The sequence below is a fragment of the Gobius niger genome, assembly GCF_951799975.1.
Source record: "Gobius niger genome assembly, chromosome: 4".
NCBI lineage: Eukaryota > Metazoa > Chordata > Actinopteri > Gobiiformes > Gobiidae > Gobius > Gobius niger.
The window spans coordinates 22,479,012-22,623,190 of record NC_136855.1 but is presented as its reverse complement, the minus strand read 5'-3'; the positions used below and the strand labels follow the sequence as shown (position 1 = coordinate 22,623,190).

The following is a 144,179-nucleotide window of genomic DNA, read 5'->3' as shown; positions in this document are numbered from 1 at the left end:
GTATGTCCAGCGGTGATATCTAACGATATTTTTATTCGATTTAAAATCTTCACACCAGTCACACCACATTTGTTTCCCTACTCCAAATCTTTTTTGTTTTTGTTTTATTTCCTCCCCTACATATATAAGACTACATCATAAGAAAGACACATTTTCCACCTATTATCGTGTTTCAAAATGCTTATTTTACACAGACATTGTTGTGTGTAGTAGTTGTAAGACGCTGTCCCAAGCCTCCCTCCCATTGATTCTCACTCTTCTTTATTTATGTGTGTTTACGGTGCCACTTGACTCAGGAACTGCCTATTGCTTTTATTGTCCAATGCAATGAAGGGAGCTTTTATCACCATTTGCCTGAGGGTCAAAGGTGAGTATCGTGACAAATGATCTGACGGCACAATAATGAACACGCTGCTTGAACATTGAAATTCAGCAACCTTCAAAATTAACCCAAATTGTATGGCACACGCAAATACACGTGATCGAATGGTAGGGTTTGATGTCTGCTGTGGTCGTACACTGAAGTACAAATATGTGGGGAAATGGCAATTATTACCGTCATGATCATCTCGCCTCTCTTTAGTATTTCTCTCAGCTAACATCATGTGACCTTGGCTCTGAATCATGTGACACCCATTGCTGTTGACCAATATATGAATTATCCTGACTGCGGAGTATGGGAGCGGATTTATTCCTTTGGCGTTAGCATGTTGATTAAGTGCAGTATGGAGGTCGAGTGTTGGCAATTACTCACCATGTGTTGGGAGCAGCGGGCCATGTACAGTGAAGGCAGCCTGGCACATTAGGAACATACAAATGAAGCCTGTAGTCTTTGTGGTGCAGGGCCCTTTTTTATTTTAAGCTCTGCCAGCCCATTTAGTGCCGTGTCCTTGGGGCTGGGGCTATTTTGCATCCAGTAGGTGCGGGCGTGCTAATGAAGGCGGTATTTAATTTGGTTAAATGCTGCAGGGATCTTCCATTTGATATCTGTATGGATGGGATAGCATTACAATCGTGAACGGCATGCCTTTTATTCTGTATTTATAGAGGGCATTATGAGTGGAAGGACAGGGCGTCTAGCAGGGAGCTAATGTGAGCATAAGGAGGATATACCTGCCCCCAGGTGTTTTTCTTAGCAGGTATAAAACCCATATATTTCTACACATGACATTCTCTAATGTTTGTTAAGGGAATATCTGGAAGAGCCGGCTGGAGCCTGAACCCTGTGGCCAACCTGCGCACAGCCAGACATTGAGGGTATTAATGAAATGACATGCTGTAAGTAAGTTGAGCTGTAGGAAATCCACTTTTGATCATATATTTGAAATCCTTTCCCTATTCATCCTTTGGTTTCTGGGCAGTTAGATTTCATGCAAAATGACCTTTAAAAAGATATTATTTTACAAGGAAATCCCAGTCATTATGACAAATTTTGAGAGTACGCGAACAAAACCTTCTCTCTGTCTGCCTCTCACAGCCTGTCACATAAAAAAGGCTCCTTCATTAAAACTGACAGAGGAGCCAGAGGCAGGGGAAGTCTTCCAGCTACGCAGACCTGTCACTGCTCTCTCCACCAAATATAATTTAATGCTGTACAATAATTGAAATAATTCTTTCATTCACTGACGAGGTTGCCAAATGTTTAACCAGAATGGCGCCGACTGGAGAAGATAATGTCTTCCCTCATGGAGCTTTCCCCCCTTTTAAAATTCATTTTCTATTCTAATGTATTAAATGCATAAATTCAGCCACTAATGGTTTGCGTGAGCTGGAACCCGCCTGTCCAATGATGCCGTTTAGCCTGGCTTTTACACTTAAAACAAGACCAGCCATAATAAACCGTATAAATCTGTGGACATGTCAATTTCAGCATGGTCCTAAATGCTCTAAATGCATGGCCAGTTAATCCCTCCTTTACATTTACTGAAGGTAATGGAAAGATTGTGCGTCAAACCTCTGAAACCATAGGAAGCAGTCAAATAGTCATGCATTTGTACAAACTGGCTGAAGTCTAATTAACTATCACATGCCTCGCTCAAAATTCCTTCTCTCAACTTTCTTTAGTAAATAACTTCAGAAAGTGAAGCTCAGTCAACTTAAGAACCAAAAGTCACCCTCTGCCATGTGGGCCATGTGCTGAAAAAATAAGTAATTTATTTGCAATTATAAGTTCGCCTGACACTCAAGTGAATTATCATTTTATTTTGCTTCATTATTCAAAGAGCTGCCACCTTTAAGACTGTTTTCCACATGCCAAACCTGAGTTGTGTTATGCAAACTGGATACGCCAGACATCACATTGTCCTCTACGGGAGTGAATACAGTCTGCGCGTACTCGAGCCTTCCCTTCGAGGAGCAGCTCTAAATAAGCTCCAACTGTTTGCATTCATTTGCAAATAAAGTTCACACATTTTTAACCATGTGTTCTGAAATGTTCAATGTTGTGTATTGGACAGAAATTCGCATTATATTACAACACACTGCATTCTATACGGTTTTTATCAGAATAGTGAGGGCTTATCATTTTAGAGTATATTCACAAAACAGTTAATTTACTGTATACAGAATTACTCCTCTTGCTTTCTTCCTCTCAGGTTCTAATGTACACATCATTTTTACAAATTTACCAAAGTATGCAAAGCCATTGTTACAATCTTGCATATCAAATATATATTACATGTTTTTAATTATCGTTAATTGCATTCTTCAACAAAATTCCCAAATGAAGATAGTACTGCTTCTCTGTGAAATCTGAATTGTCTTTGCTAAACTTGTGGCATGAAACAAGAAAATTCATGAGATTCAGTGTAAGTTTGCGCTCAGCAAAAACATTGCTACATGTTGGTGTCTTTAAGCTCCTCCTCGTATAAAATAAATGTGATGATTCAGTGTTTGGCAAGCCCAACTCTTCCTCACTTTCCTCAGGCGCTGTCCGGAGGGAGCGGTCAGCGTGGCTGTATGGAGAGCTCCATTGTGTTGATTACAATGATGATAGAAACGTTATGAATATGGTGTGGGCTAAGTGTGGAACGGAGACAAGAGAGGGAGGGACATGGGGAACGCTGAGCTAGGAAGTAACTGTGAAGAATATAAAACAACATTTCATGACGGGGAGAAGTTGGTAAAGAATGATGGGTTCATCAAAACTATATATTTCAAGATAGATAGATAGATAGATAGATAGATTCTCAATCATCTACAGTGGTGTGCAAGTACTACCTGGCAAGCTATCCACTAAAATTAAAACTGAAGTATTAGGTAGAAACTATTATAAATGAACCTCCTTCATTCAAGAATAGCACTGTGACTGATTGACATTAGCTTTTTCTATTTAAATATTTTATCTATGATTGGATCACCTAAAGCTGGGGTGTCAAGCTCATTTGGAGTCTGTTTTTATTATTTAACATAATATACTTTTAAACATACACTGCATACCCCCATTTCTTAAGCTTCATAAGGCAACTATTTGTTGTACTTTGTAAGAAATAATTTACCACAAACTGTAGTAAACTTATGTTAATGAATGATCCATATATTACTAACTAATGACACAGTGACCCGTATCAGACTGGGTATTTCATCAGCTGATCATTGGTGGGCCAGTTATAATGCAAGTTAGTAATCACTCTGAGGGCCAAAATCATCTTGCTGGCCGGATTTGGACCCCGGGCTTGAGTTTGACATGTATGACCTAAAGTAATGAAATACGAAGTCTTTATATTTCCGTTTATGAAATGCTGTTAAAGAATAACTGATTCAACATATTTGTAATGCACAAGTTATAATGATCAGATCACTTCATGCGAGTTGACTAGCCTAAAGTAAAATGTAAAATAGCTCAAGTCATATATGGATATTTAGTCTAGAAAAATCCTTGGATCCTTGTTTGGTGTATTTCCATTATTAATGGAAATATTTGATATGTAGCATCTTGTTTGCGAGAAAAGATCAGACTGTATGGATCTCACAATGGAGAAAAGAGAACCATTCACTTTTTTACTTTTTAATGTTTCTTGGTGTTGGTTAATATTGGATATCGGCAGAAAATTAGTCACATCCGTACGACGTGTCAAACGCAACTCAGTCATGGCCTAACTTTTCAGTCATTCTCACCAGTTTGTCCACATGAAGGTCGTCTTTCACATTGATCCCTCGTCCTCAGCAGGAAAGGACAGCGGGAGTGTAAGCGAGTGGACGCTAACTCAACCAATACTCAACAGTGGGGTTATAATGCGAAATCCATCGGTTCTCAATCGAGACCATTGATCCCTTGCTCCTCCTTTATGTTTGATTCCCCCCTCAGCTTGTATTATCTCCAGCTGTGCCTCAGTCTGTGCTACATTATCTGTCCATGATGCTCTTTAAAGATGTCGAAGCTAAATAACTGGTTTGTTAATACGCAAAAACATGGAGTCGACACGGACGATCGGCTGTAGTCACCTTGGCAGCACTTGGCACTACAGGCTTTGACTTTCCCTCAAAGCTTTTAACAGGAAGGCGTCGTGCGGTTTTGAAAAGAGACCTGTTTAGAGTGTCTTTGGGAAAGTGAGCGGGCATCTCCTGTGGCCTCAGATGTGGTCGAACTTGTACTTAATGCACTGACAGGTAATCTATCTCAAGTCATTTTGGCTTTATGGTGATTTACACAGGAAATCAGAAACCAAGTGGTGTTGGCCCCAGTGTCTCCTGTTTTCCCAGCCCGTTCTGCCGTGCTGGGGCTTGTGGAGCACTGTTTCCTTACCAGGGGTACGGGGATCCTCCAGGCCCACGAGTGCAGGATGGGTTTGATAGAAGTTTAGATAAAGTTTGAGCACAACTGATAAATAGTTTTAGTTGTTTACTATCTGAATAATTGGCAACACAGGTAAGGGGTACTTAAGGTATTCACAAACACGATATTGTCAAGATTAAACATAGCAGGCAAAACAAACACACACTTGAACCAAGCCACAACAGAGCAACAAGAATGTGACAAAAACGCAAGGAAATAATGACAAAAACATGATGAAAATGCAAATAAAAAAAACAACCACCACAAAACCAAAAAGATGGAAAAAGAAAAAAGGTCTTAGCTTTCAAATGAGGCGACAGGCTGTACGCTCCAGTCGAGAAGCTTTTAGATTTGGGTAAAGCTGAACTGGAGGAAATGCGCTCGGTTAAGGCGGGGGTTAAGAGATTAATTCCCATTTTTCTATATATTGTAAAGCCATGGCTTGCTATAGCATTCAACATTTTTTTTTTTTTTTTTTTTTCAAATTTCAGATTTTGGTCCAGTAACTTTCAACACTTAAAAATACCAGGCAATATTTTGGATTTTCCAGTATCAGAAAAAAAACAACACATCTTTATTTTTACATATTTTTTTCAGTAATAAAAAAAAAAAAAAAAAAGAATAAATAACTAAATAAATTAAGCAAGATATCCAAAATCCCCTCTGACAAAAAAATAGTAATCTTTATCTAGTAGGTGAACAAAACATCCCATACATTTTAACCTGGCTTCATTAAAATTTTTGTCAATGAATATTAAGTAATTTGGGGCATTTTCAAAAAAAAGAAAGAAAAGAAAAGAAAAAAGAAACAAAAAAAAAGTATTTGAAATGGTTTATTTATTGTTCTGTGCAGTATTTTCCATTTTTTGTTTAGCATAAACATCTCCACGCTTTGTGTCATCAGGTTAAATCACTTCACTAATAGTTATGGGATGTTTTATGTTCTCCCTCGCTGCAGCTTCCTTTTATATGACTGAGATGTGAGTGAAGATTAAACATCTTTCTGTTTCTAATATCCACAGATTACACTCAGGTCTCTGGTGATGTCTGCCTCTCCTGGGACCACTGCGCTCCTGCTTCCTAGGAAACGCGACAGTGGCAGCGGCACTTGCCTGAAACCGAAGACTCTTATTTCATTTCTCAGGCCGTCTTTTCCGCGCTTACCGACCCTCCCTTCCTCTTCCTTTTCTCTCTCTCAACACTACACGGCTGCAGCTTTATCCATTTCATGTTTAGTTAAACTCCCCAGGCGAGCTGTCACAAGACAATGAGATGCCACAAATCTTTGATATCTTAAACAGAGGGCATAGTGCCAGCGCTCTTGCCAGATAGGAAGGGGGGGAAAAAAAACAAAAACCATGAGAGGAACATCATCCTGAATCAAACAAAATGAATAAATAATCGGGCTCAGACACGCTTCATACTTGCGGTGCATGTCCACGGAGGATTGGTTTACCAGCCCCAGTGATTAGTCTGCTGGCACAACTGTTTGGTTTCTGTGGCTCCACCATTTACAGTATGAAATAACAGGGAGCAGATCTAGTTCTGCTCCCTGGCTTTGTAGAGCTAAGGGTCTGACGAAAAGACAAATTCACAGTGCAGTCTCTCAGATTTCACCCACCACTAAATAGTCATAGCGTTTGGTTAGGTTGAATGAGGGCAATGGAACTTTTTCTGTGAGCTCCAATTTGTTTATTTTTTGTAAGAGAGAAGACCCCCCCCCTTCTTACACTCACACAGACACACACCCACACCCGCACACACAGGATGTTCTTTCCCTTATTGTGAATTTGTTCCTCTTGGAAAATTGTAAACCAGGCAGTTTTCCTTCATTTAAGGCTTTTCCAGAACGTCCTTGTGACAAACCATGGGCTCTTGTAGCTCATTAAGGGTTTTGTTGTCCATTTGACAATTCACATGTGTCCAACCGCATCTCTGTGAAAAGGACCTTGTGTTTAGTGTCTGCTTTGATTATCATGCAGTTATTTTTCCATAGCCTTCCTTCAAATATGACATCATAAAAATGGAGTAGTTTCTCACTGATAGTCCCTGCAGGCCTCAAGTTGCATTAATAACAACTGGGGCCGAGATAATATTTTTCAATGCCAAATCGATTTTCATAAGGTTACATTCCTAATGTTTATATTTGAGCGAACTCTCTCCTGTTTATACAATGGGAGGGGTATTAAAAGGGAGATTAAATTTTAGCCGGCTGAATATAATACAAACACAAAATGATGCTTCTATTTCCAGGGCAAGCCGGCGTATTGTCATTTATTTATGAGGTTTTACTTTCCCTGCCTTTCCCCCCTTTTCTTTGCCAATGGTAAATATGGAAATGGGCCTTGTCATTTTGTGTGTACACAGGCGTACATGCATATCTATACACGTGGCTTTGTGTCTGGGCTTTATAGTGAAGCGCAATGCAAACCGGCGCCTGTGCTGCCGGGGGACGCTGGCGGTGTTGGCAGGTCACGTGGCTTCCACAGAGAAAACATCTTCCTCCCCTGGCTTTATCAATACACACAGCTCTTCATGCTATAGCTGTATATCGACAGTCCGTCATCTCGCTTTCACACGCCGTCTATCCCTTTGTGTGTCTGACTCATCCACCGCGAATTGAGACGCTGTTATACTTTGGAGTCCTCACCACTGGCTGTTCCCCACAAGGACCGCACTTTGAAGTTAAAGAGTTAAAGAGCAAAGAGAAAGCATTACATTCTCGATTGCTTAATTTTTGCAAGTGCTCATAATTGGTTCAGATACATCTCCCGTTCCCCTTTTCAGTGGCTGCAGCACTGATTTTCTGTATGTTCAGTCAAAGCGAAGGAACACCACAAATCAAAAGTGGAGATTGGTCTAATACTAAAAATGGTAATAAAATCTCTCGGGCAATGATACTTGAAAGTTTTAGTGAAATCTTTTTGTATTGATTTTTTTAAAACGCTTTGGTGAGGCTGTATCTCTGATTTATATGAATTGATGGCTCCTTTCATTCCAGTCTCATGTTAATGCTCTCATTTGAAAACGTGGGGGAGGACTATAATAGATACAATAGCCGTCTGAGTGAAAGTTGAGAAGTTCTGTAAAGGTTTTCTGTAATGAACCAATGAAGCCTCACTATATCATTGCAGCTATCAGCAAAGAAGAGCCAGATTTCAAATGTTCTGTATAAACTTTTCAACTTTCGCAGAAGTGGAGAAAAGGGCTCCCGGGACACATTTGTGCATTAAGAGGAAATCAAGTGCCAAGAAAGTGAGACATTTCCATTTCTCCCTGTAATATTACCCATTTCTGTAATACTGTAATCTGTAATACTAATCACTAAAACCCTCCACGTTTTTATAGGTCGCTGCATTGTATGTGCACAGTCTTGTTAATGTCTAAAATAAATGTAAACTAGTTTTGGTAATGAGTTCTGGTAGTAAGCCGGTTTGAGTTCTGTATATAAAATGAGCTGGTTGCATTTGGGTTGGGTTGGCTTTTGCTTTAAATGTCCTATCTATATGTTGGATTTAGAAAGGCTCTAAATAGTAATTATGTTATATTATATTCTTCTTCTGTTTGATGTACTCAGGATATTTTTTAAGACCTTTAATTGGACTTGTGTTGTGATATTGAGATCTGCAAAAAGAGCGACACAACTGGAAAACAATAGTTATAATAACATTTCTCCCTACAATCGACAGACCCCGTCTTCTCTGGGGTTGGCCTGGTGTTAAAATGACCTTTATTTGGAGGTAATTGTGCAGACCCGGTGCAAATGGCTGATAGTGATCAGTGATCATTGTGCGCCCGTGTTGTGCTGGTTCAGCAAGGTTCCATCCTGTTCCTCGCCTTGGTCCTCTCTTTCCTCTCAAGGTGTCCTCTGCCGCGCCGTCCTCTTTGAAGGCTCCTTCCCCATAATGGACGACTCTCCCAAACACTGTCATGATAAAGATCCTCTCATTTCATACTTCTGCCACTAGATTAGCCGTGCTCCTCCACCCCATTCACTTGCACACTTAAGTCCCTACAAGAACCCAGCTGTGCAGAAATGTGCCTAATTTAATTGCTACTCCCGTGTGTGTGTGTGTGTGTGTGTGTGTGTGTGTGTGTGTGTGTGTGCGTGTGTGCGTGTGTGCGTGCGTGTGTGTGTGTGTGGAAAGGGCTGGCGATGTGCATGTGTTCGACTTGAGACTGTTTCCGTTTTTTTTTTTTCTTCATCGCTACAAAAGAAGCGTGTTTTTTTCTTGAACATCAGGAAGCGTGCGCTGTATTGATGCGGGCGGGCCGGAGGTCGTCTCTAATGCGTGTTGGATTGTGAGTGGAGTTGTCAGATGTGTCAGAGATTCCCCTGTTCCTGCCTAAACCGGCGCAGGAGGGGGTCAGTTATGGTAATAGGACACAGTGTGAGAGCACGCCGCTGCTTCCAGGCTAATAGAGAGGTTATAGAGGAGACTCAGGGTCTGAACGCATGGGGCCTTCACAATGAGGAATGGAGTCAAAGTTATACGGCTCTTTAACGTGCAGATATACAGATAAAGACTTTAAATTAGAGACGCACCGATTCAAGTTTTTTTTGCTACCGATTCCGATACTGGGTTTTGAGTATGTGCCCATACCCGATATTTACCAATACCACTTTCTTTGAGTGAAAAATTCCATTGACTCTTTTCCATTTTAAGATCAATAAAGTCATATCTTATTGTCATGATATCAATTTATCAATTATATCTATTGATAAACTCTTGGATAAACATTTAATAAGGCTCACTGGACTTTTCTACACTAAATATTCTTAGGTATGTGACAGGCTTTAGGTCACATTAAAATAAGCAACTTACATGAAGTGGTCTGATCATTACAAATATGTTATTAAATATGTTACTGATCACATATGTTCATATGTGATCAGTTATTTCTTAAACAAAAATACAAACACTTGGCTTCAGCAGTGGTTATTTTAATAGGCTACTTTAGGTACTTTTATCTTTCTGTCCCAGCCTTGATTCGTTTTCGTTAGCTTTAACATACTGATGCTAACTGCGGCATTTTGTGTGGCAATCAAAATGCCCATATTCACTTAGATTTAGTGGTGGTTAAAGTTATGTTTTTAAAGCGTCGAGAGCCAAAACTGGTATCTGTTCAGTATCGGATATTTGTTGCCGATACCCGCTATCGAATTTTTTGAAGTATCGGCTCCGATATCCGATACCAGCATCGGATCGGTGAATCCTTAATTTAAATACCGATTGAAGGAAAAATAAGACACAAGCTCTGCTTTTGAAATATGATCAGTTTTTGCACGCACAAAACATGCACATTATTTTTAAGTAAGTAAGATAAGATAAAATAAGATGGCCTTTATTGATCTCACAATGGAGAGATTTACTTGTTGCATTCAGCTCTTAGAAACACTCAGGGTGTGCAAATAGGCAGGAAATGTGAGGAAAAAACTATTAAATTGTAAATAGTGGTATCTTATATACAATGACTACCAAGGACTTTGTGGGGACAAAAAGTAATAAGTAAATAGACAATAACAAAAAAGTTGTAGTCAGTGTTAGCAGTGCAGGTTTACGTCATAGTGCAAGTGGTTGATAAAGTGATGCAGATAAGTGAGATAAGTAAGTGCTTTATTTGTCATTGTACAAGCGTACAACGGAATAGTGTTCAGGTGTTAATCCTAAGCCCCTGCGACTGAGCCGCTCCGCCACAGTGGGTCAACCAGACCTGCATGATTTTGGAAGTAGGGGAAACTGTAGCACCAGGAGGAAACCTGGCTGGCTGTCTTCAGTGCTCCTCTGATCCTCTGATCCACTGATCACCGCCTCCTGGGTTTGTCCCTGTTTCAGAGCGTGGTGTCCTGCACTGGTCAGCTCCACCTCCTCCTTCCTCTTCCTCCTGCGCAGCTCCCTCCGCCCCCTCCACTCCACAACAGTCTTTCACCATCTTCTGGGAAGAGCTTTTATATGAGAGAATTGTGACACAGTTGTTATTATTGGTGCTCCACTTCGGTATATTTGTCAGTTTTCCAAACATGTATCATCAAGTGTGCCATCATCAGTTTCATGGTTCACCTTTATTTCTGTGATTGTAAAAAATAGTACAGTATTTGTATCCAGCCTCCAGAGCCCAGTGTTAAAATTAGGAAGGTGGCAGACCTTTGCCAGCGCGATGACAGTTCGGAAGCATCAGCGCCCAATCTTATGAAAGATATTCCCCCTTGATGATGTGACAGGCTCCTTATATAGACCCTTTAAAATAGATTATGATCAACAAGTCGCTCAGACAAAGCTGGGCCCCCTGCCACAGATCAGAGCGGTCACCTCTGAGCACATTGTTTAAAGTGAGGAAGTGGTGACTTGATGCTTTTGAGATGTTGTGTCATACATGTCTTCCCTCTTCCCCCAGCTTCCTGCGTCTGTGTGACAGATAAAGAGGGACTTCCCTGAACACGCTGTTTCATCTCCTTTAAAGACCGTGTGATCAAAGCTTTCACTGCACTGATGGGAACCACACTGTCCATGGCCTTGTCAGAGCTGAGGTAAAAGCACAAACCCAGACGATGCTACACAATTATGAGCCATTGTGAAAGAAGAATCGGCTCGCATTCACAACAGATCAAACATTTATTTTACTTTTAAAATGATATTCATTGAAATAAGAGCATCTGAAAAAAAGTGGAACATGGCATTATTAATGTTTGGTGCATTGTGGAACTTTTTATGAGAAAACATAAACTTGATATGGGTGGTCAAGCATGGCGCCTTACTTGTCATCACAACGCTCCACGGTCAATTGTTTTGTAGGTTTTCTGGTCAGAGGGTCCGTCAGCAGTGAAAGCTGACCAGAAACAAAAAAAAACACAATTAATCTTGGAGCATCAGAGAGGCCACTTTGATGGAAAGTAAAGGCGCCATGTTGACCACTATATCACTTAAAGGTCAAATAGTTCCAATAATGCCTTTAACTTTATAAATGCTTGCTCTGTAATCAAAAGAGTTTAGACAATCGGGTCTGACCTCCCTTTTAGTTTCATTCATTCATCCAACAGTTCATTCATATAGTTGCTTCTTATTTATTGATTTGTTTGAAAGGTACATTGTACATTTATAAATATTTTCCTAAAGGAGTAGCCAAACACACTGTTTCCCATCTGCAGTTGTTGAAATAGTCTCCCAAAAAATACAAGAGCAAGGACATACACAACTTAATCCATTTAAAACGCAATGAAACATATAAAGGTCTGACCAGTACAGGCTGATAGACAGTGGTCCAGTTCGGACACAAGGATCAACAGTTATTATTAAATAACATAAAGTTGGACGAGCTTCACAGCTGTGCGATTACGAAATTAAAAATGATCTTTTAAGGCCGTGTCCAGCGCTAAAGCACCAGTGCGCTGCGCAAATCTCAAATGAATGCATTTACGTATATTCAAGTTTACTGTATGTGATATTATGAGTACTTTCCTCATGGTCAGACGCTGCCATACCTTGAGTTACCTTGTTGACCGCAACCGCAGAGCAATCCATACTGTCTCGCAGGTGTAGGGTTGCGTTTTGGATACATAGAAAAGATTGGGATTTATTTATTTATTTTCCCTTTTCGCATGGTCACCAATAATTGTGAAACTTCAGCTAGTTTTTCTTCTGGCTGGACACTATGAGCTGTCAGGCATCGTATTTCCCTCCAGGTTCAAATGTGCTGCGTGCTTTGATAATAAATGGAGCGGGCTCAGGTGACCAGGCAATGGCAGATGCGTATAGGTAGGCGCTTGACCGTATAGGGAGTTAAAAAATATAAAGTTCCCGGATTGAATTGTCTGCAACGTTTTGGGTTTTAATGCATTGAGTATTGACCCGTAACTTCTGCAAACTGGCACTAAATAATCTTTTTAATCAGAAGAAATAAAAGTTGGTCTCTTATGTATCGCTGACCGGAACAGTGGCGTTAATGTTTGATCAGCTTATGGGCAAAACATCAGAGATTAAACAAACAAAAATACTCGTTCTTAGATTCTCTTTTACAGAGAAAGTGTTCATAACCCAGATATTATAATTCATTCTTTTATTGTTAGTAACCCAGATCATTAAGCCAGAAATATCAACTTATTGAAGGAGGCAAAACCAGGACATTGTTGTGCACTCCAATTTCCCCAAGTATGGAATTCCTGACTAAATGTTGCGGCGTACCAAACAAAGGAAACAAGAGAAAAACCCTGCTCTGCCTTTTGTTTGTTTGTTGTATTTCTGTCGGTGCACAGATTAAACATGGTAAATGAACGTGGTAATTAACGTGGACTCTACTGGTGTAGGCACTGTGTTATCTACTTGTTTGTCTCAGATGAAAGGAGCATATTTTCTCTCAAACAAAAAAGTGGGATTGCGCTCGGTGCATCATGCCCACATGTTTACAATGGTCTCCCCTGGGGGCTCCCCTCACTGTTTGTTAATGTATTTTCAAGGGGATCCTCCAAAATAGCCCACGAGTTTGAGGAAAAGGAAGAGTATGGGCATTCAGAGTGGATATACTTAATGCTGACAGCTTTGCTTCAGTCACTGGTTAACAGCAGGTGATTTATTCATGTTGACTTCACCTTCTGCTTTTGATCTGCTACACTCAGAATGAAAAAAAATGAAAAAATACCTGGGACTGATTGCGTCCTTTAGAAAGACAGTGCAACCAGCCTGTGTGATCGTAATGATTGTTTTCATGAATGTTTCTGTCAATTAGCCCAAGGCAGCTGTGGCTGAGGTATTCACAATCCAACCTGACACAGGATTGACTGTCCTTTCTTAATGTGTGCAGGTAAATCTAAGTATTCAAAAGAATCCACAGTCACACAGAAGACTCCACTCAGAGAGATTGTTGTGACAGCAGTACTTCATTTGTAAATCAGCACTTTTAGACTGTAGTTATGGATTGAGGGAACAGGGCAAAACAGTGGAACAAACCCATTAAACACTATTACATCGTCTCAAGCCTTGGCCGGATCCTCCAAAGTATTTCCTAGATCCTTGTTTACCCTGAAAAATTGAGAGATGGAGCAACGCGTTTCCCGAAACGAGGCATCAAATTGAGCATTGTGAGATGGATTCAAGAATCAAACGTATACAGCTGCTGATCACTTGCTACGTCCCTCATATATTTCCCTCTCTTTGCAAACAGGCAGCAGTGCTCTCCCTGGGGTTTCCCTGTAGACATTAATAGACTTAACATAAAGCCACGTGGCATGTGTTATAGTTGATAGCAGATGTAAGTGATTGGCTACAATGTTAAACATGACTCCTCCCGTGGTACACTTCAGACTACATTCCATTAGGCCCAGTTAGTGACCTTTATAATGAAAGCATATTCTAATTACAATGATATTATTAGAAGAGTGGGAGGCTCTGCTGAAAGCAGCGCTGCCTTTGAATGAAATCTCCAGCTTTGAAAAGAGGATAAATGTCACACAGACTATTTCACTTTTCTATCTCCTACATGTTAAACTGGTATCAAAGCTAAGCGCTGTTAATATTCACACTCTTTGTGCGACTTAACATTCTTCCTTCCCTAACCTGTGATGTTTAAAAGCAAGAGTATGGGGGAAAGCATGAATATTTATTGTCAAGCCACCTCTGCAATGTATACCAGTAGAACAATTGATTTCAGATTTCATTTGCACACCATTTTCTTCAGTACCCTTCATCTTTGTTCTAATTCCCACACAACAAACATTTGCATAGAACTCGTGTCTTGGTGAAGTATGTTCACAGGCAGTTAGCGTCACGCTGCAGTGAGGAATGATGAGGAACTTCATTACCAGGTCTTTGCTACTTAACATTGTATTTGTGTCGTTACATTTTAGATCCTTCTGTATTGTTTGATGTTGTTGTGAATGACTTTGGATTCTTCATGTCATGTTAACCTTTGTTAGAAAAGAGCACTCACTACAGGGGACGTGGGATAAGGGCCATATCACAAATGCCGGCAATCAAGTGTAAACCCTCCACTATTTGTTATCGTTGTGCATTTTCTCAGCAAAAACAGGAAACAATTGCGTTCTTAAGTATGCCAATACAGCAATTATTTACATGGTTACATTGGAAAGCAAGCATGAGAGAGGGGGTTCAAAAGATCAGTTTTAAAAAGGTATAAAGTTGATAGAAGCCTGAGGGCATTTTTTTGTCCCCAAATCAATAAATAATGTACAGTAAACCAAAATGTACTGTCCACTACTGATTACTCTATGTTGTTGCTCTTTTAAAGAAAAGCTTTCCCATTGTCTACAATATATATATTTTAAGCTATTAGGCATTCACGCATCCATGTGGCACTAGAGCCGTGACCAAGAGGGCTCCCCCTGGTCAAAAAATTTCACCCACCTTTCCTCCAGTGTTTTTCACATATTGACCATTACTGTTGTTTGGCAGTCCCATCTCCATCATTTGTCCTCCCCTGTAGTAGCCCACCACCACCACCGCCTTTTGAACAAAGGCCTTCTGTACCTCCCTCAAGAACAGATTAATTGTCTGCTGCAAGTAACGATAATAATACTTAGATGTTCACACATCCGGTTCTTCTTTGTTAAGCATCGCCCCATACCTCTCCACACCATCTCCGCTCCTAAACACACAGCAGTTCACACACGGCAGGCTCTAAATTGAAGTGAGCAGCATGGAGTAGGCCAATTACATGCCTGCCCCAATTAAAATAAAACAACAGGACTCTCTCAAGCTGTCCTGCAGGGGAGAGAAAATGAGGAGCGCTGAATGAAGGGGAAGGCGCAATAACAAATCCCACTCCAGTCAGATCGTCATGATGTTCATTTTAATTAAAAAATTGGATTCGCTGCAATTAACTCCAAACTAGTCCCTGGTGGCTCCATAAAGACAAAACTGATTGGCTAACCATTTCAAAGCGATTTAATGAGAGCGACGCAACATCTATGTACAGTACAATGTCTGCTGTTTCTTATGGTTGTTTCGCTTGTCGGAAAATACCGTCTCGATTGTGTTGTTTGATAGCAGCTTTAGATAATGTGCAGCCTCTTGCGTTGATTCATTCATCCATTCATTTATACTTTACAGCCGTCGGTCTCAGTTGACCTTGTTGTACGTTATACTGTGTGTCGTCTGCGGCACTTAGTATGATGTGCAGAAGTGTTAATGTGTCTCCGTATAATGCTTGTGTTGAAGCATGTGGGAAGCCTTGAGAACGTATGGATTAGGGCTGTGATAGAGGCTGAGAGGCTTAAGCCGGATGATTGATGCTCTGTCATGGGCCACTCCACGCTCGTCTTGATCTTACGCTGCGTCTGTTTTACATGCACACGCACCACACACATGCAAAGAGGCTGTGCTGGGCGCTCCCGCTTTCTGTCATTTTAGACTTTGACGCTCGCTTGTTCATTTGTGATTATTGCTCGCTCGTTTTTGGCTTTTAGTCCTCGAGGAATTGTCTGTCATAGCCGAGGTTTTCAAAGTCATCATCTGGACTGGGTTATTTGAGTTGGCGACATTTTTACGTCTCTTCTCTGAGTCTTTTTCTCACTCATTCCAGGAACAAGAAGAATCCTCAGGAAAGAGAGAAGATTCTTTTACTCCAACAACCCAGTTCAATTGTCTTAACTTTTAAAGCCCCAGTAATTATATTCATTAATTGTCTTGTCCTTGTTGTCTTCTCACGTCACATCCTCAGAGCACTTTCAAAATGATCTCAGAGGCAGGAATGAGCTTGGCACCACCACCGGCTCCTAAATAAACCAGGACACCCTGGACATCTGGACATTTTAAACTCTTTCCAATGTACGTGTTTTGTAGACAAGCTTTTGGCCCCGTGCAGTGAGTGACCTCACTTTAGGAACCACTGCTCTCGGCTAATGGGATGCGTACTAACGTCTTCTTGTAACCTCTTAACCCCCAACGTTACAGAGTGAATTTTCTCCTGTTTGGCTTTACCCAAATCTAAAAGCTTCTCTCATTGGAAAGCTAAGGCCTATTCACCTTATTCCGGAAGTTTGCGTGGGCGCCGCCATAAATTGTGCACGCCCCTTTTTTCCTATCTGTTAACACTACACTAAAACAAAGCCGTTTTTCGTCCGCGCTGAGAAACGGTGCAGTGTTGACATGTTGGTGCAAATGAACATTGGCCATTTTACACAAATCAATCGACTAAACATCAGATTTGTACATCTACATTTTCCCTCGTTCTCCGTGTAAATGAACGGGCGTCGCGCTCCACCGGAAGTGTCTGGACAACGGAAGTCCCGAGACAACGCAAAAAGTTGCAAAAGTGGGCGGGGCGGAATAAGGTGAATAGAACGGTTGTCGTTTTTATCATGTATTCGTCTCTTTTTTGTCGTGTTTTCCTAGTTTTTGTTGCTTTTTCATCTGGGTTTTTTTTGCCACATTTTTGTCACTTTTTAATTGAGTTTTCGTCATGTGTAGTCCATCTTTTTGTTGCTCTTTAGTCACTTTTTTGTTGTATTATTGTTGCTTTTCTGGTATGTTTCATCGCTCTTTTGTCACATTTTTGTTCTTTTTCATCCTCGTTTTCGCTGATATATTGACACCTTTTTCAAGAAGGTTTTTAGATTTTGGTAAAGCCAATGTGCTCAGTTCAGGGGAGGTTAAAAATAATTTTGAACCGGATTTCATGAATAATGAATAATGAATAAGAATAAGAATAAGAATTTTTCCCCCACTTTGCGTATGTCTAAAAAGCTCTAAGCAGTTGTAAATGTATGAACTTCAGGAATTAAAATAAAAACAAAAAAACGACCTCACTGCGGCCTAAATACTTGCTCTGAGGGTTGTAGAGATAAACGCCAAAACCTTGTACCTCATGCATTTTGTCATGGATGTTCCATTCTTGTCGAGAGCAGGCAAAGACAAATATTCACTTATTAAAGCGTAACTGGAATTGACTGTGTCATGCATCAGGCTAATAGCTGAAAGCCATGGTTCAATACAGCGGAGTTGGGACAGGATGTGCTAATGGAACAAGTGACGTGGTTGCAGCCCAAATGTCATTCATCAGACCGCACACTGTTCGTTAGCGGCTACAAAGCGCTGCCATCTCACACACGCCGCCTCATCTATTAACCCTGGGCGATGGCACCCACCGGATTATGGAAATAACAGATTCAGAAAAATAGGACACCGGTAGGCCATCCAAGTGGAAAAGATTGCTGTCAGGAGAAGGGTAGGAAATCTGTCTAACTGTGAGCGAAGTGGCCGTTTATATCCTCTGAAGATGTTCGCATGGCTGTTGCGCCTTCAGAGCTACGAGTTGCATCAGGAAAAAAAAAACCTGTGCCAAGTCCATCCAAGTCAACCACAACTTTACTAAGATCTAATGGGATAATGTCTGCTCATTTTATTATAGGAAGTGAAGCAACACAGAGACTAAGGTTAGGGACAGAATGGGCAGTGGAAAATAACCTTCAATCGTTTTTAAATGGGAAGCGCCACGGCAACGCCAAAACACTGTGTGCCTTAGGTTTGAGACCATACTGGCAAAGTTACTATTCACAGCTTATATGATATTATGCATAAGCTGATTTTAAAATAAAACTATTACATTATTATGACTTAAAATGTGACATGACAAAAATGTAGCATCCATTCCCTCAATATTTCTACACAGGAAGGATATTATGCCAAAAAACGAATCAAACTTCATAATGCACACCCATACTACATCATAATGACACAATACCAGTGGTGCATGTACACAACGTGCACAAAAGCGGTGAGCAGGCAGGTTGATCCAGGACGTGTGCGCACACTGCTCTGGCTCACTGGACACACAAAGACTTTGAGCTCTCTAGATCCCACATTGGAGCAGAGGGATGAGGTGATGTCACATGCACCCCATAGAGTTACAAAGATCCAGTACAGTCAGCAGTTTGCAGAGTCCCGGGACAGGCCTGCTCCTCAGCCACAATGGACCAGAGTGTCCAGAGGGCCACGGGATCTGGGCTCTAAATCTCTGTCCCACAGCTGCTGGACACTCATCAAGAGGGAGGGGGCGTATGTGGGAAATTCTGCTTTGTTTTTACTTTTCATATGAAAGGAAAGGTGTGATTGCAAGTATGACACAAATCACATTTTGGGGCACATTTTGTGCGATTGATGAAGAGGCTTATTGGTCACTTATACCACAAGTTAACGCACACAAAAAACCTAAACAAAAGGAATTACAGTAAGTTGTATTAAACTAAACATTTCTCAAATAGTGTTTACCCGTCAGCCAATGCCAATTTGCTGCCAATGTATTTTTTATAAGACAACGTGATCATTAGGACTCTGATGGTACAGACACCAGGGGACACTGTCTCCCTGACTGCTGCAGGGACTGTCCTTAGCTCACTGTTGTGTAAGAACAGTGAAACATCTCTCTACATAGAATTACAAGATTAGTATTCTTGCTCTGAATGCTTAGTTTTTGTTTTTTCTTTCCTAAAGTTATATTCAGAAAATAAAAAATATCCAGATGTGAGGAGGTGACTTTAAAAGTGCTTATTGCCATAATGCTCATGTGTTGACACATTGGCAGCAGTATTTGATGAAGAGACTGACTCTGTGGCCGCATTAACATCGCTCTCAGCGTCTATATGTAATATTAAAACTTTGGCTGTTTACTACAATATAAAGAGGAACAAGGCAAAGCAAATGACTAACTGCAGAGAGGCAGAATACTGTGGCATTCTCAACTCTCACTGAAGCTAATTGTGGTTTCCTATTTTTGATCTATGAAACACTTCACCAGTCGCGTAATTGTTAAGCATTCCTGTTTTTAAAGCCTTTGTAGTTTCTGAGCGCCTCATCAAAGAACAATCTGTCATCTTTTTCATTGTTTCGAATGTGTTGTTCATTTTTTCCGCTCGACTTACTGAAACCACTTATGAAAGTGTGCTAACCTACTTCACTCAGGTGTGCGCAGCTGCATTGAGTATTGTATAAAGCCATTATTGAGTCTGCATAGACGCTGCAGTCATTTTCAATCAGAATTCCCAGCTTTAATAATAAATTGTTGTTGTGTAATTACCTGGGACTCCAGCTGGATGTTACGCTCATTCAAAGCAGCAACAACGCATTCTCTCTCTGTGCCCTGCTAGCCCTGGGACTAATTATCATCTTATGGAAATGTGGCTATTTCTGCTACTTCCATATCCCTAATTATTTCTGTTATTCCAATATCAGGCCGGCTTTGATGTCCCAAATCCTGTATTTAAATAGTCTAAGAAACCTTCCCTGTGCCCTCTGAGGATTGTGCATGTAAAATACATGGAATGAGAGTGGATATTACCGGGCCCTCCAGGGGCTGGACACACCATTGCAACACATCCCTGTGTTGCCTTTTTCATTCTCCCTTCAGAGGGGGTCTGCTGGGGAAAGGACCCAACATAATAGAGACACAGGTCATAAGAATACCAGCCACACAGAAATGAATCTTTGTCTGATTTCATGCTTGTTACTCAGAAGGGATACTTGGCATTTAAATTCCTCATTCATTTGAAATACTCTAAATGTTAAAATGACAAAGTGACCAATGTTCCAGGAAGAACTTTATACAACATGCAAATAGGCATTGCAATCCCTGAAGGTGTAATGCTGCGTATTGTGATCTAATGAAAGCAGTGCACTGCATTGATTATGTTCACCACCTGCAATGGGTTGGACACTCTATGTTAAAGACACATGGTGTTGATGTAGTAAAAATGAAACAACATGAAACAAAAGACTTTCTAAGTTTTGGAATGACTAAACAATCACAGCACAAGATTATGTTAACTGAAAGCAAAGTGAAAAAAAAAAAAAAAAACTTTGATAAAGTCTCCATGAATTAGTAAGGTTAAATGGCAGTGTGGCATATGGTCCAGCAGACAGTTTGTGGAGAATGTGGGACGTACAGCTGCCTTGTTGTGAGTGATGCGGGGGCTTCAGAGTGTCCCCTCCTGCAGTGTCTGCAGAGCGTGTGTGTCGTCAGGACCTGCTCCTCTCTGGCACATGACTCCATTCTAAAAGATGACTCTGTGTAAAACCATCATCATGTATTTTCATATAGATGAGCTATGGCTACCTGCGCTCCAAGCCATGCTTTTATTAATGGGGAGCTGTCAGTGGTGGGATGCTCTGCATATTCGCATATTAAACAGGACGAAGGGGGGTGGGGTGCCCACTTTATTACCGTTTGATATAAATCAACTTAAAGCATCTCTCCACCTCCAGCTCCACCTCTTTTCTTTGGCTCTGAAGACAGCCTGCTCTGGCAGCGTCTCTGTTTCCTTTTTCTTCAGATGAGATATTTGACTTGTTCTCTTTAACTAGTATGCACGGCAACCACTGCATTTGTTTATATTAAAGACATTTTAGTATCACATTCTTTCCTCCACACTGGTTTGAACTGCAGTGGAGCTGTCCTCACAACTGAGTTATGAACACTGTGGCGAGGCCGATTAAGCAGATGAAATTTAATCATAAAATTTCTTGAGACTGCTACAGTTTATGACTGTGTGCTTATTAAAATGCAACATGTTCCACTACATTTGGATTAATTTCCCCATCACGGCGCTCTGTGGCCCCTTTTCGTTTTGTTCTTTTTCTTTCCTTATAATCAAATGAAAGGCTAACATGAAAACAGCAACATATAATATGTCAAGGGAGCACATTAAAATTCTCAGAATGGTTTGAAAAAGAAGGATTCAGTATAGAAATATTGATTTTCTGCATCTCTGGGTGATTTGTGGAACAGAGACTTCAATACATTTGCAATTTGACTCCATTTATTTCTAATATGAACACATGATTTAAGAGAACCTTTTGATACATTGGAAGATTGATTAGAAGCCCCTTTTTATTTTTATATAGCTGTCAACATATGCCTGTACATTTTTGCAGGAGTAAAGAGATGGCTACTGAACCCGCTAAATGCTCAGTGCTCTGTTGGGGTATGATTGAATAATTCCTACTAACATGTCAGTGCCACTGTACCTGTTCCAAACATATTCATAGATGAAGGAGATTGGTCTTGCGTGGCTGCAGAGTTAAATGAAGCGCTATGTTGGCCAAACTGTGGCGTGCTGCTTAGTGATGCCCATGTCTCTAAACGCTTGTGCTTCTGGCATCCCTCCAGAAACATGATGACAATTTTGACGGAGAAGCTGAGACTAGATATAAGCAGCTCCGGTTATGTCAATCCTGCTGTTTCTGATAATTTATTGAAGCTTTTTACAAATCAAATGGCCTTTTGCTACTGAATTGTTTCCGCCCAAATTATGCAGAAGCCTTGTGCTCTCTAAACTTTACTGTCCTTTAGAATTTAGCACAGTTGAGATTTAGGACTCATAGGTCACAGGGGCTTGTTGAAGGCCGAGCCCTACATGCTCGATAAGAACAGCAGCTCGTGCCAAATTTCTAAAACAACAAAGCTCTATAAATCATATGCTGTGTCCTCCACATCCACCGCTCTCCCACTAATTTCTCTTCGGAAAACCGTTCTCCGTTACTTCAAAAACAACAACAAATATTTTCAACCATAACTTTCCCAAAAGCAGTTATTAATTACCCAGCTTGCTGTTGGGTCAGCAGCGAGGACCTTCTCAATGTCGTAGGTCCAACCACCTTTCCTCCTCTAACACTGTCTTGTGAGGCGATAGGAGATATTAATCTTCTGGTTGCAGATATACAGTTGCACTGGTGAGCCAAACAGCCTCATAAAATTACAATCCATGATGACTGAGATTTGTAGCTTTGTGCATCCATGATTTGAACTGCTCCAGCTCTCATCCATCCATGTGTCATTCTGTATTTCAATTTCTCCTTGCTTTATGGCTCTGGTTGAATGTATGTTGGTCCTAAAGATGTGTTAGGGGCTCAGGGCTCTTGTCTTCCATGCAGTGGGCCACAGAGTCAGGCTTATGCATGTTTAATGTTGTTGAACATGAACACTCAGTCAGCCTGCCATAAACATGGCAGCTGGGACGCATAAAAGGTCATAAAGCTGTCAATGAAATTAGAGTGGCATGTCCACCAGTGCCAGTTTACCCACACAACACCTGCTTAGAGAACACGCATAACAGCCACCTATTTCCCACAATGCATCACACCACGGCCCTCACTTTAAAACTCACGGTTTAGTTGTGCCCAGGTTTTTAAAGCCATGTCTTAAACAGGAAATCTTGTCTGATCAGTGAATTGGAAAATTGTCTAAACAAAACACACTGCACAAATGGCAAATGAAAAAATAATAATAATTGTGAGTATTGCAGTATTAAGACTATAATTTCCTAAAATAAACATTGATTTAAAACATTCACCGCTCAAATAGTGAGGCCACAGTGCATAGAAATAACATCCACTGCAAGACTATTATGAAGTGTGACAAAGTCAATTAACTGTACAAATGTGGTCTTTTTATCTTCACACGTGGGAGGCTTCGGACTAAGTGCCCATACATACATCAGTGTGATCCTCACTTTTTTGGGTTAACTGTGTGTGTTAGCTGCTGCCATGGGGTAAAAATAACACTCCTCGTCGTCTTAGCCATTATTCATTCAACTCCATTAATCATTGGAGCATTATCTGGCATGTGAAAATTCACTTGCTGATAAGGAATGCATGACCCCAATATGAGATTTCCGGCTATTGTCGAGCTAGACTAATTGATTGTGGTCGGGTTCAGAGACTCGCACTCGCTCAGTATCTGACTGTGTGTGTCGTCTCCTCTTCTCTCACTCAAGGCTTATGGTCATACGCTGTAAGTTTAGCCACAAAGCCTTTTGTGAATATGTTCAAACAGCCCCAAACCAATTAAACATTCACCTTTTAAAGACTTACATCAAAGGGTTTTAATTCATCTATACAGCAAATATTGTAAGTTGAGATATATTTTTCCTGTTATATTCAACTTTTGTCTGCCCATCTTTGCTCAGGTGAATTAGTCTCAATTACCCTAAAGAAACAGTCAAACTTTTTGCATTTCGATAAACAATTGTAGGGATTACAGAGGTTACAACATTTATTTTACTCTTGTGTCTGTTTATTTGACAGACACTAGAGTTTTCATCTTCAGCCCCTTGACTGGTGTTCAAATGATCTCTCTAAAAGCTGATTCGCGCCAACCCGACGCACTGTCGCTGTTTGGGGAGACAGGGCGACTATTTGTCTGCTCAGGTCTCCTCTTGTCTGCCTCCGTCTCACCTGCTAAGATCAGCATCTACACTGAAGCGACCTGAACCCCAGACCAAGCCTGATAGCTCCACGTTGCGCATGCTCATAATGTTTGTAGCGTTTGTTTAGTAGTAGATTGTAAAGAAAATGCTTTGTATATTGTACACTTTGTTTATTTTTACAGCTAGTTAATGAAACAGTGTGCAGTAGGTATGACAAAATTAGCACGAGAGAGCCAAATTTAGAGAGTTGAATAACAACGCCTTCTAATATCCAGCTGATTTGCTGACCAGCCGGTAACACTAGGCCAATCACAGCACTCCTAGTGCGGCTATGACAGACACCAATTTGACAAACGCAATCCACAGACCACCATCTACGACCTATGGTGCTGTCCACACCAAACACACACGTCCCAACATCACCCGACTGCCGATTATCGTGCTGGTGTTAAAGGGCCTTAAGGGAAGACCAATAAGAGGCTTTCATATTCTCTGCTCTAGTGGCTATTCCACCTTGTGAATGCTTGATCTCGTCAGAAGCTAAACAGACTGGAGTCTGGTTAATACATGGATATCAGACAAATATACGTAAAACTTCAGTGCTGGTGGGTTGGGTTTGATTTTCATCGGATCAGGCCGGGTCAGAAGAGAAGCTGAGACGCACATCACTATTGTGGGTGGTCTTTGTGAGTGAAATCAAGGTTGTAGTGACCTAGACGTGTTCACTGACCACTATGTGGTCTTTCTGTTCTGTGGCTACTGAACAACTGTTTTTTTGTGGTTTGTGGTCAACACTCAGCCTTTGACCTGACAGAGCAAGCATGTTATGTGAGTTCTAGGGAAGAGTGGGAAGCTCAGACAGCCAGAGTTAAGTTGGTACTTGTTATTTTATAATTCATTCACAGGACTGCATTTTAGCAACCTTTTAAAAGATACTCTCCGAATATTTATGCACCACTAACTATGTGTTCACGTAAATGGCTGTTACAAAGTCAAAGAGAATGTTTTTGAACACTGTTTACTTTACGAGTAGATGAGTTTTTATGAGTTTTGTGAAATGATGGCTGAGTAGTTGTTTGACCAAGTGCAGCAAAGCTTGTCTCCGTCAGCAGGGGCCTCCGATACAATGTCCAATGCGTGTAATGGCAATGGATTACTTTATTGTATTCTGTTTATGATTTGCATCGATCACATTCTCTCCGCACTGTGTGCTGTGTAGCTTCATGCTGAAATGGGCTGCCACAAAATCCTACTCAGAGTACATAGACATGAGACATTTGCTGCATATCATGCTGTTCTTTACGTCAGTATTTCTCTGTATTTCAATTGAAAACAGCACAGTACATGTAACTATATAAAACGTTTTCTGAAGTATTTTATAAAAAACAGTTTGAATCCAAAGTTTCACTGTGAGTCAAATATTATTTCTTCACTAAACACAATCTCATTCAAGTTATTTCACTCACTGAGCCTATGAGGTAAGTAAGGACTGACTGGAAAATCCAACTAAATTATCTAAACATTATCTAAACAAAATTATGAAACACTTTTTCATCTTCCTGTTGTCCACAGCGAGAGGATGTCTGCACACTGGCCACTTACAGCTGTTGGCTTGGTTTCATTATGTTTTCATGAGGCGTGCAGTATAAAGAGCAGTACCATTCCCCTCTGTGCTCCCCATTGGCCTGCTGTCCTGTCCACTGCACTGAGCTGCACTACCCTCCCTATCGGCTGTAGATCATCCCAGCGCTCCTCTCTCCGGGTTTCCTGTTTGTTTTTCCAGATGCTCTCCCTCGACTCTCCCTCTGAGACTATAAGGAAATGATCCTTAGAGCACTGTAATGCTGGACACACGACTTGGCTTCTCTCAAAGTGGGGGGAAGGAGGCCTGGCTTTGTTGAATCAATACAGTAGCTCTTCAATTTAAAGCAAAGAAGCTGAGTGGTCAGAAGATTGTGGCACATATGGTTGTTATATATTGAGGTTAAGTGGATGCATGCATTGTACATATTGACATTACAGAGTGCATACAGTATATTCACTTAATCCTGTACAGCGGACCTTGTCAGAGGCCGGAAGATGGCCAGCGAGAGGGAGAGAGGAAAGAGGAGATAATGAAAATAGCAGATGCTCCACTCTTCAGGATGAACTGAACTGCAGTGGTTTGTAAGGAACTCTGTTTTTGTCATTTATTTCACAGTAACTTCATCAGTTGTACTTTACAGTAATTATTCTGTATTTATACACAGCGACCTGAAAATACTGATATGCCATTTGGATTGGCTCAATTTTGTGGAGATGTACAGAGTACTTTTTATTAGCAATTTAATAATAATTTTGAAAATTGTTGATAATGCCTCTGACCAAATAGTAAACATGTTTATATTCCAAAAATAATGTTACACAACAAAATTAAAGTCTGAAATTGCTCGACATTTATTACTTTTAAATGCACCATCCACAACTTGATCAAAAATATAAAAACTGGAGTTAATATTTTATAATATATTAATATAATATCGTGTACATGTGGTTGGTCAGTGAGTGGAATTACATTGAGAGCAGACAATAAAATGGGAAAGTTCATTTCAATGGTTTTGATGAGGTTTTCAGAGATGATCATAATGTGGACCTTCCTGTAAATGGTGTGTGAATACAGTCTGAAATACGATGATAAAATCCACACATAACTCATTATTATTGTCATTTTTTTTATCAGCCTTATCTTGTATGCGCATGACTAAAATGCACTTCATGCTCACTGGCTTGCTGCGCACCTGGCCTGTCTAAAGGCCACTCATAAAGGCGAGTTTAAGAGGCTCCGAAGTATCCTGCTGTAACAGCATTAATTATTATTGGCATTTAAGAGGATGAGCGGGGCGAGTAAGTACACAAGGATGGGCCTTTTACTGTCCATTGCTCTGCCAGGTTTACAATCACACTGTCCAGCTACAAGTAGAAAACACCAGAAAAATAATGAGAAAAAGAGTTATAAGTGTTAAGCTAGTCACACTAACCATATGTGCAGCACATGAAAAACTTTGGTCTTAATAAAGGCATGGTTGTTAGGTTAGATTTAATTTAAAAAGGCAGCGACGTTGCTTCATATTCCCTTATCCCCCTGTGTTTCCCCAGAAATGATAAAGATTTAATCCAATTAGCCCGGCACTGTTTCACCAGACTGCAGCGGGGAATAGACTCTAATTGGGCTGAAGACAATTAGCTGAATTAATTCCAACAGAAGTCAGAGAATATCTTTAGACTGGAGCAATACTCTCGCTGCCAGCTTCTGCAGACGTTCCTTCGTATTATTATTTTATTCAAATGGGCCAATGCAAGCTGTAACAACAAGCAGTGTATCAATGGTTTGTGTAAAGCAACTAGTGAGAACATGTTTATTCATGTTGGCACGCTGCTCACTTCCATTGCAAATGATTATCTGTGCAATATGAGCATTCATAAAGCGTGGTGAGTGAGAAGCTCTTGTTCTGCACTGAACCACGCTTCCATCTGTTTTGAGGAACTAAAGGAAAAAATGGAAATGTGTTGATTCGCTAAATGTTGGAACTAGGTAAAAAACAACAAAAGAAAGCAAACTTCACTCACTTCACTCAATTCACTCAATCGATGTTTGTGAGCACATTTATTATTTAAGTACGGTACTATGTACCATACAAATGGAACTTTAAAATTATGCCATTAAATTTTGATGGTCGTCTGACATTTTGATGGATTAAAAATCAAGCAATAATTAAAATACAAACGCAGCACAGCTCTGTCTCCAAACAAGTCCAAGCAGAATGTTGTCCAGCCAAAACATGAGGCTCAAATCAAACGAGCTGCTGTGTGTTTCAGCTGCTGTGCAGGAAAGCGAAACTGAAACTTACCACTTGATCTAGCGCATGGCCTACGCTGTGCTGCTTTTCTATTTTTCTTTTTTTTTTAAGTTTAGAGAACTATTTTGTTTTCCATTTTGTTTTGTATTGTGAGCCCAGAGGGACATTTTGTTAAAAAGCAGCTTTGCCAACTTTATTCTGTTTTATTCTGCTAAATACTGTTTAATGATGAACATTTAGGCTATTTTATTTCAAAACCAGCGTATTATTTTTTATATTGTACTTACACTGATGCATCGAACCGTGGGTCCTGCACAGTGAACCAAATCAATGAGAGAGAAGGAGGCGTGGAGGTAAAACTGGGTGCGTGTAGTGCTTCAAAGACGCACAATGTGGTGTGATGTGTGCTGAGTATTGCCTGTTTGTCCACTGTGTTTCTATAAAACAGTAAGTTAAAATTGAGGAAATGCAAATGATAAGCTCCAATTTGCATTTGTTTTAGTGAAATATGAACCAAAAATTGGTGAGCGGATGATGACTCTGAATAAGTCGTCTTTCTGAGAGACTTTTACACACTTTAGTTACAAAATTACTTTTCCATGATTCTGTTCAGATTTTGTTTAGTTTAGCTCCATCTATCCTGCAATCTCACATTTTATCCTAACATAAATGATATACACTGCTCACAAAAACTTAGGGCACACTCAAAAAACACAATGTAACTCCAAGTCAGTCAAATTTCTGGGATATCAGACTGTCCAGTTAGGAAGCCACGCTTATTGTGAATCAATTTCACTTGGTGTTGTGGAAATTAAACAGACAACAGGTGGAAATGAGCGGCAATTAGCAAGATCACTCCAAAAGAGGAATGGTTTTGCAGGTGGTGACCACAGACCATTTCCCTGTCTTCACCTTTTGTACCGTATTTTTGGAACACTTTTGCATTTGTCCAGTGTTCTCACCACTAGAGGTATCATGAGGAGCATCTACAACCCACAGAAGTTGCTCAGGGAGTGATGCTCATCCAAAATGGCACGTCCATTCGTGCTGTGGCAAGAAGGTTTGCTGTGTCTCCCAGCGCAGTGTCCAGAGCATGGAGGAGATACCAGGAGACAGGCCAGTACACCAGGAGACCTGGGGGGGGCCGACCGAGGTCAACAACCCAGCAGCAGGACCGCTATCTGCTCATTTGTGCACGGAGAAACAGGAGAAGCACTGCCCGAGCCCTACAAAATGACCTCCAGAGGGCCACAAATGTGCATGTTGGTCCTCAAACGGTCAGAAACCGACTCCATGAGGGTGGTATGAGGGCCCGACGTCCACAAGTTGGGCCGGTGCTTACTGCCCAACACCGTGCAGCCCGATTGACATTTGCCCGAGAACACAGCGATTGGCAGATTGGCCAATGGTGCCCTGTGATCTTCACGGATGAGAGCAGGTTCACCCTGAGCACATGTGACAGACGTGACAGAGTCTGGAGACGCCCTGGAGAACGTTCTGCTGCTGCAACATCATCCAGCATGACCGGTTTGGTGGTGGGTCAGTGATGGTCTGGGGAGGCCTTTCATTGGAGGGCCGCACAGCCCTCCATGTGCGAGCTAGAGGTTCCCTGACTGGCATTGGGTACCGGGATGAGATCCTCAGACCTATTGTAAGACCATATGCTGGTGCTGTGGGCCCTGGGTTCCTTCTGATGCCTGATAATGCCAGGCCACATGTGGCACGAGTGTGTCAGCAGGTCCTGCATGATGAAGGTATTGATGTTATGGACTGGCCTGCCCGTTCCCCAGACTTAAATCCAATAGAGCACATCTGGGACATCATGTCTCGGTCCATCCATCAACGCCACGTCGCACCACAGACTGTCCAGGAGCTGACTGATGCTCTAATCCAGGTCTGGGAGGAGATCCCTCAGGAGGACATCCGTGGTCTCATCAGGAGCATGCCCAGGCGTTGTAGGGAGTGCATTCAGGCACGTGGAGGCCACACACACCACTGAGGATGATACAACTTGTTTTGAGGAATTTCTACAGAATTTGGATCAACCAGTGACCTGATTTGTCACTTTGATTTTGACTATAATTTTGGATCCAGACCTCCAGGGGCTGAGAATTTGATTTCCATTTATCATTCTTATGTCATTTTGTTCTCAACACATTGCCCTACACTATGAATAAAGATTTTCATGCGAGAAATCGAATTGATTGACATCTAGGATGTGTTTTTTGAGTGTGCCCGAAGTTTTTGTGAGCAGTGCATATACAGTGCCTCTCGAAAGTATTCATACACCTTGGACTTTTGCACATTTTGTCATGTTTACAACCCTAAACATAAAGATTTTATTTTGATTTTTTTACTGAACGTTCACACACAAGTAACAGACAACTGTGAAGTGAAAGCCTAATGATACATGATTCCGTTATTTTTCAAAAAATAGAAAAGTGAAAAGTGGGGTGTGCATAAGTATTCATACAGCATTTTCTGAGTGCATTAAATTGCCTTTGTAACATTCCTAATGACTCCAGAATGTTCACACCTTGGCCTAACGGTTAAACAGAGGCCACCTGTGTGTGATCTACTCTCAGTATAATTTCAGCTGTTCTTTTAGGCCCTCAGAGCTATGGTCGGAGTGTATTGGTCACTAAACAACATCATGAAGGCCAAGGAGCACCAGAGAGGTCAAGGACAAAGTTCTGGAGAAGTTTAAAGCAGCGTTAAGTTACACAAAGATTTCCCAAGATTTAAACATCTCCCGGAGCAACTGTTCAATCCATCATTCAGAAATGGAAAGAGTACAGCACCACTGCCAACTTACCAAGACGTGGTCGTCCACCTAAACTAACAGACCGAACAAGGAGAGCACTGGTGAGAAATGCAACCAAGTGCCCCAAGATAACTCTGGAGGAACTGTGAAGTCCTGCCGCTGAGCTGGGGGAATCTGGACATGGGACAACTATAAGTCGTACTCTACACAAATCTGGCCTTCATGGACGAGTGGCAAGAAGAAAGCCATTATTGAAAGGAGGCCATAAGAAATCCCGTTTGAAGTTTGCTAGAAGTCATATGGAGGACACAGCTCCATGTGGAAGAAGGAGCTTTAGTCAGATGAGACAAAAATTGAACTTATTGGCCCAAATGTAAAACGTTATGTATGGAGCAAACTTGACACTGCTCATCGTCCTGAGTGCACCGTCCCCAGTGTCAAATATACGGGGGGAGCATCATGCTGTGGGGCTGCTTTTCTGCTTTTCCTCAGCGGGGACTGGGGAGATTGTAAGAATAGTTGTGAAGATGGATGGAGCCAAATACAGGGACATTTTGGAGGAAAACCTGCTGGAGTCAGCAAGAGAACTGACAGGACAATTACCAGCAGGACAATTACCCGAAGCACAAAGCTAAATCTACAATGGAATGGTTCAATAAAAACATATTAATGTGTTAGAATGGGCCAGTCAAAGTCCTGACCTAAATCCTATTGAAAATCTGTGGAAAGATCTGAAAACTGCTGTTCACAAATGCTCTCCTTCTAATGTGACAGAGCTTGAGTTGTTTTGTAAAGAGGAATGGGCTAAAATGTCAGTCTCTACATGTGCAAATCTGGTAGAGTCATACCCCAAAACACTTGCTGCTGTTATTGCAGTAAAAGGGGGTTCCACAAAGTATTCATTCATGCTGTATGAATACTTATGCATGCCTCACTTTTCACTTTTCTATTTTAAAAAAAAATAACAGAATCATGTATCATTTTGCTTTCACTTTACGTTCAGTAAAAAAATAAAAAATAAAATCTTTATGTTTAGGGTTGTAAACATGACAAAATGTGCAAAAGTTCAAGGTGTATGAATACTTTCGAGAGGCACTGTATATATATATATATATATATATATATATATATATATATATATATATATATTATATTATTATATTATTCCACCACTGATCTTAACATATGTTTAATGTATTATAGGCCTGTAATAGTCCGAGGTACAGTCTAATGTAACCCTGAGTCATTCATTCAACAGGCAGATGGAGGTAGGGAGGAAACTAGAGGTCGCCCTCTTTGTCCTCAGTGGACGGGACCTGAGCCTGTGCCCTGACGGTAACAGGGAGTAGTGAGAGTGCAGAGTGTGAGGAGCCTGTGGAGATCTGGGCGCTTTTTCTCAGAACTCTGGTGTTGTAGATGGCACTGTGTGGCTGCTGCTTCTGATTCTATTGAGCATGTTGCAGTGAGAGAGAGTGAGTGAACCAAACCAAGCAGTGCTGTTGACTGTGAGAATGGACTCAATAAAACATTTATAGAAAGCGGCGAGAATGGATTGGTGGACTAGATTTAAAACAAATGTTCAGTTCCAAATCGTGTTTTAACACATTTTCACAAATATCACTATTTAATAATTTCTCAGGAAATATCAATGGTGACAAAACATTTAAAACATTTAAATGAATCAAGTGTAAAATGTTACCCCATCAACACTAATTACTTTATAATGTAGAAAGTTTTGCATCACATTGTGTATTTGTGTATTGTGTCCTTTCTTTTCTTTTCAATTTTTTTTTTTTTTTTTTAACAATGCTTCAGCTTCTGGAAGTTGTAATTTGTCACCACATTTACAGAGGAAAAAGGCTAACATGAAGCATTAGGACTATTTCAGCGTGATTTATTTATTTTTTTCATTTCAAAGAAACAGTACTTGCGAGCGTGCCCGCCTCTGAGCGCACCAGTGAAAGAATGTGTGAACGCCTCACAGATCAATACAGATGAATAAACAGTGGGTCCCATACCAGCCAGGTTTACCTTCCTCCAGTTTCTCTTCTAAACAAATGCATTTCAAACAGGCCCAGGGTGCGCCCCCGCTAACAATGACAAACGATGGCACGCACACTTTTCTCTCTCTATTAACATAAAGTAATATAAACCGAAGGACACTAGTCTATAGAGAGACTTAGGGGCTAATGTTCCATATCAGATGTGGACAATGTCAGGACTGAATACAGATTAGGCTCTGTCCTTCTGTCCCGCGGGGAATTAAGGGGTTGACACCATTCGGAGTGCCAAGTGTATTATTATAACATGCTGGTGCCAGGCCGGTCTTCCCCTGGACTATTAACCCCACTATCCTCAACAGCACCACCGCTCCATCCCTCAAAACTACGCTACCCCTAAGCTCCCTTCCACCTTCATCCCATTTCACACATCTCATCTGTGAAACTCCCCTGCACATTCACTCAGTTCACGTCACCTCGACTTGATGGAACAGCACAATGCCATCAGTGTATGAAGAGGTCAGAGCATGAGTCACTGCAGCCGTGCACCAGAATAAGCAGCGTTGCCGCGTCTCTTTGCGGGTGATAGATAGCTGTCCATTTTCAGTATTGGTAAGCCTCTCATGACGTTATCGGGACGGGTGGGAAGATGATCAGAAAAGTGCGTCCCTGTTATGACTCGGTTGGGTTTAAGAATGTCATTTGCAAAGTTATGGGTTAGTTTGTTGTGTGAACATTTTGAAGATGTAATGCTGCTGACATATTTATATTGTTGTTTCTTTATCCAAAACATACCTCGATTATTTTATTTATACATAGTGAGAAATTTAGCTTTAAGACACTGGTTAGGAACTGGTTTTCTACCTTCAATGCCAGAAGGGGATGAATTCAGGCTTTTTGACTGCTCAGATACTCTATTAGGACTTGCTTTTATCCAATCATTTCAGATATTTTCTCTACGTAGACAGCCCTTTCAATTAGGTAATGTGAAATATCTGTGTTAAAGGCACACTGCGTAACATTTTGGACTATGTTGTTGCCATCAGTACAAAACATGCTCCTAATGACTAGCTCGACACAGAAAATACTATCACTGCAGTGATTAATCAAAGAATGGATTTGGATGAGGACCTAAACTCTGCTGAAATCTCCATGGAGACGTACCCACTCCCGAGGGGCCACTCACAGCAAAAGCACATGTTTGTTTGTACATTTATGACAACTATTTATTTTTCAATTATGAAAATATCTTATATATATCATTTTATTTGGGTAAAAGTTTACACGGTGTGGCTTTAAAGTGTCCAAAAGTTATTTAAAGTCCGAATGATGTTTAATATAGGACTTCAAATCCTGTTTACATTGGCACATAACAGGAGAGGTTTGAGAACTTTTTTTTTTTGGATTGTATGGACAAAATGGAGTACATGAAGATGCAGTATATTCTGTCAAGCCAGACAGAGACTCTTAACTCTTTCCGGATGACATATTGTATTTGAGAAAGGTGGCCTTTTGCGGAGTGTGGAGCACCTGGAGCAGTAGCTAAGACTGTAATCCTTACAGAGCTAAGTGTTTTTCATTGTATCATTGATGTTTAAGTTGGCAGTGTCGAAACCAGAGCAAAGTGGCTCCTACACACAGGAGCTGGTGTGGCTTTTCTTACCACTGTGTGTTTTGCCACCATTTAACTGCCACCGCACAGGGGAACGTATTAGTGTGGCTGATTAGACGGTAGCGCCGGAAAATTTTGCGGCGTTGAGCCTGTGGGTGTCTGTGCCTAGTGAGCGATTATGTGTGAGCAGAGGCTTGTTTTCTCTTTAATTTGGGCATACCCACATTGGCACATTCACTGTTGGTTTTGAGCCCGGTAATGACAGAAAGGAGTCGAGCTGGAGGCTGGGTCTGAGGTGTTGTTAAAGTCGTATGGGTTTCTCTCTGTTAGGCCTCTGTCTGCGGCCTTCGCTTAGATGAGCTCAGCGGTCTGATTTGTAAAAGACTGCCTAGATTTTTTTTTTCTCAGCAAGAGCATGCTTAGTAGCCGCATTTGGCGCACGCCACAGAAAATCCGGATTTATAAAACCCTCCATGCGCACCTCTCCTCGCAATTTGTGCTTTATAGATGTCACCTGCTGTGGAAACCTGCGCATGCAAACACAATTCACGTCACGCCCTCCCCACGCCTCCATTTCACCGTAAAAGGACAATGTAAAGGGAGTTATGAAAGAGATTTGCCTAAACATGAGCCGATACTGAGAGGGTTTTACAAAGACATGCTAGTGGGAAATCTTGGAGAAATCTTTGGCAATAGATCAAATTCAGTAAATTGTTTCTATTTTTCGTTCTTGCCATTTCAACATTGAGATGTCAATGAAATGATGAAAATCTAACATCCTTCACCGTGTCCTGTCCACTCCCTGCTCAAATAAGGAAGTGTGAATATTATTCGTTTCATGGTAATTGCTGAAGGATTTAAAATGACAGAAATTGGATCAAACATTTCCTCATCTGCCACTTCTCCACCTCTCCACGTGTGTCTCTTTTCCCCCTTGACTTCAGTCTTTGTGTAGAGTGTAAGTCAGGGTCAGAGCAGCCGTGGAGATAAGCAAAGTTCCAGATTACGTCCAGATTCCGAGATTACACACAAAGTGAAATATACACATCATATTGTTTTGACACAACATATACGATCTTTCCGTATCAGAACAGCAATGGCGACTTTTTGGAGTACAAAGAGCACACACAAAGGGTCTGGAAACTTCTGGAAACTGGAGACTTCTGCAGAATCAACCGTCAAAGCACGAAACAGTTCTTTCCACTTAAGTGGTTTGATACCAAATCCCATATAGAAAATCAGTTTTGCTGTAGAACTCAATCATATGATAGAAGTAGACTTTAATTTTGAAAACCTATTGATATGTGTTGTGTTATAGCCCCTCCCTTGTTTTTTTAATTTACCGGTTCTCGTGGAGGCTCCAGGATGTCTGGACTTGTTTCTCAGTCGTTCTCTGAAAGATTAAGAAAGCTGATCATTTTTGAGGCATTTTGATGAGATTTTTGCAGTCATAGATGCTCACTACAACTAGGCCTATTATGTCTGTGAACTGGTGAGTAAAGTCTCTATATTTCAAAGTAAATGTTAATGTGTTTCAGTTTCAAAAAAATAAAATGCAAAACACATAATCTAAATAATAATAATTCAACTTGATAAAAACAGAATGACATTATGAGTGTTTTATTAACGAACATGAATCATTATTGGGACTGAACGAACAATATGGAATGCATGGCTTTGACGAATGATAGCCATGATCCCCCCCGGAGCCTGGACCCTGGTGGTGGTGAAAGAGACCTGGTTGGCCACTTGATGATGAGCAGAGATAGAAAGGGGTGGAGGAGGGTCGTAGCACGGCTGGCAAACGGCTGAGTGATTGACCAGGGAGCTTATAAAGGGGATCCTGAGCGACTGTTGTGAAGGTGCGGCTTGAGCGGGGTCCGTGATTGGATGATTGGAGTGCGCTGCGGGTGATGAGGTGATGAATGAATGCAGCTGGTCGGTCTTCCAGGTTGAATTTGTGCATAAGCTTCACTAAAAAAAATTGCAATGTGTTATTTATGTAATATATTCAGTGGAAGTCGGTGGGTTTTTCTAAAGTCGATGTGCATGCCAATTTTGGGGGATTTTGAATGAATTAAAAATATACGATTAAAAATATGCACTGTACTATTTGGCCCATTAACCTTTAAGTTTCCTCTACTGAAGAAATAAAAGATTTTGATTTTGATTGAATGGTTTGAGTCTAAACTAACTCAAACCATTTGAAGGGAATCGGTTTCCTCAAAGACTAGGATGAAAGTTGTGTTTGTGAATGAATGTGTGCAGCCGCCCTTCTGATGAGAGACATTTTGAACAATATATGGACGTTTGAAAGGAAATTTCTTCTGCATTTGAGAGACACACAAGTAAAAGGTTGCGAATGGTTCGACACCAAACTCATGGGAGAAATGCTTCATTGTGAAGAGGGTAGTACGAGTGGTTTGCTCACCAGGCTTTGAAAAAAAAATAAAAAAAATAACAAATATATGTCAAACTTTAGACTGAAGTATATCTTCTTTAAGTAATAATAGCTTTGCAAATATAATATCTGTACGTGTGTTATGTTCTGTTTAGTATGTGAGGCTATCTCCATGGCTGCTCTGACTTTGAATGGATTTCTTGTGTTACTCAGCTTTAATAAAGTGATCCAATAGTGCTGTGTCAAACCCAGTGCTTTATGGGGAGTGGTGGACATCTCTGAGTGCTGCGTCTGATGGTCAGCTATAAATGTTGGAGGGTGTTTCTAGCTCACAGTGATGTGTGTGTGAGTGCTTAGCGGGCAGTGGTGGGGCTTGGGGCAGTGCCATGCCCCCTACAGTAGTTTATCTTGGGCTTGTACATGCCCCCCTCGGTGGGGTCGATCCTCAGGGCGCCCTGCCCCAGCACAGCTCCATTAGCGGGTGTGCTAACCTTGCAACAATGTAGTGACACCCTCGTTTTTCATTCTGCCCTGTCTTCAGCCTTCTTTCTTCCCAGAGGTGAGAAGGGCTTACTGGTCCGGCTGTGAGTGGGTGTCTGCTGCCACGCCACTCAAATGACTCCGGAATTGGGAATGCATGAGAAAGTGAAAGAAGACTACATTAGTTTAATGTACGGTCAAAAAATCAACAACTTGTCCCTCAGTTGCCTGTCACTTCTTCCTTGTGTGTACTTAAACAACATGACTCAGTGGGTGGTGTCATTTGCATGTTTTTTATCTGTGTTTCTGAGTGTCATTGAATCAGGATGAAAGCACTGTTCAACCTTTCCTGTCCATAAAACCTGCCTGTTCCCCGTCTGCGTACCTCCATCAAAGACTGGGGCTCCCTTTATCTCTTTGTAAGCACTTCAAAAATCATTCTCTGTTGTTTATTTTTAGCATAAATCCTTCAAAATATAAAACTTAACACGATGCATAGTTAATAACATATTTAACATATTTGGCATATAGTCTACACTCAGCACTCAGGACGTATTAGGAGCGTCCACCGTTTGTCCAAATGAAATGCAGATGACGTCTCGTAAAATCGATTCTTGACAAGATCTGTAATCATCATCAATCACATCATCACACGGCAGTCATCTAATAGCAACACTATTTCACTGCTCTATTCCAACCACACTTCATGAATATATTTATCTAGGATGACCTGACTACACCAGTTGCTTTATCTTGAAGGTTAATTCAGGCTCCGGTCATGAAAGTGCTTTTCTAAACTGTGAGTGGCTTATCAGTTTCCCATGTTTTTGCTATTCCTTCCTAATGACCTCCTTCCTTTCAGGGACAGGATTCACTTTCTCACAGCTGAGAAAACGCAGATATCCTTCACCTACGATCACTCCACTGAACTTTTGCCTTTGTTGATATCTCCAGTGACTACTCCTGGACTGCTGTGATATAGGTGAAAGATGTCATTGTTAGTAGATTGTTAGAACTACTGTATTAGAGCTATTACAACCTATGATACAAAAGACACACAAACTTGAAATACATTTTTTTAAGGCAAAGTTACACATAGAGTGTACACATTTTTGTATGCTGAGCAAAAAGCGGATTTACTAAATACTAAAATAAAGATACTAAAAATAAAGGAACATAGAAGATGAGTTCTTTCACAAAATCCTATCATAGTCCAGTTCACTATGTAATTTCACTATACATATTTGAAAACTTTATTAAAAAAGCAAGCAGAAAAACAATGTTTGCATTTGTGTTGATATGTAAAAAATATGGTGTGGCAATAGTGATAAAAAAAACATTTATATGAGGAGCAAAAAACGTAGTTTAAATGTATAAAATTTGGCAGAAAATTCTATTTGGTCGTTCCAATCAAAAAAGTAAATGAAACCCTTGTCATATGTTTCATGGCGTTACCATAGCGATGAACAGAACTCATTCCCATTTACTCTAATGGCAAAATTGCATAATCCCACAATTTTACCATATGACAAAAATATATAGTTTTCATGCTCTCCATGAAAATCCCACAACAGCGGAAATCTAAGAGTTGGATAAAAAGAAATAAAGTTGTGTTTATTTAATCACGTATGAGTGGTCATCAAAAACACACACGGCACTTTTTTGTAGCAGTGTTCACTTTATCAATATTTTGTCAGAGAAATATTGTTCATGACTAAAATTGGATCACCACATATTTTTGTCGATCAATGCAAACTTAAAAAAAAAAGTAAAAAGAAGGAACTAAAAATATCTAATCTGTGTCTGCATTGAACTGATTTTATTATGCACTTGCTGGGCAAATGTATTCGAACGTGTGAGCAAGCCAAAGGCAAATTTCTGCCTGTGCATAACGTTTTTCTATTCTATTCTATTCTATTCTATTCTATTCTATTCTATTCTATTCTATTCTATTCTATTCTATTCTATTCTAAGCTTCCGATGACACTCTGAAAGAGCCCCATATTATTTAAATGTAATGCTAAAGGAACAAGTCTTTGTGCACGTGGAAGAAGCTCCATGTTTAAGTATGTTTGAATTAAATAATGTGTAGTTTATGAAATATATAATACATTTGTACGACATTTAGCCATTACACTTGTTCCCTCTTTCACTGTTTGTGACCGGGTATATGGCCTTGAAAACTTGGCCTTTTGTTTCCAAGGATGACCTAGTCTTGACCAGTGTGGCATCTCATGCGGTAATGCGTTTTTACAAGTAACATTTCCATAGTTCTTTGTGTAGTCCAGACTTCAATCGGGGCAGCTATAAGCTCTCATCCATTCAGTCTTTTCTAACTGGCTGTGGGGCTGCATTTTGTGTCCCAGTGAAGAAGATCCCTCTCTCCTAGTCTTGGCAGGTGTTTTGTAGCTACGCTTGTCGCTTCCCTCTACATAATCAATCTGTGCAATGCTTTGGGAGGCAGCTGGGCTAAAGAGAGCAAGCCCCGTCTGGCACTCTCACGCGCACATGATTAAATGGATGCAACGTATATATTCCTGCCTTTTTGGCCTCACTGTATTTTGTTTTGCATGTCTATTCATCCCAGACACTCGCCTTATCCATCATTGGCACTATGCTGATTGATATTTGTGCCCTTCCGAAGCCTGCCCCGGACACATACTTATTGTATCCTTTTACCGTAGCGAAGTGATGAACTCGCGTGGCCCTGGTACCACGGTGGCAGATACTCAATAGGTGAACGAGCAAGCGGGGTTATGAGAAAAGGCTGAATTATAGCAGGCGATACCCACCGCACTGCAGAGAAAAGAGGGATGAAGCGACACGACTAACATGACAAATCAAAGTGCTCTGAAACTGAAAAGTCTCTGAAGAATTACATGGTTGTTATAGTCCTTTACTTGGGCAGAATGGATGAATTAGGTTTTTTTCCTCGCCAATCAGGATCATGTGTGATAAAACATTCAATCAGTTGTAGCCCAGGGTGGTGCTATTTTAGTACTGGGTGCACTGTCCTCTCGCATTCCTCTTTCTAGGGAATTTAGTCTGATTTATGGCAAGGCTTAGGCTACATACAAGGGGCTTTCCCGCGGCTCGAATACAGTGCAGGGAGTACAGTACATGTGCATTGGCCTTTACAATTCATGTCAATACATCAATACGGTAATGATGATAATATATATAATTTTAACACACTTCATTGAGAAACCTTGATTTATCAGCACTGATCCTCGCATGTCGAAAATGTTGCGATATTTCATAGCAGAAAAAACAATGACTTAAAGGAATACTTCTTTTTCCCGAGGTTTCTTGTTCTCTGTCTTTTGTTCCCATGTCTGAATGGATTTGGAGTGTGTAGTTGCATTTATTCCACAGTTATTACCTCTTATCATTACAAGTACATTTTCCATAAAGTACTTTGGCAGGTTTTCATGTTTTTGTAATAATTACTTAGCTGTATGGGATGAGGCCTGTTGTGTATAAGTGACATGAACAGAGAGAGTTCCAGCCTTGAGGATAGCATAGACTGTGAAAAAGATGAACATAGCATCACTATTAGCTCCGGGAAGCGACAGAGGAAATGGGTGCTGGCTCCGGAAGTTCCTAGCTCCTATGGGCTTTCCATTGAAACTTTCTTGCCCCTCTTTAAGTCATTGTTGAACAAAAGCTTGTCATTCCTACCTCTTACCTTTCGCTTTTTTGCCCTTTTCTAAATAGAGGCGTGGTCTCCAATGAACAAGCCAAGCTCTGTGGGAGTCACCTTCACTTAGTTCATCACAGTTTTACAGTCTATGGATAGAACTAGGACTTGCTCATGACCCATATGCACTGTTTGGCTACACAGTTACTGTTAAAACTAGGGGAAATATTTTTTTGGTTTAAAATTTTAAATATGCGTAATTGTGTTCCTCTGCCCGATCAGACGCAAAATTTGAAACATAAGGTTTGAAACATCCCCCAGACCTAAATCTTTGAGCTCTGATAATTACATTGGTAGTCAACTCTGAATAAAACTCTCAAAAAGTGGCCAAAGCTTCAGTCACTGATTTAATCAAACCTAGGACTTTTACCTCAGAGGAGAATTAAAGTCTAATACCGGTGTGCCATCTTCATCTCACAGTGCACTGCTGAAATCTAAGCTACAAATGTACATGTAAGCTCTCTAATAAGGGGGCTTAGAGAGCGAGCACAGCAGACCGCGCAATGAATTAGCTCACGATTATTTGCTAGCATGATAGTACAATCTCATCTAATCCTTCTTTTTACCTCGCCCAGGGCCATACTGATTGGGTGAATGTTGAGGGTTTAGCTTATACAATCTCCGATATATATATGTATATATATATATATATATATATATATATATATATATATATATATATATATATATATATATATATCCCGACTTGTCTCCAGCACGAGCAGCGGGGGATCCTTGGAAAAATAGTTGGGTGCCACTGGTCTAAGGGCCAGGGAATATGTGCTGTGGGGGCTTAGTTTGACCCACAGACTTTATGTTGTCTATCCCTGACCTAAAGTGTGGATATGAGAGGACAGATGTGATGAGGGCCCTCTTCATGACCCTGTGACCTCAGTGTGCCCTGTGGAGTTGGTTACCTCTATGGGCACAGGTGTGGCTGGCACCGAGCTGCAGCATTACACAAGTCTCATGTGGACCAACCAGACGGCAAGTCCTGGCAACAAGCCGTGTCCTTCCTGTCTTCATGGCCACATACAATGAGGCTGCGAGGCTTCAGACTTTACACTGGTCCTACTGAATGACATGGAGTTTAATATATTTTTTAAGTGGAGAGAAAAAAACACCTTTAAGCACAATAATAGAGAGTCACTGTTCTTCCTTAATACTGTGCATTTTGGAATATGACACACATTTAACAGATTGGAAGAACAAAGCCCAATACAACATTAAGCTAAAATGACTTTTTTCTTAACCCCTCCACAAACTTAGACTTGTGTTTTATTCAAATGTAGTTTGGAAAGAATTGTTCCCACAATAGGGCATTTAACACATCTTTGATCATCATGTTGCTATCACACAGTATATGACTGTGTAGTAACAACATTTTTAAATTTTATTTGCAAATGTCAAAGACAATGGCAATGCACTGTCTGAGATTTGGGCATGATGTGAATACAGTCTCTGACTCTATAATTAATTCCATGCATTCATTGTGCACAAAAGAACAAATGCATGCAGAACATGTTAGAGATCTTGGTCCTTTAAACACAGAAGGATATACTACACATCTCTTTTCTGTATGTGTACGTGTGATTATCAAAGGGATGTAGTCAATGAACAGTAGTATCACCAGAGAGACATCAGACATTTCATTTGTCCACAGGGAATGGCTTCTTTGCCAAGAAAGGCCTCACATTTAAACCTCAAGGACACTCTTTAGATTAAAGATCTCTTAAATGATTAATTTAATATGAATGAATATTTAACATTCTCTAGATTACTATTAAGTACAGTATGCTATTAAAGATTACATAGATCTCAGCCCAGAAAGCTTGACTTCTTTGGTGGATGTGTGTTTCTTTGTGTGGGCTGTGCGTCCATGTGTGTGCCACGGGAATTGTCTTGCTCCGGTTGTATTTTGACATTTGATTTATGTTAGTGTGAAACCATTTTCATGCAAGCCATTATGCAATCTATAAAAGCGAGTGTGTGGTTTTCACTGAGCTGGGGAAGCGCTCCCTGCCGCATCGCTGGCATACCAAGTGGCTCTTCTCCGTAAATTTCATTACAGTATAGACACTCCTCCAGCCCTGACCATAAGCTAAAGGTGCTATTGGTTAATGAAGGAGGAGTGGAGATGGATGCTGGCCTCACCGGTGAGCTGCATTATAAATGTGTGTGTACTCCTGAGAGACGCCGGACAGAACTGACACTGTGGCTTTGTCCCGGAGTTGTGACTGTCTCTTACTTGACTTGTAAATGCAATGCATCAACAAATAGGAGGTATCTTTGTAGGGAAAGGAAAGAAGGATTTTTTAATAAACCCAGATTACAATTTTTTTTCTGCATTTCTGCAAAATGAATGGCACATTTAAACAGCCAGCATAATTAGCAAAGAAATTGTTGTAAAATAGCCGCGGGCCAAAAAAGTAAAGTCAGATATTTTCTACAAATGCCCTTGACTTGTCAGCTTTGTGTCTTTGAAGTAATTTTTATGTTCGAGCTATTATAGGTGTTGTGACACTTGGATGAATTTCTTAGATATCGGATACATGTCCTCATTTCTTATACCTTAATAATAAATGTTTATATTTTAATACATGTGCAAAGGTTTGAAGCTGCAGGCATCAATTGCCCCTGTGCATCATACCAAAAAGCTTTCAGTGAGCATTTTTATGCCATCCCCGGCTCCTTCAAATCAGTTTTAAGCCACTTGCACTAGTCTTCGGCCTATTCATCCATACTGTATCCTCGTGCGATGCTGAATGGAGATGCTTTTTACATCAGGAGGCAATACAATGACAATTAGATTACTGTGACTGCACTCTCGTCCTCCGTGCAGCTGCCCTGACCTCACAGACCGGGGAGCTGTGGCAGTGCGCCGTCTCAGCTGGGAGACAGAGGTGCACTTCCATTGTTCAAGCCACAACTTCTTTATGTGCTGCTGGTGTTAGCTCTGATGTGATTTGGCCATTTCCTATTCCACACTCCCAAATGATAAAGAATGTATACGGGTGCTGAAGTGTGTTATACTGTACTGAAGTAAATATTATTTCAAATATGAGAATGAATGAACACACACTCACAGCTGCTGTTTAAGTAAAAGGGGAAAGTCTGGAGCTAAGGTCTCCCACTAAACCAAAAAGCTTTGAAATAATACTAAATTATTTATCTCACAGTAAGAGAGGGACTTAACATTTAGGTAAAGTTAAGTGTTAACTGGCTGTATTTCTTCATTTTGCTCCAAAAACAAATCCTGCTCGAAGGCCTTTATTCTGCCAAATCAACTTGATTGAGCTTTAAAAACACATGCCTGCGTTTCATTTGCACGTTTCAGTAATCCTTCATATTCAGTCCGTCTCCCTCTTCGGCACAAAATGTCCCCCGACACTCGCCGTATGGAGATATAAAGAAATCTATGTAGCCTCTCAGTTAAGTGTTTTAAAGTCGGGACACCTTCCACCAACTTGGCCTGATCCTGTTTGCTGCACTGATGCGCATACATTATAATATTAAGATACATATATTTTTTGCACTGCTCTAGTTAGAGGTAGTGCGCCCTCCTCTGGCATTTTGCAAAACTGCGTTTTATAATGTTTTTTTTCTGTGTATATTCTTGACAGACAGTGTGTGACAATGTGGAGAAGTTTGTGCGTAAATAATAACCAGGCACTCTCAAAATGAGCTGTGATAGTACATTTTGACAAAGATATTAAACCAATTGTTGATTACTATGGGCTCAACTACCGTTTAAAGAAAAAAATTGCTACCATAGCTTGTTCGTTCTGTCTATATCTTAACAATTCATAAGCAGTCTAACCCAAATGGGGGCTTAGTTACCACAAAATCGGACAAAGCGATGTAGAAATGTTGACAAAAGTGAAATCGAACTCGCAAATGGCCACATACTTTAAGGTTGCTGACTGCTTCTGACACTATCAGATGAGAAGTATACGCGCCCTCCCGCTCTCTGCCACATGCTTGGCTGTTATATATACCACAAGACTCAGATAAGAACGCATTCCCCTATAACTGCTCTATTCAGGTTAGGTCACTATTTCCTCATTACCTCCCTCGCACCGTATTACTCTACTGGCCTGACTTAACCACACATAACGGACTATCCCCACTCGCTCAGACACTAAGATTTTTCCTCTCAGATTGGCTCAGCATCAACTTGTGGCGCCGTGTTGTTGCGCTCTCTCTCTCTCTCTCGCGCTCTCTCGCTCTCTGCCTCGCCTGTCAGAAACACAGCGCAACATTTAGGCCTCCTGTCAGTGAGCATTTTCTCGCAACCAAAAGGGTTTTAGAGAGAAAGACAGAAGCCTCCCACCATCGCGCATGTTTGCTGCACACCTCTCTGAGCTGTCTGACAAGACCACCACTCCTGCCAGGCTCACAGGCGGAGAGAGGAGGATGCGGGCTAGAGCACTGAGACTATTTCCCTAATCTTTATGTATTAACACAAAACAACACATTCACTGAGCTCTCCAAGGCTTTGCTTTAGTCTCTTGAAGGAGGAGAGACCAGGACGGTTTGTTTTTCTATCCGAGGGAGAATGGGAAGAGTGGGTTCTATGACTTGGGATTGACCTCGGCATATTTTACATCGCTCAGTATTTATGGTGTGTCCAGACAGTGTGAATGTAATTTGGTCATGTTTTTGAACTTTGTTGCTCTTTGGATCACTGTGAGATAATGACAGTGTATGCATTTTTCATGTCTGCCACAACACTGTCCTGGCTACACCTGAGGGGTACATCTGCATCTCACTGTCAGAACCAGTGAAGAATGTAAGACTCTATTACCTAAAGCTCTAAATCCTCAATCTGTCTCAGTCAAGGGTCAACATTTAGCCTGCAATTAACTAAAGGACACAAGTGAATGAATGTGAATGTTAGTCTGTCTCTTCATGTTTGTGTTAGCTTTGTCTAATATGAGTTGGCCATTGTAGACAAAGGTTCTTGAGCAGATCACAGCTCAAGAACCTTTTGTTCGTCTGTTTTTGTCAATTCTGTGTGGGATTATACATGGCCACTTACTCTGCTGGAGGGCCTTATATTAGATTTACACTGGTTACTGGTGTCCCAAATGACCCAAACTAAAACAATTATCAACACATCTCTAAATCCATAGAAGAAAAGCATGCTCATGAAAACATGTGCAATAGGGTCTCCTCCGGGACGGATACTCCCCTGTAAAAAAAAATGTAGTGGGATTTTTCTGGCTAAATAAAGATGGAATAACAGAATATGTTTCTTACACACTATTAATAATTCATGCTATATACCCGCTATTGTTGGTGAATGAGGTTGCGTAGATCTAGGATAGGCATTGTTTGATGCCTGCACTGAGCTTATGATAATATTAATAAAAAACTGTGTGCAAAATGTATATATAATGTGGGGTGATTTAGCCATTTTGTCGTCGCGTATGTAAAATAATGGTTGCACAAATATATCATGTGCAGTGCATGATTTTGTTTGCAATAGCAGCATATCTGTCAAAGCTTTTAACCAAATGTGTATTTGTTATAGCATTATTCTAAAAGCCTAAAGAGAGTTAATATTTGTTCATATTATCTCTTCTACCTCCCTTTGAGGGTGACTTCACTGTTTATTCCCTGGTCTGTGTTGCTCCATCCTTCACATGCTGTAAAACTGTATTTTTACCCTCAATTATTAAAACGGAAATGTACTTCCACCTTTGATTTCATCTCCCTTTCTTGAGCCCTATTGCGTTTCCTTGGCTCTGTGTCCTCTCCCGCCTATGCTAATTCTCCTGGGCTGCTCATGTTATCCAGTCAGTTGATAGTGTATGCCTCTACGCATCATGGCTCCTAAGCTGTGATTGAAACATCAGACAAGCAGCACGGGGCCCCAGAGATGCTCGTGGTCTGACACTAGCTCTTAGCGTTAAGTTTGATCATAACAGGGCCATACCACACATCAGGTATTCTCCACAGCACCAATGTATAATAATCAATGACAATATGATTACCTCTGAATGGGCTCTATACATTATTTAAAGCAGTGTCCCTTTGGCCTACGGAGCGTCTGCCTTTCAAATTAAACTCTCGGTCAATAATTAATGTTGGGATTAGTGCAGAGCACCTTCAGAGGGGAAGATGTCAGGCACATGTGTGAGAGTGTGGAAGTGTGAGGTACAGCACAGTACATGTGTGTAAATGTGCTCAAGACATGTAAAAAATCATATTAAAGAGCCACCGCAATAATGACAGGAAGCAGTATTATGAGATGAACTGTAAAAAAAAAAAAGAGAATGAATTTGATGGTGGCAACAGAAAGTCATAGTTTGCTTGAATTTGAGAATTATAAAACCTTCTATTATACAGAGAACATGCATTTATTCCAATCACACAGCAAAGTATATGCTTTTGTTTTCCTGTAGGTCTCTGCGAATCAGGGGTCGTATTGTGTGAGCCCTAGCTCTCTCACACATGGATGGGCTTCGTGCATGGCTCAAGGCCCCTGAAATCAGTCTGGGTGATAAGCTGCCAGTGCGGAGGGGAGCTACAGTGAGCAGGCCTTTTAAAGCAGTTCAGCTCGACTGGAGGCCTTCTGTCTGCCTGCCAACTGTCTGATTACTCAATCCAGCTTTTCTCTTGCTTACAATTTGCCCATAGAGCTCACCAGTGTTCAGCCCCGTGGCTCCTGTCAATACCTGATATGGCATAAATACTGCTGCTTCACAAAGATGCAGCCCTGAAGGTTACACAGTAAAGTGGAGGCTTGTCCTGACAACTGCTTCAACTTCTTGCATTCAGCAGAGTCAAAAGTTTAAATCTGGACACACAATGAGAATGAAACTACCAGTTTTATGCTTAATTATTAAGCTTAAAGTGAATTACGCTTTGTTTAATTCAGTCTTGTTGAATGTTCATTTATTTTACCTTTTTTTTTTTTTTATCCAATTTGCAATGATAGTGTGTGTGTCCTTGCCACAACCCAGTCTTTATTCAGGTTTGTTACTTGTCATTTTTTGGCCCCAGAAATATACACATTTGTTTTCTCTCAATTTCTTTTCATTTGGCTTTGGCTTGTTAATTTGGCTTGAAGATGATCTTAGTTACGTCCCTGTAGTGGCATATAAAAATATCTTTATCCACGCCTCTCTCCTTTGCTGTTCCACCCCTTGACACACACACGAGCCCGATGCGCGCACGCACGCACGCACACTCACACACACACACACACACACACACACACACACACACACACACACACACACACACACACACACACACACACACACACACACACAGAGACACACAGAGTTAGATGTGATCATCTCTCTGATGACCTCTGCTTTCAGCGTATGATGGATCGTCCGTGCTTCCAGGACATCTATTTTCCTGCTCAGGAACACAGACAACAACTTTGAGCGAGGACAGTTGGCCAGATGTCGGACTCACACTGAGATATTCAAATTGCTTTTCATTAATTAAGATTATTAGCATTGACTTTATATCTACATTATCCACCACATATGCTCATTTACCATATTCAGTACAAAATTGTTTTTTCTTTCTTTTTTTGGATTGTTTACAGAAAGTGTTTATGTGCCGTGTTGTATGTTATTTTTTGACTGATTCTTCAAATGTACCATACCATAAGTAGGTCAGTCTTTCACAAAGAAAGCACAATTATAGCTTTAATGTCACATGTGAAAGCGCTCATCAAACGAAGAGGCAGAAATGTGGTTTGTTTTGTGTGAGCGATGAATAATTGTAATTCTTTCAGCTGCCCAATGTCAGATCGTGCACACGAGCACCACAAATGTATCGAAATTAGTCAATGGCTTTTGTTTTTCTAAATTCAACATTTGCTGAACTGATGTGAAAGTAAAATATTACGAGAAACAGATTCTTTGTGAGGCACAGCAGTACTTGTAAATTTTGAGATCATCATAAAAAGTGATCTTTCCTACATGATGCACTTTGACTCAGTGGTTGAGGCCCTGTTGTGTCTGCGGTGGAGCTGTCCTCTCGGTGCTGTCTTGTGTGCGTGCCGATGAGCGCTGACGGAAGTCTGTAGTGGTTTACAACACTCTTCTGAGGTACACTATACAATATACACCATTTTCCAGCTTTCTTCCATGGCCTGATAACCTATTTTTCAGATTGCAAAGGTTTGCTTGTGGTAGAGCGAGAGACTAACGGCACATCTATTTCTGACTAATAGGACAACAATCGGCCTATTTATTTGTGGCAGCAAAAAAATATCTGTAAATGTTTGCATTTTCTGTGACATCTTTGACAACATGAATGGCTTTAATTGCATCACATGAAGAAATAATGGGGTTTCGATTTACTTATTGCTTATAACAATCTTTTTTTGTGAAAAATAAGCAACTTTTTTTTCTAAATATTTAATCTGCTTGAAAACAAACAGTGTGGTGCCAGTTATGAAGTCGTCAAGTACGTTTTTACGTCTAAGCAGCGCAGTTCTGCTGATCCTGAGCTCTTTTCTCTGTAATTACCTGCCTCTCACATTGTTCTGGAGAGTTGAGGTGAGCTGGTGCTCCTCTGCACACTTTGGGGCATTATCATAAATACGCCACATTAACACTTGTTCCTGGCTTGTCAGGATATAAATTAAGTCTGCAGGTGTCCCGCCGAGGTTTACCCCTGATACTAATTAAAGCATGATAATTAGGTTTGTTAAATTCAGTCCTTTCAGCCCTGATACCCCCCTTGGAATACAACAATCCCAGATTGCAGACAAGAGCAGGGCTTAGAGCATCCTTGCTATCAACGCTCTCAATAGACCGTGGCCCGCCTGATGAAGTTATTCCAGCTCTGGAGGGAAACGGCACGCTTGTAATTATGATTTTGAGCGTGACAATTCTCATTCATCTGACTTGAATGTGGTTTTGTGAAGGGATGAAAAGACAACATTTTGATGAGTGCCTTCCTTTTAATCTGAAGCATTGATAAAAATATATTAATTTAAAGCACAACACCCCGCCCCTCACCCCACCCTCGCTGTGACCTTGGCAGCAAGCGTGCCTTATCAAGTGCGAGACGGGAATAAAGAGGAGAAGAATAACAGAAAGCTATGGCGGCTGTTGAAAGTGTTTCTGAGGTGTGAGCATAAGCGGTGTCTCCTCTCTGATGAAAACACAGTGGTAGCACAGAGCCGGCAGTGCTGGGCTCATTAGGTGAAGGCTGAGCAATGTTCACCTTTACACAGAGGTCAGGAAAGGACACACATCTGAATATCATTAATCACTGTTTGGCCTGAAGAGATGCCTGTTATGTGGATTTGCCCTTAGAAAACATGATTTGAACCCATATTTGTAAAACATTTGAAATTGTGAAACCTTTTTATTACATATTTAGTGAAAGCATTAGTTTATCTGCAGTCTTACACAAAACACATGCCACTGCACTTTGATGCTACATTTGAAAGGATCCACCGACTTTTTTTGAGGTGCATGTTTCTATTATCTGGATTCCTGCATATTTGGTCTGTCTTAATATTCCGCCTGCCCAACCTCCAGTAAATGTTGAACAAAGAAATAAATGAAGTTTCACTTTTTCTTGTGCAGCCAAGAATTTTCAAAGTTTATCTTTTTGCGCCGCTGCTCTGGTCAGCATTAGAGAATGGATTGCGCCCTCGGGTGTTGTGTTGTATGTTGACATTTGACTACATGTGTATAACTAGGGGTATTTTCCTAGCTAAATTATTCGACAAAGATACAAATGTCTATTGTCTAAAGTTATGGTAATGGCCTGAATTAGGTTTAGCCTAATGTAGGGCCTGTAAATTTACATAAACCTTTGTAAAAAGTGTAAATAAGTTTCAATTACATGTACAGAACAGCCCACTATGGGAAAAAGAAAATGATTGTTGTGTTGAGTCGATGGTCCAGATGTCAGACAGTGGCATGTTGGGCCTCCCTGTGCAGACCTTTGAGACGTCCCGCCTGGTGAAGCCCTCTGATGGAGCAGGAACAGCAGCTGTGCACAGGTGCTCTGCTCTGGCTCTCAGATGGGGCACAGCTGACACACTATTGGCCTGTTTACTGTACTATTGTGTTTTGATGGTGTCCCACAACATCTATTGTTCTGCATGGTCACCACAATTGGGATGTTGTAGTGGTTGGCAGCTGAGAGATTTTGGCAAGAGGTCCTTGTCACAATGGACATTGTTGGCACACATTTGAATAGTGAAATGAGTGCACCTGATGCCCTGCCCTACAATTGTTAGTGCTGAAATTAAGACCCACAATGACACTTTTCTTTATCCTGGTTTGTTTAGGTTTTATGCTTTTGCCAACATTATCGGTTAAAGCATTTCTTGCTGCTGTAAGGTAGAGCTTATATAAAAGGAAAACCTACCTGTTTAATGTATTGACTGTCGGATAGATGGTTTGATAATTTACTTTAGTTTTGAGTAACTTCCAAGTGGACCTCAGTAAATGGATGGTCTGCCAGTGTGTGCCTCTGTGCATCAGCGGTATCACCGGTGTTAGTGTGAACACTGCTGTCTACGGCCCCAAGTGGCTGGAAGATCCCCCAGAAACACGATTAATGAATGACATTCTTTCTTGTAAGTCACCTGTGGTTTTGCGAGAAACACCATGACGCTTTCTAAATCTACTGCGTCTTAGTAGTCAATGATGGACTGTTGGTGACAGCAGCCCAAAGAGCTATCCATTATGAATGAAGCAGTCAGAAAAGGACTGGAGAGAGTGAAACTGAAGAAGAGCAGAGTTCCTCATCACCAGATACACACTTGCTATTCTTGCTTTTAGCGGTGTAGACATTTGCATTTCACTTATAATGGTGGCTTTTGGGAGCTATACATTTGTTCAGAATTATTTAACTTGATCATCAATAAGCCGAATGGCTGCTTGATGATCAATCAGCCATGGCTGTTTCACCCGCTTTGTCGAACTTTTCCATAACAAAGGCCAGTGCCAAACTGATCTCACCAGGTATTAGTTTTGGGACCAACCACTAGCTGAGGCCAACCTGTGTCTGATGTGATGTGAACAGACTGCTGGCCTCTGATCGGCAACGAGAGAGTGGTCAACCCTCACTATTGACACGCAGGTCATACGGATTTAATATTATCATCATACCGCTGTTCTTAAAGGGGATTTTGCTGATATTAGCATTTAGCCGCTGTTAGCGCAGCTTTAGCTGGTATTAGCATAACATTTGGATGTAGCTTACCTTCATAGTTGTATATAGCGGTTTCTTTTCTTTTCTAGTACAGCTTGGCACCTCTGAATGTTTCCACAAACTTCACCAGAAGGCAGCATTTGTCCACATTTGTTCTCATTGCGGCTTACAAAACTTTTAATGACTGTCTGTACAGCCTGCTCCTCTGTGGGGGCACTTCCCACAACAAATGCGTGTGTGTGTGTGTGGTGGAAACAGAGTGTGCGGGGTAGAGTCGATGCGTGCACGTAGATCGTGGCGGTCGCGGTTGGGTCGCGCTATGTGGAATGACGGTTATCTCTTTGCCTGTCTGTTCCTGGTGTACTTTTCAAGTCTGATAACCTGTCCCAACCTTGTGTGCTGGGTCCAAGGTCTGAGGGGGCCAATGTGTCCTCAGTTGTGTGCTTCCTGTATGAAGTAGACAAGCCTTTATGGTGGGGAAGCACTTGCCAAAAAACAAAAGGCTCTGCAGCAAGGAAGCTTTAATCACTGCCACCGCCATTAGAGTAATGAGGCCTGATGGACTGAGCCGAGTGAGATAGGAGGCAAAGGAAAAGGCTGGGAGCACTGGGGCTTTCCTCACAGATGAGCCTGATAACCCTCTTCCACTACCACCCTGTACTCTCTGGGGCATATTCACCAAACAACAGCAGCCATCTTGATTTTTCTCCCTGAGATTAGCGGGCCTTTGTTTGAATAGTGTTGTTGCAAAGAGGACCCACAGGAATCCCCTCACAGGAATCCGAGCACCTGTAACTCTTTCAGTTTTAAACAACTGATTAAGTAGAAAGCCTCCTCATAACTGCGAAAACAGCATATATATTGATTTCTAAGCCGTGGCTGTGTTGGATAGGACTCGGCTGCGGTTGTCTGTGGCCGCACTGCTGCCGCGGCGACTGTTCTGGGATCGCCTGTTGTGTACTCTGCTGTTTATGGATCTCATCGCTCTTTACAGCACACTTCAAAAATTAATCACCCCTGAGTCTCATAGAAGCGTGCATCTGTGAAAGTGCCCTGACCACCGCTTTTGCCTTCACTTCTGACAACAGCCCAAAGCCCAAAGCATTTCGAAGCAAAGCACATATAATGGATTGCATTTAGATAACCTCCAGGAGTAATTAAAATACGCTCAGGTGTGTCAGCGAGAATGTCACAAAGCACACTTGACACTGATGTCTTGTCGCGCGGTCGCTTGCTTATGCTCGTCACTCCTCGGCTCCCGTCAGCGCCGGCTTGGCTAATATTTCCAGCAGCTTTCACTTTTAAAGCTCTCAGGTGGACCTTTAAAATGGGTTTCTCCGGTGACAGCGAAGGCCTCCCTCAGTTTTTCCATCGCGCTGCTCCCCATTCTCTGTCCTTTTCAGTGGCTGATTTATGGACCACGTAAGTGTGCGAGAGACGGCGAGATTTGAGAGGAAGTCATAAATAGAACAAAACTGAGGAAGAGGAAGCGGGCTGCAGAGGCATAGGGACACGTTAGATGAGAACAGGAGAGACAGGGATGGGGATTGTGTCAGGTATTGAGTGGAGAAGGATGGCTCCACTGCCTTAACCTACTGTACACGCGGGTTTTACATTCCTCCTTCCTGTCGGCTGACCTTTGAACCAGCAGTACAGGGCATGCATCCCTGCGGTTTGTTCTCCTAATTGGGCTCAGGATGCAGATGCTGCACTCGGAACAAGATTAAGTATTTATATTTTTCCAGTCCAACAAATCTGTTCCTTTCGATAAATGGGCTGTGCTTTTAATACGATATAACGCAATTCTTTTGAAGACAGATGTCGTATTGAACAGTTTTCAGAGTTTGACCCAGGTCTGATAATGGGCTTTACAGAAGAATCATAGTGCAACATACTAAGCAGTCATCTGTACTGGCTTGAAAACCAGCTTGAAGGACAACACTTTGTCATTTTCTGACATTTCATCTTGATTATGAATTTGTATTAAAACCCGGAAAGAACTTATCGTGCAATTTTTTTTAGTAAAAGTTCTGCTAAAGTCTTAAAAGTCCTGTGATGTATTTCAATGTTATTGCTCGTTATGAAGGGACGAGTGAAATAGGAGGCTGTCTGATGAGGTTTGTAGTCCTGCTGTAGTTGTCTGTTCTTGTGCGCGCTGCATTGTAACCGTGCTGTGTGTGTTTGCAGCTGCACAGAAGGCCCATACATCACCTCCTCTTTACAGTGTTTCCCTCTGAGTCATTTGCATGTCATTACAGCTTTGTTTTATAAGTGAGTGGCTATTAAGGAAGGCGCTCCATAAAACGCCTTTTAAAATTGAGGAAGGCAGCAATACGGATCTTAAAGCACCGCGAGCCTTCTCCATTTCCTCACCTTCTGTGTGTGAGGGGACGACACACAGCACGCGCGGACCCACATGTTTTTCCTTTGGGACTCGCACATCTGCTGGCTTTTTAATGACACCAAGAAATTCATGCACTCCTATTTCTCTCCCCTCTCCCTCCCGCCGCCACATCTCTCTCTCTCTCTCTCTCTCTCTCTCTCTCTCTCTCTCTCTGCACATCTGGGACTGGCTGCTCCAGCACTGGTGTGATACCCATCTGTGAGAGAAGACCAACCTAATGCCATGGAAATGTAGATAACTGTCTTCATGACTTAACTGTTCTGACTGTTGATTTGTTAAAGTTTGAACTTGTCTTATCTGTTCAGCTTTACCTTTAAACAATGTGCATTTATGGAACTTCTGCACCAAATAAGAAAGTTCAATAATAATACATGATTCCAGTTCATTTTCTTACAATATTAATGTGCAAATGGCTAAGAAAAGGTTGAATTCCAGAATAGGATTCTAGAAAAATCTCCATGACCAGTGAAGTTTATTGTATTAAAAATAATACAGTAGAACTTTGTGACTTAATGTTGTTTTGGAACAGCCAAGATTAAACCTTTTTCAAACACCACAGACGCTACAGGAATAAATATTTAACTTTTCATGTTATGCAATGAACAATTATATATATAGTAGCCAAATGCTACCATGTGTGTCTGTTTTTTACTGCAGAGAGGTGTGAGTTCTGGTCTGGTAGAGTGTGAGACCTGGTTTGAGTTATTTGAGGTTAGGTGGTTTGGGTGTAGTAGGAGAACTTCAGCTCAGGATTGGAAGCATGTGGTCCACATCTGGATCTACTTACAATGTGGAGGCAGGCACTTTCGTGACAGGCGGGCACGTGGCAGCCTAGTTAAAGTCTGCACACAAAATGTCCCTGGAAATCACTCATGGAAGAAATGCTAGTCTGCCGAGGAGCCCTGACAAGTAACGGCACAGTTTGTATCAGAGCAACAGTGGTGTGAAGTAGAACAGCTCTGACAGGTAGAGGACAGCTATTACCAACAAAGACACATTGTAGAGCCTGATTTACATAACTCCCTGAACATGACTCTACAGAACAGTAATACATTATGGGCTCACTGTGATGTAACAAATAATTTTGTCTCGAATAAAACCTCAATTCCATCCATTTTCTTTAGAAAGATCAATCTGCAAATAGAGATACTTTGTGTTGTGTTTTTTTTTATTTATTTTTTTTTTTACAAAAAACATTCATATAAACTCTCAGCTTTATAGATGCATTTGACCTGAATCAGATCATGTCTTGTTTCAGGAGACCCGAGACTGAACAACTGGTTCTCATTTGTAGCACAAAGGTCCGTCTGTTTGCAGTGTGCATTTGTGAGATTACATTCCTGCCATTCTTACATGCAGTGCGTATTAAATGAGAGCTTTTAAAAGGTTCCTTGTGGCTGCTTTATCTCCATCTTTATGTGCTCCAGGTACTATAAGTGCCGTAGTGCGTGCAGCATTCATGTGTCCAGTGTAACGCCCTTGCGTGACTGTCCCTCACTTGCACTTTCTCATTCTCCCTCACCTGCTAACTCCTCTGTCCTTCTGCGAGTCCAGACGCTGCAAACAGTGTTTCTCCAGCAGCCCCTCCCCTGCTCCTCTTCCGGACATGACAGTGTGGGGGGATAAGGGAAGAGTAATTATGGTTCAGTGAGGCTGCCAGGTGTGATAAATGACTAATAAGGGGAGCAGAGCCCTGGGTCCTCTAAGGAGGACTATTACAGTCTTATCAGCACAGGGCTGCAACTCACAGCCTGGCCTGGGACAGGGGCGCTTGTATGTGCCAGTTCTCCTCTCACCCTTTCACCTCCGCCATCCTCACAGCCTACAGCAGGCCAGCCCACCTCAGAGACTATTTAACTCTTAAACTCCTGGCATAAATGAACCCTAAATCTATGGCACCCCATGAATATTGTACTGCCACCACCACTGTTAGATACTCTCGCATGTGAATGCCGATAGACAGCGTCCAGCTCCAGACTGCGTGCAGTTGAAAAGAGTGAAGCTGCAAGACAGAAACAGAAAAGATCAAATCAATCATGAAATATTGCCCCAAAATACAATAAATATTTTCAACTCCGCCATAACCAAACATAAAGCAAACATGGTGGTGTCCCTCATATAATAAAGGATTTTAACTTTTATAAGTCGGCTGTGCCTCGAACCTTCTTTTTTTTCATAAAGCAAACATGTTTGACAAATTAAGGAAATTCCTGATATGAACATTTTAAAATGAACTTCTATGTTTAACAGTTTTTTTTTAATTTGTATTATTCCCTTCTTTATATCTATTTTTGTCAATTTCCATAGCTTTTCTAATAGCACTGTAAATTGCACTACCATTGATTTAATATTGACAAGCTTTTCATTATAAAGCATATGATATATTACTTTTGGTTTTATAGATATCACACTACATTTCCGCCGGATTTAGTGTGTACTAAAGTGGAGCAAAAAGTAGAGTTTTGGTGTCTAAAAAGCCGCAGTGCAAATTTAGCGGATGGGACCTAATGAATATGCAAAATGGCAATTTTGCCACAATGCGAAAAATTTGAGGCATAGGAATAGTGAATGATATCGTTTAGTGAGTGCTGTCATATCTATCACGACTGTGAGGAGTAAAACTGCATGAAAAATGTGCATGTTTGAGAAGCAGGTATAAAGACTAATGCAGTTTGCACATCAACGTGGCGCTCAAAACATTTTCAAATGTTTTTATCTGGCTCATTTACAAATATGAAATAATAATTGTGTTGTTCTGATGGTGTGCGGGTTCACCTGCGACATATTCTTCCCTTGGCTCACCGACAATGACCTGCAGTTCACAATCACAGCAGCTGTCCATCAAGCGACTCCAGGAGTCTGTCCCATGTTCTTTTAAAGTCCTGACATATGCTCCTCGAACCAGCGGAGGGCATGGATGATTGTTCTATTTTGTTTTATTTTCTCACACCAACATGTGCATATACACATTAGATATTTGAAGGCAACACAAAACTCAGGCAGTATAGACTATTTCTTTAAAGCCATGAAGATTTATTTGCTATAATCATTATTATTTGTCTTTTAATTAAAGTGATAATTATTGATTGTGGACATCTGTCATTTAACCATCATAACTTTTTAAATATCAAATGCGCTCAGTCAGCAATAAGAGCAGCAGCAGTTTTACACAGCCACTGCTCACACAGTAAACTCATTTACATATCAGGTCTGCGGCACAAAATAGTAATAGTAAATCAGGTGAAACACGCCCACAAAATAGCACTCGCTACTTTTAAGCACTACTTGCAATTTAGCACCTGGCTTAGTAAATCAGGCCTGTAGACTTTAATAAATGATGATGCGTCTTTAGCAAATGTTAAATGCTTTGCCTGCTGGAGGCTGAAAATGAGATTTATGACAGTCACAAATCAAGCGATGAAAATGTTCCCATAGTGACCTACTCCTGACTGCACTGACTGGTTTTACAACACTATCTGTGCACAGCTGATAGACATACTGCGTCTAAATATCCACTATATTTACATGCATCGTATGGTAAACATTTATTTCCAGGCCTTTATCCCCCAGCTCTAGAAAAAGATTGTATTAGAGTTTACAATGAGCTTGTCTCCTGGCAGGTGACTGATATAATGTGTAACTAAAATTGCCTTAGCAGAGTTTATCTGATTCCCGTGTGCATACTGTTACATTAGACATATGTGTGATAAGGCCTTTCTTCAGTGTTTTCATTGATTTATACGCCCATTTTCTGTTAAGCCATGAATACAGTTTACCAATGCTTTCACTATGACTTTTTCTTTCATGGTGCACTGTGGAGCTCATGGGGTTTCCCAGGAGGAGGCAGTGTAATCTTTCCTGTTCAGGATGTGCCCTTGGGTTGTCTCCTCTTCTTTGCTGCATGTTCACTGAAAGTCCTCACAGAAGGATGTTGTAGGTGCATACTGCCTGGATCGTTCACCTTTGCATCTTATTTCCAAATTTTACTTCCCCGATATATCTCTAATGATGCTGATGCTATATCCGTATCACACAAATAGAGACAAATGTAATCTTCCATCTTAGTCGTTTTAGATACAGAGATTTAGACATTTTGTTTCATGATAGTCTTAATGTAAAAAGCAAGTTAAAGCAGAACTAAGTAACTCAGGCCCCTAGAGGCCACAAGCGCCACTGCAGGTGTCATAGCATGTTGTGATTTTTTACTTATTAATTGTCCGTGAGATTAAATATCATGCTGACAATGGAGATGATTTTTTTTCCGCTCAAACTTGGCTGTAAATACTGTTTAAGCGGCCCTAGCCCGCAGGTAGCTTTGCCCGTTTGCCTGTTAGCTTCTTCTTTATGATTGCATTTGTGTGTATTGGGGCCTCTGACCTGGTGGCAGCGAAGTGGCAATTGGGGTTTTCTGGCCAGAGACACCAGGGGGAGTTAACACTAATACATTAACAATTGTATTACCCCCAGAGGGACTACGAAGAGGATTTATTAAGGTAAACAAGTTACTTAGTTCTGCTTTAAGTTAAGTTTTAATCTTCAGTTTTGGTCCTATTTTAGTCTGTTAAGTCTTTTTAACATCTATTTCTCCTCATATTGTACGCTCCCTCTAATGCAACTCATCGACTCATTTGGGTTGTATATTTAAATTAAGAGCATGCCTTGCTGATTTCACATGGTTTCAGCCTTAACCTGTAAAGGAAAAATCAAGACATATGTTTGCTTTAGTTGGTTATTGATTGGCTTATAACGATTCCTTTTAATCATTCTGATATGCCGTACAAGAGCATGGTGCACTTAAAAAAAAAAAAAAAAAAAAGTCTTACTTCTCTCAAAGGAATCAACAACAAACGCAGCTAAACAAGCACCAACACTTTTAACCCGCCCACCCCCCGCATAAAACACCGGGCTAATTCATGGCCCTCTTGATTACCCAGGGGGATTCTTTTATCTCCCCCATTTCATTCTTGAAGCGCTCGGTGGACATTTTAATGGCTGCACTTTCATCGTCTGTCAGATATTTAAATGGAGAAGTGCCTGCGTGTGGTGCGAGGCGGTACGGCGGGGGGTGCGGGGCTCCCTCTAAGATTCTGCATGTCAATCTTTAATGCCTAGAGATATGGACGCGCACTGACCCCGCGCTCCGACGGCCTGCCTCTCCCTTGCATAAATTGACCTCCTGATAATCATTTCCTGCTCCTATCTGCCGTAACGAGTGTATCCCCAGCACTAGGCGGTCACGTGACCCAGCCGGAGCCATTAAGGTTGAGAGATTGACCCTGTGTGAAATAGTGGGCCATGGAGCCTCCCTCTGACATATGGACTCCAGTAACATGGCGAAGGCAGGTGGATTTCTCAGAGCCCGTTATGGCCATGAACATCACAGAATGGCATGTAATAGAAGATATTGGACCATTGGTGTAATGTGACCATAAGAGCCAGCCATTTGCCATCACTGCTTTCTCCTGGACAGAGGTGAACCCACGTATGGATACACTTTTACTTTGGAATTTTGAACAGGGGCAATCAAATTATTTGAAGCACCTGCCCTGAAGACCTGACCTTTATCATTTTGGCCTGTAATGCTTTTGGCAGTATAGCCTTCAGTGATGCTTAGAAATGATGGATTTGTCTTTTCTTCGCGCCGTGTTTAAGTCATGTCAAGAGTCTAATAGGGATTTGTGTTGTGAAATGCATGCCGTGTTTGCACTCTCTTTCCTCTCTGCTGTTTCTGACATTTTGACTTTTGATTGTTAATCTAATAAAAGGTGAACTCTTATTCCGCACTAGAAAGCACTTATTTAATCAACACAAGAGGAAGGCAAAACAAAAGTCTGACCTTCTGGATGCTTTCAATCCTCCAAATGTATACACCTAATTAACTCCAGATGCAAATTCTGCTTAATGAGTTTACTTAATCCTGTCAAGAGTAATGGCCACACATCAGTGGTCCACAAATGAACATTTAATCCTTTCGGGGCGGCGCTAATCTTTTCATATTAAAAGCCTAATAGTCAAATGTGACCATGGATCTCATTACACTGCTCTGTGAGTGCTGAAATTATATTTGGCCTTTTTTTTTGTTGCATGCAAAACATTTAATTATTTTTGAAGTTTAAACTAGATTATTAAACATTTACTTACATTTAATTTACTCTTTTTTATCTTAAGTTCAATTACAGATATTAAACCTAGTGTTTGTCCTGTTGAACAGTTCCTGAGGGGCTAAAAGACACATATTTTGAGCCCCTGGTAGTAGGTGGTGCTCTGGACTGGAAGGTAATTGCTTTTGTTTATTCTATTTTTTTTTGTAAAATGCAGTTTTCTGCTTATATAAGTGAATAATTTTAGACAAATACGTACCCCATCTTCAATGGCTCATAGGAATTCCACAGCTGTGGTGGTGAAAAATAGGCTCCTGATATAATTGCTGAGCAAGGGTAATGTGCAGAGGCAAAGCTCAAATCCTTTTTAAACAACTGTGTTTGTTCTGCTCTGGAGACCAAAGAAGAGACTGAGTAGAAACCAGGGGTTATAACAGTATATCATGAGGTACTTCATTTGTTTTATTTCATAAGGCATGTATAAAGAATTAGATTCTCAGTCATTCAGGTTGTTAAATCAACGTTATACATAAAACAAAACACCTGGACTTACGTTAAAAAAAGAAGCCGACATTTTCCCCCAAATCCAGGGAGCTTTTTCATATGAGCAACCGGACAGAAAAACTTAAAGACATGTCCTCAAAACGTGGCACCTCTGCATCACTGACCTGACAACGGCACGCCTCACAGCTAGAAGGTCCCGGGTTCGATTCCCACCTGGACAGGGCCTTTCTGTGTGGAGTTTGCATGTTCTCCCCGTGTCTGCGTAGGTTTCCTCAGGGTACTCCGGTTTCCCCTACCACTAAAAACATGTACAATAGATTCCCCTCTGGGGCAGGACTCCCCTGAAAAAGAGATTCTTAATCTCAGTGGGACTATCCTGGTTAAATAAAGGTCAATAATAATAATAATAAACCCTGTAACCCCTAACATTCTTAGCTAGTACACCCCAAGGTTGTAATCCCCAAGGGCAGGAAAACAGTGTAGTATAAGCAATTAAGCGCAGTACAGAGGGCTGTAACAGGAAGTACAATAAGAAGACAATAAGAAGACATTATACAGTGCCTCTCGAAAGTATTCATACACCTTGAACTTTTGCACATTTTGTCATGTTTACAACCCCAAACATAAAGATTTTATTTAGATTTTTTTACTGAACGTTCACACACAAGAAAACAGACAACTGTGAAGTGAAAGAGAAATGATACATGATTCTGTTATTTTTCAAAAAATAGAAAAGTGAAAAGTGGGGCTTGCATAAGTATTCATACAGCATGAATGAATACTTTGTGGAACCCCCTTTTGCTGTAATAACAGCAGAAAGTCTTTTGGGGTTTGACTCTACAAGATTTGCACATGTAGAGACTGACATTTTAGCCCATTCCTCTTTACAAAACAACTCAAGCTCTGTCAAATTAGAAGGAGAGCGTTTGTGAACAGCAGTTTTCACATTATTCCACAGATTTTCAATAGGATTTAGGTCAGGACTTTGACTGGGCCATTCTAACACATTAATATGTTTTTATTGAACCATTCCATTGTAGATTTATCTTTGTGTTTAGGGTCATTGTCCTGCTGGAAGGTGAATCTCCGCCCCAGCCTCAGTTCTCTTTCTGACTCCAGCAGGTTTTCCTTCAAAATATCCCTGTATTTGGCTCCATCCATCTTCCCAACTATTCGTACAATCTCCCCAGTCCCCCGCTGAGGAAAAGCAGCCCCACAGCATGATGCTCCCCCTGTATATTTGACACTGGGGATGGTGCACTCAGGACCATCAGCAGTGTCAGGTTTGCTCCATGCATAACGTTTTGCATCTGGGCCAAAAAGTTACATTTTTGTCTCATCTGACCAAAGCTCCTTCTTCCACATGGAGCTGTGTCCTCCATATGACTTCTAGCAAACTTCAAACAGGATTTCTCATGGCCTCCTTTCAATAATGGCTTTCTTCTTCCACTCGTCCATGAAGGCCAGATTTGTGCAGATTACGACTTATAGTTGTCCCATGTACAGATTCCCCCAGCTCAGCGGCAGTACTTCACAGCTCCTCCAGAGTTATCATGGGGCACTTGGTTGTATATTTTACCAGTGTCCTCCTTGTTTGATCTAATATTATAAATGATGGACCGTGTCTTGGTAAGTTGGCAGTGGTGCTATACTCTTTCCATTTCTGAATGATGGATTGCACAGTGCTCCGGGAGATGTTTAAATCTTGGGAAATCTTTGTGTAACTTAATGCTGCTTTAAACTTCTCCACAGCTTTATCCCTGACCTCTCTGGTTTGCTCCTCGGCCTTCATGGCGCTGTTTAGTGACCGATACACTCCGACCATAGCTCTGAGGGCCTAAAAGAACAGCTGAAATTATACTGAGAGTAGATTACGCACAGGTGGCCTCTATTTAACCGTTAGGCCAAGGTGTGAACATTCTGGAGTCATTAGGAATGTTTTAAAGGCAATTTAATGCACTCAGAAAATGCTGTATGAATACTTATGCAAGCCCCACTTTTCACTTTTCTATTTTTTGAAAAATAACGGAATCATGTATCATTTTGCTTTCACTTCACAGTTGTCTGTTGCTTGTGTGTGAACGTTCAGTAAAAATATCAAGATAAAATCTTTATGTTTAGGGTTGTAAACATGACAAAATATGCAAAAGTTCAAGGTGTATGAATACTTTCGAGAGGCACTGTAGCCACCTGAGAAGAGCTTCTATCAACACCACAGTAAAACATCTTCTGTCGTACATCTGAGTTTGGGCCATGCATGGGTGCCTCAAACATTGTTTAATGTCACCACCCACGTCTACAACTGGTCACAAGTGGTCACCAAAACCTGCCATGAGAAGGGTCCCTGGAAGGGGTGTGCTTCTTGTTTAAACACAAGTCCATAATAGAAGATTGATTCCAAAGGTATGTTTAAGATACATTGAATTGACAAACTGTTCCAACAAATGATGTAGTTGTCAGTAAAATTGCAGTAAAGTTGAGTGCCTTTATCCTGATATACAGAGGTTAGCAATCAGTGTGCACATTCCGATGGAGACCGGGCGGGTTATGTGAGAAAAGTTGCTTATTTGTACATAAGCTCACCCACTTTTTCCATGCAGAGGAGTGATACTTCCAGGTTCCTAGTGCAGAACGGCTCGGTCTTCTCTTTGCCCAGAAAAAGTGATGGTCCGTGGACCAGTTGGAGACGCGTGTACTGTATGTGTCTCTCGTGTGTTTGTGGTGTAGTGCACGGTTGTGTGCTAGATCAAAATATTAACATTTATATCAACATAGCTGTGAAGAACTTTGCTAATTTCTCTGGTCAGATTTGAATTGATTGGCACTCTGTTAATTAATCAGAGGAATAGGAGTTTACAGCAGCCACAGATAAGCTGTACTTAACCTATTTTATTTGGCCTTTCTATTACATGTGATACATTTAGGGCAACAATAACAAACAACAGCATGCCACTGTGTTTCTCAGTGACAATGTGGGAAGACGTGTCTTTCTTCAAATTATGCACAGGGTTTGTGTGTTTGAAATTCACATTTATTTTATCATACTACTACATACTACAAAAATCATACTACAAAAATAAAGCATTCTTTTGGACATGTGAAAACTTAGACATATCTTTTTGATCACCTTTTTAGATGTTGCTTTTTGTATGTTCAAAGACTTGGGGTCACAGGTCACATAGTTTTGTTGTGTGTATAGCTCCTCAATTACATCAAGACAAAGATGTAAGGTCCACATCACAGTGATGTTGACTATTTTTAAAGCTGTTTATTGCCAAGTCTCGACCTAGATAACAGATGGTTTTCTTGAGATGTCTTTTGATATTTTACCATGCACATTTACACGGGGTTTGGGGTTACTTGCATAGCATTGATGGGTCCTTGCACTATTTATTGCCACTCTGACTTATTTGGTTGGTTGCAACAGGAACAACATCTAGTCTAACAGTCACTACATTTACATGTGAAGAATAATCCGACTACGCTAAAGACTCCTATCCATTTGTCCCCACAACCTGTCAAACCAGTCTTGTCCCAGTCTATTTGACAGCCAACAATCCGAATGTACTTGGGCAGCAGCAGCGGAGCGGCACAACTCCCAGCCAGGCAAGTGGTAATGGGTATGCACACCATTTCCGGTTCACCTTTGGCTGTAATGTTGTTTTTAGCAAAGAGCTATCCCAGTTAGCCCTGTTTAGCCCAAGGTGCTTTCAGACCAAACTGTTGTTTTGGGGTTAATTTGTGATGTCCTTCGGATCTTTAACTAAACACCCACAGCTTATCCCAGGGTTTCCTCAAATCCACCTAATAACACTAATAAAGAGGCCGACATGCTAACTGCTAACGTTGTATGACATGATGCAATGATAGGCTATGGCTCTTTGTGGAAGAGAAGTGTGTGATAAACTATGAACTCAACAAGCACTGCTTTAAAGGCCTTTTTATATGTAGCTGATGGTTTTAGGCACTTTATTGGTGCAATCAGCCCAGGCCGGTTCACAATCGGCTAAGGGGGAAAGTCTGATTTGTCTGGGTTTGGGTGATCCTGTTTTGGTCTGAATAGGTGAGAGATTCGACTTTCCCTTCGTCATGTAACCGCTGTGACTGATGAAGAACAAAGCTGCCAAATGAATAAGAAGTAACATTTACATGTTTAATTGATCATGTATGGGCAGCATGTTATAATAATTTATAATAATAATAATAAGAATTTTATAGATTTCTCAGGCAAACCAAAAGTGAAAGGATATACACTCAAGTCAAGTCATCTGTAGATGTGTGAACGGCAGCATTGCTGAAAGCATATGAAATGTATTCGTGCAGGTTTTAGAGACAGTGGAGGCTACAGGGATACAGGCAGTGTTCTAATGACTTCACACCCCATTAGCCACTTAGCCTTATGCGTCACACCTCATTATACTGCTGGAGCAGTAGTGCATGAACGCGTGAAAGCGTCCACTCAGCCGGACCTGTCCACCCGCACCAACCACTCACTCACTTGCAGCAATTAGTTTGTGTTTGTGCATGCTCCTATACAGTATTTGTGTGCATGAGTCTGCCAAAGGATTTTGGTCAGTAAGGGGTTAAAATCATTAGTTTAACACCAACAAAGAGCATTCTCAGCCAGGGTAATGGTTGCTATTGTGGCACTTGAACAGTGCTTTACCATGACTACTTTGGGACTCAAACTGAAAATGCAGTGACCAGGGCCAGAGCGCTGCTTCTTTGTTGGCCTACATAAGAACAGAGGACTGGGTAACATGCTCCAGAGGGCTCCCCTTAATCACTTCACTATAAACATGCAACTCACAGAATAAGGAGACGGTAGAAAGGGTGTCCTGATGCCAGCCCCGCTCGGGCAGACCCACTTGGCAGGGTCTGAAGTGCTCCTGTCCAGGACAAGGCCTGCTAACTCAAATCCCTGGCCCGCAGCCATGCCTCTCTCCATTACCAACACAGGACCCATTTATTCCAGTACTGCCCCTCTCCAGTCACAGTGCCCTCGGGGAGCTCCACATAATACTTGTGTAGCCGCTTGAACTGACATCTCTATTCAGCTAATGTTTATTGTTCAGCTCTACTTGGTTTGTTGATACTCCAGATAAAAGAGCTGTGAAGAAGAAATCAAAATGGGTAAATAATTGCGACATCATGCCAAGCTTTGTATAATTTATATGTGCAGAAAGGGACGCTTCATTTTTAATCAAAGCTGTTTCTGGGACAACATGAGCTGTGTAAATAGCCTGCAGACAGGACAGCTATTGTGCTGTTTACTGAAAACATAGTAAAATAACATCAGAAAATGATTTGCCACAACATGTAACGTATAATTTCTAGAGTACATTGCTCTTTCCATTGCCCAAAATACCGTAATATGAAGCATCCAGGTAAGTGTATGCAAATGATTTTTTCTCTCTCAAGTCGAACTTTTGGATGAAGGCCCCACAGCAGTGGGGCCTTCATCCCCACTGCTGTTAGACTGTACAACAAGACTGTAAAGTAACATGTGCAATAGCCCCCCTTTGTAAAACTACGTGCAATAATCTCTGTATCAGCGCTGTCTTGACACTTTAAGTTTTCACACCCATACAGTTTGGTTTGGACTTTGGACTTTGCATTTTGTGTTATGATTTGGACAAAATCAGAGAGCACTTTGGTCAGGGAACAAGCCGTCTCAGTGTGGACCAAAGCTTTATTGTCATTATACAATTGTACATAAAAATCGCATAGACCAGATAGCCTTGAGACGATGTAACTCACACATTATCATTAACATTAACATTTTGGAGGTGGACTGTTTCAAGTACCTGGGTGTTCACCTCAACAATAAACTGGACTGGCCCTACAACACCAAGACGGAGACTGAGGTCCTTCGGGATGAGCAGGCCTCTGCTCAGGACTTTTCTCTGCTGTAGCCTCCGCTATCCACTCCACTACCGTGTGCTGGGCCCCGGGCAGCACAGAGCGGGACAAGAACAGACTGAACAAGCTGGTCTGGACGGCCAGCGCCTTCCTGGGCTGCCCCCTGGACTCTGTGGAGGAGGTGAGGGACAGAAGGATATTAGCCAAGCTCACCTCCATCATGGACAACACCTCCCACCCACTGCATGGGACTGTAGAGGAGCTGAGCAGCTCTTTCAGTGGCAGACTGAGGCACCCTTAGTGCAAAAAGGAGCGCTAATGCAGGGCCTTCATCCCCACTGCTGTTAGACTGTACAACAAGACTGTAAAGTAACATGTGCAATAGCCCCCCTTTGTAAAACTACGTGCAATAATCTCTGTATCAGCGCCACTTATTCCCTGTAGCAGCGTCACTTATTGACCACCTGGACTACGACTGTAAACTTTGCACCTCAATATTCTACTTTTTATAGTCTGTTCTAATTTTTATTCTACTTTTATTTATTTTTATTTCCTTATTGTTATAATTCCGGCCCTTAAGATTTTTGCTTTTACTTATTGTACACAAGATACCTGTTTTTTCTTAATTTTTTATTATTTAACCGTTTGCACATTTCCCGTCTATTTTGCACACCCAAAGTGATCTACAGTAATTGAATGCTGAATAATGTAACAACTGAATTTCTCCATTGTGAGATCAATAAAGGATTATCTTATCTAATCAAACAACATAACGGACGTAAGAGTGTGTTTGAAGTCCAAAAGCATAATTTATGATATTTAAATCAGTCATTGACTATTTCAATATCCACTTAGTTACATGGCAAACAAAACCTGTGTGACCCAGAGGATTGTGCACTCAATCAATGTTTCAGCATGTGAATCAAAGATCTTCCAAAGATGGCAGGACATTCATATACTGACACTCCACATAGATATAAGAGATATAGCTCAGTAACACTTTGTGCCTGTGGCCTAAATGTTAAAACAGTTTTGCTGAAGGCAATGCATGTGTTTGAGGATCTCTCCCTGACCTTCAGCGGCTCCACAGATAATGTAATCATGGTCAGGGACTCGCTGCTGTCAACCAGTCTCCTCCGGATGACGAGCCTCTGCCTGCTGTGAGAGCGTGTCAGACATCTCACATCTGAACACCTGTCTGTTCCTTCGTCACATGACCTCGCACAGGGTAAGGGCAAACCCAGGTGGGGCTGGTACAAATCCACCTCCCCTCTTGTGTACAGACAGTTAAATGATTTGTATTTCTAATTTGAATAAACATAGTGTTTATGTGAAGTTGTATTAGCCTCCCCTGGTAATTTGATCAGCTTGAGTGGCAGTGGCGACAGTGCACACAGCAGGCTGTGTGTTGTTCAGTCCGGCTCAGGGGTCAGAAGGGCTTGTCAGGGCGCACTGCTGCAGGCTTTAGTGTCAGATACACCTGTCTACTGTAGCCTGTTCGTCTCTGTCCTCTGCAGTGAAATGGGGTTAACTCTTATCAGCTGGGGGCTGACATGCCGGCAGCTGAAAAATGAGCAGATTGATTTGCACACAGCACCTCTGTGTATAAAACAGATGAAATGTGCATCTCTCGCCTAATATTTTGTTTTGACCTTTTGCCCTTTGGCTGTGCCCTTCTGGTTGTGTGCACTGACATGTCATGAGAATGCCCGTGTGTTGAAAAAAAAACTGTGGTGGAGGGTTGTTACACAGCTGTGGTCAAACAACTCTCATTATTTAAGTGAGTTCATTATTCTGCTGCCTCCATATACAGTGACCCTCATCCACTCCCCCTCTCCCCAGCTTCTCCTGGACAGAGGTATGGCTGAGATCATAATTATGTTTTGACACATGGCGTTAGCCCCTGGAGTACTCCAATTCTTTAACTCAAAGTGGGAGTTGTCAGTGCGACAGCCCTTACTGCTATTAATTGGAGGGGAGGACCAGGAGGCCCGCCCATAGACCGGGGTGGCAATTTTAATGAGGTTATGTTTGTACAGGAAGTCAGAGTTGTGACGGGAAGAAACTGTCAGTGGCCCGTTAAAGAGAGCGGCTGACATCTCAAAGCCGAGTGTGTTCGTCAGTGAGAGGGGAAAACCTCTCCACTCCCCTTTCTACAGGTGGAAGCAGGCAATTAAAGCTGAAATGAGAGCGCAAGAAAAAACACCCAGGGCAGCCATAGCATTTGGAGTGTATTGCCAATAACCAGAAGAGGAAAAGCTGCTGAGGATAATAATTGCTTAATGAAATGAAATGCTTATTAACACTCCTCTTCTTGGAGAGGGACTCAGTTGAAAAGAGGCAATAATTACCCAACTAAACAGCAATTACCACAAATCAGTAGAAATGTGCTTCTCTACCCACTGTGTGTATTTGAGTCCTTGTTATTTGGGACTTCTGGCTGCTGGTTTAGAGAAAGGCAGGCGGAGGTGTTGAAAGCCCAGCTGCAGACTGGGCCAGCCCAAACACTGGCTCAGTGTTCTCCAGGTGCAGCATGTTGTGAAAGTCCTGCTGCCAGTGATATGTGGCTGTTGGGAGTGTGCCCTAACAAACAGCCAATGCTCCACCTTTGATCTGCACCACCCTCAAAGCCCCTCTCCCCAGAGCCCCCGCTCCATTTACAAAATGTATTTCATTCTTCCTTGAGGTAATAGCCCCAGCCAAACTCCTGGCTGACATTTCATTTCCAACAGACATTTATTTGAACTGGGGTTGCATTTATTTTCCTAAGTAAGTTTTAAACAGGTTTGGGTTTCATCAGTGCTTTGCTGACATCCAAGCATAATGATCACAGAGGCCGGGCCATTTCCTCTTGGTGTGTCCCACATGTTTCAAAAGCAGTTGTTTTTGAGAGGATAGGCCTACTTGCCAGGAATTTGTAGTATTTTGATACTGTAAAATCTTTCAAATTAACAACATATATAAAAATAACACCTTTCATGAATTGCACAATATAATTTATTTTTGATTATTAGATTGTTGCCTTTAAATGATTGAAAATGAAAATGTTCATCAGCAAATAAGATATTTAGAATGTCCAATCTGGAAAGGCAGATCTCGCCAGTGCTTTACAGTGACCTCACTGTGCCCTTCACCAAAAGTAGAAAATTAACTGGACAGATGTTTGAAAGTACATTTGGCTGGGGCAATTAATGCAAAAATGAACAAAAGCTCCCTTTGTCAGCCTGTTGAAGGTTGACCAGCAGCAGTAATAAATGTCTTAAAGAGTGAGATGGTGTGCGGGCGCTTTGGTTCATAAAAACATATTTGTAAAAGAAGTTTACTGTTCAGTGCCACTACTCTTTTGTGTTCTTTCCTTTGCACTGAGCATCATTGAACTACTTCTTTGTCAATTGTGACAATATGTGACTTGACAATTAGACGGCCTCTTTCTGCTGCACTTCAGATAAGCATCACCTGCACACTCCATAGATTGAGGCAGTGCCTTCAAGGTTGTCTGGAGGTCTCAGAGCATTCTCACAAGCACTAAGAGCTTCCTTCAGGAGACATAAAGACAACTTGAACAGTGTTTGTTGACCTTGAGAGGTATAGACCACGTGGGCCACAAGGTCACAATGTCATTAGACAGACTGGAGCTGTTTAGTTCTCTGACATGGGCCACACTGCTCGTGCTTCATAGCGAGAAGGTCAGGGTTTGATTCCCTTTCTGCGTGGAGTTTGGACGTTCTTCCCGTGTCTGCGTAGGTTTCCTCCGGGCACTCCAGTTTCCCCTACCACTAAAAACATGTACAATAGTCCAGAATGAATGATGTGTGTGCGTGAATGCATGGTGGTCGTCAGAGGGAACGTTGGCGCAGATGTGCAGTTGCGACAGTGTTTCTGTCAGTCTCCCTCAGGGGAAACCGAACACCACGGAGTGTGGAGTGAATGTAATCATCGCTTTGTGACTTTGTCTGTGAAAGGCGCAATATAAATAAAGTTCTTTTTCTTCAAGCACAGTTTAAATCACATCTAAATGTAATGCCAGGGTGTACATGATTCTATCGATTTATACATAAAACCGTTTTTCTTTGTGAGCTGAAAATAAAGGCACAAGGCAACTCATAAGGGCCAGAATGTATGATGTCTGAAGAGGAGTTCAGGAGAAGCTTATGGCTGTAGAAAATTTTGTGTGAGACTTTTGATGTCAAAGTTTCACTGAAACTGGCGCTGACTCCCATTGCGATATGAGTTATCAAACTGGTTCAAGAACGAGGTTAAGCTACCACAAACAGAACCAGAGTCAGTCTCAAGTTTCGATCAAAGAAGCAGCAACTTCCATGCTTTATTGTATGTTAAAAAGTGTTACATGAAAATGCTGTGTTTTTGCTGCATACCATTATCCTCCTTTTTTGCATTTATAACTTAAAATGTTAATTGGTACTGTTTATCTTGTAAATCCAAAAATGTAATACTGTATCACCATAGTAACTTGGCACTACTCGCCCTTTGGGTGCACTGTCGCCAAAGAAGGTGTCCGCATGATTTCACTCTGGTCATGCTGTGGGCTATCGTCAAAGATCCTAGCTATTATATAAAAGAAGTATAGCGGGATATTTGACATTTTACTAATAGAAATTGCAGTAATGAATCTCTTTCTCCTTTCACTGTTCTGAAATCACTCAGCAAAGATTTTGAGTCTCTACATGACTGACTCTGGTTAAACCAAGAATCAGTAATGCTCTGAGGTCCACTTAGCCTGGCTTCACTGACATTAATAATGCAGAACATTTTCCTAATGAAGGAACATATTTTTCTCTTCCATTTTTCTTTCAACATGTTGGATAACTGTGTTAATCAAGGCTTTACTTTCAGATTTCCCCTCTAATGGCATATCCAGTGAAGGAAAAAGGTCATGGTGGTAATAGACTGATCTGTAGTCCTCGGGGAGATTCTCTTTCTAATGTCTCCCCCTCTCTCTCCCTCTCTATGGCTCTTGGTAGCTCGCTCGCTCGCCCGCTCCCAGACAGACCATCTAGGTCCCAGACATCCTCATCTGCCTCCCACTGCGCTCAGCCACCTCACCACCATTTCAATCACCAGGCCAAATGAAATTATTAAGAGGTGTTAAATGTATTAATCATTAAATTAGCTAAATGATCCCCCTCGTACAGCTACAGATGAATGGCATGTCATTCTGTAATGCAATTTGCTCCAGCAGCAGGTGAAGGTCACCAGAGAGCCAGGGTTTTTTCCACAGTGAATCTTCCACTGAGCTATGAACAGAGAAATTAATACAATACACTCAAATTTTACATTTTGTGTGTGTTTCTTTGATTCAAAATGATAGCGTATGCAAGTGTAATAAAAGTTAAATGTATCTATTATAATCTTTTAAAGGAAAATTCATTTTGTGAATAATGAAACACTGATGTTGTTATTGTAAATATCATAAAAGTGTAATTATCCTTTAATACATCCCTTAAGTCTTAGACTCATATATTGGCAGATTACTGTCCATGCAAGACATTTGCTGCCATTTTCCTTTTGATAAAGAAACAAGTTGTTTCATTTTGCTGTTATCTTGATAGATTGTAAGGCAGGAAAGCTAAAACAAAGCTCCCACTTAAAGCTGTGGTAATCAAATCAGTTTTAAAGAAGAGTAAACTTCATTTCGCACCATAGATGTTGATTGAAAAACAGACCATGTGCACTGTTGTGTGTCAAAATATTGCAAATCTTTCTTTGGCGTGAACCAGGAAGTCAGAGGTTTAATTAGCAGTGTTTTCTCGGGCGGTCCGCCTTGTTCACGTCTCAAGTCTGCCTCGCTATGAACTCCGGCTGAGACGAGCTTTTAATTAACTCAAGTGAGCAAAAAAGATGTGTGGGAGGATCTGGAGCGCTAGAAAGGCAACAGCTCATCTACCTACGACTTTCCCGGTTTGATTCAGGAAGTGCAGCTTTAACAGTTACAAATTAAGTTTTCATCTGATACACACGATACATTTTCTATCATGCCGCACATACAGTTGTGCTCAAAACTTTACATACCCTGGCAGAATTTTTTATTTTTTGGCAATTTTTCAGAGAATATGAATGATATAAAAAGTGTTCACACACCTGACCAAATCATAAGGAAAAGGTCTTACTGTGCATTGCCCCTTTAACATTAATAACAGCTTGGATTATTTTGTGGTAGTTGTGGATGGGCCTCTTTATTTCCTCGGATGGTAAACCTGACCGTTCTTTTTGGCAAGAAGCCTCCAGTTCCTGTAAATTCCTGGGCCGTCTGTCATGAACTGCACGTTTGAGATCTCCCCAGAGTGGCTCAATGATATTGAGGTCAGGAGACTGAAATGGCCACTCCAGAACCTACACTTTATTCTGCTGTAGCCAATGAGCCCCACTAAGATCAACTCTTTCTCTCATTTATTCACTAGAAGGAATGAATAAATGTGTTGTTGCTAACGTAGACTGTAAGCAAAACAGATTCAAATCAACTATAAACTGAGCTGATATGTAAAAGCGTTATCCACTCTGTCACCGAGCTAAACATATGGGGCCTTGTACCACTAAAACTAAAAGAGTTGCTTAAATTCTATGTTGGTTCCCTATAGCATATGTAGATTACATTGCTCACTCCACCATCACTGCGTTATCTCAGGATTCATCTTAGACTCGATCATATCTGTAGACACAGGACATTTAGTCATTTTGCAATTACACCACAAGCCCATTCTCTTCGTAGCACACATTCACTTCACATTAAATCTTTATTGTACCCTTCCAAAGCCATTCAGATGCCAACCATGCCGAACAATCTGTGAAGTTATTAAGAGAATTTACACAAGGCTAACAAAGCATACCTCTCTAGTCTTACAATTACAGCCAGAGTTAAGGTCAATGCTGTGGATGAGCAGGCTTGGCGGATAGAGGACACACAAGGTCGGCTAAAATAAAGAATTTACAAGTACAAGAGTGCACTCCAGTTGTCCTATGTCCATTGCCCTGACGAAACCACTTACATGTCATTGGTGCGGGTCCGAAGGGATTTAAATATCATTTTAATTAATAAGATTAACTGCACATAATAAGGCAAGCTGTATGGACCCTATATGACATGGACATGGGCGTGCATCTATATGTCCAAGTGTACATGGCCGTGACTAATGAGGCTCATCGCTGGACTTCAAATCACCTCCTTCATTTGGTCCGAATTAGCATATAGTCTCTACGCAGCAGAGCCCTGAATCAATGACACAAGACTTAACGTGTTTACCTCGCTATGCAAACAAGACTGCCATTATAACAAATGAGTATCTACCAAAATCAATGGGATCTGTTATTAATACAAGTATGATTATATTATTAGTCTGTGATCGATAGCAAGCTGATTTCAGTGCAAACAAGGGGATTAGAGCGAGCGTGGTCAGATCGGTTCAGAGTGACCAGATGGCCTTTGCAACCTTGACCAAGATAACGTCAATACATCATCGAGCAGAACAGAGGTTGTGGGAAAATGTGGGATTTTAGGAACCAAAATCAAATCATGACTTTTATAAGGATGAGAGAACATTATGAAACGATAGAGTGACATTGGGTCTCCTGATAAAGCTTCAGGTGTTAGGTTAACAGATCATAAGTTGTCTTTTCAAGCTTTTGGGTTTGTCACACAATAACTGTCCAAATTCAGATGTCATTGAATTTAATGCCACATTGAAGAACATTCCAGTGTTGTCCTAAGAGCAACTCAACTGTCATAAAACTTAAACATAAGAGCGATACCAAAAAATGTTCTTTATTGTGGGCTATCAAAACAAAGCATTTGGAATAAGACGACATATTAACCATCTTTATATATTATAAAGCCACAACATCTCCTATGAGATGAGCAGGTGATTCCCCTGGAAGGTTGTGAGTCCTAAAACCTTGTATTATTGTATATTCAGAAATCAAAGCTCAATGTGGAGTCACATTGAGCATTTCAATGTGGAGTATTACCAATATTGTATGTTTTTGTCTGTTGTATTAAATAGGAACAATGTTACATTACTATGGCGGCTGCATTGACATGGTAAAACATTATTTATCAGCTATTCCCAATAGGCTCTTGTTTGTACTCACTATGGCACAATGTGGCTGTCGGTGTGAAAGACAACAAACATGCTCGTACGTTGCCAGATATTACACAATAGGTAAACACAAAACCGCCTTTCTGAGAAGTGCCTGTTTTCTCTGCTTGGCCTTTGTTTCGCTCGCTCTCATTTGTGATGGGATTTATCTCTGTAACATATACAAAACCCGGGCTCTTCTGTGAAAGCAAAGTCATTTGCAAGCCTTATACTTAAACTAACTGTGTATTTTAGCATCACAATAAACTCACACAATAGCATGTATATTTCTCTTTTTCTGTATAGCAAACAAACTGGCACAACTGCATTCATATTCTTGTGAAATGTGCCACTGACAATCGTCTCTGGTTGCACATTATCAGAAGGTGCCGATAAGAAGAATTTGTTTTCTCAATAAGCTAATCCAGATGATTCTGTATTGTAGCCACAACTGTGCAATGTGGTTGTTATCACTTATTTAGTGCTTTGCAGAAATGCAAACATGTACAAGTCTAAAGCCCCTACACATTTGATCAGTTTTAGTGGAGTCTACAGATTGGAGTTGGTATCAAAGATGTTGCTTGATGTGCCAAAGTAAAAATTTAAATTTTTGCAAATGCGCTTCCATGCACATTTGCTGATCGAGTCTCCTAATAGCATCAGAAGTATTAGTTGTAGTGGTAGTAATATCTATTGTTTATCAGATTTTGCCTCACACAGAAAAGTTCATATCTTAAAAACAGGAAAAAACATGATCAGACTTTAGCTCTTCCTTTTGACACACCTGAGCATGAATATGGCCGACACTGGCTCCTAATGAGAAATGGATAGACACCTCTGTTCTAAAGTGTGTGCCCTACCTCTCCCCACATCTGTGACTTGCTTTAATAAATTACTGTCCAATAAGGACTTTTATGATCTTGGCATATGTTGCCTTTTATAGGTGAAAATAATTGCGTTCCCAGATCACCACTCCTCGGCTCCTTCTTGAACATGAGAATGAGCCTATCAGAGCCTATGAAATGAGATAGTTTCACAGTGTCTGCACAAGTCCTTCTCATTTGGGTGGCTACGCAGGCCCTCCCCCTACAACCGCCCCTCTCCTCCCTCTTTCTCTATTTCCTGGCATACCTCCACTAGCTCCGCCCCCCCCTCTACCCCCTGTTCGCCGGTCTTTACTCCACTCGTGCCGAGGCCCACGCTGCATGCCAACAGGCCCTCTCTAAAGCCACTGCTCCTCCTCCCCCACGCCGCCCCCTTCACACACGCACATGCACTGTGTTGTTGTGAGCTGCCACTGAAGTGTGACAGAAGCCTCTTGACAGGTGACACACACACACTTGATGTTATCGGGTCAGGGCTGGAGATTCAGCCTCTTGAGTGATGAGAGACTGTCACTTGCATTGTTTATCTCCGATACAGGACAGGGAAGGGGAAATGACAGAGGGACGCTGCTGCTCCTTTCTTTGTTTGAGGTGTTTGAGCTCAAGGGGAAAGAGGGGACTTTCAAGGAGCTAAAGAAAAAGTCCTGGAGCACTATCTAGAGCAGAAATGGTGTGATACGTTTAGGTATTATGTGGCATAATAAACATGTGGAAGTGATCCTATCTTTGTATTTATGTACTTCTTCTCGGACACATTCAGCAAAAAATGTATAATGTCCATCTAGCTTTTCTCGTCATAAAGCAGAAAATAATAAATTCTGTTGGCCATGGTCAAGGTGAAGTGAAACTGAATATCTGAGCCCTGGGTCATAGGTCATCTGTTCAGAGACTCCTTTGAAACATGCGTCCTGTCTTAAAGCTGCCGCTTGTGCCCCTCAAGTGACTAATAATTAAAACTGCGAGCTCTCCTGCATCCTTTTGAACTTTGAGTGTGCCTGGGGGGCTGTATTACCCTAAGACTGTTTTATCTCACATTTGACCATGTAATCACATAAAATCTGTCAACATTTGAACATGGGTGTAAAAAGTTGGCCTGCTTTATTTGAAAGTAATGGTAATTGACCTGCAATACCCTGCGTCATGCATTCATGACTTGGAAAAGACTGTGAAAGACAATTTCTTGTTACAATAATTATTTTATTAAATTTAAAATATCTTTAGCACAGGTTAAAAATTAGACACTTGGGATTGAATGTTTCAACATGGACAAAAATAAACACTCTTACAACTCAGAGAGAATTTATCTTCAGTTTGTCTCTGATTTCTCTTATGTCAGTTCAGAGTTTATCGGGCAGAGGTAATTTTGGCATTATTCTTGATGAAATTGATGTAATCTTAGTTTTATAAAATGTTACAAATGCAGTACCGTAACTGGTTAATTTGGAATGAGACACATCACATGTTAGAGCAGCCCCTTGTTTTACATTTTGTCTATTTCATCTGGGCACAAATGGCATCTTTTAAAGATGACATTTCTGCTCAATGGCAGCTTGTTGTGCCTAAAAAAACAAGCTTTTTCATCGTGTTGTTTTCTGGGCTGTGTTAGACACTAAGGTTATGCAAGTACTTATTTAGATAATGCATGTGTGCATGCAGCGGCAAAGGAAAACAAAGTGGCATCTGTTCCACACCTTCCAAAAACAGACATTGAAGATTTTGGCTTCAATCCTTAAACGAGTAATGTCAAATAAAACTCGAAACATGAGCAAGGCCAATGCAATACATCTGTCAGAAAACATTAACTGTAAAGACACATGTCAGCTCTGTTAAATAGTGTACAACCCATAGCAGAGATCACAAATTTTAAAATGATGTTTCAGTGTGTAACTGTTACATGCCATAACTGAAGCCTGGATTACAAAAGTACCTGAACAAATTGCCAGTATAGTAGCATGCATAGATGTTTGGTATTTACACCTATTTACAGAGTCAAATTAAGAATAACATACGAGTGTGTTTTTATGTTTCATTTACATCTATGGCTAACAGAATGATGAGCAATCATGACATGCACATTGAGTAGTTTGTTGTTTTAAACCCTATCATTTACATAGAAACGGCTCAATTAGTAGCTCTATCCCAGACTAGTGTTTCCACATTGCATAACACAGATGTGTTTTCTCTGTACTGCACACCAGTGTCTGAGCATAAGGCTCAAAAAGGTTAATTTACGATGTTAACCGTGCCGTGAAGGGAAAAGCAAATAGGAAAGAGCATGCACAGCAGCAGGAGGACATTAAGCTGCAGCCACATCTCTCTCTCCTCTCCCTCTTTCAGTCCAGTGACAACAGTAGGCTCCCTGATGTGTACAGAGACACAGGGCTATCATCATCCATCATCCAGACACTGAAAGGATCTTTCAGCAGTGATCAGACTGTAGGCAGATGCACGGCACTGACACCTTTTCCCTTTTGCCTTGTCTTGTTTAGAGCAGCGAATGGCCTCTTACAATGACAAACATATGCATAAAAGTTTGGAAAAATATGCAACACAAATAAAATACATCTGAGGAGAAGGCTACACAGATTATCTTATTGCAAAGTAGTATATTACATCTTATGCACAAATTGAAAGCTTACATCATGGAAGTATTCTTGCAAAAAGAGTGGAAGACATGTTGGATATATTGAGAGTGGAGATGGGATTTATAGTCTCAGGTGATAAGTGGCTCATAGGATGTTGTAGCAGCCATTAAAGATATTGCTCAGTTAGTGAGAATAACACGAGTTTCACACAGTGTCCCTGTAGTACTGGTGCTCTGTCCACCTCCAGCTCATTTACACTCCAACGCTAATACAGGCTATCAGGCTCACCGGGGCTCCATAAACACTTGATTTCAGAAGTGCCTTTGATAAAGCAGGCCATGACTGCTAGAGCATGTTAATGTGCCTTCCCATAAAGCTTATCTCTGACTGAGGTCACCAGGCCAAGTGGCAAGGGGCTGATCGCCATAGCAATAAGACCCAAGAAGCTGTTACCCCTCATATAGCCCCTCTGACAATAAGGGCCAACTGTGTGCCTACCACTGAATAATCAGTCCCTGTCCTGCTCATAATAATGTGGAGGTTTACAGGAGTGCAAATGAAACAGAGCCAGGACAAATTAACCCCTGGTTACATAGAAGGTCCTTGTTGAAGTAAGAGTCATAACATTTTAATCGTCTATTGACAGGAGAAAGAGCCGATTACTTCAATTGAGCCCTAAACATTATTGAAACATTTTCTTTTGTCTGTAGAAGCGTCTGAACAGAAAACAGTACTCTGCCTCCTGTTATTGTCAGGTACATGTGATGATCCTGTATAATGCGATGGAGTAAAAATTGGGTCTTTGAAGAATACTTTGATAGCATATGGTTATCCCCTGCTGCCTCACACTCTCCGCTCTGTAGGGGGCTAGAGGGATGTATGCAGAACTTTGTGGACTGCACAAACTTTTCACTTCTATGAAACTGAGGGATTACACCCTGATCACAGCAGGAGGAACAGCATGCCTCCAGGCATCTCCCCTTGAGCTCCTCTAATCTCCATTTTACACCCAAAGACAAACTGGAATGCCAGAGATGCACGCACACTTGGATGGCACTGTCCACATAAATCAACTGTCCTTCTTCCCAAAGTGCCTGGCCACCTGAATTTGTGTACATTGTTATGAGCCGAGTTTCATGCCGCTCTTTATGAGTTGCTTCAAACCAATTGAAATCTGAGAGTTTGTATTCTGTCTTTCTTCTGGCTCTAGCACTGGAGACTAAATCAAGCTGTCACAAAACAGACTGCACAGCTAAATGGTGCACCTGTCCACAGCTTGTGGCGATTTGTTTTTCCCCATTTATTTATTTTTATAGAGATCCAACCATTTGGGGAAAATCCAGCACCTTACATCCTTGCGTAGACATTTGAGTTGTTTTCTTCCCAGATAATCCGACCTAAATGGATGTGTCCCCCATTAGCTCTTTACATGCTAAAGATTTGGTTTACTGCAGTTATCAGAGGTATTACACAGGGGTCAGTCTGGACATTTATTCCAACTGAGGCATTTTGGCTAATCCTATTCATTTGGTTCACCACCAAATCTTCTTGGGAATCCATCTCATTTCACAATGGGGGCTTGATGGTTAACTGTTCACCCACAGGCTTATGTGACGGGCAATGAGACACAGTCCCTTTAATGCAGCTCTATCATTAGTGTGACATAAGGAGTTCTGTATTCTTCAGGCATTTCAGCTCAACTTAATGTTATAGTATTTCAGTACAAGTTATGAACTTGATTGTATTTTTTAATCACAATAGAATTTTTACAGACAGTACAGGACAGAGGTCAGCGCAGAATCATTTATTTTATTTACCCTTTATTTAGGAAAGTCCCCGTGAGAGCAGGAATCTCATTTCCACAGGAGTCCTGGTCCCCGAGGGGAACCTGTTGTGCTTATTTTTAAGGGGAGGGACCAAACCTACGCAGACCTGCCTTCTGTGAGGCACGAGCGCTAAAAATAGTTTTTTGTTTAGTACAAATCTGGCTGCAAATAATCCGTTTTCGGGGAGGGGGGGAGACTAATATTGGTTAAATAACAAACAATAATAACAGTAATGTGAGTCTATAAAATGACATGATATATTTCACTCCAGTCTCATTAAGTCCTGTTTTGGCGTATTTGAGGGAAGGCATCAGGTGTGTGATGACAATTCGTGACCTGCATTGTATTCTAATTGAATGACTTGACCAGAGCCTTGGATCCGAACTTTTAACCTGACCGTAAATCCCCTCAGTCGAGTCGAGTGACTGCGTGGCCTCTCGCTCTCTCTCTCTAGCTATAACTACAGCCCACAGATAGGAAAAGAGCTGCCCCTCTGCTCCCTGACACTTTTATTTATGTATATATTTTTTTAAAGCTAGAAGAAAGACTGAAGACGGCTTGCCAATTTTTAAAACCAAGAGGATCCTAATAATCTAACTGAATATGCACCCGCGATCATTAACAACAAATGCACTGTTTTCCGATCATCACTAAACCAGGTCTAAGCAGTGCTCAGTGTGTAGTACTGAGCACTGCATTGGCAGCTTTGTGTAAATAATATATCGTATTCTGCTATTTAGGGGCGAATTGAAAAAATATATATTTCAAGGCTTTAGTTAATTGCATTCGTTTCAAAGTATGGTAATTATTTTTTGATAAATGAATAAAATAAATAAAAGTATTATCCCCATGTATCTGTTTGCTCTGGACCTTTGCTTGTCACTTTTTTGTTCAATTTGAAATTGACTTTTAATCCAGGACCCCTGGACTAGACAAAAGACTTGTCTCTGTTCACTTAGATTCTCCTTTGTTTAATCCCAAAACAAGATTGCATTTATCCTAGTCTTAGCCTGCCGCTGAGAAGCAGAGATCATTTGTTAAAGGAAATTATTACTACTGAGAACAGAAGGGAATTTGGCGTACTGAATGCTCGTGGCAAAACACAAAGATGAGATCTGAGAGACTTAAGAAAGAGGTGTTGAGATGAGAGATGGTGGAGAAGGAAGGGAGATTAGATTGGGCCCCGCTAAAGGTTGTTCAGACAAAAAAAAAATCTCCCGGCTGGGGCCCTATAGGGGTAAATCTGAATTGTTGAGCTCTGCCTCCGTTCTATCCCTACCCCCTCCGCCTGTGCCCATATCCATCATGTTAATATACCTACAGCGTGGCCCTCTGGGTAATATATCTTTGACCTGTGATTACTCTAACAGCTTATTGTTTGCACACTGAACAATCCCATTATGTCGGGGATCTGTTTACATACAGCCGTGCCGTTTAGATTAGCATGGTGTGTGTAGGTGAACGCGCTGTAAGAGCTGCTGCCTCTGCCACTGCGCTGTGTTTATGCACCGCAAGTTCACATCTTTGTGCTGTTGCTAAATCTGCTTGAGGTCAGCACATGGAGGAGCCTGTATATGGCGTCTGTGTAAAAGGGCAGATTCACGGAAAGTGGCTCATACCGCATTGCTTACAGCTTTCCACAAAAAAAAAAAAAATCTCTACACTGGTTGGAATGCATTTTAGTTAGTTGCACATGCTATACTTATTTTAGCTTTGATGTAGGCTTTGTGAAGGCTCTGAACATGGTCATTCAATATGGATTTCACTCTACAAAATAAAACAGTTCATGTCACCAGGATAAAGATTGTGTCATTGAATGTGATGCATAACTAATAGACACAGATGTACGGATCGGTCTCTAACAGTTGTATGGCCACGGCGCATCATCTGCTGAACTGAGGTCGGCTCATTACCACAGAGTTAACCTCCGGCAGGACGCCAGCTCGCGCAAGGCCCTCAGAGCCACAGCATGTTTGAGGGCAGAGGTCGGGTGTCTTTCTGAGTGCCCGTCTCACAGGTGAACAGAGATCCACCAAGCACCTCCCTGTGTAACCTTTTACGCTTTTGGGCAAGGTCCAGGTTTCTTCACTTATTTCTCCACTGACCTCTGCCTAATCCCACTGACCTGTTCAGCTTTTCTGACAGAGCGACGTGCAAATCTGTGTTTTTGACATGGGATGAATGGACAGTAGCTGGCAGGATGCCTGGTTCTCCTCTTCCTATGGGTGGGGCTCAGTTGCTCCCTCTGTTACTGCCTTTCATGTTTCTTACCAGCATCCCTGTTGTACACTCGGGATTTTCAGATTGAGAAGGACAATTTAGACCCTTTTATACAGATAATGTCCCAGAATTTCACATTTGAGGGTTTGCAAAACATTTCCGTCCACATCTAACAACCGGTAAGACAGATACACAATATGGCAATGCAATATAGCACACTAACTAAAACAGATTGAATGTAAGTTTTAGCTTATCTGTGCATTCACAAAGGATAATGGGTGCTGTTGTGCTAAATTTACACTTAGCCGACTTCCAAACTGTTTAATAGGCGTTATTGTATGGATGGCTACACTTTCACTTTGTTTGCAGACATAAGATATAAAATAAATAAATAAATAAAAAAAGAAATAGAACATTTGTTCATGTCGGGTTTGGATTTGGCTTTGTGGTTTTCAGAAGACAAAATGTGTGAGTTAGTGTGTGTCGGGGTTGATCCCTCTGGAAGTCATCATGCAAAGTATCGCGTCTTGGAACTATACATAGTACTCATATATACAGCAGCGGAAGTACGGTGGTGAATATGCGTGCGGATCTGTGGTATTGTGTTCCTGTTGCCATGTGTGTCCGTCAGTGCCGTTCATTAGTCCGCTCCGAGCAGTCGGCTGCAGGGCTGGGGGCAGCACGGGGGTCATGCTAATGTCACACTGAGAGGTAGAGGATGCACTGCTGAAGGTGAGCCGACTTATCCGTGCCGAGATTTCGCGTCAGAGTCATTCTGTCTTTTCAGTTCATAGTTCGCAGAAGAAGTTCTCGCTCGGTGGCTCGAAGTCCAGGTGACGTTGCAAAACACCATGCAAGGGTAATCTTGGGTCTCACCCTCACAGTATTGCAAATTGTAAAAGAAAGTGAAACATGTCTCGAAATAAAAGAAGTAAAAAGACGTCCAGGTCTCCAGCGCTACCTTAAGTTATTGAAGTTGCTTTGATTTTGATATTTATGAAAAGATGTATGCATATTGGTACGTCTGTAGTAAAAAGAAAATGAGTACTTCTAAAAGTTTTGAAATATACATTAAAATGAGGTTTTTTAATGAGTATTACGCTATTGCCCATGCTGCTGTCTTCATTTGTCCCTATTTACATAATGCGCAGTGACTAGTGGAAGACGAGTCTAGACAGAATTGGTTGTACAATTTTCTTGTCCTCACATCAGAAGACGTGATTATTTGATAGCCTTTGGGTAGATACAAATGAGACTTTCTCACACCAGTTTGTCCAGTTACATTAGGATAAATGTTCCTGTACCAGGAAAAGTAACAACAATTCTGATGAAGATCTATTTACAGAAGCATGCATCTGTGGTTTCCCCTTTGAGGAGGTTTCAGTCACTCCAATTGTTTTTATCATCGGTTTTCAGTATTTTCTTCAAAAAAGCTGGAGCCAACGGCCAGGAAGGGAAACAGGGCTTTACAAGGATGCACTGTGTATTTGAAGGATTTCTGAGCATCTCCTCTTCAGAGTAGTGTTGTGCTTTGGAGGTGGTTTGTTGCAGTTGGTCAGCCGCTATGATGTCATCGCTGCTTCAGTGTTCTGCCATCTGTGAACATACAAGACGGGTAGGGGAGAGAAAGAAAGAAAAGTTTAGTCACACCTTATTTGTTAGTGTAACCACAGGCACAAACCACCCCCACTTTATTAGTGGGTAATGGCAAAGTGACTCATGGTGTCAGTATTTGGAAGTGCAGGCCCTGTGCTGTCACCACGGCCTGTATGAAAGCAGAGGAGACGTGAGCACCCTGTGAGTGTGCATGACAATCCACCGGGCTCAGATCTACACTGACACGGGGAGCAGTGTGTGGTGACTCCTCAATCAACTTCTATTAGGGTCAAGGAGAGACATACATATACCCACTGTGTGGCTTTGTCTTCAAACCATGTCCTTTCACGAAAACATTTGTGAAAGGCTTGCGTGCAAACATACATAAAAAGTGTGGCATTTACATATTTCTTGAAATAAACATCTCTTTGATATGAGAAACTCTGTCTGAGGAGCTGAAACTTGCCGTGACTTTGGGCCTCTGTTGCAGGCCTGGCAAAAACAGAAAAACAAAATACTCCCTTGTTGCCAACATGTCTCACCAACAATCACTCCACCTCTTACTACACAGACTGGGACAAGCTCCACCACATATTGTCCAGCTTTCATCTAGCAGCAACCCATGTTCTACAAGCTATACAACCGAGATCACACATACTGCCCCGGGGCGCTCTCCAGCCACCCGGCATTACACGCTAAAGCCCTCCTGACTGACTGTGGTCCCTGCGATAACCGTCTGTGATGGGAACGCCGAGGCCATTTGGACCTCCAAAGCCAGGTGTTAGCACTTCAGTTCACTGCCTCATCAATAATTGACAGAGGCAAACCAATCAGAACAATTTGCTCACCACAGCGAAGTGCTAGAGCAGCCTAACACCAGTGAATCATTAATGAGGCAATTAGCCGAAATGGTTAGACGGTTAGGTAGTTCTCCAGCGGTGTCCTGATACCGCATCTGCACGTGATAGAGCGATCGAGCCCAGGACAATATCACACAAAGGTCTGAAGGGGTTAAATAACACAAGACAGCGACTTACTCAACTTTAGTGGCTTTTTATTGGGAGCCAAATCTTTCACCAGTTGAGAGGCGCACATTGGGACGGTAAGTGATTTCACGCTTTGATATTTGTGTAAGTAAATAAAACACCTGTTACACCATAGTTCTGTTTCATCACAAAAGCAGGAAGCACAAAATCAGCTTCTTTTCTTTTCCTACGACTCAACTTCCTTAAGCTCATAGTTGGTTCGTTGACATGAGCTCACCATTTCTCAACCACGGTGAACAACGCTAAAGGAGATCGGCTTTTGATTGGTTTGCTGCTTCCGTCCCGGAGATCGCCACGAGATCCAAGTGTGGGAGAGCCTTTATGGACATGAATAAAATCGACCTCCGTGACATCGCTCAAACACGGGTGAAGCAGCAGCAGCAGCAGCAACAATAACAGCAGATATAGGGTTTGCCTTTGAAGAGCGCAGATCCGGGATTGTTGTATGAAAGGAAAATCAAAGGCCCCGGGGAGCTGCTCACAAAGCCCCATCGATCAGCCCATATTGGAACCATTTCATAGTTTATCGATGCGCCTCTACCAGCTCTCAGACCCCCATCCACAGAACATGCGCTCAATTAAACCAGCAACCCTGGTCTTAGAAGCGCAGCGCAAACATGGTTAGGAATAACAAGATTAGGTCGTTTTGTCTTAAAGTGACGCAAAAGATGTATAGATCATGGTTCAGTACATTTACTTATTGTGACATGTTTGTTTCTGTAAATAAGCTTGAGGCCTTTGTTGTTAAAACTATTCATTTCATTCAGTTGGACATTCCGAGTCAATTAGACTGCTGCTAATGTCATTAAGAACAATGGAAGAGGCTTATCGTGATACTGCATCTGCGAGATATTAGGAAATACAGCTCCGAGGTAGATTATAGCCTCTTTTATTGACTTTAACCACATTTCACTGTCTTAGAACGAAATGTAGAAGTAATTGATTGGTTCGTTAACTTGTGTATGTTTAAATTGTCACTTTAAATTGAGCCGATATGGAGTCTTTTTTTTTTTTTAATGATTCCTGTTCACGCTTATTGCCCTCTCTGGATTCCACCTTCAATAAATATGAGCAAACAGGAAATTTGCCTGATATCTTAAGAGAGTCATTACCATCTCTACGTGCGCTGAGATTAACATGTAATTAAAGTAGTAAATCAATATTTATTAAGCAATCCTACACACATTCAGAAAGAGGTCAGGATAGACGTGGCAGTAGGAAAAATACACTTGACCTGAGAGCCCAATTCCTTTTACAGGCTCCTAAATGTGTCAATTCATACAAGAAGTTTGCAAGTTACGCACCATCAAAAGATACGCATTTGTGAATATAAGACTAAATAACACAGTCTCAATATCGGCCCTTCGTACGGCCTATAGTTCCCTTTATATACAGTTATCACAGTCTCTGACGAACCACATGGCCAAAGAATCTCCATTGTCCCCTTTCTTTGAAATGAAAACGCTTGATGGACTGCTGGGCTCATTGTTTAAAATTACTTGACATATAAATGGCCCAGGAAAACATTGGTTGGCCTCAATTATGCATTGAAAATAAAGTTATGAGCGGGTGGGTGAATTATTGATGTTGGCATCATGGAACAAGAGCATGGTTGGCAATGTGTCACACTTACTTATTTATTCATATTTTTTTCCTGATGCGTCATCTTGTATTGATAAATTTTCATCTAAAACCCTGCGACGGCCTGGTCGGTGAACGATGGAAACGCACTCAGTGAAATATTGGAAACATAATGCAGTATTACGGGAAGAGAGGAAACAGATAACATATTGAGCAACATAATGTATTCTCATAAATAGTAAATATTAAATAACTCACTGCTTACTTTATAAAGTTCGCAATGATATCTGATCTATTCTTACCTACCACAAACGCAGGTCATAAAAACACGCCACACAACTGTGTAGAGACTAAAGGTATTCACTTCTAACTCATCTCAACAAATCATAGCAAATCTAAAGAACTACTTAAACAAGTTTTTACAAGTTGTTCTTGAAAAAGTTAATATCACAAATGGAATTTGATCAAACTTATCTGCCAAAAGTATTAAACTATGATTTAAATGGCAAGCATTGAAACATCAATACACATTTCACTGCACATATAGATACTGTATTAGTGTGTTTCTGTTTCAAACTTTCCATGACTCAAACTTCTGTCATATTGTAGCCTTTCACCGCTCTTACAGCAACTCTGATACTTTTACCGTTATTTCAGTAACTGACATGCTTTATGTCAAACAGCAGTGGGAGTCGCTGTTAACCTTTCTGCACCCCAGTGTGCCTGCAGCCCTTTTGGAAGGTGTGAACTGTTTAATGTAACAGAAAGAGCCGCCTTCGCTTCGATTTCACCAAGCTCATAATGTTCAACAATAAGATCAGAGAAACTCTGCACAATATTACAACATGCTGTTGTAATATTGTCCAACTTTAATTTTGCGTAAATTCAAGTATGATCAACTCAATCTTTTTTTTTTTTTATATATATGCTACAGAAGGATTAGGGAACTGTATTTATTATTGTAACCAATTATTGTTTGTTTATTTAGTTTTTACGTACATAAATTATTTTCACGGTCTCTGGTTACATTTTAAGTGACTTGAATAATGTAGAAAATTGAATCACATAATAGTTTACAAAGCAGTTACGTTGCAACAGTCTTTATGGGAAGTTTTCATTGCATTTAAAGATGTTTAGTGAGCGGTGACTAACGAACATGCGTTTTATTTTGCATCAGGAGGAAAAACAAATGGCTGAAGCCACTGAAGTCAGCTCTGCATTATTGAGACCATCTGGACTTAATTGAGTCTCCCTTTTGAATCAACAGCTGCTGAAATTACATTGCAATCGTACTTCACTCAGTATAAACGGGACCTTGTTGTTTTAAACAACAATTCATTTGTTATATTATATTATTGGTGTGTGGTCTGTAAATCGGTGCACTAGTGAAGTGCTGAAAATTGTTCTTGCTTGTGCAGAAAGAAATTTCCAGTCCCGGCCCTGGGCAAATGGCCTTGACACTTAGTGTAAAAATGTATGTCAAATCAGTGTGCAAATTATAGCAACCAAGAGCTGACGATTTATTGTATTGTGGCTATTTTAAATTGAACATACTGTATTTTAGAATACACCTCGACATAAAATGTCATAAATCTGGAATAGGATACTAAAGGAAAACAAATCTAAAACAAAACTTCTAATAAGTAACATTGAGTCAAGTAAAACAAACCTATTTCCTTTGATCCCTTCTTTCTCTTTTCTCCTGCATTTTGCTCCTAAGCTGGTGTGCGAGTGTGTGTGTGTGTGAGTGCAGCGCTGATCGAAGGCCCGACTGTGTCTGTCAATCTGTCAGCGGCTGACACTTTTACAACACGCGCACTACACTGATGGGTGCTATCATTCACGTAACGATTGGCCCTCTCGCTCAAATCTAAAGACAAGAGCAAGTGAGCGGGCTGGAGGATTGAATGTGAGCGGAGGCAGGTGAGTAATGGCTGTGTGGAGCAGTCAAGCTGAGGGAGCAGAGGAGGCCAAGGGAGAAGAGGAGGCAGAGGGAAAGAGGAGGCAGAGGACAAGAGGAGACAGACAGGGTGAGCAGAAGAGGCAGAGAGATGAAGAGGAGGCAGGGTGAGCAGAGGAGGCAGAAGGAGAAGAAGAGGCTAGAGGAGGCAAAGGGAGAAGAAGCTGAAGGCTGAGGAGCAAAAGAGGCATGGGAGCTGAAAGTTGACATTTGTGCGTTTTTGACCTCGTAGTGACCCAGTGGCTGTATGAGACAGGAGTTCTAGTGTCTCACATACCTATCCCTGTGTGCTGAGCTCTTAACTCTGACATTTCTTCACCCTCCTCTCAAAATAATGCAATATTTTCTTATAGGGTTGAAGTTGTTGGGCAGCAGTCAAGTCTATAGGGCTGCATATTGCCAATAAAAAAGTGATATGCGACAACTAGAAATGTACCGATCCAGCTTTTTTGCTTCTGATACCGACACTGGGGGCTTGAGATCTGCCGATATCCGACATTAACCGATGCCAATAGACTTTCTTAAAAGTGGCCGCTTTGAGTGAAAAAGTGAATGCTTCTCTTTTCTTCATTGTGAGATCAATAAAGTCTTTTCTTTTCTTGCAAACGAGATGTTACATATCAATGATCAATAATATCTATTAATAAACTGTAATGGAAAAACAAGGATCACTGGACTTTTCTTCACTAAACATCCTCGGCTACATCACTCAGACGGTTAAATAATGTAAATAACTCACATAAAGTGATCTGATCAAACAACTTGTGCATTACAAATATGTTATAGCATTTCATAACAACACTTTGCCATTCTAGTGGTGGTCATTTGTATTTTATTCCTAATGACAAGGCAAGGCAAGTTTATTTGTAGAGCACAATTCATACACAAGGCAATTCAAAGTGCTTCATAGTTGCATAAATACAACAATAATAATATATAATAAAACTAATAATATAATATAATTTTGTGCGCCGATTCAAAAGATGTTAAAACTGTGAACTAACTGAATTCTCCAGGTTCGGAACTTCAAATTGAGGTACAGCATGTCCATATTCACGTAGATTTAGTTGGTGAAAGTTGTGCTTTTAAAATGTTGAGAAAAAAAACAGATATTGATCCAGTATCAGATATTTTCAATTGATACAAGTATTTAATTTTTTCTGGTATCTGCACCGATACCGATATAGGATCTCAGTCAAAAAGAACTCTATTGATTTTGAGATATATTGTGTCTTCTTGCGATAGAGATATTGCATCACCTAGTATTGCGAGACAATATTTTTTGTGATACATTGTGCAGCCCTAATACTCTGCATCGTTTTAGATATTTGAATAAAATAAGTGGAAGAAAATGGCATGCAAAAATGTGTCTTTGTCCATAGTTTTCAAAAAAAGGAAAAGCGTATGCTTTCACCATCTTAATATTCTATGATAACATATGGTCAACCCTAACTTACATGTGAACAGTATAGACTAATTAAAAGAGTGCACCATAAGGAACAGTTGGGTCTTCACAGATCTCATGGAGTGCTCCCTGGAAATGAGCAGTTAAATGCTGCCCAGAGGAGACAGACAAGCCAATGTGTCTGTCTGTTTGCAAGGATCGCAGAAGCAACGCGCTCAAACAGGAAGACAGACTTTATAATAACTGTGTCTAATGTGCAGGCTCATATCCACCTATATTTTATCCCTCTCATTGTGAGATTGTCTGTGCCTTTATAGTGAAGGGGCCTAAATATGTCCTGTTCCTTGTATTGCGATGCACTCAGTCCATGTACCATTGTTGAAGCACGGCCTCAATGGCCTCACCTTAAATCTACACTGACAGGCCGTGACATGATGTGGACAGGGCATCTGAATTTATTGTGTCCTGCCTCTTCTCTCCTTGTCTCCTTTCCTTCTCCCCTTGCTATTGTTCCTTTCCTCCTTCCTCTCCTTGTCGCGTGGATATGTCGAGCATGAGATGTCAGATTATTTCCCAGCAGACAGTGCGCTCTGTGACAGAGGGACTAGAGCTGTATATCAGTAGATGACACCACACTTCCCCCTCCTCCTTCATCTCCTTTCTTCTCTTCAAATATGGCCAAGCTTTTTTGATCACTTAAAATGTTCGTTTTAGGAGCGAGGTCGACTCTTAAGTGAAATATACATCCTGATTTTCAGTGGGCCATATGTGCCGCTCAACCACCTCTCTGTCAGAGGTGTCAAATACTGGCTTAATAAAAGAAAAGGAAAAAAGATTATTATTATGATTATTACAATTATGATTATTATTATGATTATTATTAGTATTATTGTTAAGCCTAATACATTAAGTGCAGCTTTGGTGTGGGAGTCATACAGGCCTCAGCCCTGCATATGGTTTCAGTGGCACCTGTCCTCAGATGAATAACTCCCGAGTGTGAGCTGGCAAAGCCCGCTGCGATACCAGAAATTACAATCCTAATTCAGCTCGAGGGATTTATACAGCGGCCGGGGACAATTTATGACACTGTGTGGACAGGGCCAGCGCAGCCAGAGGAAGAGAGACTAATAATGCTGGCCAAAGTGATTAGCTCAATGAGAGAAACTGTGCGTTTGTAGCTCTGCAATTATTATTGTGTTTCTCATCACATAATGAGTTTGAACAATGCAGTTAATGGTATTATTGGCCCGGCACCAGAAGCGAGTGTATATAAGCTTGATCGCACTTTTTCATCAATAAATCACTCTAGTGCACATGGCAATATTTAAATCTATGTTATTAAAACTGTTGGAACAACACTATCAGATTTATGTTGTGTTATTTTATTATAGATTGATTATCATCATCACAGGCATATCTGATTTGCGTGCAGGCAGCTGGAGAGCGATTGCTTTAATCCATTTTGATTGCTCTGCAGAGGAACGCCGCAGCTCTGCTTGAATGGACAGCTCCTCGCTGCTGCTCCTGTGATTGGCTTTGCAAATAAAATATTGTTTTCTTCCCCTTTGTGCCTTTGTTTCTGCTACACACTGACAACAAACAATGTAAAAACTCTAAACATCCTCTAACACTTCTTTTGTGTAATTTACAATCAATCACATACAGAAACTGATCAAATATGAATGTTGAGGCCTTCACAACTATTGTAAAATATCAAGTAAGATTGTTGACTATGGTGTGATTGTAATGGATGACACAGTTTCACTGATGTTATTCTAAAACTGTTCATTTCTCCTGTTCATGTGTAGAAAGTGAGTCATTTAAATGTTAAGATTTTCCACTCTAGTATGTAAATGTAGCTGCTCTAAATTTCAGGAGATCAGGCGCCCTCAGCCCAAGCCTGGCAGCGGAGGCAGTCTAGCATGAACGCTCACCAATACGCAGCAGAATTACTGACTCTCACAACTGTGACAGGCCTGAAATTACAATTGAGTTTCACTCTGTCCTGTTTCCACACCTAGCTCCTTCTTCCCTTTTTTCTTGTTCTCCCGTTTTCCTCACTGGCTCCCTCTCTGTGACGGCTCAATAACAGGTGCCATGCTAAGAGAGCTGTTACAGCCGTCCCTGAGTGGTTGTGTCAGCACCAGTGTTAAGGCTGAGATTTCTAACCTGCTCACCATGCAGGAAAATCCAGGAAGAAAAATCTCTTTGGTCCCCAAATGGCGCCCACTGGGAGCCATCATGTGCTAAATTTCACCGGGTGGTTCTCCCTCGTTGTGTGTGTCTGTGGCCCCCGGACTCCGATTTACAGATACAAACATACTGAGGCTTTCTGCATGGCCAGCCCACGCAGCTGTGATCAGCAGAAAAAAATACTACAAAATAAATAAATAAACAAATCAACAAACACATAAGAAAAGGCCATTTCTTTGCAAATGCCGGAATAAGGACTTTTTGTGGGCCATCTGCAGAAAATGAAGCGTTCAGTCAGACCCTGATTGCACTTGCACCGCTTTGGCCCGACTATTTAAAAACCTGTTAAATGTAGGAAGTGGTACTATTGGTGCGAAAACAAATTGATAAAAGCCTTTGTACGCCTTCTCTTTGCTCTTGATTTGAAGAGCCAATTTACAAAGTACGACTCGGGCTGATTCTGACTGCACGTTCCTTAAACACAAACAAGGCAATCTGTCATTACCAACACTCGTCTGTAACATAACTTAAGGCTCAGATGGATTTTTTTTTAAAGCAGAGGTTCTTGGCAAAATCTATGCAAATGGGGCTGCTTTGTGGAAAGACGCATGGGAGGGGATGGGGGAGCTTGAAGCGGGCAATAATCACAGGCGGATTGTGTGCAAACAAGAGATGCTAAGTACCTCAAACCTCGCAGCGACACTGACACATAGCGCCAGACACACAGAAGGGATGAGTCTGTCAGGTGATTGCCACGGTGTCATAAGCTGGCGTGTGTTTAAAACTTTTGCAACACTTTTCCCACCTAGCGAAAAAAAAACATTCAAACAAACAGCGTCCATCTATTCTCATACTGTCTGCCTGCATCAGCATCAATTATTAAGCTTTTCTGTACATTTCGCTGGTGGGAGGAGTAGAGATATGTTGCATATAGGTAATCTAAATTTAGCCATCTATACCATCACAGCCGTTTCATTTTACGCAGACAAAAAATGATAAATTTCAAAGGTGACCTGATGGTTTTCATTACAGTTGATTGATCGGCGCATGTGAGGGTGTCACAAAATGGCCACAGCAGACATTGTACACCTTTGGGAGTGCACAGTCCATAGTGCTCCAGAGATGCGTAAAGGATGAAACTCAAAAAAACTGCTTTTTATTCTGCATCTGCCAGACCCTCTCTCAAAAAAAAGTTACAACGTGGTTATTTATGAAACTCCTTGATAGTGTTTGGGAACAAAGAAAGAAAATGTGAATCTCTCCTATGTACCAGTAAATAAGCCATGCAATTTATCATAAGAACAAGAAGAAAATGTCAAGGGCACAGGAGTCCCTCTTTGTTGGGGTCACACACACACACACACACACACACACACACACACACATGCGACATAAACTGGCATGCAAACAAAAGTCTCACACACACGCACACATTCACATGGCGCATTGTGACCACACTGTGCTACATAGAAAGTTGAGGCATTGACAAATCACTGAGACCTGGAAGTGGGGCCGAGGTGGGACTAATTGAAATGAACTTTAGCGAAGGGGGGACACCTAATTAAACATGAACTTTCTATCTCGTGTTTGTGTTGACATCATGGGGCCTAAATTTCAACTCATCTCGGGCCCCAACCTGCAAAACAAAAGGATACAGCGTGGCGTGCAAGAAAGAAGGAATAAGGTCATTGCTTTTCCTCAGTGAGAACATATTTTTTCTTGTCTGCAGTCACTGGCGACACTTTGCGGGAGTGTGAGAGGGGCACATTCATTATGCGCTGCTCCTCCGCAGAGAGCGACACATATGGCGACTTGTGTTTACGTGTTTATCCGCAGACAGCCATCATGAGCTTTGTGCATATTATTGGCATACATACACCTTTGCGAGTGCACGGGGGCAGACAAGTGCAGACGTGTGCATATTTGCCTTGTTTGTTGCCGTTTATTGCCTGTTCTATTTTTCCGTGCGACTGGAGCAGGGGGACGCGGGGCCGACGCTCGGGCTGTGAAGTTTCGCAGTAACGGGCTAATTCCTCAGTGGCTGTTTAGAGAGTCTCCAGCAGTGCTAAGTGTTCTCCTCGCGGTGCCTGATCAGAAAACAGGACCACTTTAGTCAGTTTGTTTAAGATCCCTGGAGAAGGCTCTCATATCCTCCCTTTACCCACACTGCCCCTCCAGCACGCACACACACACACACACACACACACACACACACACACACACACACCTACACGCACACACACGCGCTGTGCCATTCTGTTAAAAGGATTGAAAACAGCTTGCATTTTCAGCGTGAAATAAAATTGCTACTGCTGTTCACAAATATTGATTGTGTTAAACATACATTTGGTTTTTTTGTTTTTTTATTCACAAATTGTTATTAAGTTGAAATCTTGATGATGAAGTAAACATGTCTATTGTTGTCTTGATTTTACAGTCCGGACCGGAAATGATGAAGTGCAGCAAATCCAGTGGCGTCAGGTCACTCCGGTTTACGGGGTGATTCACACATGAACAGAAATTACATTAAATACTAATTTTGCAAATGTTCTAATCAGAGCAGGAAAGGAGTCGAGAGGAGACAACATACATTCATAGACATTCATAGGTTTAAGGTGAGACAGGTGTAGGCAGCAGTCTCTACAGAGCCTCATTATTTTTGCGGAGGAACACTTGAAGAACATCTCCGATGCCTTTGGGCAGCAGGGGGGGCAGTACAAGCTTTTCATCCCAACATCCTTCCATCTCGGAGTTGACTTATTAATTCACACACACACTATTAATATCAGCAGTTCGTTTTAGGTTAGAGCTTCGCATGCATTTATTCATCCATTTTGTGATAGATCGGATTTAAAGATAGGTAGCATTAATCTAAATATATATACTACAATTATACAAATATATTTCTCTGAATTCTCTGTTTTCTCTCTGATAATCAGAAGTGGCATCGCAAGTGTTTGCATGAGGCATTTTTGCATGGAGAATTTCCCTACACATGGAGACTCCTTGTTCTCCACGCAGCGGCTCTTTCTGCTCTGTGCTATCCCTGTGTAAAGGTGAATTTTGCTCAGAAAAGCTGACAAGTGTGAAATTACGATAGGAAGTGCTTCATACCCTGCCATTTACCTTCATTCATTTCCAGGCCATACACACATGCACACACACACCTTCAAGGCTAAACTGACTGACAGATTTTCCATAACCAGAAGAAAAACACCACACACATTATGCATACAGTCTTGTTCATGGAATATTTAGGGGGAAAAAAAGGTTAATTCTTGCCTTTGCCTTTGGAGTGCTATTGAAAGCAGAGAAAAAGGTGCTGGAGGAAAGGGTGTAAATAGCACTGGACCTACATGGATTATAGCTCATCTATACATCTATAGCACTAGTCCCCGGCCAGGAGCAGGATCTATATGAAGTTCAAAGAGAGCTGGGACACAGAGGGTCTGCCTGTTAGGAGGTGAGGGGTCACAGGCAGTCTCCACATCATTAACAGCAACTTTCAGCTCCCGTCTTCTCTCTTCTTTCTCCATAACTAAAATAACTTCATATGACTCACTCATGTATTCATTTATCACGACGCAATTTGATTTAGTAACTGATATGGGTTGATATTGATGTGCTTTTTCTATTATTAGCATGTTGATTTCAGGTGGATGTGGTTCAAATGTAAAATATTTTTTGTTCAACAGTCTAAATGCTCATGGAATTAATTTATTGTAGTTGTATCTGTGTTTAATGTAAAATAACAAGACTAAGACAGAAGATGAAAGCAAATTTCATGTTTAACTGTCCTTTATATTTTTTATGTTTCTACTTAGATGTGATTTCCCTGTGGCAGGTAAGAGTGATCACTTTGACGTGTACTTTCAAAATCATCCCTGAATGTATTTATTAAAAAGGTCTCGATGCATCATTTTCATTTTTAACGATATTGTTAAATAGTTTGAAAAAAGGTGCAGGCGTAACTGTGTTGTCTGATGGTGATCTGGCTGGCTGTGGTCAGAAGAGCGTAGGAAACACTGGACAGTCATAAGTCTTTGTCTTTGAAGACTGCACGCTGTGCCCGTATCGCTGCTGCAGCGTAATTGATACAGGCTCATGCTGTTGAGCTTAACTGGCCCATCATGGCTTTCTACTCAGATCTCTCAAAGCTGTAGGACTCCACGAGCAGAGCGCTTGTAGCTGCCACACACACATACAGTACATGGTGCATGGCTGAGTGGCTGCTAGTAAGATCACAGCTTTAAGAGATCCAATGCGACATCGGTTAGGCTAACGTTAATAGAGATGAGCTGCCTGGTTAGCTCAGAGATGATGCATGTTTGATCTCAGCAGTAATCAGTTTTAAAAGGCAAAAATTAAAACTGCAATATTTATTTATATTCAAATGTATTCCAAAGTTTTATAATATTGTTGTTGTAGTTATAAACTTTAAAAGACAAATTTCCCTCATGGGACTTTGACGTTTGTTTTGTTCTGTTGCATTCATCTCTTCTCAGGGGTTAAAACAACTTGTAACATTAAGTCACCCAATAACGAAAGATTTGTGAAGTCCTGCTGCTCTCTCCCTGTGTTCAGCTTTGACAAAAGACTACCCTCACTTGGCTCAGAAGCATTAAATCATGTCAGCGATGGCTCTGGAGAAATGTGGGCCACACCTGAGTGCTCCTGTCCTGTCCGGCCGCTGCAGCTCAGTAAAAACTACTGAGGATCCTGTGTGCGCTGGAGGAGGTCCCCTGCTTTTACACCTCCACCTGACATTCTGTGACATTTAGGAAGTCATTAAAGGTGTGAGAGCGCAGTGTGCCATCGCAGAGCTCCTCAGGCAGAGAAAGACCCTCCGAGCTGTCATCGTATAAAGCCTTGTTGGACCGACTGATTACGCTGTCAGGGATATCATAACATTATATTATGCTCTCAGCGGAGGACATATTTACTGTGTTGACAAATCTTGCATGATAGCATGTGCCGTAAAGCAGGCTAGATGGCGGTGCCAGCGAAGTGCTATGATTGGGCCTCTGGTCAATGCAGATATGAGGATGCACTGGCATTATCTGATGAGTGCAGTGGATCAGCTCCGTTTGATAATGACACATACAGAAGGGCTGCAGAAGATAAGAGTCACTTTTATGAGCCTTTTCCTTTCCACCAACAAACAGCCATTAAAGTGTAGCCAAATCTGGCCGCTGCTGGTGCCGCTGACAGCTAATGCCCTGCTATTTGTCCATCTCTGGCATCCGTCTCCATAAATGCCTGGCTGTAAAAAGCCCTACTAACCTACATAATTAAGGGCCTAGGCTGTCTTTACTGCGGTAACTGTTGTTTCAGGGGAAGCCCCTGTTCAGAAGTGGCGATTTGCCTTGTGTAGAAAGAGGAGCCCCCAGTTCAAAGCACTGGTTGTGCTGTCAACTCTGATACTAACACCAAACACACACTGAGAAGCGCAGAGGTACAGGCAGGACAGTGATTACAAAGCCGCGCTCGCGGCTCCAACGTGCCTTTTCTCTGAAAGAAAAAATTCAAGGGATTCACGCCAGCAAAGTGGCAGCTGGAAGTATATGTCGCAAACAGGAAATGCTCAGCAAGATATATATAAGACATTTTGATAATGCCTACTTATTGATATTGCCGACTTCTTTCAGTTTATAACCACATCAGCTCACCTGCATGTCATGTTCCTTTTTCTGTTGCTTATAGACATTTAAGCTTTGACAAAACTATCTGACTATTGGTATCGGTTCTTTGGAGCTCTGAATTTGCAAAGGTCTATACCAATATTAAAGTATGTCCCTTCTCCCTGTAGTATATAAATGATGTAAATGTACATTGCACAGTTCATTATCACATTATGTTTTACAGTATATTTCTACTGTGGACATTAACAAATGGAACTCATATAAGGTTCTCCTTTGACTTTAGTGACACTTTTTTTTTTTTTTTTTATAAATAATTCAGTTGCTGCTTTAAATAATTTACCAAAAGGTTACAGTTTAATCTTATGCAAAATGAGCTTTCCTGTCTATGAGTTAAAGGGTGAATTTTTCCAAATGTCTCCTGATCAACACAGGGAGGGCTTGTTGTTTTCCTCAGACATAACAAATTCTGTTATACACATTGAATATGTTTGCTGATTATTTTAGCACTGTGACTTGGTCGGGTTAAAGGTAAACCTAACCACACAGACTGGCCCATCGGGCCATAATCGGCTTACACCTACCCCTCACTACACCCCGCTCATGGCCCTCTGTCCTCCATGGTGCATTGGTGTCTGTGACATTGTGACTTGGCAATTAACTTTAACTTATGTCCACTGATTATACCAAAGCAGCTTAGCCCAGCAAGGGTCGGATTAGAGTTTAGATCTTATGCCCAAGCGAGATTTCACGCATGACAGTCGGGTTTGGGCCTGGCTCAGGCTTCAAGATTTTATTATTATTATTATTATTATTATTATTATTATTATTATTATTATTATTATTGGATTGATTCAAGAGTCGGCATGTCGAGGGGGTTGCTGTAGTGTGAGCCTGTATAGAAACACATGCTGAAATATTCTGGAGCATGGAGAGGCCAACCCTTTGATACCGGCACTACACCGGGACTATTGTTGCGTACATGCTCTTCCACTATATGCTCAGTGTAACTCACAGTGGGTTGAATACAGCAGTTTGGTTCATGTTAGTGTGTTAAAAGTGTTATAATTGCAGCATGATGTTTATGAACATCGAGGGAGGCGGAGATGAGAGAAGAGACTGCAAACAGGAGGGACCCTTGCCTGTGTTGCTGCCTGCTTATGCGCTGTATGCGCTGTGTAAACCTCTCCCACACCACGCACACCTCTCGGCCCGTCCTGGTATGTGTGCACATCTCTTTGCTGCTGCCTGCTTGTGCGCCGTTCGCGTAAACCTGTCCCGCACCGTGCACACCTCCGTGCTGCTGCCAGCTGAATGCACTGCCCAGAATGCACTCTTACCGGGCCTTAATACCTTAAATATAATTATTTTTTTTACGTTGGGTTTATTACAGGCTCGGGCCTGCAATTCAAGTTAATTGGTCGGGCAGGATTTTTTGGGCCCGATCTAAGCTCTGGGTCGGATGAAGCACAAATACTGCAACTGCAACTTTATTTATGACGCTTTTTAAAAACAGCCAAGTTTACCAAAGTGCTACAGGATACAAGTTAAAATTACTCTAAAAACAAATACACAACTTTAAAAATGTCAACTTCTTAGGGTGTACAAAAATGCCAAATTAAAGAGCCAAGTTTTAAGAAGAGATTTAAAAACAGGTGCAGAAGGGGCCTGTTTTATAAATAAAAGAAACTCATTCCAAATGGGCCAAAAAAACAATTAATTTACATTTATTGATGATTCCAAAATGTATTTATTTATTTCTTTGTTTGTTCATTTCATGTCTTGTTCATATCACTTCTTGTATATTTTGCCAGTACATGCTTACATACCAACCCAGGTGGCATGTCTGAGCCAGTTCTGCCTTTCTTGTGGCACAGTATGACTGGCGACCCGATTACTATACCTCCAGTAATAACCTCCAGGATAATCATTACTGGACCTGAAGTGGACGCACGGTGTCCGCCCCACAACAATCACAATGGTCCGAACATGCCGGGGCGTGATGCGATGCCAACATCTGGCCCAATAACAAACAAACAGCAAGTTAGCCACAAGTTTTGTAATAGATACTTGGTTTGATACTTGGTTATTCCGCAGTTTGTCATTGATGATTGAATGTAAAAATTGCAAAAGTGCAACAAACCAGTCAAGTTGTGTCATGAAATAACGTGAGACCAGGACACTTCCATAGGGTTGAGATGCGTTTGTCTAATATAAACATGTCTGTATTCACAATATATCATAACCAATACATATGAGTTATCTCTCTCGTTTAAAAAAAAAAAAAAATACCAAATAGATCACACATTTCCTGGGTCACGCCACTTAAGCTTCATTGTAGTGAAGCTATATACTACAATTATCTGTGATTGGTCTAAGCAGACAAAAAGAATGAATGTTCCACATAACTCAAGTCTTTGCTGTGTTAGCGCCTCCACTGTCTTCACTCACAGAGCGCTCCTCCATCATCCCCTTGTTTGCCTCTTGTTTTTTAATTTATGACAAGCTCCACATGCAAAATATGACAACCTCCAGGGTGCAATTTGAGCTTCTGCGAGCGATCAACAAATGTTTGCCTCTCCCTTGGAAGAGTGCTTAGTAGAAGTGATAAAAGCTTTTTTTAGCGAAACAATGGCGCGGCGATGCTACAATAAACGACTTCCTGTTGTGCTGCTGCATCACAGAATGCTTCACAAACGCCCAGAAGAGGAGATAAAGAGACCCTCATAAGATGGCACAATGCACTGCAAACGGAGAGCGAATAAAGGACACTTAAAACAACGTATTAACTTTGCAGAGAGCGTGTGTGTGAGAGATGCATGCGTGTTACAGAGGCATGTCTTTAGTCTTTTACACAGGCCTATCCCAGCGCTCCCTGCCATTTAGCACTCGACCCCAAGCAACTCAAGTGGCTGTTGTAGAATGTCTCAAGGGTAAAAATACTTCAGAGCCAACCACTCTCCAAATACTAAAAACACAGCTTTGTTTCTCATCCTTCTAAAACGTCTTTACAAACTGTATATTTTACAAAGCATGTGTACGCAGAAAGATTTGCCCCACAATGTAGCAGTCATTGTAGCCTGTACATAAAGGATGTCAAGTGAACAAAAAACAATATTAATAGGAGAACAAACCTCCATTGTTTCAAATGTTAAAGGTGCGTTGTTTCAAGTTCAAGTTGTTCTGTCACTGATTTTATTGAAGCAGAATACCCATAATGTTCCAATTCAGAGATACCTTGAACATTTCTGACCTAAATATAAGAATTTCGGAATCCTTTTTATTTTGGTTATAGCAGCATTTTTGTTTCGTTATTCCTCACAAAAATATTTCTCTTTCTTTCTTTTTTCCACAATGGATTATGTCTGTTTGCCTCTCTCTGTCCATGTAGCTATACCATTTCCAGCCTAATTATATCCCCAATATCTTATAACCTTCATCTGCTTCTCCAAACATGGTGTCCCTGAAAAAAGTGCTCATAGCCTTGGACTTGAATCCTTGACACCATCTCACTTGGCTTTATTATTAGGGGCCTCTGATTCACACACTGCCCAATATAGGTCGCAAAGACTTGGGAACTTCCTCTGGGCTGAACAGCATTGAGAGACGACACTTTTGATCGGACTTATCGGCAATGTGCCAGTCTGGACTAGAAGTTCCAAGTATGGCACTAAAGCAGAAAATAACACGGGCTTTAAAATAATCTATCAGTTACTTTAATCACAGTCAGGCCTATAGATGTAGTAATGGTAATCAGAAGCAGAGAGGTCCCACCAGGAGCCAGTCTACAGCCAGTCTTTCATTAAAATGCTGGCCACTGCCTTTCACATCTCTGTGTGTATTTAAATAGTTAATGGAGCTTCTCGTTGGTGCGGCTACTGTAAGACTGGAAGAAGGCGGCTGGAGGTCTTCAAAAGTTTCGTCTTCAGTTCAGAAAGAGTGGCATTGCAATCTTGCAATATTCATGATGTGTTTAGAAACCCTGTACCCATTACCTTTGAAGTTAAAGCAATATCAGATTTAATCCTTTTTTTCACGAAGACTCTGGTCCGTCAGAGTCAGTAAATGAATTTTTCCTTCCTATATATTGAGTAACATATTGCTTGATGCTGTAACAACATTTTACAATTTAAATAAAGCTAAGTTAGGTTTACTGACAATTCTCCTACATTCAGCATAAAGCACATGCAGAAAGTTGCGTTGCTCTCAAACCATAGCAGGGGCAAGCAGTAGGCAAGTTTGCTTGGTGATTTGCTTCCTCATCAGAAGACCACAAAATGACCAAGCCTGGTGCAACAACAGTGTAGTTTCAGGCAAACCCAGTATCTTGCACACACATGCCTGCTGCGACCAATGGCCTGAGGGTGTCACTTTAAAAAAAAAAAAAAGGCCGAAAAAGAGTAAAAAATCTACAGCTTAATATTTGTAGCGTCTTCTCGTCTTATGTAACCCTACTTCATTCAGCATTTAGACTTTTAAGTTCTTACAGAACAAACTACAAACTTTATTTATACCACTGTGAGTTAAACACTGTCCGCCCTCCTCAAGTGCTGGGAGAGAGAAACATGCCCCCCACCCTTCTACTCCGGTACATGGAAAATATTTAAGTCTTTAAATGAGGAAAAGGCTTGGGGAACGACTAATATTGTACATAACATCGCCATTTGCTAATTCACAGAGCGCACCCCCTCAATGCCAAAGCCTAGTCTACAGCCTGGATTTAGAAACACAAATGCCCAAAGTAAAACACTTATGACACATTCAGGATATTCATACATTGGCGACGCCATTTTCTGTAAATCATCTTGGGGCCGAAGGTTCTATGTTTGAATCATAAACATGTCATCTAATGTGCTATTTACTAGACATATTATATAATATAATTATTGTGCAGTTACATCTTTTGGACAGTTTTGTTATGATGATAATAATATTTGCCTGACAAGTTCAAAATGAGAACCCTCTGTATTTTTCATACACAGGGATATCAGTCTGGTCAGACTGCCCTTGTTTGCTGCTCAAACCAAACTCAAACGGACCCGTGCAATAAGATTAGTTTATTTGCAGTCACGTTGTTAGTGAGCTCTTGGGACGTGGATGTCCCCTCAATGACAATCCACGAATGGAGCATGAGAGCGGAGAGTATGTTCCAATCGGTGGTAAATTACCAAAAACACATCGACAGTATAAGCTTCATGATTTATAACCCTGCTTGAATATTAACGCGGTACCGCTAATAACGCTCGCGTTTGCTCCACCGTACAAATTTAGTTGATGCTGGTACATCGGTGAGTCTGGATTTTTCCAAGCAACTCTGGACTTACCCCCGCATGGAGGGAGACAGTTTGTGGGGAGAAAAAATCCATCAAATCAGTGGCTCTGAGCTATGCCTGCTTTTAACCCTACAGCTATGTACCCCTCTGTCTTGATCCATCTATCTCCCCCGCTCCCCCCCTCTTCTCCTGGATAGTTCAAAGTTACTGATACACAGTTTGCCAAACCAGATGGTCAGCCGCACGGTCAAAGCATGTAGCACTTGGTTTCAACACTCCTCTAACAAACCCTTCTCTCTGCTCCAGATGGCATGCCTCGCCTGGTTCTGGTGCCACAGGGGGACCACCACCATATCGATGTGACTCAACTCCCTAGGGCGACCATCAGCCTGCACATGTGTTTGGGTAAAAATACAATACATGCACTTGTTCCTCTATATGTTTGCTACAATCAAAAATCTGTTCCTTGGACAATTTAGACTTTCTAGACACAATATGGAAAAAAAATCAGTCAAAAGCCACCCCACTGTGTCACACAAGTCTTTTCAAGGGGGGGAAGCTGTCTGTGAAGACTCATTAACCAAATTTATTTCTCCAACTCTGTAGGCTTTCTCGCGCAATTTCCCTTTTCGAGCATATATAAAGACTTTACTATAGTCCTTAATTAATTATTTTATTCAGTTGGTGTCACCACTTTGCACACACAATATCCCCTAAACTGACCTACCACCACTCCTTTCATTGTTAAACACTTCATCACTGGAAAAAAACAAAAGACAACATACTCCCTGCAAAATTCGAAGTCTGTGTGCGAATATGGAAGTGTGAAGCAAGTATGTTTCCGCTGATCACTCCGGTAAATTGAAAAGCACTTGCGAATAATGCTCTCTGTAGTCTAGTTAAATTAATGCCTCAATTAGATTGAGACCATTAAAGGTAGTAATGATAGCATTCCTCTGCATTATAATTTAAGGGCTGCGTGAGCGTCTTTGTGGTGGATGTTTTAGAGCAGATTAATGAGGGAGGATATGGAGGTGGCTTCAGCGCTGAGAGCCAGGCCCCGCTCTGTATCCGCTTCACTCATACACTACTAATGGTGTCAGGAGCAAAGGTTTATCAATCATCCCAGGAACATTTATATTGCCAAGGGCTGCATGATATTAGAGAAAAAAATGTTAGGTCCCATTTTGCTAAAGACTGAAACAGCACTAAATTTACAATGGAAGTGAGACTGACTTATGATCAAACCATTTCTTTACTGCTCTCTAAGGCTCTAAGTCATACAAGTTTCGCAGATAAACACAATTGTACTCTCAACATACAGCAACAATCAGTTAAAATAACCAGGTAAGTGTTCATCATAATTTTTACTCCAGCGAAAGGACAGTTTTATGAAGAATTATTTTTTTTAATAGTTGATGCAAGAAGAGAGAAAATTCTACATTACAAGGATAACTCGCTCCTGGCCCTTACATATAGTATGGTTGCACAGTTCGCAATTATGGAATGCATGTTTAGGGGATCATTTACTCGGCGTTTGCTCATGTGCAAAACGAACTAGCGCGTGCAAAACTGAATTTCATAGTTTGCCTGGGGTTGCGACTTATACTCAGGTGCGATTTATATATCAAATTTATAATTTAACATGTGTGTTATTTTCACATTCGCACTAACAGACGCTAGAGGGCGCTCTAGGGACTGGCGAATAGCGTAGGTTGCTCAGACTGCAATGAAGAAGACAAAAAAAGCAAATCACGAGCTTTTTTTGCATTTTTTTGACTTCGGAGCGACTTATAGCCCGGAAAATAGGTACGTATCAGATTTGGGGGCCACACAAGTTCAAATGGTAAATTAGGTGCAACAAGCTCACAAATAGCTCAATGGTATTTTCCAGCTTGTACTCGCTAGTTCACACCAGTCTTGATAAATGACCCACATATTGCCAATTTCCAATAAGGAACATAATTATTAACACTCTCAAAAAATGTCAATCTTAGCACTTTCTTTCTTCCTTTTTTAAGCCGCTTCAGTAAACTTAACCGCTTAGATACTACAGCAGCAAACTTTCCCTCCCCCCTTCCAATTTTTCCAAAAATGTTTGATTACGTTTTGTATAGTAAAATAAACCTGTGCAGATGCATCCTGTTGAGAACTCCCAGTCTTAAGTGGTGATCTGGCAAGGGCACAGCACGAGCATCACCTCTGTGAGTTTCTCCACGGCTCCACCTGACGCTGGGGTGGGGTTGTAACGATCTGTGCATGTAAGTGATCCATCCCTAATCGATCCTCACTGTCAGCATGGAGCAGACACTCACCTCTGCCTCTTATCTCTATCTGTGAGGAAACACTGACCACAGCCTAACCCGGCCCAGTCACAACCCCGCTGCAGCGCGCATGACTCACCTCTGTGTCACCACTTATGGCTGGAGGTCTAGCACAAACCATTCACGACAAATAATCATTCAATTTCTCAATGGGAGGGAAATAGGAGGTTTTGTTATATTTCTTTATCCCGGTGCGTCTGAAGAAGTGTTCATACCCAAAACAGTTTTTATGTTTTGTTTTTTCTCCAGCACATGCTTTGAGGTCGGGATGTGCGTGTCTTTGCCTTTGACTAGTGACCACAGCCTAACCCGCAGCTGGTCAGGTCAGTCACGACCTACTGTAGCACACATAGCTCACCTCTGTGTCACCGCTTAGAGCTTTACTATAACAAAATGAACAGCAGCAGGATGTGGGCTGGCTTATATTGCATTAATAGGTTAAATCTATGGCGACCTTATTTTTGGTGGAGCTGTGTGATAATTGGAAGTCCTGCACAACATCGGGGATTACCATGTTTATCCTCTCATAATCCACATAAACATTAAGAAGCAGCCAGCTACATGCTGATTAGCTCTCAGGCAGGAGCAATCAATCACAGAGAGATAAATGGGACCTGGCCCTGTCCCGCAGACGGGAGGGACACACAACTAATGTTGCTGTCAATGACTTTCTGACATCTAATAGCACTTTCAAATACAGCAAACAGACACAACACTGCTGCCACATAAAAAATGTGACAATACATTAAAGGCCAACATTTATCTGTGATGTGACTTTTTAATGAATCCAAAAACCTGTCCATTCTTCTTGGAAGCTGAAGTTGAGAATGACGAGGGTAAACATTTATCGCTCGCCTCAGGCCTGTGGGGATGGCCCTCTGGCAGACAGGAGGGTATTTGCCAGGCTGCACATTTGCCCATTCACACCGGGAATGGGCAGAACCCCTCAAGCAGAACACATTCAGATGGCTCATCTTAAAGACTTCATGTTTGCAAATGACTTGCAAGTACACACACAGCCCCTCCACCTGCTCTCGATAAAGAGACTTGTTGAAGCCCAGACAAGCGCGGCTCCAACAGCTGCAGGCTGAGGGGGACAGGTTAGTGTGAGATGGAGAGAGGAGGAGGCAGACACTCTTTCCTTGTCCATGCGACGCCATGATAAGGAGACACAAGAGCTTGTTTACATGCAGCAGTAGGAAAACAAATTGAAAATTCCTGCCGGGACGGAGATGCATATCAAAACAGGATTATTTTAGAAATAATCGCCCATACCACAAACTGTCACTAGCTAATCTCCACGTAATTCAAATTACTTTCCATGTTTACATTGCCATTACTGCAAGGGCAGAACCAGGGACTCTATGGGAACCTATTTGCACGAGAGAGGCAATAAAAACAGATAAAATAAACTTTCCATAAATATTCCAGAGAGAGAATGCTCAGGTCCTGCTGCTGCGGGGCAATGAATAGAAGCAGCTGGTGGAATAATGGAGAGTGGCAGCAGACAGATTTAAACCCTGGTATTTTTATTTGAACAGGGAAAGATAGATTGGACCAGGAGGAAGTGGCTAGGGAAGCTATCACTGACCTCCACCTGGCTGGGCCATTTCAGGCCAGATCGGACCAGGGAAATTTGGACTTGGCTGGGAAGAAACGAAGTGCATTAAGTTTGAACCCTGTCACAGGCAGAGGCGTCTCTTGTCTCTGGATCAGGTTGCTGCTGTTTATCACTTCTAGCTGTGCTGGCACTGAGGACAGACACTCTATCCCTTATCCAGAGCTGTCAGTCAGCACAGCAGCCTGCTCACACATCCTGCAGCACCCGCCGGGGTCTACACTGTTCAGCTCCCTCCCAACTAAACACACACTGTTATTGCCCCATATCCACTCGATCAATGAGGCTTGTCCTTAAGTGAGAACGGAAGTGCAGACTTGAACCAAGTGGGTTTCATGTATCATCAGCTTTGCCAGATAATTACAATGCTAATAATTTAGACCAATCAAATACACATGAATTTACAGATTTTTTTGTGTGCGTTCATTTTGACAAAATTGTGAGGACTCAAAGTGACGGCTCCCTGTTATGTAGTCTAATATGTAGGCCTTTATGGTTGGATTGGCTTTATGGTTCCCAGAAGATCGAAGTATTTGTGTTGTGGTGAAAACCGCACAGCTTTTGACAGACACAGCGGAGACATGTGGAAGCCAGTTCTCAGACTTGTTCAGTAAAGCATCGGTCACATCACAAGACATTAGCCTTTTCTACTCTGTTTCCGTCACCCTTTTTGCTTATTCTTAAAAAAGAAGCAATTTAGTTTACAAGTAAAACTTAAAAATTGAGTCTTGGCTTCTGAAGTTTTGCTGGCAGTGAGAGGACGCATTGCTCGGTTGATAATTAGTTTAGTTTTCTGAGAGGAGACAGTGTGTGCAGCTCTGTGCTGTGACTTTGCTCTGGTGTTCCCAGCCCTTGCCTGAGGCACTGAATGGCTTTGCTCACTACAGGAGGGGGAGGAGACTGAGGTTGGTTAGAATCTGTTAGGCGGCTGTAGAATAGGCCTTGTCCGATCATTTATTCTAAAGCTGTGCTCTAGTGTTTCTGATAACAATGCTTGCAAAGTTAGTCACTTTTGCACCTCTGCTCTATCTCGCCATCTCTGCACTCCCACAGAGATGCACACACGCCTTCACCGTCTTATCAACCTTCCTCTCAACACCAACAGTTTCCCTCACATATTTGAGTTATCTGTTATCAGTCTTGTTTGAGACGTGCAGTGTTATGCATATCTCAAACAAGTCAATTCATCTTAGCTCTAATATCTGACCATGTTTCTGAATCCTTTATGTGTTACCTGTAGTGTCTTTCAATGATCTGTGGTTGGATTGACACAGAATTTTTTACTTTTAAATTTAATTTGTACTTTTGTACTACATATACACACACAGTAAATGTTTTTGTTTATTATACATCAGTAATAACATTTTAGAACACCCACCAATTATACACAGCTTTTTTTTCCAGGGCAGGATTTACAACTTACCACTGCAGGGCGAGTACATTAGGGAGACTAACCAAAGCAGGCCCTGTGTTTTCAAAGCATGAAGCCTGTTTGTGGCGACTGCACAGCGGTTATAGGGATGAAAGGACAGAGAACAGCTCCGAACAAATGAATGAAAGATGATGACTGTACCGCAGATAGACTCCAGCAGCCATCAAAACTTAAGTAGCTTTTTCTTAATGCGCATATGACCACAATACATTACAATGCAAATCCATACTGGAACATCAATTATATATAGCCTGGAGAAACCACTTCATCCTTTAATATCATGTCTCTTTACCGAGCATCTTTATTTTTACTTCCTGGATCTGTTTAACTTCCTTCTCGTCTCTCTTCTCTCTCGACAATTGGATTTTCATTTATTATGTTTACATGCAGTAGTACTCGGACTGTGCCCACAACAAGGCTTTTTCTCTTGTCGTAATTGCTGCTCCTCTTTGAAATGTACCAGAACTGCTAAATGTTCCCTGCTGGGTTTGTAAGTCCTCTGCTTCATTTCTCCATGTTTTTATTTAGTATTTGTGCAACATGACTCTTTACAAAATGACACGTAACTCCCAATAGCCTTCATTCTCTTTGACAGTCATGTTCTCCTTTTGAATAACATTGAAAACCAAAACGCCCAGTGAGTTAGTTTCAGAGAGGCCTCATGTGTTTCCAAAACAGATTCGTCCGCGTCTCAGTGTCAAAACAAACACTACCAAAAATAGAAAATGAAATTGGCTTCTGTTGCAAGTGACATCACCTTTATACCCTAGTTTTTTTCAATGTCATATTAACCGATTGAATGTCTATTGCTCATTTTAAGATATTCTAGCCATTAGTTAAAACATATCAACAATACTGTAAGTAGCTACGAAGGCCATGAACTGCACAGATTTCCTTGCAGTTGCATCTTGCTTTCATCTCAACGTGAATTACACAATAATATTTTTTTTTACTGGTAAAGCTGTGACTTCCTGTGACTGACAGCGGTGGTTTCAGTTAATAAAGGTCAGAGTTGAGACAAACCTTCTCCGCTAAAGAGGACAGTGGTGGCACAGTTCAGACGTACCACACAGGAAGGACTCTGACAGAGATATGGCTCTCGAGTGAACTGTGAAGACGGGGTTATAGGCAGATATGGATGCCTGCTCTGAACCATGGCAGGAAGCAGCAGAAATAGATATGCTTCTTTCTGCTGCTGGGAAGGTGCCGCTCCGTGATGTTACAGAGGAAGTCTAACACACACACACTCGCACGCACGCACACACACACGCACGCACACACACACACAAACACACACACAACAGGGGACGTGGAATTACACATGTGCAGGGCAGGACTGAGCCAGTTCAGGAATAGGGAGGTGAACATGAGGTCAATGTATTTCCCAAACATGTATGGCACAACCCTGAAGAGGGACGGTTAGTTAGAGGGATTCTGGGCCATTCATGTTACTTAATACAGTGTGAGGATCATAAATGAACACAAAAAAGAACAGCAAAAATTATGATCATATACATACCTTGAGGCATAATGTATGGAATATGTTTTTGTAATGCGTCTTTTGCAATGGACATGTAAAATGTGACGTTTTTATGTTTTGGCTTTTGCTTATTTTCAAGACTACAATATTTACATTGCACGATTCTCATTGAAGACATTAAACTATGAATGAGCGCATGGAGATTATGTAGGAAACAAAAAATAAGTCAAAATATGTGTTTCAAATTCTTCAAAATTGCCACACCTTTTTTCCTTGCCTTTTCTCAATGAGCTTCATCTAAAATGGTGTTCAACAGTCTGGGAAGTGAAAAACATTTCTGGTGACTACATCGTGAAACCCATTGAAACAATGTCAAAAGTGCAAAGTCGGGTAGCACTTTAGTACAATGTAATGTGCTTTATAACGGTCTGTAATAACTTGTATCTATGTAGTACATACACAATGGAATAATGTGCATTACTACTTTGGAGGTACATAATGTAATAGGACATAAGTTTGGGGTTAAAGTTATGTCTTGTTACATTTTTTACCTAAAAACTACAAATACATATTATTCAATTGTGTATCTAGTTATTACAAGTTATAACAAATTGTTACAGAACACATTACATTGTACTGAACCTAGTTAGGTACAATCAGTGCTTAGTTTGTAAATCAGTAGTTTCAGGAACACTTTTGGCCGGAACACTCTCATTAAACACCATTATATCAGATAAATTTTTTGCCGGATCCTCCAAAATATTTCCTGGATCCATTACCCTGAAAAACTTGAAATTGGGGGAATGCGTTCCCCCAAACAGGGGATCAAATTAAGCACTGGGTACAATGTATCAAGGGTAAGGTAAAATAAAGTGTTTCCCAAAGTCGTAATCAAAGCAAAAGGCGGCTATTTTGAAATCTTTGTTTTTGTTTAAAACATAATTCCATATGTGGTAATTCATAGATGAATGCATTTAGTGAGGCTCTACAATGTAAATAGTTTTGAGATAACAGAAAAATCAATACATAAAAAAAGCGTTTGCAAACTTTTGACCTGTAGTGTATGTTGTATTTTTAAATGTATTTTTCTATTGCAGTATGCGATGATGCTATCATCTTATTTGGCGCTGTAAATGTAGCAACATTTGTTTATGGCCTTGCAAACACTTCCCCCGGTGCAATTCAATACAGCTCCTCTTGAGCTAATACATTTTTAGCATTGTCAAACAGAATAACTATAAATAAAACACCTCCCTATATTCCCTGCACACACACATCTCCACACAAACCGGGTGCATTAGCGTTTAGTTTGAGGCAACACCGCGCCTGGGTCACTATGCACCGTCACAATAAATCCTCTTAATTCATTGTCGGGACAGTTGCTGAAAACCAACATTCATTATGTAAGCTCTCGCAGTGCAACATGTCGACGGGATTTTCAGATCTTGTGTGAGTGCTTTTGTACAAAGCGCTGGTGGTATAGGTGCAGCACTGCTTTCTGGTGACTTTTGAGGTGGTGAGATGTGCTACTGTATTTGCAACACACCTCCTCTTTTCCTCCGTGTGCCTCAACCCCAGAGGAAGTGAGCCGGTGCAGCAGGTGCACGCACAGCCTATATGTGGAAGTATAGTAATAATCTAGAAGTCAGTCAGAGAGAGCAGAGACGAGTGTGTGAGAACCTCAGCGTGACCACTGTTACCACAAGTCTTCAGTGGGACCCCCCGTGCCCCTGGAGAGAGTGCTACTTGAGGAGCTGTGGTTCTTCTACAGACAAGCAGCTTGATAAAAAGGAGTGTAAAGCAGCGGCCTTTCCCCTTTCTTCTATAATTTGAGCAAATCATCTCATATTTAGGCCAGAACATTTTGGATACTCATACAAAGAACCGGCAATATTTTTTAAATAAAAGCCACACTGTGGAATATTCCAGGTTATGTGTTGCTGTGTCATAAAATATTAACAAGTGAACAAAGATGTTGGGGTACCAAGTGTGCTTCTAACTTCTACAGACAATGTGTTTTGCATAAGATTTTGTTAAGAGGGTGTAATTTATTGAAACCGTTTGAATACTTGTAAAAGCAAAAAGGTGACATCTCCATGTAGATGAGATGGTGATGTCCCGCCCCAGCAAAGATACAGAGTCAAGTGTGTGGAGAGGCAAACCCACTCACAGTAAAGGCCAATCTTCAACAACTGCCACAATGAAATAAGGCCTTGTATTTCATTCTAGCAAACAGAGTGAATATTTTACTTTATATGGCCTTTACAGATGTCAAGGAGTAACTAGATTACTTTTAGAGTATCTGTAGATCTGTAATCAGTACTTGGGTTACTTTTAGAGCATAATCCTACCAACACTGGATATGTTAGACTGTGAGTACATTTTAAGTTAACCTTTTCCGCGCCTGTTGAAAGAAGTACAACACAGAATAAAGTACCAGGAGATCTGTTACTAGAAAAAAAGTGTGGGGCGGCCGCGGCCCCCACACGGCATCCTGTGGCAGGCGGAGTGCGATGATGATGATGAAACAACATGAATCACGCTTTACTGTCAGAGGCTGTGAAGACAACACTCAGTCAAAGCCCAGGGACAACATTGTGAAGGCATGCCACCACTGTCCCTCAAGTGGCCTCACGTCTCCACTATGGACAGCTCTTTTAGTCATTGTTTTGTGCGCGGCTACTGTTTCAGACAGTCGTGTGTGTGATTGTGCATGTGTGTGTGTATGTGTATGAGAGATGTATGTTAGGGCTGCACAATATGAGAAAAAAAATATCTTGAATGTTGCGATATCATTGCAATATTTTGAAAAAGTGTCTGTGTCGGCTCTCAGTCGTACAGGAGTTGTTCAAGTGTTCCATGCATTTTGTTTTAAACCCTGTTGTTCAAGGTTGCGTATATTTATGTCAGACTGAAGACTTTTGTGATTTTGTTTGAGTTTTTGTTTTTTGGTAATAACAATAATTGACAACATACATATTCATATAGTGTATCTGAGCGTCAATGCAATGATAACAAGATACAGCGGGAACCAGATGTTGCATACACTTTATGAAAAGACACATTTGCATTTCTCACTGTCTGACATGAAACCAGAATTAACTTTTACTTTTTCAGGTCAATTAGAATTTAAGAAATTACAGTATTTCTATTGCTAAATTTCAGAAGAATGAGAAAGTACATTTTTCTACAAGTTTTTTTTTTTTAAATAACTTTTTACAAAGCCAACAGTTTACATACGTTTCATTAATATTTGGTAGCATTGCCTTTAAACTGTATAACTCGGGTCAAACATTTTGGATTTCCTTCCACAAGCTTCTCATAGTTGACAAGAATTTTGGTCCATTCGTCCAAAAAGAACTGGTGTAACTGAGCTAAATTTGTAGGCCATCTTGCGCACACATGCCTTTTCAGCTCTGCCCATACATTTTCAACTGGATTGAGATCAGGACTTTGTGATGACCACTCAAAACACTGACTTATCTTTAAGCCACTTCGTAACCTGTTTGGCAGTTTGCTTTGGGTCAATGTCCATTTGGAAGACCCATCTGCGCCTAAGCTTCCTGGCTGATGTCTCGAGATGTTGCTCCAATACTCCCACACAGTGTTCTTTCTTCATGATGTCATCTATTTTGTGAAGTGCACCAGTTCCTTTAGCACCACAGCATGATGCTGCCACCCCCAGCGTTCTGGTGTTCTGAGGCGTGCACGATTCCCCCTTTTTCCTCCAAACATGATGATGATCATTATGGCAAAAAAATTATGATTTTTTTTTGTCAAAAAACAGGAAATATCTCCAAAAATCCAAGTCTATATCCTTTTTTTGTTTGCAAACTCCAAACAGTTTTTTTCCCCTGTCTTTTGGAGTAAGGGCTTCTTCCTGGCAGACCCTCTTAGCCCATGTACTTGTTTCAGTCTGGATAATGACAAACTCTTACCAGGTTCAGCATCTTCACCAGGTCTTTTGCATTTGTTCTTGGGTTGATATTCACATTTTAGACCACAGCATATTTGTCTCTGGGACACAGAAGCCGCCTTCTTTCTGATCTGTATGATGACTGGACATTTCCATATTTTGTATACTTGTGTGTAATTGTTTTAACGAATAAACATGGCACCTTCAGGTATCTTGAAATTGCACCCAAGGAACAACCAGACTTGTTCTTCCAAGGACATGACACCATAATAAGGACATTGCATTATTCATTCACTTCATACTTGGTGGTGATAAGCTACCATTCTAGCCACAGCTGCCCTGGGGTAGACTGACGGAAGCGAGGCCCCTCCGACCACCACCAACCACTCACTCACACACTACATTCGCTAGGCTTCCAAGTACCGACCAGGCCCTTCCCTGCTTAGCTTCCAAGGTCTCACGGGAATGGGCATAGCAAAGGCGGTATGGCCACATCTGGGCTTTCCAGGTATAGTAATCTTAGTGTATGTAAACTTCTGACTTTGAGGCATTTAGCAAATATAATTCTAATTTACCTGAAAAGGAAAAGTTAATTCTGGTTTCATGTCAGACACTGAGAAAAAAAATGCATTATCTTTTGTCTTTTGAAGATCTTTTGTGTCTTTTATAGTGTATGTAAACATCTAGTTCCCACTGTAATTACAAATGTACTCTCAAGTTGACCTGCTCATTCACCAAATTTACAAAAACAATGTGCCAAATTCCCAGAAAGAAAGATGCTTTTTTTGCAGTATGTGCGCGCTCTGGTTCTTCCTACATTCTTTGCCTTGTTCCCTGAGGAGCTGAGCATAGCCATTTCAGCACACATATCTGTCTAAACACTGATACAGCTCATCCAGAGCTTCCTAGATCCTAAAACAAACAATAAACCATCAGTCAGCAATATTTAACTAATGTGAATTGAACGTTTTATCATTCAAAATAGCAGTGGATTTTATTAGTTTCTTTACATCTCTATACAGCTGGTTTCATTTGGCTTTTTTCTGAGTTGTGATCATCCATATAAGTGATAAAACTCCACATGCATCAGAACGAATGGTGACCCAGCAGGCATCCTGTCTTGGTACTCTGTGCTTTTCTAACCCGAACAGAAACGGGTCAAGGCTCCAGAGACATTGCCATTTGTTATATTATGTCATTAGCCTTAAAAACGGCCTCTTATAGTTTTTAGCAGGCAATTTGGTTCAACCTTAAACTCAGTGTGACTCTAAAGTAACTACTTACCTCACGAGCTAAATGATTAACTAACATAATAATTAATGAATCAATTAATTAATTTAATGAATTAATACAAACAGTAATAAATAGATAAATACATTTATTTTTAAAGTGTATTATACATGTTCTATTGCTGAACCGGAATCCCCTTTCCTTTGGCTTATCGCCTGACTATTTTGGAAACGGGGGAAACACTGATCCTCTCCTGGAAGCACCTAAGCACAAAACAAGAGTGTCCTGGCTATGCAAAGCCCACATGAACTCCTCCTTAAATGAAGTGTTGAATACTTGAAGGCCACAAGAGCCAAGCCAAGCGCCCAGAACAGACTCTTAGGATCAGGCTAAAGTTTCAGTCACTCTGGGCAGGGCCTGCACTCATGCAGGGAGAATCACACATGAGCCTCCAGGCCCGCAAAATAAATTCTTGGGGCTGATTTTAATGAGTGTACCAGGTTGGGGTTTAGCTGGAACGCGGTTGACTGACCAACTGAGTAGAAGCGCCTATTGATAGAGCCCTGGTTTGAATTACTCTCTAATTAACAGGGTGCTCAGATGATATGTCAGGTACTGTTTGTATACACTTGCCAAATGATCAAAACGACTGTCTGCCAAAACAATTTAGAAGGTAGTGCCTTGTTACAGAGCGCTCCTCTCAGGAAGGAGAAGAAGGTCTAACATCTTGAATCTCAAATATAAACAACATTTATTTGGTTACTGAAGAATATTCTTTACTTGTGAATTCCCATGGGCCTGATTGTGACCTTGATAAGTAACTTAGATGGTGGAATAGTCATACATGCCAGCCTTTTACTGGACATATAAGAAAACCATAGGCCTATTTGTTAAACAAAATGGTGTTTTGAAATGAAGGCTCCATAAGAGAATCAGGGGAAATAAACACTTTCAGCCTGCGCTTGGCAGTTTATATGATCAATATAAATCTCTCGAAATGGCCTATTATAAAATTGTCAGAAATTGCAAATGATCCCTAAAGACAAAACCTGCTCCTAACAGGAGAACAAACTCAGTCACATGCATATACACACTGCCAGGTCTAACTTTTACAGCCCCTCCTGCTGTCCTCTCCCCGCGCAACACAGCGAATGTCTGATTGGCTGAGCAATCACAAATATTATTACTGACATCAGCTTGAAAAGGGGCAGAAAAGTGAACTTAATAAAATGTGCTTTTCTTAAGCAAATTACTTTTTCCCTAAAAAAAGAAAAAAAATCATAAATAAATAAATTAAATACTTGGCAGGCGCACACTCAAGTCAACATGCATTTGAGTGACGCACATGCGCGCACACCCACACACACTACTGCTTAAAGCTGACCTAAGGCAATGCTTTTGCTTCAATAATGCAAACAAACATCTTTATTGCTTTATTTGGTGGATGGCATGATTTATGAGGAAAAGTTCCAATCAGCAGTATTTCTGTAGCTGTATACCAGGGGACAGTGAAAAGGCTGACTGTGGAGGAGAGAAAGGGGAGTCGCTACCTGAGACACATCTTTGGAATATGCCCCTAGTGGTGACTCTGAATATAATAGTAAAAAAAAAAGGCATAAATGTTTTTAGGCTCTAGTTTGTTTAACCTGTTTGTAAATATTTTTGTTTGCTAACAGTTTACAAATAAAACAATCGGTGTATAAAGAAATGAATGTAGTGACTGGGGAGGTATTCTGTATTTTAACTGCCAAAGCTTAAAACGAGAAACAGAAGTTGGAAGCAACACAAGGAAGGGCAAACTGCTGCGCTAGCATTTTAACCACAAAGACTTTCTAATGCATATGCATCTTCCCCAATTCTTCTTAACAAAAGGGTGCACCTTGAGCGAATATTTTTCAAGATATTTTTCCAACTAACTTTTGAGGAGAAGAAAAAAGAACTACAGTTGGATTGCCAGCAGAAGTGTGTGTGTATTCAGTGGATGCTCTCACCAGCGCTCGCGGTGACGGTCGCTAACAGTAGCCTTAAACGTGCGGATATCACACAGACTAGCTAATGAGCATTAGCATTAGCGCTAAGAGTCTAACAGGTAAAAAACAGAAAGAAGAAACCTCCCGAGGATATGTCTATCTTTTAAAATCCCCCTTTTTCCTATCCTTTATTTTCCCCCTAAAGACCATTAGCCAGTGTATCCCTCCCACCCTTTTTCTTTCTTTCAGCACAGTGCAATTAGCGTTCTCATTGAATATTGAAGGTATGAAGAAGAATGGGGCTTTTTAGCCGTTTCTCTTCCGCTAAGACCAGAGCTGCGCTGAGGGATTGCTGAAGGCTTCGGCTAAATCAGGATCCTGATCTACAGCAGAAGCACTTAGAGCCAAACAATCACTGATCATTTATTTAGTCAGCCTTATTTATTCTTTCTTGTCTGCTGTAGCTTATAGCAGTGATAATTTCACTTAGTGCAGTATTATTCTCATGAGACTCTCCTTCCTTGAAGCAATGTAACTGATTGGAGCTGCACAAATCAGTGCATGTTTTATTCTTTTTTTTTGCTGTTTTTACTACAGTGGTTATCGTTTGAAAGAAGTCACCAAAAAGTCTCAAACGGTTTAATAGTTAGAGGCTGCTTAAATAACAATATCAAAGGATTTTTAACACGATTGAAATCCAGTCAATAAGTCTGGTCCTATTCATTGCACAGTGCAGCGTTAATTTTTAAACTCCGAGTGGATCATTGAGGCTTCTTTTAGAAAAAAAAATGTGTTTGTACTAACCTGGTCAATCCAACTCCAACACAATGCAGTCACATGATAATTACAAGATAATAACATTTGAATTAGCACCGGACTGGCCCTGTGTGATGTCCACACATCCACACTCATATTGGGAGTGTTTTCTCAGGCCCCTGCACACTTACTCAGACACACAACACATCAGTTCACACACATGCCAGATTACAACATTTATTTGCCTGCAGGCTTACCCCTTACGGAGCTCAAATTGCACTCTATAAATACAACTGAAGTGTTCACAGGACTCAGTATCAGGTCTGGCATGAAGCTTTAAATCAGTTAGTTGTGGGGCAGATTCTCAACCATTACGTCACGTGGTGTTGATGGTCGAATCAGTCAATTTTTCCATCTAATCTTTTTGAATGAAAACAAACCAAAAATGAAAGCTCACATATGACAAATTCAATGTAACGTGCGCTCAACCACTGATAAGAAAAACGTCTGGTGCTGCCTGGTGTCTCCTACCACTTCCTTTTATGTAGCTGTTCTCTGTGGCAAGTCATAATGCATACCATCAGTGCACCACACATCGATGGTGATGCAAATAGTCGAATCGGATGCACACAGCCATTTCCAGGAAGTGTGTGTGCTGCTGCGCCACTTGTGCTCTGCAAGTGGCGCAGCAGCATAGATCACTCTCATTTGTACAGATTTGATGGAGCTGAGTGTCAAAATAAATAATGACAAATTTCATGCACTCATTTGGCACCTGCTGTCATGCTGTGACATCATCTGTATTCCCTATATTGTTGGTGTGTGATTGAATAATGCCATCACTTGATGCCCTGACCACTGTAGTGATGTCACGCGAGTGCCTCCTATTTGACCACACTCATATAAAGCCACCGGCACTTCCACAGTTTGACCGGGGTGAGAGATTGAGAGACGACAGACTGCAGCCAGAGCAGAGACGAGCTATAGGCTAAGGCCAGACCTCAGAGGGAGACAGGCTCCAGCCGGCCCCTCGCAATCCCATCAATGATTAATGCACCGGGCCGGAGCAGGGCCGAGCCTTGGCTGCCACCACCAGCCCAGTCCACGAGGAGACCAGTCAAGTCAGAGCGACAGGAGACGAGTGTCTGTCACATAAGGACCTGTGTGGGACGTCACCCATCTCAGAGGTCAAAGTTTTTTTGTTAAGTTTAGACAATGCACAGTATGTTCTCATAGCCTACAGAAGTTCAATATGTGGCCAAAGGATATTAAGCCCTAATTTAAGCACGTTTATTATCATTGCATTCACAGTTATTGAGATGTATTTGCCTTTTTTGCTGCCAAACATGATGAAAGAAAAAAAGTTCCATTCAACATAAAACTTGCCAATTCCATCTTAATAGGGAGGGCAAACTAGGGCAGAAACCAGTACCTACTAGACCTCAAACGGTACATTCACAACCATCCTATCTTGCAATAATTTTGATATTTAACAGTTAATGCATCTACACTTCAATATGTCAAGCATGTTCCCGACAATGATTGCATGTCTACTGCGTACATATGACTCCATGACTTACTGAATACTCGAATTGAACAAGAGACACAACTAGCAGCACACAAACATGCATCTCCAGTGTAGAGCACAGACAGGTACAGGCTGTGATTACCTGCCGCAGTTGCTCCCTGTCATTGGGCCTGGGCTACAGGAGTGTGTTTTAGGGGGAGGGGCTCTGTAAACACTGCTACGCCGACCTTCATCCGCTCTGCACCTATTGGAGGTGAACTACTTGAGCTCAGATACAGATGGGAAAACAAGCGCTGAAATTTACACAGTTCACTTTGAACTGATGAAAACAACAAAAGATCCAATTGCGCCGGCTTCTAGTAATGTACATATTTTCTGAGGCGCGCGTGTGTGTCCTGAAGGGTTGTCAGACCGGCAGCACTCGTGGCTGGCAGGCAGTGGTTTCGATAGGCAAAGCATTGGAAGAGGAGGAGAGGAGGAGGAAGGAGGAGAGAAAGTGCTGACTGGGACACCGACTCTCTCTGTGCGCCGCTAACACAGGAACCAATTAGCTGGGAGCTGGCTTCCGCTGCTGCCTCTTACAGGACGTGCTCGGTGGGTCCCCTGGGCTGCTGCTGCGGGGCTCTGTGGCACATATACTGTACACCGTAGACACTCTATAGGTAAGAAAGACACAGATACTGGGCAGACTCGCCAGACACCAGGAAGTGGCCTGGACGGAGCAGAGAGTGAACAGACAAGACTGATAGACATCGGGTTAGGCAGGATGGAGCGAGTGCAGAGGACGCAAAGGTCAGCGTGAACAACTTAAAGAGCCAGGGAGGCGTTTTTTTTTTTTTAAATAGTAAACAAGAGACAAGAAGTAGTGAAGAATCTGGTAGCAGTAGTAAAATCTCAAAGACATCCTCAAGTGTGCATAAGAACAACCTGTGATATTTGATAGAATAAATATAGTGATTTTTTCCCCCCCAGATGTTCAATTATAATGTCATGTTAATCTATGCTGAGATTATAAATTTACATACAATTTTCAGGACCAGATTGTACTCCCAACAATGAGTGAAACCAACATAACCTGAAACAATGCACACGTGGTGACCTACACACTCCACCTCACTGTCCTGCTCTGAGAGGGCACCGGGTGACGCGGTCTTTTTATGACAATTATTGATCCTTTGGAGCACAGTAAAAAGTATCCCCAGACAGACAACAGAAATAACTGTAACCATATAACAGCTTCCTGCCAGGGGAACAGATCCCACAGCGTGCCCACGTGACCTGCCTATTCCTGGAGCACAGACCCCTTCAGACCCAGCCGCTGACCAGACACTCACGCTCACGCGGTGGAGCGCACAAGGTTAGGCAGGAGTGAAAGCCGAGGACTTGGGCACCTCTTACAGCTGAAAAATGAGCGTTTTGTGCATTTGTGTTCACTCGGAGGCTTTCAGTGTGATTGTTATTGTTCGCCTCCTTTCCCCTGCCATATGGTGCTTCTCACTTTTAATTATGATAATATCAAAGTCTTTGTCTTGTACGGTCCATCTATGTAATAACATTTTCCTCAATGGAGTACACCTTGCCTCAAGTGCACTGTCATTTACAAACTTTGAAGCGTAATTTACCAAATCACCTGAACATAGTGAATGAGAGCACATGCTAGACACTTTTGTTCTCGTGGCGTACTTTTTCTTGACAAATGATGCAACTTTTTTGTGTTTTGCCAAATCACTCGTCTCAGATTACTCTAATCCTGATGCAAGCCCTCAGTATTTATCATGGTTTGGGTCAAGCACAAAGAGCATGCGGTCATTTGTAGCTTATATTATCTCCCAAAAATAGTTGGGTTCTGTGATAACGTATTGAAGAAAATTGTGGCAAATGATGTGATGAACACTGTTGGACGCGGACCTAAACATCCACGTGAAAGAGTCCTCCACTTCCCTCTCATTGTCTTGGGAATGTTTAAAACGTGTAGAGAGAAGAAATGTCCAAAGTCTAGGCCAAGGTCCAGTGGTGCAACCGTTAATGATGCATGAAGTTCACAAAAAGAAAAAACTCAGACCCAACCTGCTTCAACTCAACTCTATCTTCCTCCATCTCTCTCCTACGTGGTGCTCACAAGCCGTCACTCTGATTTGTGGTCAGGCTCCAGTCTAGTGCATTAACCTGGCCCGCGTTTGTTTTTCCACATAAACACTTCAGCTCACAAATAGACACATCATCATAAAGAAATGGTCCCTTTGCAGACCTCAAGCGCAGTCTACTGAATGAATGTGCATGACGGCTGCTCAATACCGTACGAGATAATGCTTGTTATCTCGTGCACACACGGCAATAGGTGGAACGTGTGCATATTGATGTTGTGATGTTTAGTCCTCCACTGGATCATTATAAAGCAAGGAAAAGTGTGTGTTCACCTCCTTTTTTGAAGAATTTGTTGAAAGCTGTGGATGAGCCATGAGTGGAATTATACCTCCAAGCATTTCCCCCCGCTTGGTTTGAGGCAGGACTTGGGGCGGTGTGTAAGTTTGCAGCATTTGAGGGGGCTGCTCAAGGGCTCTGGTAACAAGTTATCTGTTTAAATAAAGCCCCAAAAACAATGCGTGCTGAGAGTTTTGTGTCTACATTTACTCCTGAACCAGCAGATCAGTTAAAGTCCGTGCCGGATGCTGAGGATTGTGATCTTTATGTGAAGCTATTGTCCACTCTCACACGGCAGCCAGTTAACGAAAGCCACCCCGACAAACCTAAATGATAAAAAGACATTTGAGATGTGGCTGTCGGCAGTTCACATGCTGGTGGCAGAACGCAGCTGTCAGACCCAGATGGTGAGGTGCTAATAACATTGGGAGTTTTGCAGCGCTCTGTTTATTTTCTAATAATAAAACTGTTAGCGCTCGCTGAACGGGGCGCAGACACTTTACTGCGCTGCCCGTGTTCCGAACGACACTCACATTGCTAACTTGCCAAAAATCACCAGGCCCAGTGGCACTATGGGAGGCCCCAATACGGCGGCACATATTAGGCGTAGCGCTGTTCTGTGTAGCCAAGCAAAGCAAAAATGACCTCAAGTGATGTCTGTTTGAGAGCAGTAAACATAAAGATTTTGCATTTGGGAATAACCGTGTCCTGTTTATGATGATGAGCAGGTATTGCATTTTCTGTTGCTGTGTTATGAAGATGACTTGTCATGTCACTTTTTCAGGAATAAAATAAATTCAATGAGGAAGAAAAAAAAAAAAGTGACCTGCAAGTAACAGAAAAGCGAAACCTGTGATTAAACACACTCAGAAGAAAAACAATGCCCCCTGTAGCCTGCTGTTTAAGACTGCTGCACATTGTGGGATCTGAATGTCTCTTGCCCCCCTCCCCCCCAAAAAACAAATATAAAAAAATATATATATACATATAATGACACATAACTATACTCATTACATTTATAATACACATTTTTAGATTCAAAGTGCATCAGTGCAAATCAGTCTTAAAGAATAACTAAGTAACTTTTGAAAAAATATTGAAAAACTTTACTGCCTCGGGTTGGGGGTGCAATACACACAAATGGAATCACGAAGAAGAAGATAACAGGCTAACGGGCAAAGCTAACTGCGGGCTAGCGCCACTTAAACAGTGTTTATTATCTCCATTGTGTAATTGGATGTACAATATCCCTCTCTCCCTTCGCCTTTTCTGTCAGCGTAGTATTTACTCCCATGGACAATTAACGAGTAAAAAAACGCAACATTCTACGACATCTGCAGTGTTATGACGTCGAAGGGCATGAGTTTCTTAGTTCTGCTTTAACAAACACGTTAACAAAAGAGAAGTCGCTTGTTTTGTTTTGGGGTTGTGTGTGTGTGTGTGTTGTAAACAACACACAAACTTGCAGTAAAATAAACAATTAAAATGTATAGCCCTCGTCCAAGGCCTTTTTCTTGCCACATTTGGCTCTCTTACATTACAAAAATCTGATGCAATGTTTACAGTATAAGACTGGATAACATGAATGCATAAAGGAACTAATTCCTGCCAAAGAATGTTAGAATTATGCCTGATAAATTACTTTCCCATGGCTTTTTCTGTGTGCGTGTGAATCGGTGTGATCGTCACCAGACTTCCAGGAACAAAAAAAACAAAAGGTGCTATTCTGTGAAAGTGCTGAGTCAGGAGAGTGTGTCCGACAATAGCCAGCCACTGTGGCATTACACTGTATGTCACTGACCCTAAAGAACCGCTGTTTCCTTTTTATAGACTCGCCTATTGGAGCTTATATAGATATTTAAGGCTTGTGCGCACTGTAAAAATGACCTTTCTGTAATATCCTAAAGACAATCATCTCTCATCTTAAAAACCACTGACCAGACTTTTGACCTCAAAATAGACAGTGGCGCGCAATTAATCTGTAAGACATGAAAGAACAAGCTATGTCTGACTGTTTCAGAAAATTGTAGCTGCTGCGTATTTAATAAATATTTCCAACGCAAGCCAATTTCCTGTCAAGTGTCATTACAGTGGTTTCACGCACCCACGTTTGCCTACAAAGTGCCACAATTAATTGGACTTCATTTCCGGGAGATAATTTCCAACTGTTAGGCAAGCTGTAAAAGCACATCACCATGCACATAATTACATAGGAAGGCAGAGGCAGGCTGCAGAATTTATCTCGCACCCCAAATATGAGAGCAGGCCGTAAGTGGAAGGAGTCTTTGAAGAGGCGCTCGTGTCTGTATGCTAACACTCTCCAAATGAGCTAACAGTGAGAGGCAGCTTCATTTGAACTCAGACGTACGGGACTCAGTCGTGGCCCGCTGATGGATTCAAATACCTAATGGTGAATGTGTTAAACTAAAAGTCATTTCATTATACTGTGGATGGGTTTCCTGAAAGCACTTATAACCTTCTTTCCTCTTTGACAAATTATAAAGCCATAAAAAAAAACGTGACTAAGCAAGAAAGAGAAAAGAGAAAGAGAAAATAATGTTTTTTTTAAAAATATATATATATATATATATATATAATTATCACAGTGATTAAATATTTTTTGTGGACGTTTTCTGAGAAGGTGGCTCCAGGATTTTCAAACCTATCCAGCAGCTATGGGTTTTAACCAAGAATGTCCCAGAGATTCAGAATCTGCTTTACAGAAGAGTCCTTCCACTACAAAAGTATATCCGAGTGAATGGCATAAAGGTGACCTGAGGACAGACTAGGACCAAGACCATATTTTTCTTCAACTATTTCATGGAAAACTTATTTTTTCTAATGCAACCCAGATGTGACTTGGTCTTGCCCTGGCCTGACTTTGCTCTGGACTTTGTCTCATTGCACTACGTGCAGCAGTGATTCAGTCTTTGATCCGTCTCGACTACATAAGCTCATCTCTGTCTCTATGACGGTGCTGCACGTGCGCTGCTGTTGCAGTACCGGCTGGCAGGGTGGCTGTCAGAATGGCCCTATTTCCTGTGTCAGCTCTAAAATAGGTCCAAACACAGCAGAGATGCACAACACACTTGGGCTATTTACAGCTCTCACCCAGTGTGTGAGCGGGAGGCTGCCAAGAGGATGGAGCGAGATTGGCTCTTGTACGCCATGTACTCACAGACTGCTAAAACAATGCATTCTCTTTATGCAATCTTTGTACAAAAGAAAAGTGCATGGATATACCAAGCTAAACATGAGCAGATTAGTCTAACTTTGTGCATGCTCTTGACCCGTCCATAGGTAGGTGTTGCGTGAGTAAGTCACTGCGTCCTGCTTATGTCACTTCACGCACCTCCTGTTCATTGGAACGCTGCCCTCTGTGTGTCCCAACAACAACAAACCTCCCAATGACACAACACACTGCACTTCTCCTCCTTTGACCAGGCTTCTCTGTACACAGCTAGATGAGCCTATATACAGGATGCACCTTAAAGTGTGCGGAAAAGCTGAATTTACTGTGCACATATCTGTCCAGTGCTGAGAGAAACAATAGATAAAACATATTTGAACATTTACTATGTTTCAGTTAAATTGTTTTGGTGATATCTTGCATTACCGTTTTATGTTTTGGACACTTTTCTACTGCTGACAATGGCCTTTTGTAGTTAAGTGTGAAGCCCGAGCAGCCTCTAATTCACACTTCATAAAACACTTAACGACAGTGGGGAAAAAAAACAACAAACATTCATAACTGACATTGACCATTTCCTGCCATACATGTAAGTAAGCAATCATCGCTTGACACTTTGACTACGCACCATTGCTGCGCCTTTCACTACTCGGACCACATTCTAACTGTTGTTGAGTAACTACTATATCTCAAATGGATAATTGAGCCATAAAGAACATTAGTAATAGTGATCGATTTATTTATTTTTTCATATAAATTTCATCTTGTTACTGTGGTGACGATGGAATTATCTTGATCAAAATGAATGTAAATGTGTTTTTCTGCATGACTGGACGATTAAGACTGTGTACACTTGAGCACAATGTCCTCTCTCTCTGAAATAGCACAATTTAGTACATTTGTTGGAGATGAACAGTATGTTAGAGTTAATATGAAAAAAAGAAACAGATGCTTGCAATTTTGTGTGCAGGTATTCGAAGGGGCAAAAATCAATAGTGAAGCTATATAGTGTTCATCACCATAATTTGTACATCTGTATCAGGTAAATCCACTTTGTTGGAAAGCGTGTGTGTGCTAGTCTGAGCTGCATGCTTTGTGTAACATGTAAGTACTGAGCTTGTTGACATACAGAGGTCGTAGCACCACTGTTTAACACCAAGCTCTATATGACCAGGCTTTGAACCAGAAAATCTCCACTAGCACAGCGCTTGTCTCAGGCTACACAGCGTGTGTGCCTGTGTGTGCGGGCAGACAATGCTTCTCTCCTCTGCTCCCTGAACCACAGCGCTGGGATCAGACATGTATGGCTTTGAACGGGCCAGGCTGTGCTCATCTTCTGTCTAATCTCTGTGCCCTAGCGAGTGGACGAGTGGAGGTGGTGGAGAGGGGAATGAAAAAAAAATCTATAATTCTTTCATCCTCCCGTGAGCAGTCGGCTTGTGAGACACTAGTCGTGGGAATGGCCATGGATACGAGCAGCGCTGCCTCTGACCTCCCAGTGCTTCGACACGAGTGGTGGAGATAAACAGGGCCATGAGGATCACTAACATCTTTCTTTGCAGCAGCCCCCGCACACCAGCGCAGACATCTCATTAAAAGCAATAGTAGGTGAATGTTGCAACAGCAGCGTGCCACTGGGAGAGAGGTCTATTAGGGATACTATCAAGAGACAGTAAAAGGAAATGAGAAGAAGTGTGGCGCTCTGCTGTGCGACTCATTCAGGGATGTGTATATTTGCATGACATGCGTACGTCTAATTCAAACTCAGGGGAGAAGCCTGCAGTGTTGGTAATAATTACTTGCCAAATGAGTGTTTAATTGAATGACATGTATAACGCCTCTTTGAATATATCTTTTAATATGGTGTGTAAATACAGTATCTTTAGTGCAGTAAGTTGATTCATTGGTATTTGGTATTAGTGTGCTATGTTTAAGGTGGTTAAGATGTTATTGATACTATAAACAAACAAGACACACTATAACATGCAGTGCCATAGACGGGCATTGACTGGGTTCGCACATGCTGGTGTTTTGATCACGTTTCTACGGCATGGAGTTTGCCCCACGCTCTTTACTTGCACTAGGCATGGACAGTATTTAACTCACAGTGGAAGAAATTGTTTGTAGTTTGTCCTGCAAAAGCATAATAACATGAGTGAGGCTGCGCGTTATCTACATGTAAGAGGAGATCGAGCGAAGGGAATGCAGCAAGCACTGGTTGAGTTCAGCGCTGCTTCTAGCACACACGTCAGCTGACCCATTTTTTTCCCTAAGCGACGTCCTCAGGCGCCTTGACCAATGCTGTCCTTGCGCCAGGCGGAAGATCGGGCCCTCTGTATGTTTTCATGTAATCTTTAGGCATGAGTTTATGAGCGTGTTTCACAACTTGCATACAGAAATACATCATGGTAATGTTAAAGAGGGGGTATTATTCTTTTTTCAATCACATAGCACCAGTCTATAGCACACTACAATGATGACGAAACCTTCTGTTGGTCTGTAAATGCAGTAAATTAGAATAACTGCCTTGTAGAAAATTGCTCTGTCAAAATGGCTGTGGCGAATGTCTTGAAATAGGCCTCTGTCTCTTTAAGAACCTCTGAAACTTTCCGACACGCCCCCTCCACACGCTGTCTGTGGCACCAGTGGGGAGGGGGTTCGGCTTAGGAGCAGTGACTGTTTACTCAGCTGGTGACGAAAGGTCGGAGGCGTCTCCAGGAGGTGGGGGCGTTCCTAGGAGGACTCAGGCAAACCTATCCCTAAAATGGCTTCCATCAGAGTTTTTACAGATTACTCAAAAATACGGGAATGTGCCAAGGCAAGACTTCAGGCATGTTTTTAATGAGGGAATGACATAATAACATGATGTAAAGCTTTAACCACAACTACTAGCCTGTTGTCTACTTACAATATGCTGGAGAACAAAACAAATATTCCACTACTTGATTGAAAAATTGAAAACAAATCAGTTTTAGGGCTTTTAAGCTGCAATATTCATGTGTCTGTTTATTTATTGTGTGTGTTGTAAATGTATTCTTTAAATGCTTGTTTACTGACATCTATGTTCTATGCTTGCTATAGTAGCCGGAAAAGAAGAGCGAATCAGTCGTGTTTGTTGTCGTGATGCACATGCAAAACATGACCACAAAGTATTGTAAGCCCATTCATCTCATCTCAGCTTGTTTTCTCTCTGTTTCTTGCTGTGTTGGTGTGATTCTTGTTACTCGTCTCCCTCCGCTGTCATGAGCATCACCGCAACTATTCTTCCTCACCGAGAGGGAAGGAAAAACTCTGTCCCTCTCAATCACTTGTACTAATGTGGGCAACTGGGAATGCATTTACTCAAATCCATATGTCTTTTTTATTACATAACCTGCTGTTTTGAGGACACGACAGGAAATGTTTTGGCTAAGTCTCGATGGCCAATTGAATGAAGTAAACAGTGCTATTCTATAGGATGTCTTATTATAGTTTGTCAGCGGTCATCAGAGAAACCTAAGCAGGGATACACAGAGATACAAAGTGTGTTGTAGTATTTTCTTTCTGTACGTGTCTTTTTTAAGTTTCTATATGCATCCGCTTCCGATAATGTCACCCTACACTGCTCTCCACTCATCGCAACCAGAGAATCAGCTGTGGCTCTAACACCCAGCTTTAATGGCCAGGGTGCATAACGGAATGTTGAGCAGTGCTGAGAGGCTAGGGCTTTCATCTCAAGGCAAGAAGGTCTATGGTTCTATTCATGGATCTTTTGGGGCCTTTCAGTGTAGTGTCTGCATGTTTCAGTTTATCATATCAACTTAAAGGAACAGGCCACCATTTTTACATACTGAGATATGTTCTTGCCTGAGCTTCGACGAGTTGATGCGTACTTGTCAGGTCTTTGTGCGTGCCCTCAGTCACGCAAAACGACAAAAGCTGTTGTTTGCCTTTGGCCTCTCCCAATGTATTCCTAGAACTCCAAATGGGGGTAAAGTTGGAAGGTACCACGCTCTTCCACGGGCATGCACACAGACCAGACAGGTACGTATCAACTCGTCTAAACTCAGGTAAAAACATATCACAGTATGGAAGAACTGTGTGCCCTCAGTCATGCAAAAATACCAAGATGTTGTTAGCATTTGGCCTCTCCCAGAATAATCCTATGGCTCCAAACGGAGTGAAGTTAGAAGCGACCAAACTCTTCCATGGGCTCGCAAAAAGACCAGACAGACAGGTATGTATCAACTTGTCTAAGCTTAGGTAAGAACATATCTCAGTATGGAAAAACGGTGGCCTGTTCCTTTAAAACATGCACAATAGGGCAAAGCCTCAACGCAGTCCTGCCAAACCTAGCTTAAAGGAATAGGCTTCTGTTTTTCTGTTGTTAGCATTTAGCATTTTACTTCGACGTTCGCACAGTAAAGTCGAAGTGCTAGGTATTATTATGCCTTACAACATAGTACCCCTTTTTATCTGCTTTGAAAACCGACATATTTAGTTTTGTGTAACTATACTTGGATCGTGTAACTTTTCATATAACTGTAATGTGGAAGAGCTTGGTCGCTTCTAACTTCACCGCAGTTTGGAGCCATAGGAATATGCTGGGAGAGGCTAAATGCTAACAACATCTTTGGTCTTTTTGCGTGATTGAGCGCACGCACAAAGACCAGACAGTTACGCATCAACTCGTCGAAGCTCAGGTAAGAACATATCTCAATATGGAAAAACACTGGCCTGTTCCTTTAAGAGCTGCTCCCCATTGCCACACTAAAAGATGGGTCAAATGTCAAATCTACCTATTGGACAATAGTGGCCGCAGCTTGTCAATCACAATACGTCTGGCTCATTGATACATTTCTGCAAATGAAATGAAAACTATATTCTATGTTATCTAAAAGCCTCATAACCACAGTCCGTTTTTACCCTGCCCCCTTCACACACATCTTCTATTAACTCCCTGGTGTCTGAGGGCATGTTCTATGGTGACACTAGTCCAACCCTGTAATTACAAATGCAAAGAGCATTCCTCAAACTGGTTAACCAGAACTATGAGAGGGACAATTATTTGCTCCCCACGCCACCACTTCCACCTCTCTCCCTCCCTGAGCAAAAGCCTACAATGGAATAATTTAACAGTAAGAACAGACCAGCCTTGTAAACACAATAGTTATGTCTGCGCTCAGAGAAGCATGGAGCAGACAGGCAGGCTCCACTAACTTTGCAGCTACCACTAATACATGCACGGCTTTTGTTCTGCCCCCACATCATTGCGCTGCTACTCATCTGATACACTGATATTCTGTGTAATCTGTTACTGCAATACAAACAAGGTTCACTGATTTCCGAACATGTACAAATAAAGTTTCCAGGAAAGATGAATGAATGACATTGCAAAAGCGTGAGACTGTTTTGCTATGAATATGTATGAAATGCTGCCATTCACCATATGGGAACATAAAGACAAAGCGTCACTCTTGGCACAAGCGCGGTGTTTCTCAAGGTGTCTCTGTTTTTACTGGCAGTGGTTTGTTTGAGTTTAACCTAATGTTTCATGACATTTTCAGTTAAGATCGTATGAAGCTATATATACTGCTTTCTGCGGAGCTGTGGTGCTCTTTGGCGTTTCATTGTAAATTATTTTCCTTTTTAGGGGACAAAAAGAGCTAAATTACAGAGCACCAGTTCTATCATGCCGGACTCTAACAAGTAAGTGTGCTTTGTTTCTTTGATTAAAGACGTTACACTTACATCCTGTGGAGGTGGCTGTGACAATAAGACAGATTACACTGTGTAAATGTGTGTGTTTGTTATTATAGAATGCATTAAGCCTTGAATACAAATAATGTGCACTAAAACATGGAGCCTTACAACAGCGCTTAATGTACGGCAGTAACTATGGTAAACACCAGCGATTTCTTCTTCTTGATTTCTTCTAACTACTGCTATTCAAGACGACTGTGCTTTGTAGTTGTTCAATAGAAAAAGGAAAAGAGCGGGAAAGGACACTAGATTCTCCAGCTCCTGTTTGCCGGGTTATGTGGCTAAATCTAGCTCTTTTTTTTTTGGCATTTAACAGTGAAACTAAAGAGTGTCTGACTAAACGCCGTGAGAAGCACTGTGTGGCAGGATGAAGTGTGTTCATTTCCTTATTTATTGACTCACTTGCTTTTCTCTGAGTGTTTGAAATTAATAACAGCCAGCAGAAATCAGACAGAGGCATGAAAATCAGCACTTTCCCCGCAGTGAAGCCATTCATCAAGCTAACGAGGGGGAGAAGAGGAGAGTGGAGGTAGAGGAGGTGTGTACAGGGGGAAGGAGAAGATGGGACGTCCAGAGAAGGAGCAGAGAGAGCAGGTGCACTGTAGGGCTATGGGGGAGGGAGCAGCACTGCCGTATATAGGGGTTTATTTTCGTGTGTGTGTGTGTGTGTGTGTATGTTTGTGCGCGCATGTGAAACTTCATTTGTCCTTATTTAGTGACATTGTCTATAATACAACTAATTTGTTTGAAGAAATGTAAATTGTATAGGACTTTTCACATGGACTAAGTCGCCCAAAGCCTTCCACAGTGGACATTTTTCCTTTTAAATTCTGTCCCATCTCACACTCACTCACTACCTGTTATTCCCTGTGATCTCCCTTCAAAACTAACTTTCCCCAAAGTAATCAAAGTAATCCCTGACCCAAAATCAGGAGGTTAGCCAGATTAGACCACTCCCCCAATGACCTGCAGGTACTTCTACAAACTTGTGGTGTACAGTACCTTTGCAGTTCTTTGGTATACTGGGGGAGTTATCATGACTCTCCTCTAACATGGTTGTGAATGGTTGTCTGATTGTCTATGAAGAGCTGTCTTATACTTCAACCCTGTTTATATCTTTTAAATAGCCTACAGTCAAACAGTTATTATTCTAGTAAAGGTTTCAATCATATAAATACATACAAATGTATCTAATAGAGGTTGACCAATGTGGGGTTTTTTAAGGCTGATGCCGATTTGCACCGCTGATATTTTTGCCCAATATTTTTGTAAACGTGTCAGCGTTGAATTGTGACAGCAGGGGTTCTCATGGTTCCGAAATAATACATAAAAGTCTAGAACACAAAATATGTACAATAGGTGTACAAACCTGTGACCGATATTCACCGCGATGTTTCTCTGCTCCTAGCCTGGCTAACACCAGACTAAAATCACAAGTGATATTTAGTCTGGGGACCACCAATTCATTTTCTCGTAGGAGAGGTGTGGTTTACGATCGTCCATACTCGTTTATTGGGCGATACGAAAAAAAAAAAAAAAAAGTCTCTTGCGTCTGCACGAGGCCATGGCCAATCGTATCATCGTATGAGATGACGTATGACGCACCCGCTGTAAACTTTTGAATATAAACTATTTAGAACAAGGTCTAAAGCTTGATCAAAAAATACCATCGTGTCTGCTGCTGTCACGTTGGATCCGTAAATAAACTTTTTTTTTTATTATCCGTAAATAAACTACAAGCTTCCATATATCGAATAGCGCGTCATCGTCTTGCCGTCCCTCCTCGCTCTGTGATTGGTTCCCAAATCCACCGGAGATGTCGGCCATGGTCCCCAGGCTGTTGTGCAGGCTGTTGCGCACACAGCAGCCTGGCGTTAGCCAGGTTACTCTGCTCCCCTGAGGACTAGGGAATTTTAAGCTCTAACTGAGCTCTTTCCAGTGCGAAAAACAGGTAGTCTCTATCACTTTCGGTTCCGGAGATATCTGCCTTTTTATCGGCCAATAGTTGATATTGAAAATACCCAAATATCGGCCTGATATATCAGCCAGCCGATATATTGGCCCGGCCCTTGTCTCTACCCAATCTTCACGCCGTTTTTTGCAAAAATAAAATAAAATTCTACTGATTGTAATTAATTTCCATCCTTGTTAAATGCACAGGATTATTCTGTAATAGTAACGCAGAAAAGACATCACAACGTTCTTTTTCTGTATTTTAGATGTGCCTCTTCACACTTTGCACCTATAGTTTTTTGTGACAGCCCAATTCTTGTTGAGAACCCTATTTGTCTTCTTGTGCCTTGTATTCCAGGGTGCTGAACTTTTGATATCATTAGCGACAATAACCCGTAAAAATAGCTCTTAACTGGCCTCTATTGACTTGGACATCAGTTCACTCCCTGCCATAACACACACATACAATAATATTGTATCTGTCCCAGTACTGCTGCCCTGTCATTATAACAGTACTTTAACAGACCGGCGGAGAGATAATGGGCGTTCCCCTGTCGCCTCGCCCTCGCGCCCCGGCCATGTCTTCATCAGGCCTGCCTCGTGATACTTCACTGGAGATTCGACAACAGTATCTCACCAGAGCGCGGCTGACTAAGCACTTCCCGCGCAGCCTCTGCTCTTAGAGCGAGAAAGGGGCGCCATGCTGAGAATCCTGCCATAGGAAAATAATTAGCAAAGTGGAGCGCTGCCCAAAGACTCGGGGCTAAATGTGCTATTACTTCACAATTCATTTTTTTATTTTTTTTTCCGGTTCCATCTAGAATAAATTCAGTTGTTTTGTTTGGTAGTTTATATTTACAGCTATTGTCAATATTGTTACCTGTACATCCAAAACAATATTTAGAACTTTTTTTCTTTTAGGCAAAATACACAAATCATTGCTATGTTTGTGCATAGCAATGGACTTGGTAGTAGTGATTTTATTTTCTACATCAGTCGCATTGAAGTGACATACTAAATTGACATGATCGAAGACATTATACTGTACTTTTTTTATCCAGATGAGATGAAATAACAATTCACTGCATCCCACACTTTTTCAAATATTGCAGTGATGATGGACCAAATGCTTTCTTTTCAAAATACATATCCTAAAATGTATTGCCTCTAATACTGTCTGCAGTGACGTCTGAAACTAGTTGTGTGTCATTTTCGTTTTTCTGATTTCGACATCTGGAAACCTTACACGAGCTATATTAATGTTTGGATAGGGTTGTTGGTTATGAGAGAAGCTTATTCCACTGTACTTACATGCCTATATGTATATTTTTAACTTTAAAGTTAGCCCATGGTGTCTTGGGTCGCCGGGGCTAAATATAGAGTCCTCCTCAGAGCAGTCTCTAGTTTCTTAGTCCTTTCTGAGAGGCAGGTGTAGCACGGAGAGGGAGGGGCCTGACACGCACCCCTGAATAAATCATCCTTTGACTTTTGACCTATATGGGGTGCGAGGTTGTTTTTACTCTTATGCTGTGCTTCTCAGTGGCCTCCTCACCCCCTTCCCCTGCCCCATTCACTCTTCCCTCCACACGACAGGTCGGGCGGGATCAGTTTCATGTGTCCTCAATGCCTGCCATCAACATCCTGGCACCGTGAACGGAGCGTGATCGGGCAGAGAACACCAGTCCATCATAGTGGCTTTAAATAAAGACAGATCTTCAGAACAGGCAAACACCCGCGGGACTACGGTGTAAGGCAAGTCACCAGATAACTTTTCTGGAGTGATCCCGCTTCAGCATGTTTTAGTGACCCTCCTGAGAGTATGACCGACGATCTGTGATGTCTTAGCTTTACGACCTAAGAAAACATGTGTCTATCGGTGTGTGCCACCAGATCCAAACCAGGTCTATAACATAAAATCTAAAATGACCCTACCAGATCTTGCTCTAGTCAAACACATGTGACTGATTGTGAGTCGTGACGAGGACAATTTAGCTGGCGTTCTTTGACAAATTGACACCTTTATAAGTATACTCAATTTGCCATGGGTTCATTTGACAACATGCGCACTTTTTTTTAACAACTTATTAAGCGTGAACACCCTCCTTTTCACAAGCCCATACAGTTAGTTGACCCTTGATGTCTTCTCAGCCCCGAGTTTTTACCCAAAATAAAACACAGCGCAAGTACACATGCATTTATATACATCCTCCTCACTCTATATTTACTCTCTATTTTTCAACGCCTTATCCCCACACCTGGTAGTTCATCTTTGTCAGCACATTCGGAGTCCTCCAGCTCCCTGCTGTGCCCTGAACTCCCCCGTTTTACCGCGGGGCCACCTGACATCTTAACACCCACCACTCAGGTAACTCTTCACTTGGACTCGCTCTGACCTCCAAGAGTGAGATCAAGGCTGCGATTAAGCTGTCGGAAATCGAATCTCCGGGGGTGATTTTGCCTTAAACATGACGGGAATAGTTTGATTGAATAAATAAAGAAATATGATAAGCAGGGAAAATTCAAAGAGGTCATTAATGGCAGTGCAAAAAGTGGTATTGCTGCGATGTTCATTCTGACCTCTGAGCTCCCGTGGAAAGGAGCATTACTGTAGTAGTGTGGGAGCAAAAGTTCTCGGTGGTTTGATGAAGCCACAGTCTCTCCCAGCGCATGCATGGCGCTGTGCAGACATGCCCGGGCCCTGAGTCTGGACACTCTTTCCCCAGGCAAGGACGCTGGGACCTGGCTCTCGATCTCCATCACTCAGCCTGTCTTCCTGGAGCTACGTGGCCAGACTGCTCATTGGCCCCACCTGCCCATCCCTTCCCCCCTTCCCCCCCCATCCCCCCCTCTTCCATATTCGCGGATTTGCATAAAACAAAGACGGCGCTCTCCCTGTGTCGTGAATTGAAGTCCAACCATACCTCTCTCCACGCAGGCAGGCAAGCTTGTCAGGGTGCAACATCAGTTTAGCCGCGCACAGTGAGGGAGATTTACGAGACCGAGACAGACACCCTCATGCTTTTCCACTTTCACTCATGTGTTCCCGTGTGTGGTTGTTTATATTCTAGAGCCCTGATCGGTGAGGAGAGGGCATCTAATTCACGGTGATGACGCGGGAGGGGGGGGGAATCAAAGCACTTAAAACACTTCATCTAAAGAAGATTTGTCCTTGTCATCCCTGAGGCCTCTTGTCCTGCGCCCCCTCCTGAAGTTAAGTGGACCTGGAGCGCAGCCAGGTACTGATCCTATATGCTCCACTTAGACGCAATCAGGTAAATAACAGTGGATACAAATGCGCCCGTGCAGATACTAGTCCTACCTGACAGAGGTGGGAATGTATCAACATGAGCGTCCGCACTTGTTATTTCATCTTATGAATGTGACGTATAGGGCTTCTAAGTTCAGTCGCTTTATTGAGTTGGTGTATTGAGTGAATACTGTTTTAAGCAGCAATAGCAAAGCCAGAGGCAAAAATTATATATATATATATATATATATATATATATATATATATATATATATATATATATATATATATATAAAACACCCAATCATATCTTTTATGTTTTTGAAGTTCTATATTTTTTATATTGTTGACGATATTTTATATTGGAATACGCAGACTAAATATATAGGCTACAGCGCATTATATTATTATTATAGCATCCTGTGATTAGAAGAAACATGTTGACGTTTACTGAATCTGAGTATGAAAAGGGCGCACATGACTAAATACAAATATGGTAGCGACTTATTTTCCCACAAAAGTGGTGGAAACAAATAGTGCTGAAGACATACGAGAGAGAAATGAGAGTGAGTGTGGGTTTACCGGCATACTTTAAAGCACATGCAGATACTGTGTGTGTGTGTGTGTGTGTGTGTGTAACTTCTGTCTTTTTCACTTTACTCATACGTTTTTCATGTGTGGGCCCCCAGCACATGACTGAACAGATTATTCATGCATTATTTGTGTATACCGTGCTTTGACTGATATGAACAGAATGAAAAAAAGGTGTTTTTTTTGTTTTTTTACCTCAGAATCCGGAGTGTAGAGACGGTGACTTGGATCACAGATGAAGGAATTTTCTCGACGACCTAAAGAAGCGCATACCGTCAGACACACACAACAAAAAGTAAGTAACTCAGTACAGAGCAGTAACCCAATCCCCACTAGATGTCACTAAATCCCTCATGATGGAATAAAAAAAAGTCCTTTGGGAACGTTGAACTTGAAAATAATAAGAACCTGTGTTTTTTTTGTAGACTTTTCTGATCTGAAGCAGCGTGATTTATTTTATTTTTTTGACATCGCCTCGTCTCTTCGAACAGCTTAGATACTTTACGCAGAGGCTCTGTGTGAGAGATGCATCTGGATTAGTGGAAGCCACAGTCTCATGGTTTAGCTCTATTTACAGAGCTATAAAATTACCTCGGCAGGTCCACACCAGCTCATTATCAACATCACCTGCAGCAGCCTTTCAAGGACAAGTCTGTCATGACACCACACCAGTCAGTCTCCTCACATCCGCTTTATACAAAACACGAAAATGAAAAAAAAAACACAAAAAAAAACGGACGATAAAAACAGTATTCAAGTGTAAACCAGATAGAAGCCATGAAACTGCTCCCCCCCCCCTCTAAACTTATGTGCGACTTTTCAAATGTAAAGCATCTCTCCTTTTTTTTTCCCTCTGCCATCAGTCAGTAGAATCTTTTGCGAAACCACCTCACGCATGCGGTTGAAACGATTTTCCTCTTTTGGTTAATCTGGCTCATTATAACGGCAGTATTATCGTCTCAGCCCAAAACTGAAACAATACCGTTTTTTTTGTTCTTTTGATTTTTTCGCCTATTGCACTTGCTTCTATTTCACCACACAGTTTTTCTGAGCACACCCACTGAACCGCTTCTGATTGATGTGGGCGTGAGAATAAAATGAACTTCATGTCCTGCCAATCGAAAAAGTGCCATGACGACATCGCCGTCACTATTGTTTTTTTATTTTTTATTTTCCCCTCCATTGACCTGATACAACTCACCACTTTTACTGGTGATTACGGTAAGGATGTGGCCGCCAAAAGTAAAATGCGGGTGATGAGCAAAAAAAAAAAAAAAAAATACTGAAAATGGAAAAAAAAAGTGTGCATAAACTTATAATTTGAAGTGAGGTGTGTGTAATCGAGTGGGCTGTGAACAGGAAATCAGTGCGTTCTCATCTCACCTGATCACTCTGACTTTTTTTTTTGGAGCGCTTCACATCATATACATTTCATATTTGTCTCAGCGAGGAAATCGCATAAACATAAGGGAACTTTATTTAAAGAGGCGACGCTACACTTTCCAACTGTTCCCTTCTTTCATCTGCTTTATGACAAAGTTTAATGCTTGAGTGAACACTGAGTTGCATTTGTTGCTGTCAAGTGCCCAGTGTCAGCATTCCATCCCGATTCATCATCACGCGATCAATAGCTTTATCACTTATATAATGTATGCTCTGTGCTGATCCCACAGAAATAAGACGGGAAGGAGCCTTGGCAAATTAAATCCGTCTTCATGCAAATGTCATTGCAATTTAAAAGAGAGTGTTGGGATGAGGAGAAAAGATGGATGTCAAAAAGGCACCGGGACAGTGTGTGTGTGTGCTTATGTTAGAAGTACATTTTTATAGTGCTTAGAAAGAAAACTACCGATTTGTATTACAATTTTATGAAATCATCATCGTTACTTTTCAAACAACTTTGTACGTGTTTTCTTAGACGTAATGATTTGCCGAGGCTGTTAAATTAGCCAAATATAAATAAAGAAATCAATGAAATAATAATACAACTCACATAAGAGAACAAATTGTTGTGTGCACTATATGTAATGAGCAAATAAGTATCTCCTCATATTGTAATTCAGTCTATATTATTGGACAGAAAAAAGGTTAAGATACAAAACATAATTTAACAATGTAAATGTGTAAAATGTATGTGAAAATGTACTTGAGGGAATTGAGAGAATCAATAGTAAATACTGAAGTTGATCGTTTTCTTTTTTTTTCTATCAGAGGCAAATCTCCTAGGTCTTTATCAACCTTGACGTTTATACTTACGTACGATGGCTATGGTAATGTGGCTACAGACGCGTACAATGAAGTGGCAGTGGAAATCTTAAAAATCTCCCCAGGACTAAAATACATTCGGTGAAGCTCAAAAACAGCGCGGTGCTAATGGTGGGCTCAAATAGATGTAATTAAATAAATTGAGGCAGAAGGGGAGCGTCTTGGCTGTAAATTGCCTGGACTGTGCATGCTTAGACCCAACTCTGGCACAGCTGCATGGAACTGCACTCACGATTTATCATCTCTACATCGCAGGAGCTACCGGGCCACACTACTATTAATCATCTGCAAAATCATTTAATTCAGCCCGAGCCCCCACCATTGTCTCAGTCGTTCAGCTCACCCCTCACTCCGCAGCATCACACCCCTCCAGGCGTCAGAAATAAGAGAGCTGGGACTACTTCTGCATATGTGTGAACTCATTAATGTATACAATATCTTTAGAAAAAATATACAGTTTGTCCTAGTCTCACTTTTGTCTTATCAGATTGTCCCCATCCTGTGTGTCCTCTGCTCACACACACTGAGCTGCCTCAGTCATCGGACTGGAAAATCTAACTTGTAACAGTCCTCTAAAGCTGTTGTCTTTTTTCCTATTTTGACGAGAAAACCTCAAATGCATTCCTTGACCCATAATGCACAACTAGAGAAAAGGTACATTCTGCTCAGTTTCCAACACTAAATGCTTGTGAAAGCAGTGTTTTTGCCCACCGCAAACACACTATGTCACTGAAATATATAAGATGAAAAGGCATAACCAGAACACAGTGTGAGCGAGGCAGGCTGAATCCACAGCTTAAGACTGAGTGGAACTTACTTTAGTAATGTCGCTATAGTTGCTCTGTCTGTGTGATACAATTTTACTAAAATGTCATCGTATTGTTGCAAACTGAATTCTGAAAAAGCCGGTTCATATATTGAGAATACTTCAAATTAATGTGCTGAAAAGATTATGCTTCTTTGCGAGTGTGTGATATCACAGCTTCAACTGTGTGCACTCACTGTAACACACTATGGTACCCGTTGAACTTTTAATAATGAAATAATTCACCATTTTATTTTCACACATGAAAAACTTCACTTTTCCCTGCAGCTTTTCTGTGAGAGTAAATGCGCGGCAGAACCCTGACTGATCTACATTTGAAATAGAATTTTAATTTGGTACCAAATTCCGCATGTGTGTTTCGTAAAGCTATTGTTACATTTTTAGAAATGTATCTTAGCAGTGCCCTTACATGTGTCTTTTTGACGTCTATTTCACGTCAAAAAAAGGTGAGAAAATGACACTTATTGTAGACAGTAACATACATTTATTGCATATCATTTAATTGTATGAAATGAAAAACGAGCACATATAAACATCACAGGTTAGTGAATGAAATAATTTTGCACAGCAAAATATAGAATATATATTATGTAAGATGACGATTCATTAACATATTTTCAATATTTAAAGGAGGATGGTTTCCCTCATTTTGTACATGCAGGGTTTCAATCCCTATAAAGAGCCAAACAATGTCCAGACATTATTAAATAGATAATTATTGCTTTGCAAATATCAACTTTGCTGAGGACAGTCTTTCTATAAATTTATCATCATTGAAAAGTACGAAATATTTGCGCCTCATGCGCAACACAATGGCAAAGTTCCGTCAATACTACATATATTTTACTTGTAATTCCAGGCGACTTTAGTGCATTTCAACTCATTCTGCTTAGGAGAGACATTTCCAAAAGCTTGACAATTTTCCTAAGCTGCATCTACAATATTTCTTTTTTTTTTTCTTAAACTATCTTCTGGTCGGTACAAGAATGAGCACGCTCACACTTGTGTTTGAGAGCACATGCAGCAAAGCGCTGTGTATGCACTATACAATACTATCTTTGTATTAACTGGAACCTCGCCAATTCTCTGCACCTATATAAAAATAAATTCTCACTGTTTCTGGTACTTTGAGCGCAGGCTTCAAATTCTGTGTTTTACTTTAAATTATCATTTTAAATTAATATTATTTTTAAGTCCAATGCACACTGTTATGAATGACAATAGCTGTAAGGGGGGGTGGGGGGTGGGGGGTGGGGGGTTGTGGGTCATTTCTGTGAGTCTTTTTTGCGCAGACCCACGCTTCAGCTCCATAAACGCACTGAGCGCACTTTGTACCCCGTGAGCCGAGGCTCGCACTTCAACACAGCAGAAATGCCCCGGAGTTCATTGCATGGGTGGGAGGAAAAGTCCTGTCACTTTTTTGATGATGCCCCAAAAAAGTGAAGCGTCTTAAATGAAGAATGAATGTCATGCTGGAGTCATCCGACAAAAAGGACATCTTCAAGCACAAAAAGAACCATACATGTCCAGCATGCAGGGCACAGTCCGCACTGTCACATAAATTCAGTCTTTTGCGGGTCAACACAAAAACAAGCAAACGTATGAGATGAGGTGACGACAGGTCCTCCACAGATTGGCAGACAAAAGGCACAAAAAAAAAGAACGTTTTGAAACTTATCTCGATGGTGCTGCTGGACAGACTGAACTCAAAGGAAAATGATGAGAGTTGATGAACTTGACAGAGTATACTGCGTGCCTTCGTGCACACGGGTATACTGCGCAATGAAGTTGAATCAACTTTCAAAAAATTATAGTCGAGGCAAATATTGCAAATATAATGAACCGCCATGATTGGACAGCTTCACTTTGATATTAGGGCGAAGTATTCTCAAACAAGTTCTTATCAAATAAAAAAAGATATGCCTAAAACAGCCGCATATTGAAAACGTATAAAAGAAAAGTCAAAAAGTTGTCGAATAAGTTCTTGGTCTATGGGCATGTGAGCCAAATGAAAAATAAGTCCTACTGAAAACTTTTAGCGGCCTCTCTAAGTTATTCTTTGCGGAGAGGGGGACTCACATGAAAAACTCCGGGGACGAGGGGTTGTTGTCACTGCTCGAGCCGTTTTCTCGGAAGCCGGTGCTGATGAGCTTCTCGTACTTTTCTTTGTAGGCGTCCCTCTCCCGGACCAGCCTGGAGATCTCCTGTTTCAGGTGATCCACTTGCTGCAAGAGCTGGGTCTTCTCTCCCTCCAGGACGTGCCGCTGCTGTACGCGCTTGAAGCGGCAGGACTGCGCGTAGCCCCTGTTTTTTAGGGTTCTTCTCTTCTGTTTCAATCTTATCACTTCTTCCTTTGAGACCCCTCGTAGCTGCCGGTTAAGCTCGCGCACGGACATGGTCACAAGCTGCTCGTCCGAGAAGCGGTCGTCCATGCGCATGTGCGTGTGTCCCGGTGCCGAGGCACTGCTGGACTGCACGCCGGGCTGCTGGTGGTGAGCCCCGGCGTGGTGGTGATGGTGGTGATGGTGATGTTGCCCGCCGTTTTGTGCCGCCGCTGCGGCGATCACTGCAGAGACTACGGCTGCAGCAGAGCCCATCTCCTCCCCGGCCATGGCGCCCCCCGCACCGGCCGCTCCGGGGAACTGCTGGCCCCTGGCATAGCCATCGAAAGACTGGAGTTGGTGACTGCTGTTGATGAGCGCCTCAACTGCGTCCTCGGGGCTGAAGCCCAGTGCTTCTGGGTTGAGCTGCTGTTGATAACCGGACATCCAGTAGAAGTCCTCTATGTGCGTCTTCTGCTCGCTCCCTGAGCCCGGACTGGGCGCAGAGAAGCTGGGAGAGGGGGGCACCGAACTGCAAGGCGTGCTCATCGGGGTGGAAGACAATGATCCCCCGGCGATAAGGCGACTGCACTGGCTGTTGTTGCGATCGGGCTCCACCGGCTCCTTTTTCACTTCAAACTTCATCAGATCGAAGTCATTAACATATTCCATGGCCAAGGGACTGGTGGGCAGGTCGGAGTTGCTCATTGCCAGTTCTGATGCCATCCTCTTGCTGCTGACAGTCCTCCAACCGGGCTGAGGAGCAGCTGTCAAACTGGTCTGGTTTGGAACAACGTGAGCCAGTTTTGCTTTTTAAAGTCGTATGTCTTTTAAAAAGAAAAGCGAGTTGTTCCGCGTTTCCCTGCGCAGCCACTCAGAGTTTGTCTTTGCAGTCTAGTGCACAGACACAGCGGTGCCGCGCGCGCGAGTAGCGGAGTCCCTTTTCAGCATGTGAAAGTCGGCGGTTTTGGATTTCAAACATGTAACACTTGACGTCTCTTCATGAGTGCGTGGCGCACGCGGAGAGGGCAAAAGAAGCCGAAAGTAAAGGCAGTGAGCGCGTAGGAGCTGCTCACTGCTGGGACGATTTTTTCGAGGGATCACACAGCAGATGAGTTTAAGAGCATTGTAGCTGCCCTGACGTCAGGATGGAAGTGGGAAATTGACTCGGACGAAGAGCCAATAGGGTCGCGCAGGCTGTGAGCTAATTACCATATTATAGTGTACTGATGGCAAACTTTTCTCAACTCTTAGAGGCTGTCAGCTGACTGTCACCTGAGACGCAGACGCAGCTTCACTTTTTGACTTCGTTTTCCTTAATGCTGTTTTAATTTCGATAACAACTTATTTCACTATATGCTGCTCTCAATGATCGTGACGATGGACGAGCGCAGACTTTTCAGTAAACTGAATGCAAAACGTCGACAGAAGCTTAGCGGAAATAAATTATATACAAAATATTAAAATATGGTTACAAAAATAGTTTATAGACGTTTTGAAGTTGTTCACTTTATTAGTCGAATGATCATGCATAGGCTGTATTTGTGGGATAAGTGAGTATAATAGACAGCACTGCATATTGTGCACAATAATCTTGCCCCTTTACACAGAAAAGCGTTTTGTTACGACAGCTAAACATTCAGATGATTGTAAATAGCCCACTCAATGTTTCGGATTTTTTTTTGTTTTTAGATTGGCTATTGGTTAAAAATGAAAATGATGCTACACTAAACGAACTAACTCTTTCAGCTGCGTTCAATGTGTCCGCATACATTTAGGTTTATCTGAATATAACGTTAAATGTTGTGATACAGTTAAAACAACAAACAGTGCGCAACAGAAATCGACCAAATCGTTGCGCACCAGTATGAAACTCAACACTGACACCTTTTGGACACCGGCGGTATGGCAATGCCTCTCCAAGCCTTTCTAACATAAAGACGCAGAAATTATTTTACCACTTTTTTTGTTTTTTTGTCACTAAACCTTTGCTTTACCTATAACGTTTAACTTCTCGAGCTACCATTCAGTGTTGAAAATACCTCACACTAAGGTCAAGTGAACCCAATGTTCCATCTAAAACGATATGATGTCAAAGTGCCATAAAGCCTTATTATCTGAGCAGGGCCATATAAACCATGGCAGTACATTGCACTTTAGCCCAGTTCAGAGGTCTGTACTTTCATTGACCCAGGGAAACAACAGCCAGTCCTCTCTTTGTTTATTTGGTTAAAAGAAAATCTGTTGTTTTGTGCTTAAAAGCAGAGTTGTGGTCATGTTGAGAAACACTCAACTATGTATGTTTGAGATGTAAATTACTCTCTGTAAA

At 41.5% G+C, this 144,179-nt stretch overlaps 1 protein-coding gene across 1 annotated transcript; it reads right to left on the bottom strand.

Annotated features, from left to right (window-relative positions):
- Positions 1-81,869: 81,869 nt before the first annotated feature.
- LOC306962664 (transcription factor Maf-like) lies at positions 81,870-143,522 on the bottom strand. Its single transcript, XM_079555889.1, has 3 exons — positions 141,609-143,522; positions 136,634-136,695; positions 81,870-83,943 (listed from the first exon to the last, which is right to left on the bottom strand). The coding sequence occupies exons 1-2, from the start codon at positions 142,574-142,576 to the stop codon at positions 136,668-136,670; spliced, it is 996 nt and encodes a 331-aa protein (XP_079412015.1). The 5' UTR covers positions 142,577-143,522; the 3' UTR covers positions 81,870-83,943; positions 136,634-136,667.
- Between the last annotated feature and the right edge of the window lie 657 nt (positions 143,523-144,179).

Excerpts from the sequence above, each read along its gene's own strand:
- LOC306962664 (XM_079555889.1), bottom strand. The coding sequence starts at position 142,576 with ATGGCATCAGAACTGGCAATGAGCAACTCCGACCTGCCCACCAGTCCC. Across the intron at positions 136,696-141,608 it reads TCGTCCCCGGAGTTTTTCAT|GTCGTCGAGAAAATTCCTTC; the intron begins GTGAGTCCCCCT and ends GCGCTTCTTTAG.